General features: G+C 44.9%; 1 protein-coding gene across 4 annotated transcripts; it reads right to left on the bottom strand.

The window, feature by feature from the left end:
* Window positions 1-57,807: 57,807 nt before the first annotated feature.
* On the bottom strand, window positions 57,808-123,768 carry LOC141271289 (intelectin-1-like). Of its 4 annotated transcripts, XM_073681407.1 has the most exons (10): window positions 123,623-123,679; window positions 93,996-94,112; window positions 93,821-93,912; window positions 70,112-70,184; window positions 64,739-64,897; window positions 62,365-62,612; window positions 61,153-61,311; window positions 60,418-60,538; window positions 60,229-60,332; window positions 57,808-58,315 (listed from the first exon to the last, which is right to left on the bottom strand). In XM_073681407.1, exons 4-10 carry the CDS (start codon window positions 70,173-70,175, stop codon window positions 58,163-58,165), a joined length of 1,008 nt encoding a protein of 335 aa, XP_073537508.1. In that variant the 5' UTR covers window positions 70,176-70,184; window positions 93,821-93,912; window positions 93,996-94,112; window positions 123,623-123,679; the 3' UTR covers window positions 57,808-58,162. The 4 variants fall into 4 exon arrangements, with proteins under 4 accessions (XP_073537508.1, XP_073537510.1, XP_073537509.1 ...); XM_073681409.1 differs by lacking the exons at window positions 93,821-93,912; window positions 93,996-94,112 and adding an exon at window positions 94,616-94,677 and having other exon boundaries at window positions 123,623-123,670; XM_073681408.1 differs by lacking the exon at window positions 93,996-94,112 and having other exon boundaries at window positions 123,623-123,660.
* Window positions 123,769-144,179: the final 20,411 nt, after the last annotated feature.

The raw sequence follows: 144,179 nt of genomic DNA, 5'->3' as shown, positions 1-144,179 counted from the left end.
GTACTTGATATTGTTTTACCATTTTCCACGTCATTGAATGGTAAAATGAATGGAGTTATTCAAAACTACAACTCCTCTTGCAAAAAAAATAAGCCCTCATATGACTATGTAGAAAATAAAATAAAAAAGTCATGGCTCTTGGAAGAAAGGGAGAAAAAAATGAAACAGCAAAAATGGAAAATCGCATTGGGAAGGTGATAAGAGGAAATCACATGAAAGTACAGATCTAAATTTTGCGAATGAACCTCAAGCTGGTTTTGTCTTGTGATAATTTACATAAAAGAATCTCAGGGGGTTTTGGAGCATTTCTGAGTAGGATTGGTGCTTACTTTAATAGTTCTGAAATTTGCAGCTCAAATGTTTGAAGGTAAGTGATTAAAGGGGTGTTCCAAACCCAAGGTGAATTTCATACTAAATGTCTATTTAATTTAATAATCCAATCACTTTCTACTATACTTCAGTTAAGAATGTCTCTATTGTATGCTCTCTACTTTAACTTCCTCGCAATTATTTTTACTTCTGATGACGTTTTGTTACAGTATCCCAGGATGCACTGGGTATTCTCAAATGGGTTGTCATATGGGGGTTGGTGCTGAAGTCATTACCCCAGTTGCTGTCACCACCCTGAAATGAAACATCAGTTATGTCCGTTTCAGGGGCTGGGCTAGTCACTGCGTTACTGAGCAGTTGTCAATTCCAACACATACTTAGTATGCATTCCTTGCTCACTGCACTATTTTACATTGAATGCGCCCTGACACTGCACTCCTAAGCAGGATCTCGAGCAAAGGGTTAAGCCAGCAAGAGTGCACACTGTCACTGCACATTGAAAAAGAGAAAACATGGCAAAAATGTGAGAACAGAGACCAGCCGCTGAAACAGACATATCTGATGACATCTCATTTCAGGGTAGTGACATCCATTTCGGGGGCTGGTCTGGTCTCTGTTCGCCCTGCTTGCCCCATTTCCTCCTTTTCAATATACGCGAACAGTGTGCTCTCTTGGCTGTTCTTCACTTCTCTTTAAACCCAAAAAGGGAATGCAATGTCAATGAGCATTCAAAGGAATTTAGCACAGTGAGCACATATTGATCATCCGTCGGGATTGACTACCGGTGCAGGCTCAGTAGCGCAGTGACAAGCCAAGCTCCTGAAACTGAGGTCACTGATGATGCTTTGTTTCAGTTTGTTTCAGGGTGGTGACAGCGGCTGGGGCAGCATGAGCCCTGATAATGTCCTGTTTGAGAATCTCCATCGAATGCTGAGATTCTCCAACAAAATGTCATATAAAATTTTAAAAAATCAGACAGGAAGTTAGGGTAGAGAGGGAATGGTAGGGAATTTTCAATTGAAGTAAATTAAAAAGTGATTCAATTATTAAATTAGATAGACATTTAGTATGAATTTTATCTTTGGTTTCGAACAACCCCTTTAATGCCTGCTTCCCTGATAGTGTAGGGTAATGGAGAGGTTTACTGTATTAACTTATTTACACCACATTGGGAACAATAAAAAGCCTCCCTTTCTTTTGTATATAATAGATAGGAGGTCCCTTGATCGCTGCAGGAAAATTGAGGACAGACCAGTTGCTCCCAAGATGACATTGAATATTGCACACCGAAAGCATGTGTGAAACTACAATGCAGTCAAAATAGAGCTGGTGATTCCAAAGACGAAGGGGTGATTCCAGCACAACCATCCAGGTAGTATAAAAGGCTTTCTTTATTCAAATATGGTTAAAAGTTAATAAAAACAGAGGAAACACCTGACGCGTATCTAGCGTACTTGGACGGCTTTATTATTATATATAACACTGAGGAACCAATCATCACAAAGGGAGAAATCTGATTCGAAAACATCAGCTGTGTTTGTGCAATGGAGCTCTACAGATATATGTTACATAATATAACATCATCATTTATAAATGCAAAGTTTGTACATCAACAATTAATATAAACCATGTAATCTGACAAAATTAGGACAGCATGTATAAAAAAGGTCATTCCTGTAATTCTTGCCATGTGGATACTTCGTATCCAAAGTCAGGAGTCCCGGAGTGCTGTTTTGTTCCAATTGCCACCCATCACTGAACAAGTAACCCTGTCAACGCCAAAGAAAATTAGAAAGATCTCCTTTATGTATAGAAACAAAGTGTTTGGAAGAACCAGAGTAACTTTGATTATTGTTACTAATGTTTGCTATGTGCGCAGACATTTTTTTAATCTTTCTTGTGGTGTAATCAATATATTTGATGTTGCAAATTTTGCACTATGCAATATATAGCGTGATCAGAGTCACAATTAAATTTTATTTAGTATGTGATGTTGTGACTAGAGATGAGCGAACATGTTCGGAAAGCGTTCGTTTTTTTCAAATTTGGCAAGAACATTGCACATTTGGATTCGTGAATGCACACCCGAGCATTTTTCATGAGAATCAGCCAAATTCAGCAAAAGTGCGGGAAATGATTGCATTTCCACTACTGTATTTATTAGGACTTTGGCAGGCATTGCAGGACCTTAGGTATCCATGATTACGTTGCTAGTGGTTGTAACCATGGATACCTAAGGTCCAAGATGGGATAGGATCTTGGAGATGGGAATACCCCTTCAACTTAATGTGTACAGATTTCGGCAAGCCAATCAGGGCGCAGGAACTATCCACAACATCCAGACACAAGGGTTTCTGTCTTTGGCTAGTGAATTGACATGTCCCTCTCCCTACAAAGAGCAGACATGTTGTTTTAGCACCATTTTGTCAGTGTAACAGCGCAGACAGGATGTTCCTGATGCTGCTCCTGGATACTGAGAGATTTAAGATAATTAACATAGTAACATAGTTTTTAAGGTTGAAGGAAGACTAAGTTCATCTAGTTTAACCCATAGCCTAACTTGTTGATCCAGAGGAAGGCAAAAAAAAAACATGTGGAAAACACTAAGCTCCACATTGGGGAAAAAAAATTCCTTCCCGACTCCATACGACAATTAGATCAACGCCCTATCAAGGAATCTACTATTTATAACCTGTAATATTATACTTTTCAAGAAAGGCATCCATGCCCTTCTTAAATTTTAACAGTGAATCACTCATTACAACATCATGCGGCAGAGAGCTCCATAGTCTCACTGCTCTTACAGTAAAGAATCCCCGTCTGTGATTATGTTTAAACCTTCTTTCCTCCAGACGTAGAAGATGCCCCCTTGTCCCCGTCTCAGGCCTCAGAGTAAAAAGATCAGTAGAAAGGTCTTTGTACTGTCCCCTCATATACTTGTACATAGTAATAAGATCACCCCTAAGCCTTCTTTTTTCCACAGTAAATAACCCCAAGTGTAATAACCTGTCTTGGTATTGCAGACCCCCCAGTCCTCTAATAACCTTGGTCGTTCTTCTCTGCACCCTCTCTAGTTCAGCTATGTCTTTCTTATACACCGGAGACCAGAACTGTACACAGTATTCTAAGTGTGGTCGCACTAATGACTTGTATAGAGGTAAAATTATGTTCTCCTCATGAGCATCTATGCCTCTTTTAATGCATCCCATTATTTTATTTGCCTTTGCAGCAGCAGCCTGACACTGGCCACTAAACGTGAGCTTGTCGTCCACTAATACACCCAGGTCTTTTTCAGTTACAGTTTTGCCCAGTGTTTTACAATTAAGCATATAATTATACATTTTATTTCCTCTGCCCAAGTGCATTACCTTACATTTATCCCCATTAAAGCTCATTTGCCATTTATCAGCCCAAGCTTCTAGTTTACATAGATCCTCCTGTAATATAAAATTGTCCTCCTCTGTATTGACTACCCTGCAGAGTTTAGTGTCATCTGCAAATATTGAAATATTACTCTGTATGCCCCCTACAAGGTCATTAATAAATATGTTAAAAAGAAGGGGGCCCAATACTGACCCCTGTGGTACCCCACTGTTAACTGAGACCCAGTCTGAGTGTTTCCCATTAATAACCACCCTTTGTTTCCTATCACTGAGCCAATAGGTGGTTGCTTCTAAGTCAGGTAGTTTAGATAGATAGGGTCCTGTGTGGCTGTGAAATCGACCTTCCAGCAGATCAAAAGTTTTTGCTATTAGTGTGGTCCAAATAGAGACAGCAAGCAACATTTCAGCATAGAAGTCTGTTGTGCACTGTTTATATTGTGCTCCATGCACGAGTACACCTTTGAAACTCAATTTTTTTCTGTTACTAACATGATACATACTGCAGGGCACATCTCAGCTTGTAATTTTTTTGCACATATATTCTATATTCTGCTGTATACAAGCCTCATCCACAGTAAAAAATCAAATTTCTTCTGTTACTAACGTGATACATATAGCAAGCCACATCTCAGCTTGTAATTTTTTTGTGGTGAAATTCAGCTGTATCCAGAGTTCGTCCACAGTAAAAAAAATCTAATTTCTTCTGCTACTAACGTGAAACATAAAGCAGGCCAAATTTCAGCTTGTAATTTTTTGGTGCATATATTCTACTGTATCCAGGTCTCAGCCACAGTAAAAAAAATCTAATTTCTTCCGCTATTAACGTGATACATTCAGCTTGCCACATCTCAGCTTGTAATTTTTTTGCTGTGAAATTCAGCTGTATCCAGAGATTATCCACAGTAAAAAAAAATCGAATTTCTTCTGTTACTACCATGATATAAACAGCAGGCCACATCTCAGCTTGTAATTTTTTGGTGCATATATTCTGCTGTATACAGGCCTCGTCCACAGTAAAATATCTCATTTCTTCTGTCACTAATGTGATATTTACAGCAGACCACATCTCAGCTTGTAATTTTTGACACATATATTCTGCTGCATACAGGCCTCATCCACAGTAAAAAATCTAATTTCTTCTGTTACTAGCGTGGTACATAGAACAGGCCACATCTCTGCTTGTAATTTTTTGGTACTGATATTGTTCTTCATCCAGCGTTCAAAATCTAACTTTGTTGTCTAACTACCATGCTACAGAAACCATGCCATATTTGAGCTTTTAATACTTTGGTGCTGATATTCTGCTCCATCCAGGGGTTTACATTATAAAACCTTAATCTGTTCTGTTACTACTGTGCTACAGAAATCATGCTATATTTGAGCTTTTAATTCTTTGGTAATGATATTCTTCTCTATCCAGGGGTTCACATTATAAAACCTTAATTTGTTCTGTTACTACTGTGCTACAGAAACCATGCCATATTTGAGCTTTTAATTCTTTGATGCTGATATTCTGTAACATACAGGGGTTCACATGATAAAATCTAACTTTGTTGTCTTACTACTGTGCTACAAAAAACATTCCACATTTGATCTTTTAAATTCTTTGGTGTTCACAATAGAAAATCTAAATTTTTGCTGCTGCTACTGTGCTACCGAAACTACACCATAATTGAGCTTTAAATTCTTTGGTGCTGATATTCTGTAACATACAGGGGTTCACATGATAAAATTCAACTTTGTTGTCTTACTACTGTCCTACAGAAACCATTCCACATTTGATTTTTTAAATTCTTTGGTGTTCACAATAGAAAATCTCAATTCATTTTTGCTGTTACTACTGTGCTACAGAAACTACGCCATATTTGAGAATTAAATTCTTTGGTACAGATATTCTGCTCCATCCATGAGTTCACAATATAAAATCTACATTTTTGCTGCTACTACTGTACTATAGAAACTAAACCATATTTGAGCTTTTAATTCTTTGGTGCTGATATTCTGCTCCACTTAGGGGTTCATATTCTAAAACTTTCATTTGTTCTATTACTACTGTGCTGCATAAAGCAGGCCACATTTTAACTTTAAATTCTTTGGTGTTGATATTCTTCTCCATATAGGTGTTCACATGATAAAATCTAAATTTGTTTTGTTACTACTGTGCTACAGAAAGTAGGCCACATCTGAGGTTGTAATTCTTCTGCGCTGAGATACAGAACTCGTCCACAGTAAAAAAAAGGTCATTTCTTCTGTTACTACGGTGGTACATAGAGTAGACCACATCTCCGCTCATAATTTTTTGGTGCTGATATTGATCTCCATCCAGGGGTTCACATGATAAAATCTAACTTGGTTGTCTTACTACCATGCTATATAAAGCAGGCCACATTTTAGCTTTAAATTATTTGGTGCTGATATTCTGCTCCATCCAGGGGTTTACATGATAACATCTAATGAAGTTGTCTTACTATCATGCTACCTAAAGCAGGCCACATTTTAGCTTTAAATTCTTTGGTGTTGATATTGTTCTCCATACAGGGTTTCACATGATAAAATCTAAATTTGTTGTCTTACTACTGTGCTACATAAAGCAAGCCACACCACATTTCAGCGTTTAATTCTTTGGTGCTGATATTGTTCTCCATACAGGGGTTCACATGAAAAAAATCTAAATTTGTTGTCTTACTACTGTGCTACAGAAACCATGCCACATTTGATTTTTTAATTTTTTGTGCTGATATTCAGTTCCTTACAGGGTTCACATAATTAAATCTAATATGTTGTCTCACTACTGCGCTACATGCAGCAGGTCACATTTCAGCTTTTAATTCTTTGGTGCTGATATTCTGCTCCATACAGGGATTGACATTATAAAATCTTAATTTTCTCTGTTGCTACTGTGCTACAGAAACTAGCCGACATTTCAGCTTTTAATTCTTTGGTGCTGATATTCTGCTCCATCCAGGGGTTGACATTACAAAATCTAATTTTTGCTGCTACTACCGTGCTACATAAACCAGGTCACATCTGAGCTTGTAATTGTTTTACGCTGAGATTCTGCTCCATCCAGGAGTTCCCATGATAAAATCTAAATTTGTTGTCTTACTACTTTGCTATATAAAGCAGGCCACATTTCAGCATTTAATTCTTTGGTGCGGATATTGTTCTCCATACAGGGGTTCATATGAAAAAAATTAAGTTTGTTGTCTTACTACTGTGCTACAGAAACCATGCCACATTTGATCTTTTAATTCTTTGAGGCTGATATTCAGCTCCATACAGGGGTTCACATGATAAAATCTAAATTTGTTGTCTTACTAGTGTGCTACATAAAGCAGGCCACATTTCAGCATTTAATTCTTTGATGCTGATATTGTTCTCCATACAGAGGTTCACAAGATAAAATCTAACTTTGTTGTCTTACTATCGTGCTACATAAAGCAGGCCACATTTCAGCTTTTAATTCTTTGGTGCTGATATTCTTCTCCATACAGATGTTGACTTTATATAATCTAAATTTGCTCTGTTACTACCGTGCTACAGAAACTAGTTGACATTCGAGTTTTTAATTCTTTGGTTCTGATATTCGGCTCCATCCAGGGGTTGACATTATAAAATCTAAAGTTTTGCTGCTACTACCGCGCTACATAAACCAGGCCACATCTGAGCTTATAATTGTTTTATGCTGAGATTCTGCTGTATCCAGGGCTCCACATTAGAAAATCAAATTTCTTCTGGAACTACCGTGTTACAGAAACTATGCCACATTTCAGCTTTTAAATATTTTGTGCTAGTATTGTGCTAGTATTATGCTTCAGCCAGGAGTTCACATTTCAAATTCTAAATTCTTTGTGCTAATTCAGTGGTCCAGAAACCAGGCCACATTTCAGCATATAAATATTTTGAGCTAATATTGTGCTCCATCCAGGAGTCCAAATTACAGAATCAAAATTGGTTGTGCTAGTAGCATTTTTCTGAAGCCAGGCCACATTTCACCATTGTACAGGGCTTGGAGGAGCATTTCTAGAATAAAATTTGATCAGTAACAGGTGCATGAGTGAAAGGTGTAGGCCTGGTGCTCTGAGAGCTCTGCAAAATTCAGGCAACACACATGAAGGAGACAACTTGGAGACCAAACATTTCTAAGAATTATGGGCAGATACCACTAAAGTTAAATTTTTATTTATTTTGCTCACTTATATAGCGCCATTAATTCCACAGCACTTTACAGACATTATCAATTTCCCCAGAGTAGAAATAGTATAATGGGGCTCTGACACCCCTTATACTACAGGCAACCCACCAGATGGAGACCCAACTTGAAGTCTCCAAATGTCGAAACGCTTTTAGTAACATCAGCAACACTAGCAACAACAGGCACAGAAGCCACAACAAAGGTGTCACAGACTGCAATAATGCGAGATCCATGCAGCACACTAAACATTACACCATCGCCTAGTCTGCCCAGTCTGCGACTGGTGTGCAAAAGTCATTGAAGATCCATGACTTGTTCATCTTGTTCATCTTTCTTGATGAAAGTTAGCCAGTCTACACTACACTGCTGGTGCATGTTCTGGTCTAAAAAATGTGTAACACGACTCACAGAAATTGCTTCTGCCATTTGCACTGGTGCTGCTAATGTTTTTGTGTTGACGACCCAACGTTCCTGGGGTTGGAAGTCTATAACTGTGATGCACACTGTGTGCCTCACTGCTGTCTTGGGGAAAACCACGCTCAAGATTGTCTTCAAGCATGGCTTTATACTCAGGCATGGGCGCATCCCTTTCCGGGGGATGAAGTATCTGGCAAAATTTACTCTTGTACCGTGAATCGAACAGAGTGGCAACCCAGTAGTCAGTACTATTTCTAATCCTAACAATATGGGAAACAATTATGTTACAAATAGTGCACCAAGAAGGCACTAATCGGTCGGTCTCTTCCATGGGGTCCAAGTGCATAGTGTGTGGGTGGCGGGATAACACTCAAGCTTGCTTCCTCCTTCCCCTCCCATCAACCACAGACAACAAAGAGGGGATCATTATCTCCTAACTGTTCCTGCACCTTCACTAACAGTTTGTCTGGTACCATGAGCCCCCTTTGATCACTGCAATCCACCCTCCCGATGCAACCGCCTGTGCAGTCCGGAACTTAGAGATATTGTTATCCTTCCACATACTCCTCTGTTTCCTCCTCTTCCCCTGGGACCACCCCCTTCTCCAGAAGACTATTCAAAGTGTGCTCCAGCATGTAGATGACCGGAATAGTGATGCTGATGACAGCATCGTCATCACTAACCATCTTAGTTGCCATTTCGAAAATGTGCAGAAGGGTGCAGAGGTCCTTCATCTGTGTCGACTCTGCAAGTGTGATTTGCACCACATCCGTATTGCATTGGCCCAGGCTATGCAAAATGACATACTGCACTAGGGCTCATCGCTGCAACATGTGCAGAGTTGAATTACACCATGTTGACACATCGCATATTAACCGGTTAGCGAGTAGGCCGAAAGATCTCTACAGCAATGCAAGTCTATGATCCGCGAGTTGCGAATGGCAGAAATGAGCACACAGAGGCCGTGGTTTCTTCAGCAGCGCATCCAGGCTGGGATAGTGGCGGAGAAATTGCTGTACCACCAGGTTGAGGATGTGAGCCATGCAAGGCTGAGGTTGCCCCGGCATTGGTCCGCCACCAGGTTTGCACTGTTATTGCACACGCTCTTCCCTTACTCCAGGTTCATTGCAGACAGCCATTGCTCAAACTTGGCCTGTAGAGCTGTCCACAACTCTTCAGCTGTATGACTGCGATCTCCAAGATATATTAATTTAAACACTGCCTGATTGTGGTGAGCTTTGGTAATTTAGTTCTTCAACCCCTGTTGTCTATTAGTTTAGTTCTCCATCTTCTGGTGTATACTGTTTTAATTCTTCAACCCTAGCTGTTCAGTAGTTTAGTTCTCCAACTCCTGTTTTCTAGTTGTTTAGTTCTCCATCTTCTGGTGGGTAGTGCTTTAGTTCTCCATCCCCAAGCGCCGTGAAAGCCTTGGGGATTCCAAGACTTGTGGAGCAGCCCAATCCCCACCTGCACCCACAGCCACTAGAGTCGCCCAGTGCCCAGTCAGTGAGATGTAAAGCCCCTGGCCATGCTTGCTTGTCCAGGTGTCAGTAGTGAAAAGCAGCCTCTCAGACATAGAATTTTTCAATGAACGGGTGATGTTGTCTCCAACATACTGTTGTAGCGCAGGCACATCTTTCTTAGAGAAGTAATGGCGACTGGGCAACTGGTACTTGGGGACTGTGACGGCCATCAGCTTTCAGAAAGCGCCTGTATCCACCAGGCAGAAAGACAGCATTTCCATGGCCAATAGATTGGAGATGGTGAAGTTCAAGCTCTTTGATTTGGCATGTGTAGGAGTCTTTTACGTGACCACAATTGCATGACCAAGGGCTGGCTACTGTGCTGAAAGAGGGGGGAAAAAGGTAAACACGACAAACTGCTGGACTGTGAGAGAGGTGCAGGCTGAGATGTTATTGTGGATTGGGAAAGATGTGGTGTGACCGGTGTCCGTGATCGGTCAAAACAGCAGGCATGTTCATTTCTGTAACAGCCGACTTGCTCTCACTCACCCCGACTGTAGCGGATAAACAAGTGGAGGTTCTGCTGCCGGAGATCTGTGTGACAGCACTTGCCACGGTAACGGATGAGGAAGAAGCAGCATTTGCAGTTGATGAGGCGGCCGGTGGTTGGCGAGGCCCACTAGTCTGCATTTTAGCGCAGTGAGATTTACAGTCTAACGCATGTTGATCGCATATGTGGCAGTTCATGCTTGAAGTAGTCAAATTATTCCAATATTTGCCTCTACTCAATCGTTTTTAACAAAGTTGGCAGATAAAGTGAGTTGTGTCATTCTTTGCGGTTTCCAAAAAGACCTAGCCCAGGCAACCCTTGCCGCCCCTGTGAACTGCAGACCCACGACTGCTGCTGGCCACCACCATAGTTGTGTCTGTGGATGCAGTGCTTGTCGTGGTCGCATCACTCAGTGTCTGTGCGGGAAGCCGCAATGTAACCTCCTTGTCTTCCTCCTCCTCATCCACTTCCTTTGCTGAGCTACTCAGCTACATGCCTCTGGGTTCACACCAAGTGAGATCTACAACTTCATCATCATCCTATCTGTTCTCCCATTCCTCGCCCTGAGAGTCACCCTCCTCCTCTTCATGCCCTGACAGCACAATACAGTCTGCGTGCACCTCAGGTATCTGAGTCTCATCAGTATCATTGAATTCATCATTTTTCCACCATCTCATTCAACTCATTCAACCCCCCCACAACTGACCTATCCTCCAAAGTCAATGGCTGCCCACTCTCTGATCTCTCCTTCAAATCTGAGATTCTAGCCCTTTTTGCTTCATGCTGACTCCAACTCCAAAGTATCTCCTGGGTCTGCACATTCCTCAACCATGAATCGGCAAAAACACTAGTGCACGCCCTCATCATCTCCCGCCTCGACTACTGCAACCTCCTGCTCTGTGGCCTCCCTTCTAACACTCTAGCATCCTTCCAATCTATCCTAAACTCTGCTGGCCGACTAATCCACCTGTCACCCCGCTATTCCCTGGCTTCTCCTCTCTGTCAATCCCTGCACTGGCTCCCTGTTGACTAGAGACTCCAGTTCAAAACCTTAACTTTGGCATACAAAGCCATCCAAAACCTGTCTCCTCTATATATTTGTGACCTAGTCTCCTTGTACTTACCTGCACTCAACCTCCGATCTTAACAAGATCTCCTTCTCCGCTTCCCCTTTTCTCCTCTTCCCACAATCGCATACAAGATTTGTCCTGTGCATCTCCCACACTCTGGAACTCTCTATCCCAACACATCAGACTCTCGCCTACCATGGAAACCTTCAAAAGCAACCTGAAGAACCACTTCTTCCAGCAAGCATACAATTTGCAGTAACCCTTGCTCCACCATACCGCTGCATGACCAGCTCTACCCTCACCTATTGTATCCTCAGCCATCCCTTGTACAGTTGTGCTCAAAAGTTTACATTCCCCGGCAGAATTTTTGCTTTCTTGGCCTTGTTTCAGAGAATATGAATGATAACAAAAAACCTTTTTCTCCACTCATGATTATTGGTTGGGTGAAGCCATTTATTGTCAAACTACTGTGTTTTCTCTTTTTAAATGTTAATGACAACCAAAAAAATCCAAATGACCCTGATCAAAAGTTCACATACCCTGGTGATTTTGGCCTGATAACATGCACAGAATTTGACACAAATGGGTTTGAATGGCTACTAAAGGTAACATACTCACCTGTAACCTGTTTGCTTGTAATCAGTTTTGTGCATAAAAGCTGAGTGAGTTTTTGGGATCCAGACAGACTCTTGCATCTTTCATCCAGCCACTGATGTTTCTGGATCGTGAGTCATGGGGAAAGCAAAAGAATTGTCAAGGGATCTATGGGAAAAGGTAGTTGAACTGTATAACACAGGAAAGGAATACAAAAAGATATCCAAGGAATTGATAATGCCAGTCAGCAGCATTCAAACTGTGATTAACAAATGGAAAATCAGGGGCTCTGTGAAAACCAAACCACGGTCAGGTAGACCAACAAGAATTTTTGCCACAGCTGCCGGGATGCAAAGAAAAACCCACAAAAACCATCAGCTGAAATTCAGGACACTCTGAAAACTAGCGGTGTGGCTGTTTCAAGATGCACAATAAGGAGGCACTTGAAGAAAAATGGGCTGCATCGTCGAGGCGCTAGAAGAAAGCCATTACTGTGCAAATGCCACAAAGTATCTCACCTACAATACGCCAAACAGCACAGAAACAAGCCTCAAAACTTCTGGAACAAGGTAATTTGGAGTGATGAGACCAAAATTGAACTTTTTGGCCACAACCATAAACGTTACATTTGGAGAGAGGTCAACAAGGCCTATGATGAAAGGAACACCATTCCTACTGTAAAGCATGGAGGTGGATTGCTGATGTTTTGAGGATGTGTGAGCTACAAAGGCACAGGAAACGTGGTGAAAGTTGAAGGAAAGATGAATGCAGCATGTTATCAGCAAATACTGGAGGCAAATTTGCACTCATCAGCCTGGAAGCAGTGCATGCGACGTACTTGGACGTTCCAACATGACAACGATCCAAAACTCAAGGCTAAGTTGACCTGTCATTGGCTACAGCAGAACAAAGTGAAGGTTCTGCAGTGGCCATCTCAGTCTCCTGACCTCAATGTCATTGAGCCACTCTGGGGAGATCTCAAGCGTGCAGTTCATGCTATACAGCCCAGGAATTTACAGGAACTGGAGGCTTTTTACCAAGAAGAATGGGCAGCTTTACCATCTGAGAAAATAAAGAACCTCATCCACAACTACCATAAAAAAAATCAAGCTGTCAATGATGTTAAAGGAGGCAATACATGATATGAAGAACTTTGGTATGTGGACTTTTCATCAGGGTGATTTGGATGTTTTTGGTTGTCATTAAGATTTAAAAAGAGAAAACACAGTAGTTTGACAATAAATGGCTTCACCAAACCAATAACCATGAGTTATGATAACAAAAAAGTGTTTTTGTTACCATTCATATTCTCTGAAACAAGGCCTAGAAAGCAAAAATTCTGCCGGGGTATGTAAACTTTTGAGCACAACTGTAGATTATTTATGAGCCTTCGTGGGAGGGTCTTCTCTCCTCCTGTACCAGTCGGTGACCCCTTTTCACATGTAAAGCGCCATGGAATAAATGGCACTATAATAATAAATAATAATTATACTATTTGTACTCTAGGTCAATTGATGCCACTTTTCCTGGTGTCTGCCCTCAATTTGATGTTTTGGCAGCTTTTGGGCCCCTTTGAAGGTGTTGTGTATGCGTTTGGTTTTGCCTCCCATTGAATGCAATGGGATTCGGATATGTTCGACGAACTGTTCGGCAAATTGTTCGGAGAACATAGGCAGAGATGAGCGAATATGTACAAAAAACTATTTCAAATTTGGCACGAATATGGCACATTCGGATTCGTGATCGAACACACACATTTGTTTTTTAAATAGGCAAAATTTGGTAAAAAGTCGGTAAAAGCGCGGGAAATTATTGCGTTGCTACTTAAGTATTTTTAGCACTTTTGCTACTATAGTTGTGGTGTATGATGAGCTGGGGGATGTATTTGATGAGGGAAGTGGGTGGGGAGAGCTCAGAGGAGTGGCGTGCTTGTAATCTTTTTTTTTCCTAACTATTTGTGTGCAAATTGCAGCTAGCCAAACAGGGCACAGTGTCCAGACAATTTTAATGTTGTTGTACTGAGAGCTGTAAGATGAACAATTTGAAAAAGTGACTTGTACCTGAGAAGGATTTTGGATATTTTATTCTCTTCTTGTAGTAGCATATTGCAAGATGTGTTTAAGCTATCCCTGCAGTCATATTTAATTTTATTGTTTTTATATCCTATATCCAATAGTGTGTTTCTAATGATGCAACTTTCATAAAGGAAACTTTCCTCACTTGAGCATACCCTACTTACACTCTTGAATTCACCTCTGGGGATGGCATGGATGGTGTGCCTGGGATGTGAGCTGAATGACAATAGTATTGTGTTACCTGAATTGTTTTTCTTGTATAAGGAGTAGTGTTGAGCATTCCGATACTGAAATATCGGGTATCGGCCGATATTCGCGGTATCGGAATTCCGATACTTAATTCCGATACTTTTACAATATTGAATACCGGAATCGGAAGTTCCCATAATGCCTGCGCTCTGCAGTGTCTCTGAAGGATGACAAGCTGGATGGCAGCGCTCAGCTGCGATCCAGCCTGTCATCAGAATGCCATCCCAGCGTGGGAGAATTCTCCTGATTGTTTAAAAGCCGGCGGGCGGTAAAAAGCCGCCGGCTTTTAAACAATCACACAGCCCCATACTGCTCCCCCGCAGCCTCCCACCCCGATCCTCCGCTCCCCTCGCCACCTCCCATCCCGATCGTAAGTTAGGACCGGGCGGGGAGCACAGCACCAAGGAGCAGGGAGCGAAGGACCCGGGCGGGGAAGCCGGCAGTGAAAAGACTTCACCGCCGGCTTTCCCGTTCTGTGCTGCGCTTTCCCGCCGGTTATTTCAAATGAACAGCTGAGGTATAAGGTGATGCCGATCAGCTGTTCATTTGAAGTAGCCGCGGTGCCCTCGGAGGGTTCATGTGAGTTCATGCTTGACTGCATTGCATGAACTCACATGAACTTTCCCACGGCCGCACAGGTCAGCCTCACCTCCCAGACGATCAGACCCATCATGATTGGTGTGTGTGGGTGTCTGTGCGATTTGTGCAGGTGTGTACGGTGTCTGTGCGATGTCTTGGGGTGTGTGCGGTGTCTGTGCGATGTCTGCGGGTGTGCGCGGTGTCTGTGCAATGTCTGCGGGTGTGTGCGCGCAGGCAAACATAGGCCGATGTGACAGTACTACTCCCATCGGCCTATGTCTGTCCCCCGTCCACTCGTGCCAGCAGGATCAGCTCGATGGGAGCAGTAGTTCCCATCAGCCTGATCCTGCTATTTAAATTGCCCTACTGAGTCCCCAATAAATTTTAAATACATGTCATTGGTGGCCAGTGGTTACCTAAAATAAATTAGTTTATACATTACCTGTCCCCGCTGATCGCCACCTAAAATAAAGTAAAAAATAAAAAACTACACCTATACTCACCTAGACACCTAATTCCCCGAAGCCATCGATCTCCTGTAATAAAATATAAAATAATAAACCACAACCTTATCCTTACCCCTCCGTAGTAGTCCACGAGTGTCCCACGAAGATCTCCAGTTTAGAGCAGCCACATTGAATGTGACCCCTCTGAACCGCTGCCGCCGCTAGAATGATGGGGGCGTAAAGCAGCCCCTTCATTGCATAAGCGGGTTCGCCGGAGTTCAGGCAGCGCTGCTCCGGTTAGCTGCTTTACGGCCCTGCTGTACCGTGAGAAATTCCCACGGTACAGCAGTGCCGTAAAGGAGGTCTCCGGAGCAGCGCTGACTGAATGCACTCCGGTGACCTCAGTCAGGGGCTCCCGCTGCCGGGAGCGGACGTGTTCCCGGCAGCGTGAGCTTACAGCAACAATGACAGCTATCACATCTCCAGATGTGACAGCTGTGCATGGGAGATCAGCGCAGGAACGTGGACAGGTAACTATTTTTTTTTTAGTAAACTAAGAATTAAATAAAATGGTGTGTTTTATTTCAAATAAATTATTTTTTTCTGGGTGTAGTGTGTTTTTTATTTTTAACACTTTGTAGGTTAGTAATGGGGGTGTCTTATAGACGCCCATCATTACTAACCTGGGCTTCATGGCAGCTGGCGCTGACATGAACCCCACCACTATTACCCCCTGCCACCGCACCAGGGCAGCGTGGAAGAGTGAGGCTAAGTGCCAGAATTGGCGCATCCTATGGATGCGCCATTTCTGGGGCGGCTGACGGCTGGTGTTTCTAGCCTGGGAGGGGGCCAATATTCATGGCACCCTTCCTGGGCTATTAATATCAGCCCCCAGCTGTCTGCCTAGCCTTTGCTAGCTATTAAAATAGGGGGGACCCCACGTCATTTTTTTGGGGGGTCTCCCATTTTAATAGCTAGTAAAGGCTAGGTATTCAGCTGGGGGCTGATATTAGTAGCCTGGGAAGCTCCGTGGGTATTACCCCCTTCCCAGGCTTCAAACATCTGCCCCAGCCGTCTGCTTAACCTCCGCTAGAGACTAAAATTATGGGGGATCCCACGCCAATTTTATTTTTAATAAATCCTTTATTTTAACACTAATTGACACTTGAGGGGTTAATAAAGATGCAGTCCCTAAATTATTATTTATTTTTTAATTAATTTTTCCCAAAAAATTTTGACGTGGGCTTTGCCATATTTTTGTATGCCAGCCAGGTACAGCATCCAGGAACGGGCTGCCCCCAACCCCCAGCTGCCTATTTGTACCTGGCCGGACACAACAATATAGGGAAGCCCTTTTTTTTTTAATTATTTCATGAAATAATTAAAAAAAAATTGAAGTGGGGCTTCGCACTATATTTGTGTCCAGCCAGGTACAGCAGGCAGGAACGGGCTGCCCCCAACCACTAGCTGCCTATTTGTACCTGGCTGGACACATCAATATAGGGAAGCCCTTTTTTTTTTAATTATTTCATGAAATAATTAAAAAAAACGTGGGGCTTCGCCCTGTTTTTGTGTCCAGCCAGGTACAACTAGGCAGCTGGGGGCTAGAATCCGCAGCGCTGGGAGGCCCAAGCTTTCTGGGCCACCCCCGCTGCAAATTGCAGTCCGCAGCCACCCCGGAAAATGACGCGTTCATAGAAGCGCCATCTTCTGGCGCTGTACCCAACTCATCCAGGGCCCTGGTGCGGTGGCTCACTGGGTAATAAAGGGGTTAGGGCCAGCTTGGCATTATCAGCTGGCCCTAAGCCCGAAATTCATGGGGTCACGCCAATATTAGACATGACCACCATGAATTTCTAGTAAAGTATTTAAAAAAAACACAACACCAAGAAAAAAGTCCTTTAATTGAAATAAACACACAATTCTTTATTGTTCTAAATTAAACCATACTTACCATCACGCCCATTCCAGCTGAAGCCAATGATCTCCTGCAATAAAAGAAAAATAATAAAGCAACATCATCCTTACCTTTCCATGGTTCCCACGACAGCTTCAGCTCTGCTACATCGAGATGACAGGCTGGACCCTGGCAGAAAGCTGCCATCCAGCCTGTCATCCTGCAGACACTGAGAAGCGCAGGTATGCTTGCGCTCCTCAGTGTCTGGCTGTGATGGCATAAAGATGAGCCAAGGTCATGCCCAATGAACTCAGCTCACCTCATGCACGTCACTGACAGCGTGGGAAAATTCTCCTGCACTCAGCGCTTCAGCATGTGAATTCTCCCACGCTGTCAGTGATGTGCATGAGGTCAGCTGAGTTCATTGGACATGCTTTATTATTTTTCTTTTATTGCAGGAGATCGTTGGCTTCAGCTGGAATGGGTGTGATGGTAAGTATGGTTTAATTTAGAACAATAAAGAATTGTGTGCTTATTTCAATTAAAGGACTTTATTCTGGGTGTTTGTGTTTTTTTTTAACTTTGACTATGGGGTTAGTAATGGGGGTGTCTTATAGACACCTCTCCATTACTAACCTGGGCTTGATGTCAGCTGGCATTATAAGCTGACATCAACCCCAGCCCTACTACCCCACTGCCACCGCTACAGGGCAGTGGGAAGAGCGAGGCTAAGTGCCAGAATTGGCGCATCCTATGGATGCGCCATTTCTGGGGCGGCTGACGGCTGGTGTTTCTAGCCTGGGAGGGGGCCAATATTCATGGCACCCTTCCTGGGCTATTAATGTCAGCCCCCAGCTGTCTGCCTAGCCTTTGCTAGCTATTAAATTAGGTGGGGACCCCACGTCATTTTTTTGTGGGGTCCCCCATTTTAATAGCTAGTAAAGGCTAGGTATTCAGCTGGGGGCTGATATTAGTAGCCTGGGAAGCTCCGTGGGTATTACCCCCTTCCCAGGCTTCAAACATCTGCCCCAGCCGTCTGCTTAACCTCCGCTAGAGCCTAAAATTACGGGGAACCCCACGCCAATTTTTTTTAAAATAAATCCTTTATTTTAACACTAAATGACAAGTACAGTAATCAACACTGTCACTGTACTTCATATATATGTGACTGACATGTTTCTGTCTATCTAATCTATGTGTGAATCTCTATTCCTTCTATTCTAAATTGTCGGGTACAGATGCTGAACTGCCGGCCGGCTTTTTTAAAGAGACGGTGCATGAAAACACTATTATTTTTTTTAATAAATCCTTTACACTAAATGACAAGTACAGTAAGCAACACTGTCACTGTACTTCATATATATGTGACTGACATGTTTCTATCTATCTAATCTATGTGTGAAGCTCTTTTCTTTCTGTTCTAAATTGTCGGGTACCGATGTATGCCGCTGATGAATTGCCGGCTTTTCGTGTAATACATTCTACATTATTCTTAGTTGTTTTACTTCATGTAGAATTAACCTACAAGGAAAGAAAGGGTTTATTTTCATTCCGATATTTGTGTCCCATTGACTTGCATTGGTTTCCTGTATCGGAATCGGCGATATCCGATACTTTTTGGGTATCGGTCCGATCCAATCCGATACGATATTTCCTGATATCGGAAGGTATCGCTCAACACTCATAAGGAGGTATCCACTTTATGTGTTACATTATTGCCGCTTAATAGCACATCCAAAAATGGAGCCTGCGCAGCTGGAATGCCGCATCTGAAACGCAGATTACAATTGTTATTAACGAAGAGTGCAAAATCAGAGAAATAGGTCACATCCCCTTCCCAGATTAAGGGTATGTCGTGCACATACAGTATCTCCCATTCCAAACTAGGTATGGAGTGAACGGATTCTTGTCTGAAAAAACATAAATCTCCTCCCACCATGACATAAGAAGGATGGCTAAGGATGGGGAGAATTTTGAGCCCATCGGAGCACCCAGAGTCTGCAGAAAAAATTCATTTTGAAACATAAAAAATTATGATTGAGTAAGTTATACAGTGATGACAGAATAAATTTTTTAATGGTGCAAAATAGCCACTGTTACTATCAAGGTGATATTTGATAGCTGTCATGCCTAGAGTATGAGGGATGCATGAATATAGATTTATGACATCGCACGTCACAAGAGCAACATTTTCTTGTCAACAAAATTTATCAAAGACTTTCAATACTGTACTCATATCCTTCAAATATCCTGGAGTCCTGGGAATTAAGGGCTGTAAATACTCATCAACTAGATGGCTGAGGTTCTCATTGAGGGAATTAATTCTCGAGACTATTGGCCGTAGGGAAGGTGGGAAAGTATCTTTGTGAATATTGGGGAGATCATGGAAAGTGGGGGTGACTGGAAAGTAAGGTAGTAACCATTTGTAGATCTTATTGCTGAAAACTCCTAATTTCAAACCCTCTTTTTAAACCATGGTCATGTCATGTCTGAAAGATTGAGTAGGATCAGATCTTAAAGGAATGTAGGTATTAGTGTCCCATATAATAGACCATATTAATTTACAATATAAGGTAGTGTCGACAATAACAATGCAGTCTCCTTTGTCAGACTGACATATTGTAAGGTCATAATTTGACCATATGTCTCTGATAGCCTGTAATTGATGGCAATCTAAATTGTGGTGGTGGATTGTGGATTGTGTTTCCTCTTGCAATTTCTTCAAATCCTGCTCCACTAAAGTTTGAAAGAGATCTAGGCATGTAAACCTTGATTGAGAGGGTAGTATATGGGGGTTAGATGGAAACACAAGTATGTCCTTGTCTCCAAATTTATCACTGCTGTCATGGCTATTTTAGAGAGTGTTTAAAGTAAGTAATGTGTGGCGCCCTGCTGCGCATTGGTGCCACAGAACCCAGAAGGGTGCATGGATGGACTTCTCCACAAGAGGCCCTCACACATTCACCCACCTCCACCCTACCACCTCAGACCAGCAGAGGGAGCCCGTTAGGGATATATATAGGGAGGGTGGAGCCAGGCAGCTCAGTTAGAGTTTAGTGTCAGTCAGAGAGAGAGCGTGCTGACGCTCAGAGAGCAGCGAAGAGGCATCACGCTGGCTGCTGTGTGAGGCAAGTTGAGGCCTACAGCACGCACTGAAGCCTAGTGAGGGCCCCTAGAGTGACCGAAGGCGAGAGGAGAAGGAAGAAGTAGCGAGGGGGCAGAGGAGCATACCAGGCTCACGCCGAGATATATACCGGACACCGGGTCCGCGCCTACAGGGACCCTTTATACCCAGTAGGGACCACCGGAACCCCTGGAGGACTACAGGTCCTAGGTTCACCAAACACTAATTACAGTACCAGGGCTAGGAGTCACGGAGGCCCCAGAAACCAGGGAGAGTGATCTCCAAGAAAAGGCCCTACCACCAGGTCAGCAGGTGCAAAGAGAGACAGTAATCAAGCTAGGCCTAGCTCCAGGCAGGTCAGAAGCTTAACGAGTAAAGCCATGGATCAGGAGGCCCTATACCGGCTCACTGGGGAGAGTCCAGAAGTGTGCCCTTCGTCCGGAGTACCCTGGACCGTGCCTGCAACATCACCAGTAAAGGTATTGAAGCTTAACCCCGTGTGAGTGTCCGTCTTTCCTCCGGGACCATCCTGACATCTCTCCCCTGCATCCACCATCTACCCCTACACTGCCCTGGAGCTAGCTCTACCTGTGGAGAGCCACACTATCCCTGCTGCCGTAACACCAGCTCCAGAGGACTGCTCCGCCGCGGCGGCACCCTATTGCTGCATTCCACAGGTGGCGTCACGAACTTTCCAAATCCCCTATAAATATCTCCCCTTTTTAATGACAGCCCTGGGTCACGGACGGGGCCAGCCAGAGGCCCGGCTGCTGAGTATTCCACGGCCCAGGGGGCGCATCAGCCTTGGCGCCTTAAAGGACTGTAATACTCACTGTGGTGAAGGTTTCCCACCATTCCCGAGATTTCCCGCCATTGTCCGCCATCTTCCTGTCACCATGCGGGAAGAAGAGGGGCATAACCCGGGAATCGGAGAGGCGTAACCGCTGGAAGCACGCGAAGCTGACGACACGTCAGGTCCTGGAAGGAGTCCAGAGGACGCTCTGACGTCAGACGCGAGCGGGGCAAGGTCCTGGAAGAAGACCATTGCCCGCAGAGCTGCGGCCTCCCCGAAAAAGGAAGTGAAGAAGGTAGGCTCCGGTTCACTAGGGGGCGCAACAATGGCCGACGACCAGCAAGCCGCTGGAGCACCGGTTAACGCTCCTGCGCCCAGCGCTGCACAGGCCGGAGCGACTGCTCCACCAGCAGGGGTTGTGACTCTGTTGATACCCATGGCCCTGCCGTATATCCCTGGAGCGAAATGGCTGCCCCAGTATAATGGCAAACAAGACACCCTGTCCGGATTCAAGAGAAAAATATGCGGTGTGCTAGACATGTATTCTATGACCGGTAAACAGAAAGCCGCTGTTGAGCTGGGACAATTGACTGGTGCCGCAGAGCGGGAAGTTGAAACCTGGCCAGCGGCTGACCAGGAATCAGTATCCATCATCTTTAAGAGACTGCAAACTGTGTTTGAAAACCGCACTGAGACAGAGCTCCGGATTAGGTTCTACCACTGTGTCCAGAAACCTGAGGACAGTGTCCGGGACTACTCCTGGCGCTTAAAGGAAGCCCTGCGGGTCCTGAAATAGGTTAGTCCAGCCAGTAGTGATGAGCGAGTACTAAAATGCTCGGGTACTCGAAGCTCGGGCCGAGCTCACCGTGATACTCGGGTGCTCGACCCGAGCAACGAGCTCAATGTTAGTCTATGGGAGACCCGAGCATTTTTGCGATGGCACCCCCGGCAGTCTTTTAAAAGCCTAACAAGTGCCAAAAACGATAGTGACAGTGCTCAAATGACATGGGGACAGCATGGGGATTGCCCCAGGAAGCATTTCTGACCCCCAGGTCACTGCTGTCAACAACGTGGTCAGAGGAATTTTTTAAGGGCTCACAATAAAACATTCAAAAATGAAACTGACACGGTATTCCTGTGAAATATGTTAAGGAAGTTCCTTTCCAGGGTAAATACTTGTGTATAAGGTAAAATAAATAACCCCCCCAAAAAAATACTCCTCCACACCTTGGGCTATGTTCACAAGTAGCATTTTTTATGCGTTTTTGCTCTTTTGTATTGCTTTCAACCGTGACAAATGCATTCACAGGGAAATGTCATTTTAGCATTTTACAATCTTATCTGGCCATGTGCTGTGTGACACATGCATACAGTGCTGAAAAGACATGGGAACAGCATAGGGAAGACCCCTGGAAGCATCTCTGACACCCAGGTCACTGCCTAAAAGTGTGCCCATCAGACGTGATCCTTGCCGCATTAGAAGATGCAGACTTGCAACTATCCCCGTGCAAGTCCTTGTCCAGTGTTGCCATTCCTTGCAATGCAAGCGCAAATATGTAGCCAACCAACCACCCACCCACCCGCAGGCTGCAATACCATACTGCTAGCTTTCACTTGAAATGGGGCCTTTTAGTTTGGAGGAGGCCGAAGCTGGCCACTACCTCATGGCTGCTTCGGCAGCGAGGTATCCATACTCAGTCCCCAGCCGCCCGGCGGCCGGGTGTCCACGCTCGGTCCCCAGCCACCAGGGGGAGGCCGGGTGTCCATAATCGGTCCCCAGCCACCCCTGTTTCTCCTGTTACCTTCCCACACACTTTTCTTAGCCCAGCCTGCTTTAGGGCAGCATTGGACGAGCCCACCAGAGAACCAGACTCCTCCGGTGGGCCCTGGCTTCTCCATCAGGGGAGTTGAGAGTGCCAAGGTGAGGAGCATGATGATGATAGAAGTTAGCATCTGCTTGTTTTCTTGGAATGCAAGCGCATGTATGTATTAGCAGCTAGGCCTGAGGTGGTCAGCATTTTGGCACATATCCTACCTCCTCCGAGGATTGCTGGATGTTTTCCTGCTACTATCCCAGTTCTATGACTCCCGTTAAGACAAAGCTTCAGGTGATAAATGATGGATGAGGTGGTGGCAAAGGAGAAAGAGCAGGAGGAACAGGGACCATTCACATCAATATCAGGCCAGTCAACCACACATGTCTTGTAGGATATGTTTCTGTACCAAATGTAGCGGTTCAGCTACAAAGTTTTAGGGCATACAGTGAGTGCAATGCCTACCAAAAATTTAGAGGGACTGCAATGCCCCTTGGAAGGAACATGGAGGTCAGAGGGCCTTAACTAAACCATTTTTTCCATTTATAGCAACTGGGTCTCCTGTGCACTGTTGGCCTAAGCAGTGAATGGAAAGATTTCCAAAAATTATGCAATGCCCCTTGAAACAGAAGTGGATTACAGCGTACTAAAAACCTTCTACCCATTATTGGGGAGTGGGTCTCCCTTAGTGTTCGCCTATGCATTGAAAAGCAAAAGATGACTAATATTAGGAGGAAATGAAATGCCCGTTGGAAGAGTCATGGAGGTCACAGTAGCTTAACAAGACGGTTTTAATGCCCCTTGGAAAAGTGGTGGAGGTCGCAGTAGCTTAACAAGACGGTTTTAATGCCCTTTACAAGAGCCATACAGTACAGTATCTTAAAAACATTATTCCCATTATTGGGGAGTGGGTCTCCCATAGTCTTTGCCTATGCCTTCCAAGCAAAAGCTGCCAAAAATTAGAAGGAAATGCAATGCCCGTTCGAAGAGTCGTGGAGGTTAGAGTTAATTAAAAACAACATTTCAATGCCCCTTGGAAAAGCTGTGGAGTTCTGAGTGGTTCAACAAGACGCTTTTAATGCCCCTCGGACGAGACGTGGAGGTCCCTGTAGCTTAACAAGACGGTTTTAATGTCCCTCGGAAGAGACATGGAGGATGCAGTAGCTTAACAAGACTGTTTTAATGCCCCTTGGAAAAGCGGTGGAGGTCACAGTAGCTTAACAATACTTTTTTAATGCCCCTTGGAAAAGTGGTGGAGGTCACAGTAGCTTAACAAGACGGTTTTAATGCCTCTTGGAAAAGTGGTGGAGGTCGCAGTAGCTTAACAAGATGGTTTTAATGCCCCTTGGAAGAGACATGGAGATCCCAGTAGCTTAACAAGACAGTTTTAATGCCCCTCGGAAGAGACGTGGAGGTCGCAGTAGCTTAACAAGACAGTTTTAATGCCCCTTGGAAAAGTGGTGGAGGTCCCAGAAGCTTATCAAGGTGGTTTTAATGCCCCTCGGAAGAGACGTGGAGGTCCCAGTAGCTTAACAAGATGGTTTTAATGCCCCTCAGAAGAGACGTGACTGTCGCAGTAGCTTAATAAGACGGTTTAAATGCCCCTTGGAAAAGTGGTGGAGCTTACAGTAGCTTAACAAGACGGTTTTAATGCCCCTTGGAAAAGTGGTGGAGGTCGCAGTAGCTTAATAAGACGGTTTTAATGCCCATTACAAGAGCCATACAGTACAGCATCTTAAAAATATTATTCCCATTATTGGGGAGTGGGTCTCCCTCAATCTTTGCTTATGCCTTCCAAGCTAAAGCTGACAAAAATAAGGACGGAGGAACTTTCAATAATGGCAACACGGACCACGTTGACCCTGGTGGTATACTGGTGGTGGAGGCTGAGGATAAGGAGAAGAACATAAAACAGCTGAAATGAGGAAGCGTATACCCATGTGTGGGTGTGAAGCGGTGCATGTGAATACACCTCCCGAAATAACACAGTGAATTTGACTTTATGTTACTCTGCTTTCATTTGGTGGTGATGAGAAGTCTGGCCCAATCCAGCCCTTGTTCATTTTGATAAGGGTCAGCTTGTCAGCATTGTTAGTTGACAGGCAAGTGCGCTAATCAGTTATAATTCCCCCAGCGGCACTAAAAACACGCTCTGATAAAACGCTAGCGGCAGGGCAGGCCAGGACCTCCATGGGGTACAGAGCGAGTTCAATCCAAGTGTCCAGCTTGGATACCCAATAATTAAAAGGCACAGAGGAATCACGGAGGACACTGGTACGGTTGGAAAGGTAATCCCTCACCATCTTTTGAAACTTTCCACTCCTTGTGAGAGTACCCCGCGCCTCAGGGTCTGTCCGAAGGGAGGGTCTGAGAAAACTGTCCCAGAACGTTGACAGTGTTCCCCTGCCTCTGTTGGATTGGAGTTGCGTCTCTCTCACAAGTACGCCTTGGTTGGGCAACGAACTGTGACCTCTGCCGCTAGCGTGTTCAGATGGGAGTTTTTTTAGCAGTTCTGCAGCAAGGGTCTTCTGGTACTGCCACATTTTTGTAGACCTCTCCACCTCAGGAATAAGAGAGTGAAAGTTCTCCTTGTAGCAGGGGTCTAAACGTGTCACCAACCAGTAATGACTGTCACCCAACATTTTGAGAACGCGAGGGTCACGGTTAAGGCAGCGTAACATAAAGTCAGCCATGCGTGCCAGACTGGTAATGGGCAAGACTTCCGTGTCCTCACCAAGATGACGACTGACCATGCTCTCCTCCTCCTCCTCCCCCCTGTCCTCAGGCCACCCACGCTGAACCGACGGTATGATAGTTGTACAGGTACTACCGTATACAGCGCATGATACAAGCTCCTGTTCTTCCTCCTCCTCCTCCTCCTCTCCCTCATTGTCCCCCAATGCACGTTGGGATGAGATGAGGATGGACTGTGTGTAATCGACCGCTACCGCTTTTTGATCCATCTCATCATACTCTGGCTGCAATGCCTCCGCTTTAATTCTCTGCAGAGAGCGTTGCAAAAGACAGACAAGTGGAATGCTGATGCTAATGATGGCGTCATCGCCACTCGCCATCTTGGTGGACTCCTCAAAGTTTGTCAAGATGGTACATATGTCAGACATCCAGGTCCACTCCTGAGGTCTTATGTTTGGAGTCTGACCTGAATATCGACGGCCTTGTTGCATCTGGTACTCCACAACTGCTCTCTTCTGCTCACAAATCCTTTGCAACATGTGGAGGGTAGAGTTCCAACGTGTGGGGACATCACATACCAGTCGGTGTGACGGAAGCTGCAAACACTCCTGCTGCAACACAGCAAGGGAGGCGGAAGCTGTAGCCGACTTGCGAAAATGAGCTGACTGGCGGCGTACTTTGACGAGCAGATCTGGCAACTCGGGGTACGATTTAAGAAACCTCTGAACCACAAGGTTAAGCACATGAGCCAGGCATGGTACGTGTGTTATCTCACCTTGCCTCAGAGCCGCCACCAGGTTACGGCCATTGTCACACACGACCATACCTGGATGTAGGTTCAGCGGTGTCAGCCACAGATCTGCCTGCTCTTTCACAGCTGTCCACAACTCACAAGCAGTGTGAGGTTTCTCACCTAAGCTTATGAGTTTCAACACAGCCTGTTGCCGCTTGGTGGAGGCAGTACTGCAGTGCTTCCAGCTTGTAACTGATGTGGTGATATCTGAGATGGATGCTGAACTTGAGGAGGAGGAGGATGATGCGCAGCAGCTGTACACTGTGGGGGCAACTCTGACTGACATAGGGCCTGCAATCCTTGGTGTGGGGAGGATGTGTTCCGTCCCAAGGTCCGACTAGGTCCCGGCTTCCACTATGTTTACCCAGTGTGCCGTCAGGGAGATGTATCATCCCTGGCCACAAGCACTTGTCCACGTGTCCGTTGTCAGGTGGACTCTCCCAGTAACTGCATTGTTGAGGGCACGGCAGATGTTTTGGGACACGTGCTTGTGTAGTGCGGGGATGGCACACCGGGCAAAATAGTGTCGGCTGGGGACCGAGTACTGAGGGATGGCCACTGCCATAAGGTTGCGGAAGGATTCCGTCTCCACTAGCCTAAAAGGCAGCATTTCCAACGCAACCAGTAGTGAAATGTGCGAATTTAAGACTGTGGCCTGTGGGGCATTAGCTGCGAATTTCCGCTTTTGTTCAAAGTTCTGGGATATGGACAATTGAACGCTGCGGTGGGACGTGGATGTGGACGTTGATGCTGTTTCTTGAGAAACTGCCATAACAAGTGAAGACTGAGAGGAGGGGGCATCTTTGCATGTAGTATGGACAGGGGATTGCCTTGCACACACAACAGGGGCTTCTATTACACGCACAACAGCGGAAGAAGCAGTGGTGACACCCGCTGACACTGGTCGTGGGCCCTGGGGTTCGCCCCACAAAGTCGGGTGCTTTGCTGCTATGTGCCTGATCATGCTATTGGTGGTCAGGCTGGTAGTTTTGTCACCCCTGCTGATTCTGGCATGGCAGGTGGTAGAAATGGCCTTTTTGGGGTCATCAGCAGAGTCTTTAAAAAAATTCCAGACTCTGGAAGACCTACAGGTTGTACTGGCAACGTCCCTCGTGTTGGTGTTACGGGGAACTGTTGCCTGCCTTCTGTGCGGGGCCACCACACTGCTACTTCCTGCCTGTTGGGGTACTCTGCCTCCCTCACCCTGTGTGCTGCTGATCTCGCTCTGCATGTCCTCCTGCCACGTTGGGTCAGTTACTAGATCATCCACCACCTCCTCCTCTTCCACTTGCGCATCACGATCCTCCTCCTCACTTCCTGGCAATTGTATCTCGTCATCGTCCACCTCTTGTGACAAATTGCCAGAGTCGACTTATTGTGGCCGTGGCTGTTCAAATATTTGGGCATTTCTACATGGGATCTCCTCTTCCACCTCTTCAAGCGGAGCAGGCGATGGGCATAAATCTGGAAATGGACCAGTGAACAGCTCTTCAGAGTGTCCAAATGTGGGATCAGTTGCTTTCTGACGACACTCGGCATGGTGGGAGGAAGGAGCATCAGGGTGAGGAGTAGTATGCGGTCAAGACTCACAGCTACTAAGATTTGACCGTGTGGAAGACAGACTGTAGGTGGTGGTGCCCAGGTAACTGGAAGTATTATCTGCTATCCAATTAATAACTTGTTCACACTGATCAGTTCGCAATACTGGTGTTGCTCTGTGCTTCCCTAGTAATTCAGTCAAGAAGTGGGAGCGAGAAGATGTGGCTGTTGGTTGTGGCACATTTTCACTTTGTCCACGGCCCCGTCCTCTGCACGCACCATCACCAGAACGTCCAGTTCCACGTTCCTTGCCATGCGCCTTGCCCATTGTAAAGGAAGTAAAATAGCTTACACTCACACTATCAATGGAAAAAGGGTAATGAAAAGTAGACTAGAACCGTGGAAGAGGAAAACCACAGTTCTATTTCTCTGGCCTACACCCGACTCTTTTAAACAATCTGAACAATCAGGGAGAAACTATTACTGTTTTTCTTTACGGAAAAAATACCAAAAGCTGAATAATAGAGATTTTTTACCGTGGAATGGCAAAACCACAGTTATTGTTTACTGGGGTATACCAGACAATTTTAAATAGATATATTTGCGGCTGAACAGTGAGCGACACACAAACTGTTTTTTTTTTAGGTAAAATTGGCCCAAAAGTGGATAATACAGAGGTTTGAACCGTGGAACTGCAAAACCACACTTCTAATTCTTTGGCCTTCACCAGACTATTTTCAACAGATATAATTGTGTCTGAACAATCAGGAGACACTATTACTGTTTTTCTTTACGGCAAAAAGTGACAAAAGCAGGATAATACAGAGATTTGACCCGTGGAACTGCAAAACCACAGTTCTTTTCTCGGGCCTACACCAGACTATTTTCAACAGATATATTTGTGTCTGAACAATCAGGAGACACTATTACTGTTTTTCTTTACGGATAAAATACCAAAAGCTGGATAATAGAGATTTTTTACTGTGGGACGGCAAAACCACAGTTATAATTTACTGGTGCATACCAGACTCTTTTAAACAGACATATTGGTGTCTGAACAATCAGGAGACACTATTACTGTTTTTCTTTACAGCTAAAAATGCCAAAAGCAGGATAATACAGAGATTTTTACCGTGGAACAGCAAAACCACAGTTATAATTTACTGGTGTATACCAGAATTTTTTCAATATATATATATATAGTGCAGACCAAAAGTTTGGACACACCTTCTCATATAAAGATTTTTCTGTATTTTCATGACTATGAAAATTGTACATTCACACTGAAGGCATCAAAACTATGAATTAACACATGTGGAATTATATACTTAACAAAAAAGTGTGAAACAACTGAAAATATGTCTTATATTCTAGGTTCTTCAAAGTAGCCACCTTTTGCTTTGATGACTGCTTTGCACACTCTTGGCATTCTCTTGATGATCTTCAAGAGGTAGTCACCGGAAATGGTTTTCACTTCATAGGTGTGCTCTGTCAGGTTTAATAAGTGGGATTTCTTGCCTTATAAATTGGGTTGGGACCATCACTTGTGTTGTGCAGAAGTCAGGTGGATACACAGCTGATAGTCCTACTGAATAGACTGTTAGAATTTGTATTATGGCAAGAAAAAAGCAGCTAAGTAAAGAAAAACGAGTGGCCATCATTAATTTAAGAAATGAATGTCAGTCAGTCCGAAAAATTTGGAAAACTCTGAAAGTGTCCCCAAGTGCGGTTGCAAAAACCATCAAGCCCTACAAAGAAACTGGCTCACATGAGGACCGCCCCAGGAAAGGAAGACCAAGAGTCACCTCTGGTTCTGAGGATTGTTTATCCGAGTCACCAGCCTCAGAAATCGCAGGTTAACAGCAGCTCAGATTAGAGACCAGGTCAATGCCACACAGAGTTCTAGCAGCAGACACATCTCTTTAACAACTGTTAAGAGGAGACTTTGTGCAGCAGGCCTTCATGGTAAAATAGCTGCTAGGAAACCACTGCTAAGGACAGGCAACAAGCAGAAGAGACTTGTTTGGGCTAAAGAACACAAAGAATGGACATTAGACCAGTGGAAATCTGTGCTTTGGTCTGATGAGTCCAAATTTGAGATCTTTGGTTCCAACCACCGTGTCTTTGTGCGACGCAGAAAAAGTGAACAGATGGACTCTACATGCCTGGTTCCCACCGTGAAGCATGGAGGAGTAGGTGTGATGGTGTGGGGGTGCTTTGCTGGTGACATTGTTGGGGATTTATTCAAAATTGAAGGCATACTGAACCAGCATGGCTACCACAGCATCTTGCAGCAGCATGCTATTCCATCCGGTTTGCGTTTAGTTGGACCATCATTTATTTTTCAACAGGACAATGACCCCAAACACACCTCCAGGCTGCGTAAGGGCTATTTGACCAAGAAGGAGAGTGATGGGGTGCTACGCCAGATGACCTGGCCTCCACAGTCACCAGACCTGAACCCAATCGAGATGGTTTGGGGTGAACTGGACCGCAGAGTGAAGGCAAAAGGGCCAACAAGTGCTAAGCATCTCTGGGAACTCCTTCAAAATTGTTGGAAGACCATTTCCGGTGACTACCTCTTGAAGCTCATCAAGAGAATGCCAAGAGTGTGCAAAGCAGTCATCAACGCAAAAGGTGGCTACTTTGAGGAACCTAGAATATAAGACATATTTTCAGTTGTTTCACACTTTTTTGTTAAGTATATAATTCCACATGTGTTAATTCATAGTTTTGATGCCTTCAGTGTGAATGTACAATTTTCATAGTCATGAGAATACTGAAAAATCTTTAAATGAGAAGGTGTGTCCAAACTTTTGGTCCGTACTGTATTTGCGGCTGAACAGTGAGCGACAAAACTCAAACTGTTTTTTTTTAGGTACAAATGGCCCAAAAGTGGATAATACAGAGGTTTGAACTGTGGAACTGCAAAACCACACTTCTGTTTCTCTGTCCTACACCAGACTATTTTAAATAGATATATTTGTGTCTGAACAATCAGGGAGACACTAATACAGTTTTTTTTTTACGTCAAAAAATGCCAAAAGCAGGATAATAGAGATTTTTTACCGTGGAACAGCAAGACCACAGTTATAATTTACTGGTGTATACCAGACTTTTTTCAATATATATATTTTCGGCTGAACAGTGAGCGACACACTCAAACTGTTTTTTTTTAGGTAAAAATGGCCCAAAAGTGGATAATACAGAGGTTTGAACCGTGGAACTGCAAAACCACACTTCTGTTTCTCTGTCCTACACCAGACTATTTTAAACAGATATATTTGTGTCTGAACTGTCACAGACACACTTTTTTTTTTGGGGGGGGAGGGGGACACCAAAAGGTTAATAAGACGGGTATTTGTACAGTGTGAAGGAGGAAAAAAAAAGAGGATTTAGATGAAAGAAAAAGGATTTTTCCTGGCCCCCCAGGACCTGGAGCTAAGTCCAGAAATTTCAGCAACAGGAGCACACAGGACTGTAATGCAGCGTTTGCTGGTATAACCACTGCTTCTCCTATACAGCCTGCCTGATATTTGGGATAGATATTAGTCCTGAGAATGACTGTTTGTTTGATTTGGCAGCCTTTACAGACCCTACACTAACTATTTCGCAGTATAAATCTCTCCCTAGCTCAGCAGCGCTTTCCCTACACTAGCTGAGCGACTGTGTCCAAGATGGCGGCACCCTGTTTTAAATACTCGAGGTGACTCTGTGCGGTCAGCCAATCAATGTAATGCCCACAAACAACATGGCTGCGGCATTACAGTGACTTGCTGGAATCTCTGCATGTTCATTGGCTCTGTAAAGAGCGCCAAACATGCAGGGCGGAGACCCGAGCTCCCGCCCGAGTAACCCGGAAATGCTCGGTGCTCGCCGAACATCCTGAGTAGCATGATGCTCGGGCGCGTACCGAGCAGTGTCGAGCATGTTCGCTCAACACTACCAGCCAGCATACAAAATGAAAATAAAATGCTGACGGAACAGTTCATCCGGGGGTTGAGGTCCCAGGAAGAGAGCAGAACTGTACAGTGGTGGGCCTTAGATCATCCAGATGCCACCTTTAACACCCTTAAGGACATGGGTATAAAGGGTCTGCAGCCCCTGGAAGCATCAGATACTACTATCCAGCGTTACCAGGGTGTGGCCACCCCAGTGTCCTCAGCACCCACTGCTCCTTCATTAACGGCTGAAACAAAGATGCAAACAGTGCCTCCTAGCGAGCTGGACAGCCTACACTCTGAAGTGCGCCAGTTAAGCAAAACCCTGGCCACTGTCCTGAGCACCCTGCAGCTACGGAAGGAGCCCGAGCCAGAAGGAAGGATCCTACTTGCTGACAGCCCTGAGGATGTCCCCTGGATGAGGAGAAGAAAGAGGACAATGCCACCCCGGAGGAGGACAACGCCACCCCGTGGGAGGACCAACGACCAACGTCACCCTCAAGGAGAATTCATCTGCTACCGCTGCCAGAAGGCAGGCCATACAGCGCGGAATTGTCCTTTAAACGAGCAAACCCTGGGGCCGAGGGCCGACACCCAGGAGTAAATCAAGCAGGCCCATCAAGCTGGTACCATCGGTTCGTGGGAGGAAGACCTTTCCTGTCCATTGTGCTGGATGGCATCGTGACACCTGCCCTGCTGGACACTGGATCTCAGGTAACCATCATACCTGATGTCCTCTACAAAAGGTACTGGTCCATAGATGAACTCCAGCCGCCAGCCCTGCACCTCTCAGTGTATGCCTCTAACGGCCTTCCTCTTAACCTAGTAGGGGTTAAGGATGTGACAGTGAAGGTGGGGACAGCGAAACTAAAGGACCAAGGACTGACTGTAGTGGAGTCTAACCCTGGGGATACAGACTTGTATATTATACTTGGTACAAATATTGTCGGTAACTGTTTGGGAGAAGTGTTGTTTTTGCTCCAACAGATTGCTGACACCGTCAAACCAGGGCAGAGGAAGGTGCTCCAGAGAGAGATACAAGCCCTCCTGTACCAGCAACAGGTAAAGCTAACAGGTGGTGAAATTGGTAATGTGCGGGTGACAGACCCGATACCCATTGTGATTCCCCCGATGAGTGAAATGCTGATTTGGTGTAGGGCAGCAATAGGTCTCAAAGGACAGAGCTACCAGGCGGTAGTGGAGCCCATTAGCTCAGAGCACAGACCTACACTCTTAACTGCCTGGGGGGTGGTTGATGTACGCTATGTGAGGGTACCCGTACGTCTCCTAAATTGTGGGGAGGATGAATTTAAATTACCAAGATACGCCACTGTTGCAGGTTGTATACCGTGAATGATGATGCCATACACGTGGTGGAATCCTTGACCCCACCAGATATAGTGGAAGACAATGACTCCGAAGCTCAGCTGGAGGATTGGTGTCAACAGCTCCATGTTGGGACTGACGCCACTCCTGTCCATCAAAAACAAGGTGTACCCAGGGTGGTTCAGGAATACGAACAGGTATTCAGCAAACACCCACTTAATTTTGGGAGGATTAAAGGGGTACAACACCATATACCCACAGGTGACCATCCACCCATCAAATAACGTTACAGGCCCATACCACCAGCACACTACCAGAAAGCAAAGGAAATGTTGCATGACATGAAGAAAGCAGGGGTAATAAGAGATAGCTGTAGCCCCTGAGCAGCTCTCCTGGTCCTGGTCAGGAAAAAGGATGGAAGCATGAAGATGTGTGTAGATTACAGACAGGTAAATCCCATAACACATAAAGATGCATACCCTTGACCTCACTAGTGGGTACTGGCAAGTAGCAGTTGCTGAGGAGGACCGGGAGAAGACCGCTTTCACTACTCCGATGGGACTCTGCGAGTTCAACAGTATGCCGTTCGGACTCTGCAATGCCCCTGGAATGTTCCAGAGATTGATGGAGTGCTGTTTGGGACACCGTAACTTCGAGACCGTGCTGCTTTACCTGGATGACGTGATAGTGTACTCCAAGACGTATGAGGACCATTTGAAGCACCTGGCGGAGGCATTTGAAGCATTGTCCCGGTATGGGATGAAATTGAAGCCTTCCAAGTGCCACCTGCTCAAACAGAAGGTTCAGTACCTGGGGCACATCGTCAGTCCAGAAGGAGCAGCACCTGACCCAGAGAAGGTCACTGCCATCCAGGAATGACCGAAACCGAAGAACCTCAAGGAGGTACGTCAGTTCCTGGGACTGGTCGGGTATTACTGGAGATTTGTAAATGACTACACCTAGAAGGCAGAGCGCTTTGCAAGATCTCCTAGTAGGACAGTCACACAGAGGCAAGAACCCCCCCTTCCAGTGGGGTAAAGAACAGGCTGAGTCCTTTGCAGTGATGAAAGAGATACTGATCGGCGAAGAAATCCTGGCCTACCCTGACTACAGCCAACCATTCCTGCTGTACTCTGATGCCAGCAACGAGGGACTAGGAGCTGTGTTAAGCCAGAAGCAGTACGGCAAAGAAAAGGTGATTGGCTATGCCAGCAGGAAGCTCCGTCCGACCGAGAGGAAGCCAGAAAACTATAGCTCCTTCAAGTTGGAGCTCCTGGCCTTGGTCTGGGCCATCACTAAACGATTCAAGCACTACCTGGCCTCCACTAAGTTCACGGCCTATACACAACCCCTTGACACATCTAGAGACAGCCAAGTTGGGAGCCATGGAACAGCGTTGGATGGCTCGACTGTCAAACTATCAGTTCACCATCAAATATCGGGCAGGCCACAAGAATGCCAAAGCCGATGCCCTATCCTGAATGCCTCACCAGTCAGACACTTAAGAAGAAGTGGATGACCTTGAGGAGATTGAGCTACCTCCCTTTCATATAAATGAGATGGTCCACGAGCAGCGCACCTCCAGGAGGTATCGTGGTAAGACACTAAATCCTTTACCTCACCACAGTTGGAAGGAGACCCAGGACAGCGACCCGGTTGTCAGCCATATCAAAGAACTGATAACCCAGGAAGGTTCCTCCCTGGAGAAGGACGCTTCTCCACAAGCCAGGCAACTGTGGAATGAGAGAAGCCGGCTGTTCATCTATAGAGAGAAGCTGTGCCGAAGGTATGTCAACCCCAGGACCCATGAGATGGTATGGCAGATCGTAGTGCCCAGGACAGACATCCTGATTGTGTTGGAGGCCTACCACGATCAAGCAGGGCACTTTGGCTGGAAAAAGCTGGAAACTCTCCTGAAGAATCGGTTTTATTGGGTTGGAATTCGGAGTTCCATAGAGAGGTGGTGCCGGGATTGTGGACCCTGTAGCCTCAGAAGAAAAGACTACAGCAGCCAGAAGGCACCCCTGCAGTCCATCAAGACAACCCAGCCCCTTGAGATCGTCGCCCTGGACCACGTCAAGCTGTCACCCAGCGGGTCAGGCTACTCTTATGCACTGACCATGGTGGATCACTACTCCCGGTTCCTGGTGGTAGCCCCCGTCAAGGATCTGACGGCAGAAACTGCAGCAAGGACGTTTCAAGCATACTTCTGAAGGCCCCATGGATACCCGGATAAGGTGCTGATGGATCAAGGCCCAGCCTTTGAAGCCGAGCTGTTCAAAGAGTTTTGCCATCTGTACGGGCGTAAGAAGATCCGGACTACACCGTACCACCCCCAAACCAATGGGTTATGTGAAAAGATGAATAATACTTATCGACCTGTTGAAGACCTTACCTCTAGAATAAAGAAACCAGTGGCCAGACAAACTACCTGACCTGGTAGTTCTGTACAATCACATACCTGTGAGTTCCACCAATTGTACTCCAGCATACCTCATGAGAGCAAGACCCGGAAAGTTGCCCATGGACCTGGAGCTTGGAGTGGTCGAGCCAGAAGCAGATATATCCACTGAAGACTGGGATACGACTCGACAGGAGCAGTACAAGAGAGTACAGGCCTGTGTCGAAGACAGCCTAAGTAGGGTGAGAGATAAGCAGGAAGCACAGTACAACAAAAGTGCACCAGCCGAACCCTTGACACCAGGAGAAGTTGTGCTGAAACGAAAGAGAAGAAGCCACAAGCTTGACGACGAGTGGGAAAGGGAACCTTACACTGTGTTGAATTCCAGATTCGACAATAGGAAAACGTGTCTAATTAGCAAAGACGGAGGAAGAAAAACTGCAACGGTATCAAGCGACCATCTGAAGTTTTGCCCAAATCCGCTGAAGCCCCAGGAGGAAGTGCCTCTCACCGTACTGGAGGAGCCTAAAGAAGAAGTACTCCATACTGTCTTAGGAGATTTCCCGGCAGATTGGCCTCAAATGGATGGAGCGGTAATAATACCTGTGCTACACTTCCACCAACAGCCAGAAGACTCTCCACTGCAAGTAAGACCTGTAAGTGCCCCGTAAGAGCCTGCTCAGGAAGAATCCCCGGAAGAAGGATCACCGGTAGAAGCAGAGCCAGTAGGCCCAATAACCAGAGCCACGGTGGACCCTGACGGCCAGCCCCCCTCTCCCAATACTGGTGCCTGTCCGCTGCTGGGTCGAGCCCCCCGTGGTGGGGGGGAGTAACATCTGCAGAAGAAAGACCATCTTACAGCCAAACTAAGATGTCTACTTCTTTTCGTGGACAATGTGATACGATCCCTTTCTTAAGGACATGCCCATCGCTACAAATTCCAGATGAGGCACAAAAACAGCAGGTGCTTCAATGGATATCAACATCACAAATACTCCAGTCCTCAGAGGTGTCACCCCAATTGCACTTGCTTCCTCACAGCTCCCAAGTCTCCAGCTGCCCCTCTGAGTATGGGGAAACACAGATGGTTGAGTCTGCACAGCTGTTTACTCATACTATAGCCTGGGAAACGGAGGTCTGCTCCAGAGCTTCTGTTAATCCAGACGAGGAAATGATCTGCACTGATGCCCAGAATCTTTATGAGTCGTATCCAGGACGAGATGAAGAAGGTTCTGAGCATAATGTAGACCCTCGTTCCCAAACTGTAACTCCTGTTGGTGGAGACAATGATGAAGACGATGATGAGACTCAAATACCTGATTGGAGCGACAACTTGACTTTTCGGTCAGGGCAGGAAGAGGTTGGCTCTGAGGACGACAGGTGTGAGAACACACAGGGTGAAGATGACGAGGTTGGAGATCCCACTTACTGTCAACCCACAGTCCGCCAGTCAATGAGGTCAGCAGAGGAGGTGCAGGAGTATGTGACTAGCCCAGGGGATGGGGATGACTCGGTACCCGGGCCTTTGCCTGGCCTTGGGGATGTCGCGGTGGTTGGCTCCCGGGCCCGTACCCTCGGGTCACTCTTTAAAAGGGTGGATAATTGTTAATTTTATAAGAGTTCGTGACGCCACCTGTGGTTTCTGGTGAGAAGCACCAGCGCTCCAGCAGTCCACTGAGGCCAGTGATAAGGCAGCTCGATGGTACACCTCCCCACAGGTGGAGCTAGGCCTCAGAAAAGCGTATGCAGGGGGAATGCAGGACAGGCGAGACCCAGCTGGGTCAGAGCCAGAACGGGAACGGACACTGTAGTCACTTCAGTACCTTTTACTGGTGGAAATTCAGGCACATCCCGGAGCACTGTAGGGTGACGGGTGCATATCAGGATCCTCCCCAATGAGCGGGTGTAGGGCCTCCTGTTTCTTGCCTCTGCGTAGTAAGTTTCTGACCTGCCTGGAGCTAGGCCTAACTTTGTCTCTGTCCTGCGCTGGCTGACCTTGTGGTAGGGCCTTGTCTTGGAGTTCACGCTCCCAGTATGCGGGGCCTAAGCGTCTACTAGCTCTGTTACGTATCTGCACCTTAGCGATCCTGGGACTTGTAGTTCTCCAGGGATTCCGGTTATGCCTTACTGGGTCATAGAGATCCCGGTAAGCTCGGATCCGGTGTCCGGTAAATGCTTCGGGGTGAGCTGGTTAAGCTCCTCTGCCCCCTATGTACTAACTCTCCACTCGCCTTCGGCCTACTCGGGCCCTCACTAGGCTATACACACTAACGGCAGCTTGCCGTGCTTCACCGATCTTATGGCGCCGGCACACCTTAAGCTCTAACTGGGCTCCCTGAATCTAGCTAACAGGAGCCTCGTGCTTCACTGCTGAACTATTAACTGAGTTCTCTAGACTAGACTGAGCTCCACTGCAGACTGACCTCTCTTAGGCTTCTCTACTGCAGGAACTCTTCAGAGGAACTGAACTGCCTAGCTCCACCTTCACTATTTATATCTCTAACGGACTCTCTCTGCTGGTCTGAGGTGGAAGGTGGAGATGTGTGAATGTTTATGGGGGCCTCTTGTGGAGGATTCCATCAATGCACTCTTCTAGGATCTGTGATACCAAGTGCAGCTGGGCGTCACAGATGTTATTGACGACGAGGTTAGGTTGCGCCTTCCTGGACAAAGACGGAGTACTGGAAGCACGTCAACAACTGCATCCTCAACCACAACTCTGCCTCTGACCACAAGTCATAGTGGCTCTTCAGGTCGCATGGGCTCTAAGCCTTGCATAGCCTGGGCATTTTTTCAGATCGATAAGGATGACCCAAGTCGTGTTATCTGTAATATTTGTCACCAAAAGCTAAGTAGAGGCCAAAAAATCCATAGTTTGAGTACTTCATGCATGAACCGTCACATGGACATGAAGCATAAGTTGCAGTGGGAAGCTCACTGTGCTACAATGTGGCCTAGCGGGCCGGGCCAACCACCGTCTGCCCCATCTTGTGCATCCGCGGCCTCTTCATCCTCTGTGACTGAGGGGACAGCAGTCACACATGTTTTTGGACGCAGACCTGCCACCTCTTTACCCGCAACAGCCAGTGTGATTGGCAGGTCATCATTTCATTTGGAAGTGGAAACATCAGCTGGTGTTGAGCGCTCTCCAACATCGAGAGCACCACCTTTGGATCAAGGCAACCTAACTTTTCCACCTGCATCTTCCTCACAGACCAGCAGTTTGCCGGGGACACCCTACTCAATCCTGTCTAAGCACAACAGCCAGCCCTCGGTCCCTCAGATATGGACAAGTAAAAGATCATTTCCTCCTAGCCATGACAAAGCTAAGAGGTTGAATTTCACCATCTGCAAGCTGTTGGCTACAGAAATGCTGCCTTTCTGCCTGTTGGACACAGAGGATTTTCGAGACCTTATGTCCGTCGCAGTGCCCCAGTACCAGATGCCCAGTCGGCACTACTTCTCAAAGAATGGTGTGCTTGGGCTCCACCAGCATGTCGCACACAACATCACCGCTACTTTGAGAAACTCTGCGTGTGACAGGGTGCATTTCACCACAGACACTTGGACGAGTAGGCATGGACAGGGGCGTTACATGTCGCTGACTGGGCACTGGGTAACTATGGTGACAGCAGGACAAGGGGCTGCTGTCCAAGTCTTGCCATCCCCACGAGTTGTGCGTCAATCCTCTTTATCTAGAAGTTCCTCCACTGCTTCTGCCTCCTCAACCTCCTCTTGGTCCTCCACCTGCACCCAAAGCCTGTCTGGTAATACCACAAGCTTTCTAACTGCGCAGAAGGAATCCTGCACACCTCCTTACTAGGCTGGCAGCAGGGCTCAACGGCATCAGGCGGTGTTTACTTTGAAATGTCTGGGAAATGTGAGTCACACAGCTGAGGAGTTGTGGTCAGCTCTGGAGACCCAGTTTCATGAATGGTTGTCTCCACTGGACCTGCAACCAGGGAAGGCCTTGTGCGACAATGCTGCAAGCCTGGGTGCGGCCCTTTGCCGGGGCAATGTCACACACGTGCCTTGTATGGCTCACATGTTGAACCTGGTTGCCCAGCAATTTTTAGCCCACTATCCCGGGCTAGATGGCCTTCTGCAGAGGGCACGGTCGCTATGTGCTCACTACCACCGTTCGCATCCCGCAGCTGAACGACTTTCATCTCTACAGAAGTCGTTGGGCCTGCCTGTTCACCGGCTGAAATGCGATGTGACGACACGGTGGAATTCAACTCTGCACAAGTTGCAGCGACTGTGGCAGCACCGAGAAACCCTGGTGCAATACGTTCTGACGTATAGCCTGGGCCAACGAGATCCAGAGGTGGGGCAAATAACGCTGCAGGAGTAGTCTCAGATCAGGGACCTATGAAGTTGACGCGCCCCCTGGGCCCTGGGGTACCCGGAGCTGGGCCGGTAGATGCTGGGGGTTGTAGTCACTGTGGAGGTGACCCAGTCCGTGACCCAGGGCGGTCAATCCAAGGGTAATTTGTATATATTGGTTTTATAATGTCCGACTACGCCACCTGTGGAGTGCGGCAAAAGGGGCCGCCGCTGCGGAACAGTCCTTTGAAGCTGGTGGTTTTGCAGCAATGGTATTATTACTCCCCACAGGAAGAGCGTAGCTTCAGGGCAGTGTGGGTGGATGATGGTGGTTGTAGTGCAGGGAGTCAGTAATGAACGCAGAGTCCGTGTGATGCAGTCCCAAGATCTTTACTCACAGTTGTTGCAGTCCAGATTACAGGTACCAGAGCAATCTCCCCCGTCGTGCTGTGTGTACTCAGTGAGGGGCTCAGTCCACCCCCCAGATAGCTCCGGAGTACTTAGCAGGACCCCCTTCTGTGTGTCCTTTCTCTGGCCTTCTCCCTGCACCTCACACCCAGTGACACTTCTATCCGGTATCTTCGGGCCTTGGCGGGCGACGTGTGTTCCATCCCCTGGGTCCTATGTGGCTACCATCTTAGTGAGACTGGTGTAGACTTTGGCCTGCAGTACATGAAATGCTGCAGCCTCCGGTTTCTAGTTGAGCCTTGCTGTTTCTCGCTAGTTGAGGGACCGGTTCCCCTTATCTGGCCTGACCCCTCTACCTCCTGGTAGCAGCGGGCATACGGGTGGCCTTCTGCACGGCCCGTACCCGTAGGGTCCCTTCGGTTCCTAGAGCCTTCCTGCTCCCACTCCTCTCTTCTCTCCTTCAGTCCTGGGCCTCCCAGGCTAGGCCCGCCTCCGGAGCATAGCTCATGCAGAGCCTCTGCTCCTGTCACTTCTCCTCCTCTGACTGGCTTGCTCTTTCTAAGATGGCTTCCTATTTATACTCTCCCTATCATGTGCTCCCCTAAGCTGCTTTCTCCACCCACACCCACTACAAGGGACCCTCCCGCCAGCTAGGGACCTGGGACTGTGCTCTCCCTTAGAAGCAATCTCGCCCTACCCCCACTGCGGGTATGTGTTGGATGCAGGTGTTAGGGTCCCGAGCCATACTCCTTCCTTACTTGAGGGTGAGATACCACACCTCTGGGTGAGATGCAGTACCTCTGTGGCGACTGAAACCTCAGGGGCGCCACACACCCTTCTGCACAGTTTTGAAATGGTGACGAAGATGTTTAGTGCTGACGATGCCATTATCAGCATGACTATTCCGGTGACTTACATGCTGGAGCACACGTTAAACAGAATTCAGAGTCAGGTTGTGGGACAAGAGGAGGTGGAGGAAGTAGAGGAGGAGTCGTATTCGGAAGGGATCACATCTCCAAGGTCCAGACGGTCGGCTGCACCAAAGCGGCAGGCATGGGAGGGTGGTGGAGAGGGATTAACCAGGGTGCATGGTAGCAGCCAAACTGTTGAGGAAGGTGCAGGAGCCGAGGAAGAAGTGGAGGATGAACTGGCGATGGGCATGTAAGACTCATCAGATGAGGGAGACCTTGATCACATTTCTGTTGTGTGAGGTTGGGGGGAGAGGGCAGAGGAAGGAAGCATGATTCTTACCTCGCTACCAACACAACAAGGACTTGGTCCTCCTGGATGCGCAAGACACATGAGTGCCTTCTTGCTGCACTACCTGCAACATGACCCTTGGATTGTCAGAATTCGAAGTAATCCTGACTACTGGGTTGCCACACTCTTAGATCCCCGGTACAAAAGTAAATTTGCCGAAATAATTCCTGCCATAGAAAGGTATTCACGCATGCAGGAGTATCAGCAGAGGCTGTTGCAGAATCTTACATGTGCTTTTCCATAAAACACCAGTGGTGCAGGTAGTGAATCTCACAGTTCTAATTTGCAAACCGTGGGACTGTCGAGTCTTCATCACTCAAACCGTAACTGTTATGTTCTGCTACCAAAGCTAAGGAAAGAGAGGAGATCTGTCCCTACTATAGGACTCAGCTGAATCCCTACGATGTAACAGGGAACCTGATCCTGCGATCAGACCTGCTAAAGTCCTAATCTAGTCTGTACGGAGACCTATAGATGTGGGGAGGGAATCCCTACAAGTACTAAGGACTGGGAGGAATATGGGACACCTCCTAACAGAAATAGTAGCAGACAGACGAACAAACAAAATAGATAGAACATAGAGGTCCGTAGACCAAGCAAACTAACAGAGTTAGATACAGAGCACAGGCTAGCTAGAAAGTAGATATACAATGAAGTCCAGCAAAGCCAGAAGGGCGGAGCAGGATTAAATAGGCCAACAAGGACATGTGACTAGCAAAGGAAAAAAAACCTAACAGCAAGGTTCTAACAGTACCCCCCCTTCTAAGAGGATCCTCCGGATCCCCTAGGACCAGGCTTATCAGGAAATCTCCTGTGAAACGCTCTGATAAGTCTGGACGCGGAAACATCATCTGACCTCACCCAAGAGTTATCCTCGGGTCCGAAACCTTTCCAGGCCACAAGATACTGCAAACTACCTCTATACCGTCTAGAGTCAAGGATGCGAGAAATTTCATATTCCCCGTCCTCCACCACCGGAGGAACAGAGGCAGAGGCGTCACCATCCGACACAACAGCTTTTTTTAACAGAGAGACATGAAAGACCGGATTAATTCTCCAGGAGGTAGGAACCTCCAACCTAACAGCAGATTGGTTGACAACCTGAAGCACCTTAAAGGGCCCTACAAACTTGGGACCCAATTTCTTAGAAGGAATCCTCAACTGCAGATTCCTAGAGGACAACCAAACCATGTCACCAACAGCGAACAAAACCTCCTGTCGTTTCCTATCAAAGTAGTCTTTAGATTTTCTGTTGGCCTCCTGAAGATTACCACGCACATCCATCCAAACTCTTTCCAAATCACCGGAAAAATTCTCCTCCTCAGGCACGGCAGATCCCAACTTGGAGAACGACCCAAACGACGGATGTTTCCCAGAACAACAAAAAAAAGGCGAACAACCAGCAGAAGAAGATGTATGATTGTTCAGAGCAAATTTGGCAAGTGGCAGAAACTCAGACCACCCCTCTTGATTGTCTGCCACAAAACAACGCAAGAACTGCTCAACATCCTGGTTTTAAACGTCTCAACTCAGTCTCAGCTGATGCGACACGGTCAGGATCATCATATAATAGTCCCAAAGCAGAAAAAAAACTATCCACTGATCTGAAGCATGAATCACTAGGTTGCAAAGAAAAGGCCCACTCCTGAGGCTCTTTGCGCAAAAGTGACATTATGAACCCTACGCGCTGGGATTCATCCCCAGAGGACTTAGGTCTCAAACGAAAATACAATAAGCAAGCATTTTTAAATGAAAAAAATTCTCGGTGTTCACCAAAAAATAAATCCGGCAAACATACCTTAGGCTCCAAGAAATGTGCTCCAGGACAGTTACTCACGTGCTGACGGAGCTCGGCCACCTCCAGAGAGAGTCCCTGCAGGCGATGAACCAAATCCTGAACCGACACCATGATGGAACAGAAAAATCTTTCCTTAGAGAATTTGCTGGCTGGACTTACTGTTATGTTCTGCTACCAAAGCTAAGGAAAGAGAGGAGATCTGTCCCTACTGTAGGACTCAGCTGAATCCCTACGATGTAACAGGGAACCTGATCCTGCGATCAGACCTGCTAAAGTCCTAATCTAGTCTGTACGGAGACCTATAGATGTGGGGAGGGAATCCCTACAAGTACTAAGGACTGGGAGGAATATGGGACACCTCCTAACAGAAATAGTAGCAGACAGACGAACAAACAAAATAGATAGAACATAGAGGTCCGTAGACCAAGCAAACTAACAGAGTTAGATACAGAGCACAGGCTAGCTAGAAAGTAGATATACAATGAAGTCCAGCAAAGCCAGAAGGGCGGAGCAGGATTAAATAGGCCAACAAGGACATGTGACCAGCAAAGGAAAAAAAACCTAACAGCAAGGTTCTAACAGTAACAGTAACACAGTATGTGCTGGTAACAGCAATTTTGTGGAATAGTTTCACCACTTTTTTAGACCATTCTTTGCAAGGCCGCAGGAGACAAGAAGTCTGACACATAGTCAACGCCTATAGTGGATGGTACAGGAGTATCTCCAAGTGAACATCGAAGCCATGACTGTGTCACTGGACCGTTGCTCATTTTGGGATTCCAATCTGGAAAAATGTCCGGAGCTCGCCACTCACGCCTTGGAGATCTTGTCATGCCCTGCAGCCAGCGTTCTCTCTGAATTTGTGTTCAGCGCTGCTGGTGGTGTGCTGACAGATAAGCGCACGCAGCTGTCCACTGAGAATGTAGACAGACTCACGTTCATAAAGATGAACAAATCATGGATCCGCAAGGACTTTTCTACCCCTGTGTCATCCTGGGGAGACTAAAAGCTTGAGGATTTGGTAAAATCACCTCACCAACTGTTTTAAGCAACTCTGGGGCAATTGATGCCACTTAAGTGGTGTCTGTGCCACAATTTTTGGAAAAAATGGAGACTCTTTTTGGAGTCCCCTTGCAGTGTTTTACGTGACGTTGGCATCGTCAATTCCAGGTGGGTTGGGTCGCCCCCCCCTTTTAACTGTAAGAAACTACATACACTATGGCTTGGGGTAACACAGATGGTTGAGTCTGAAGAGCTGTTTGCTCAGAGGTCTGCTCCAAAGCTTCAGTGTCTGCTAGTTAGCATAGAATTTTTAACTGTATCTAGCCTAGGCAATACTTTGGGCGTAGTAGCCCAGCTGCGAAGCAAACTGCCCGCCTGTGTATCTAATAAGAATTTTTAAATGCATCTAGCCTAGGCAGACAGTGGGGACCCCCAACCAAACCCAGACGCTCAGCCCCCCTACTGCCCCCCTTTACTTGACAATACAATAATGTAACTCTTACAACTGGATGGGTGAGGATCGGTCACAGCTTTATTAACTCTTTATACTCATTCCATTAGATAGGCATTTTATTTCTAAAATAATTCAGCTTGTTGCAGCATGCCCTGGGAGTCCACACCGGCAAGTTGGCCAACAAGAGTAACTCTCCAACATGTCCTTTCTTTTCCAGGCCACGGAGGATCCTGCGTACTCGTATGCAGGGCTCTGACCCCCATCCATCACTCTTAACGCTTGTTCCACTCCGTCCTGGAGTCCTGACAGGAATATGTCCAGTCCAATATCCATTAAGTGAACACCGTCGGGCCGTATGAGGCCTGCTTTATCTCCTTCCTGTTGTCGGTGTTGTATCACTACACCGCCTCTGTCTCTTCTAAATTTTGACATCCGAATATTTATTACCTACCTTGTCCGTTCGATGGCCGTGATGTCTCGCGCACCTTGCCATACCGCTATCGGCACAATCTCTGACCATACTATAGTTAGTTTTGTGAAAAATTCTCTGAAGCGCTCAGTGTCTAGTTTCATTATTGCCATTAGTTATGCGCTCTTGTGATGACCTAGGTCGTTTCCCCTGGCCCGCATAACTAAGATGACCGGACCTCTTGCCTCTCTTCCTACCTTGATTACCTCCATTAGTATCTGTGGCCATAGCAGGCCTCTTATACCTCTCCAGTTGAAATATGTGTTATGAAACTCTAATTTCCTCCCGCCTGGGTGGACTTTCGCTCTTTTTTCTGCCCAATATATATATGAGTGGCCTATCACCCACACCATTGGCTTAGCGTAACCTGTAAAAGAAACAAACCACGTTAGGATAACAAGTCCGGTCTTATGTATCTCGCCAAACACTTGGATCGCCATCTCCCTATCCTCTGAACTTCCGTTTCTGACAGTCCTGCTCTTGCTGCTTCCGTGGCCATGCCTATGCGGAATGAATGTGTCCCATAATCTTTGGGGTGGTTCCCTGCCGATGTTATGCATTTATTAAATATAGTTGGAACTGGTATCTTGATAATGGCATTCCATCAATGTGTGATAGGAAGAAATTACTTTGTGATCTGATGGTAACATATGTTTTTACTATTGTTACCCGACTCAGTGTACCGTTTGTGGCTTGTAGAAATACCCAAGTACCCCTGCCCGCTGGAACCGTTTTCGATTGGCGTATGCGTAGACGTATTGCATTATTGGCTATGACTACTTTCTGGTGTAATAAGCCTCCACTGGTGGTAATTTTGGATTGAGGGACTAATTCGCTTATGCATAGCGCCCCGAAGAAGGCGATCGCAAATGCCGTAGACAGTAGTGTTGCTTCAAATTGTGAGTGTCATGTTAATGGTGTTAGGGATATGATGTGAGAAATCAGTTTTAGTGACACGGGACGGGACGTCTACACTCCTGACTTGGCTGACCCCTTTTCCACCCTTTTATGGATTGTCTGATGATGAATCTCTTTGTCACATCTCCTCAATTCAGTGGTTGGAAGTGAAATGCTATTCCGGTCAGACACCGCTTCGCTGACGCCCCTGATATGCCCCTCATCATTAGCTGGTGGAGAAATTCTATTGTGACTTGTAATCTGGCTTGTACACATTGGTCAACCCGTCTGCCTGCTACTAGTCATGTCCACTCTTCCCATGCCTTACCGTATGCTTGCCACATCGACGGGGCAACTGACGCTCTGATTAATGGCATCAACTATTCGCCACTAGATCCCTTAGGGAGGGTGGGCAAATGTTGCCCGATGGGTGGGCATTGGGGAGGAGATCCGTGAAAATCTGCCAATTGAATTGTGATAAAGCGTTAGCAGCAGCGGACCCATACATTGTGTTTTAGGCACAGGAATGCTAACCGGCGTAGTAGGCCTAGCACTGGGAGAGACTATTATGCCATCTTATTAATGCAGTGCGCTAGGCTGGTGTTTTTTGTTATGAAGCGTATATTTTTGTTAGCCAGGCGCGCACCCCATATTTCTATTGGTACCACTATTGGGAAGAAAAATTATTTTCCGGGCTAGATGCAGCTAAAAATTATTATTCATTTCAAAGCTGATGAAGCTTGGTATAGATGGCCTAATACAATGAGTACCACACACTGCTACTATGCCCAAAATTATTTTCCAGGCAAGATGCAGCTAAAAATTATTAGTAATTTGAAAGCTGGCGGAGCTTAGTATAGATGGCCTAATAGAATGAGTACCACACACTGCTACTATGCCCAAAATTATTTTCCAGGCAAGATGCAGCTAAAAATTATTAGTAATTTGAAAGCTGGTGGAGCTTAGTATAGATGGCCTAATAGAATGAGCACCACACACTGCTACTATGCCCAAAATTATTTTCCAGGCAAGATGCAGCTAAAAATTATTATTAATTTCAAAGCTGATGGAGCTTGGTATAGATGGCCTAATACAATGAGTACCACACACTGCTACTATGCCCAAAATTATTTTCCAGGCAAGATGCAGCTAAAAATTATTAGTAATTTGAAAGCTGGTGGAGCTTAGTATAGATGGCCTAATATGATGAGTACCACACTGCTACTATGCCCAAAATTATTTTCCAGGCAAGATGCAGCTAAAAATTATTAGTAATTTGCAAGCTGGTGGAGCTTGGTATAGATGGCCAAATACAATGAGTACCACACACTGCTACTATGCCCAAAATTATTTTCCAGGCAAGATGCAGCTAAAAATTATTAGTAATTTGAAAGCTGGTGGAGCTTAGTATAGATGGCCTAATAGAATGAGTGCCACACACTGCCAGTATGCCCAAAATTATTTTCCAGGCAAGATGCAGCTAAAAATTATTGTTCATTTCAAAGCTGGTGGAGCTTGGTATAGATGGCCTAATACAATGAGTACCACACACTACTACTATGCCCAAAATTATTTTCCAGGTAAGATGCAGCTAAAAATTATTATTAATTTCAAAGCTGGTGGAGCTTAGTATAGATGGCCTAATAGAATGAGTACCACACACTGCTACTATGCCCAAAATTATTTTCCAGGCAAGATGCAGCTAAAAATTATTAGTAATTTGAAAGCTGGTGGAGCTTAGCATAGATGGCCTAATAGAATAAGTCCCACACACTGCTACAAGCCCAAATTATTTTCCGACCTAGATACAGATAAAAATTATTTGTAATTGGCAAGCTGGTGGAGCTTAGTATAGATGGACTAAGAATAAGTCCCACACACTGCTACAAGCCCAAAATTATTTTCCGAGCTAGATGCAGATAAAAATTATTTGTAATTTGCAAGCTGGTGGAGCTTAGTATAGATGGACTAATAATAAGTCCCACACACTGCTACAAGCCCAAAATTATTTTCCGAACTAGATGCAGCTAAAAATTATTTGTAATTTGCAAGCTGGTGGAGCTTAGTATAGATGGACTAAGAATAAGTCCCACACACTGCTACAAGCCCAAAATTATTTTCCGAGCTAGATGCAGATAAAAATTATTTGTAATTTGCAAGCTGGTGGAGCTTAGTATAGATGGACTAAGAATAAGTCCCACACACTGCTACAAGCCCAAAATTATTTTCCGAGCTAGATGCAAATAAAAATTATTTGTAATTTGCAAGCTGGTGGAGCTTAGTATAGATGGACTAAGAATAAGTCCCACACACTGCTACAAGCCCAAAATTATTTTCCGAGCTAGATGCAGCTAAAAATTATTTGTAATTTGCAAGCTGGTGGAGATTAGTATAGATGGACTAAGAATAAGTCCCACACACTGCTACAAGCCCAAAATTATTTTCCGAGCTTGATGCAGATAAAAATTATTTGTAATTTGCAAGCTGGTGGAGCTTAGTATAGATGGACTAAGAATAAGTCCCACACACTGCTACAGCCCAAAATTATTTTCCGAGCTAGATGCAGCTAAAAATTATTTGCAATTTGCAAGCTGGTGGAGCTTAGTATAGATGGACTAAGAATAAGTCCCACACACTGCTACAAGCCCAAAATTATTTTCCGAGCTAGATGCAGATAAAAATTATTAGTAATTTTCAAGCTGGTGGAGCTTAGCATAGTTGGCCTAATAGAATGATGCTATGCCCGAAAGATTTTACTTGGCTAGGTGCAGGAAAAAAATGTTTTCTATACACAGGTGGTGTAGCTTGCAACACAGATACGTTACTGCACTGACTAACACACACTGCAAGAGGCCAAAAAGGATTTGCTTAGCTAGATTTAGCCAAATGCTGTGAAAAACACTTGCACAGCACTGGCACAGACCTGCCTGGCAAAAAGTCCTAGGAAATGCTGTAACCTAGTCCTCAAAAGGACTGCAATTACAATTAGTCCCTACTCCCAACCTATCTAATTAAGAGCACAGACCTGCCTGCTAAAAGTCGTAGGAAATGCTGTAACCTAGTCCTCAAAAGGACTGCAATCACAACTATTCCCTACTCCCAATCTATCTGTATATTTCTGAGAAAATTGTCTTGAAATTAACATTGAAAGTATAGCGCACAAAGCAACAGCGGTGCCGTCTAACACGCAACTGCAGCAGTGAGAAAATGGTGGCAACGGGGAAAATGGCTGGGTCTTATAGGGTAAGGACATGTGACATACACAGCCAATGACACATGCCCTTGCTTGTGTGAAAAAAAGCAGTTCGCTCCATGTGTGCGCTGCTGATAGGCTGACAGATTGCACCTCCCCACTGTAAATGCGGGAAAGGGAAAAAAAAATGGAGATCTTCATTATTTATGCAGAGATCCATCCCCTGCCCCTCCCCCCGCCCCGCTGTACACTCAAACTGCGTATTAACATTGATTATCAGCATTACTGTGAAAAAATCCAGTTATGATTTTGGTGCACGAACAGTTATCGAACATAACCTCGAACAGCCGGATTTTTTTCAAATCATTCATGTTCGCCGAACGGCTCGAACACCGCTCAAAACAGCTCGAATTTGAGAATGACGAACAGTTCGAGTCGAACACCGCTCATCTCTACCAGTAACCAGTGTACTTGTACTTGCCAGTCCCGTAGAAAGGTTAAGGCAGTCTTGCAGTCCACCAACACATAGAGCTGATAGAGCAGAAAATAGCGCAAGCATCCACACTACACGCATCCCAGTACTACGTAGGTCATCGCGTAGCACAAAAGGCCAGACCCCTGTCAGGTATAAGGAGTAAACAGAGAAACACTGACAGTATAAATAGTTACCCCGTAGGGTATGTTCTTGTAATAATTTCATGTATTTATTTATTGATTTATTTTGCCTTGTTAATGGACAATTTATGTGACACGGACACTTCTCATTGCATTTAGTTACCCATAAGGGTACAAAGATTTGTAGGCTGAGGACTCTGAGCAGCCCAAAAACTGTCATGTACATAGTTGCACTCCCTGGAGTGCCCCTTTAGTGACCACGGAACAAAAACCCGTTTGGCGTGGCCGAAGATGTGGTCCAGCACCTGTAGCCACGCCCAGGGCCTACATTGAGGGTTTTCAGGCGGTTCCCTCATGTTCCTTCATCGGTGAAATGGAAATCAGGTTACGGGACTTACTGTGACTTAATTAATGTTATTTATAATTGTTATTATTGTATTATAATGTTACCTGTAACGTTCTAGAAAAGTGCCTCCCATAAAGGGAAGAAATGTCGTTGTTTAACCTGTTTTGAGAAAAATGCTTCAGTCCAGGAGTACTGAGTTTTACTAGGGGGGGATGTGGCGCCCTGCTGCGCATTGGTGCCACAGAACCCAGAAGGGTGCATGGATGGACTTCTCCACAAGAGGCCCTCACACATTCACACACCTCCATCCTACCACCTCAGACCAGCAGAGGGAGCCCGTTAGGGATATATATAGGAAGGGTGGAGCCAGGCAGCTCAGTTAGAGTTTAGTGTCAGTCAGAGAGAGAGCGTGCTGATGCTCAGAGAGCAGCGAAGAGGCAGCACGCTGGCTGCTGTGTGAGGCAAGTTGAGGCCTACAGCACGCACTGAAGCCTAGTGAGGGCCCCTAGAGTGGCCGAAGGCGAGAAGAGAAGGAAGAAGTAGCGAGGGGGCAGAGGAGCATACCAGGCTCACCCTGAGATATATACCGGACACTGGGTCCGCACCTACAGGGACCCTTTATACCCAGTAGGGACCACCGGAACCCCTGGAGGACTACAGATCCCAGGTTCCCCAAACGCTGATTACAGTACCAGGGCTAGGAGTCACGGAGGCCCCAGCAACCAGGGAGAGTGATCTCCAAGAAAAGGCCCTACCACCAGGTCAGCAGGTGCAAAGAGAGACAGTAACCAAGCTAGGCCTAGCTCCAGGCAGGTCAGAAGCTTAACGAGTAAAGCCACGGATCAGGAGGCCCTATACCGGCTCACTGGGGAGAGTCCAGAAGTGCGCCCTTCGTCCGGAGTACCCTGGACCGTGCCTGCAACATCACCAGTAAAGGTACTGAAGATTACCCCCGTGTGAGTGTCCGTCTTTCCTCCTGGACCGTCCTGCCATCTCTCCCCTGCATCCACCATCTACCCCTACACTGCCCTGGAGCTAGCTCTACCTGTGGAGAGCCACACTATCCCTGCTGCAGTAACGCCAGCTCCAGAGGACTGCTCCGCAGCGGCGGCACCCTTTTGCCACATTCCACAGGTGGCGTCACAAACTTTCCAAATCCCCTATAAATATCCCCCCTTTTTACTGACCGCCCTGGGTCACGGACGGGGCCAGCCACCATGATATCTCCCAGCAACCAGAGGCCCGGCTGCCGAGTACCCCACAGCCCAGGGGGCGCGTCAAATGCACTGAGTTCACTGCTGTAGAATCAGTGGTATTGCAGTTATCTAGCAAAAAAATGTCTCTTGTCTGTTTTAGTCTTTAATGGTGTTAAATAAATGAAAATTACTGGTGGGAACTTAGTTCAATCCTTTGGCTAGCGTCTTGAGTATGTGTCAAAATGACAGGAGTTAGAATAATGACACACTGAAGGCTGTGATGTAAAGGTAATGTCTGCGTCTCTTTTCTCTCACGGGATACTTTCTCCGTTCTTCTTCTTCTAGCCCTTCTGCTCCCCCTCTTCTTACTGCGTTTTTGACATGCTGATGGTACGAATATGTCTGTTGTCAGACCCAGAAAGGGAAGTGTAAGTGTCATAATCTGATGGATTACATTCCGTTGAAAAAAAAGACACAGATTTATTGTATGCATGATCACGATGATGCCAATGAGACCCATTTTTCAATATAGGTTTTAGTGTTTCATTCATTCTCTTGTTGTTCCAAGAGTAGACCTTGTCATTTTTGTAGTTAAAAGAATCTCTGTTGAATTTAGATGGTTTGTTTCTAGAATAATGTTCTCCATCACGTTTAACTGATCAGTCATTCTTTTGGAGAACTTATTATAATCCGGTGAGTCAACATATCTGGCAAGATAATTGTTGATTTTATCAATGTCTGCTTTGCGTTGGTTCAGCCTAGTTTCTTCATGTGAAATGATTAGATTCATGAGGTTTATTGAATATTGTGAAAGGATCTTATTCAATTCTGATGAAAACGTGTCAGAAAAAATATATGTAGGAGATTTTTTCATACGTAAACCCCTCGGAATCATTTCTTTTCCACATATTTTTTAAGGGTATTGTGGTTCCACCAGATGCAAATTTCTTGGTTGGATAATTTCTACAATTTTACAAAAAGATTTTTCAGATCATTAGATGCTACGACTGTATGTATGGCATGATCAAAAACCTGGGGCAATTTGGCCATACTCGAGTCCATGATTGTGAAGAGATCAGGGTTATGATTGCACAATATATGAGAAATGTATTGGTATGCATATACACTGCTCAAAAAAATAAAGGGAACACTTAAACAACAGAATATAACTCCAAGTCAATAACACTTCTGTGAAATCTACCTGTCCAGTTATGAAGCAACACTGATTGTGAATCAATTTCTCCTCCTGTTGTGCAAATGGAACAGACAACTGGTAGAAATGATAGGCAATTAGCAAGATACCCCCTATAAAGGAGTGGTTCTGTAGGTGGTGACCACAGACCATTTCTCTGTTCTCATCCTTTTTGGCTGTTGTTTTTGTCACTTTTTCATTTTGCCATTGCTCTCACCCCTAGACGTACAGTATCATGAGGCAGTGTCTACAGTACAACCCACAGAAGTTGCTCAGGTAGTTCAGTTCATCCAGGATGGCACATCAGTGCGAGCTGTGGCAAGAAGGGTAGCTGTGCCTGTCAGCACAGTATCCAGAGCATGGAGCAGATACCAAGAGATGTGGAGGGAGCCATAGGAGGGCAACAACCCAGCAGCAGGACCGTTACCTCTTCCTTTCTGCAAGGAGGAACAGGAGGAGCACTGCCAGAGCCCTGCAAAATGATCTCCAGCAGGCCACAAATGTGCATGTTTCTGCACAAACTGTTAGAAACCGACTCCATGAGGGTGGTATGAGGGCCCAACGTCCACAGATGGGCGTTGTGCTTATAGCCCAACACCATGCAGGACGCTTGGCATTTGCGACAGAACACCAGGATTGGCGAAGTCGCCACTGGCACCCTGTGTTTTTCACAGATGAAAGCAGGTTCACACTGAGCACATGTGACAGACCTGACAGAGTCTGGAGATGCCGTGGATGGTGATCTGCTGTCTGCAACATCCTTCAGCATGACCGATTTGGCAGTGGGTTAGTAATGGTGTGGGGTATGTGACAGTGTCCCAGTTTTTATGTGTGAGGGGAGGTATGTGTCACTCAGGATGCTCTCCTGTGTGAACTAAGACCTACTTTATTTTTCTGCCGTGTTATATGCTGGTAGGTTTACTCTGCTAAAGGGTGTGCGGTTTTATGGGAATGGCAAAGAGGGTGGGACGCCATTCCCCTACCTCCCCTCAGGGTGTGGCTGAGCAATGTGTAAAAGCTCAGTCCTTTTTTTTTCCTCGGGAGTGTGGTCTGGAGAGGGAAGTCTCCAGACAGTATTGTGGAAGCTGCAGAGCTTGTTACCTGGACATTACCTGTGCAGTTTATGCTACCGAGAGTGGGCGGAACCGCTCACCTATGGACTGAGCTATACTTTGTTTTGTTTTCCCATTTAACCCAGGGGGGTCTTGTTTATTTTTCCTGCGGAACCCTGCATGAGTTTATGCCAGATAATAAACCAGCAGAAAGGTAACCTGAGAACCTGTGTCCTGAGTCTGCCTCAGGGAGAGCCGAGCGAGTCGTCTTGCCACAGGTGGCATTTCTTTGGAGGGCCGCACAGCCCGCCATGTGCTCGCCAGAGGTAGCCTGACTGCCATTTTGTACCGAGATGAGATTCTCAGACCCCTTGTGAGACCATATGCTGGTGCGGTTGGCCCTGGGTTCCTCCTAATGCAGGACAATGCCAGACCTTATGTGGCTGGAGTGTGTCAGCAGTTCCTGCAAGATGAAGGCATTGAAGCAATGGACTGGCCGACCCGTTCCCCAGACCTGAATCCGATTGAGCTCATCTGGGACATCATGTCTCGCTCCATCCACCAACCACAGATTGTCCAGGAGTTGGCGGATGCTTTAGTTCAGGTCTGGGAGGAGATCCCACAGGAGACCATCCGCAACCTCATCAGGATCATGCCCAGGCGTTGTACGGAGGTCATACAGGCACGTGGAGGCCACACACAATACCGAGCCTCATTTTGACTTGTTTTAAGGACATTACATCAAAGTTGGATTAGCCTGTAGTGTGTTTTTCCACTTTAATTTTGGGGGTGACTCCAAATCCAGGCCTCCATTGGTTAATAAAATTGATTTCCATTGATGATTTTTGTGTGATTTTGTTGTCAGCACATTCAACTTTGTACAGAACAAAGTATTCAATGAGAATATTTCATTCATTCAGATCTAGGATGTGTTATTTGAGTGTTACCTTTATTTTTTTGAGCAGTGTACATATACACATTGAATTGCACTTGCACAAATCCTGCTGTGTTCTCCAATTTGCAACTGGAAAATTAACAAAATATGCAGTCATAATACAGCTGGTGGGTGCTGTACCTGCCGGTGATTACAGCCAATGTAGAGATGATGAAGGGGTGATTCCAGCACAACCATCCAGGTGGTATATAATGCTTTCTTTATTCGAACATGGTTAAAACTTCATAAAAACAGAGTAAACATCTAATGCTTTTCTGGCGTAATTGGATGCCCTTATTCATAGGATGTCATGCAGAGCTTCAAAGAAGGAAAAGTGGGAAAGATCTTTATATTTGATGTTGCACATTTTGCACACTATATGCAATATACTGTACAGCATGATCAGAGTCACAATTAATAAAACAGTTTATTTGGTTTGTGATGTTGTGACTAGAGATGAGCAAACATATTCTGAAAACGTTATTTTTTTTTTTTTTAGATATTTCTCACTTTTCCTTCTTTGGAGTTGAAAAGAAAAATTGTTCAGTGAGGGGTGGCAATTGGAAAAAACAGTTAGCACTCCTGGAGTCATTCTGAATGCTGACTAGAGATGAGCGAATATTTCAATATTCAGTTCGGATTATGATCGTCAAATTTGCAACATTCACTGATTTATTCGTTGAATATTCGCCAGACATAGCTGAACGCCTTTGGGTTCAATGGGGGCAAAACCAAACAGTAAAAACAGTTAGCACTCCGGGAGGCGTTCTGGATCCTGACTTTGGACATGAAGTATCCACATGGCATGAATTTCAGGAATGACCTTTTTTATATATACTAGTTTTGTCAGATTTTATGGTTTATATTAATTGCTGATGTACAAACTTTGCATTTATAAATTATGATGTTATTATGTAACATATATCTGTAGAGCTCCATTGCACAAACACAGCTGATGTTTTCTAATGTGGTTTCTCCTTTCGTGATGATTGGTTCCTCAGTGTTATACAGTACAGACCAAAAGTTTGGACATACCTTCTCATTTAAAGATTTTTCTGTATTTTCATGACTATGAAAATTGTACATTCACACTGAAGGCATCAAAACTATGAATTAACACATGCGGAATTATATACTTAACAAAAAAGTGTGAAACAACTGAAAATATGTCTTATATTCTAGGTTCTTCAAAGTAGCCACCTTTTGCTTTGATGACTGCTTTGCACACTCTTGGCATTCTCTTGATGAGCTTCAAGAGGTAGTCACCGGAAATGGTCTTCCAACAATCTTGAAGGAGTTCCCAGAGATGCTTAGCACTTGTTGGCCCTTTTGGCTTCACTCTGCGGTCTAGCTCACCCCAAACCATCTCGATTGGGTTCAGGTCTGGTGACTGTGGAGGCCAGGTCATCTGGCGTAGCACCCCATCACTCTCCTACTTGGTCAAATAGCCCTTACACAGCCTGGAGGTGTGTTTAGGGTCATTGTCCTGTTGAAAAATAAATGATGGTCCAACTAAACGCAAACCGGATGGAATAGCATGCCGCTGCAAGATGCTGTGGTGGCCATGCTGGTTCAGTATGCCTCCAATTTTGAATAAATCCCCAACAGTGTCACCAGCAAAGCACCCCCACACCATCACACCTCCTCCTCCATGCTTCACGGTGGGAACCAGGCATGTAGAGTCCATCCGTTCACCTTTTCTTCGTCGCACAAAGACACGGTGGATGGAACCAAAGATCTCAAATTTGGACTCATCAGAACAAAGCACAGATTTCCACTGGTCTAATGTCCATTCCTTGTGTTCTTTAGCCTAAACAAGTCTCTTCTGCTTGTTGTCTGTCCTTAGCAGTGGTTTCCTAGCAGCTATTTTACCATGAAGGCCTGCTGCACAAAGTCTCCGCTTAACAGTTGTTGTAGAGATGTGTCTGCTGCTAGAACTCTGTGTGGCATTGACCTGGTCTCTAATCTGAGCTGCTGTTAACCTGCGATTTCTGAGGCTGGAGACTCGGATAAACTTATCCTCAGAAGCAGATGTGACTCTTGTTCTTCCTTTGCTGGGGCGGTCCTCATGTGAGCCAGTTTCTTTGTAGCGCTTGATGGTTTTTGCAACTGCACTTGGGGACACTTTCAAAGTTTGCCCAATTTTTCGGACTGACTGACATTCATTTCTTAAATTAATGATGGCCACTCGTTTTTCTTTACTTAGCTGCTTTTTTCTTGCCATAATACAAATTCTAACAGTCTATTCAGTAGGACTATCAGCTGTGTATCCACATGACTTCTGCACATCACAACTGATGGACCCAACCCCATTTATAAGGCAAGAAATACCACTTATTAAACCTGACAGGGCACACCTGTGAAGTGAAAACCATTTCCGGTGACTACCTATTGAAGCTTATCAAGAGAATGCCAAGAGTGTGCAAAGCAGTCATCAAAGCAAAAGGTGGCTACTTTGAAGAACCTAGAATATAAGACATATTTTCAGTTGTTTCACACTTTTTTAAGTATATAATTCCACATGTGTTAATTCATAGTTTTGATGCCTTCAGTGTGAATGTAAAATTTTCATAGTCATGAAAATACAGAAAAATCTTTAAATGAGGTGTGTCCAAACTTTTGGTTTGTACTGTATATACCTACCTATTTGTTCTGCATGACATCCTATGAATAAGGGCATCCAAGTATGCAGAAACGTGTCAGGAGTTTTCTCTGTTTTATGAACTTTTAACCATGTTCGAATAAAGAAAGCCTTTTGTCCTACCTGGATGGTTGTGCTGGAATCACCCCTTCATCTTCTCTACATTGATCATTGATAGACTCAGGACAATCACTTAGCATCAAAAATACGTATAGTCATATAGCTGTGATGTATACGTGTATAAATAAATTCTACCTAGTTGTGTTACCCATTGACATTCAAAAGTCTTATTCTGCAGAACACCCACATTTTACTTGTTAATATTTGCAAATATAGGAATACCACATGAGATTGCAGGAAGATTCATTTAATCTTGAAGAAGACAAATGTGCACAAATATCAAAGTATGTTGAATTAAAATGTCTTTCTATTAGTAATAGTTGTATTATATGTCAGAAAGGTAAAATCTAGGTAAAGCTAGATCTCTATATTCCTTTTAAGTTGCCAAGAATTATCATTATATTTATTCAATAGGTATTATTTAAGCCCTAAATAAAGTGCAATTTCATATGCTCTCGCATGTAAAATTGAAATTTTCTTATGGTGTAATTTCTAACACTTTGCAGAACCTGTTATTATAACAAACCTTACTTCACTTTACTATTATAATATATCATGTTGTATCATTATATATTACATTATCATATTAGCGATAGAAGAGGAGAACGGCTGACTCAATTATTTCTTTGCTGCTACTCCATCCGATATGTGTTCCATACCCATCCCAGTCCATGGCAGCAAAATCTCCGCACTGTCTGGGATTTCCTTCTGGGATAAAACCTCCTCCACCAATGCAGTGCTACAAATATAAGAAGCAGAAATGAAAACCAAAATATATCTACTGGGTTATATGTGAAGTAAAATTATATGGTTGTTCCAGACCAAGTCACTTCAGCTTTGGGATTTGATGCCCTACCAACAGGTTCTGCAAGAACACATGAACTGCCGGCAGTGTATGGCTTAATGAATGGGACGATGAACAATACCTGCCTGTTGTGCACATGTTTTAGTAGATACCTGTCAGGAGTATGTTATCAATGCCTCTTCAACTACAGGGTGGGACATTTATATGTATACACCTAAGTTAAATGGGAATGGTTGGTGATATCAACTTCCTGTTTGTGGCACATTAGTATATGGGAGGGGGAATACTTTTCCAGATGGGTGGTGACCATGGCGGCCATTTTGAAGTTGGCCATTTTGGATCCAACTTTATTTTTTTCAATTGGAAGAGGGTCATGTGACACATCAAACATATTGAGAATTTCATAAGAAAAACAATGGTTTGCTTGGTTTTAACATAACTTAATTCTTTCATGAGTTTTTTACAAGTTTATGATAACTTATAAAATGTGTTCAAAATGCTGCCTATTGTGTTGGATTGTCAATGCAACCCTCTTCTCCCACTCTTGACACACTGATAGCAACACCGCAGAAGAAATGCTAGCACAGGCTTCCAGTATCTGTTGTTTCAAATGCTGCACATCTCGTATTTTGATGGTATGGTGTGATAAATGGGGTACAAAGATAGTGGGGCCATTCTTCATCAACGGAAACCTCAATGCCACTGGATATCTGAAATTGCTACATGATGATGTGTTGCCCTCTTTATGCACTGAAGATGACACGTTCCCTGAGTTTTTCCAACAAGATGGTGCACCACCACATTATGGGTGTCAGGTACGAGCATTCCTACATGAACAGTTTCCCGGAAAGTGGATTGGCGAGTTGAATGGCCACCAAGGTCTCCCAATCTGACCCTCTTAGACTTTTATCTTGGGTGTCATCTGAAGGCAATTGTCTATACTGTGAAGATACAAGATGTGCAGCATCTGAAACAACGGATACTGGAAGCCTGTGTTAGCATTTCTTCTGCGGTGTTGCTATCAGTGTGTCAAGAGTGGGAGAAGAGGATTGCATTGACAATCCAACACAATGGACAGCACTTTGAACACATTTTATAAGTGGTCATAAATTTGTAAAAAACTCATGAAAGAATTGTTACGTTAAAACCAAGCACACCATTGTTTTTCTTATGAAATTCTCAATATGTTTGATGTGTCACATGACCCTCTTCCAATTGAAAAAAATAATGTTGGATCCAAAATGGCCAACTTCAAAATGGCCGCCATGGTCACCACCCATCAGGAAAAGTTTTCCCCCTCCCATATACTAATGTGCCACAAACAGGAAGTTGATATTACCAACTATTCCCATTTAATTTAGGTGTATCCATATAAATGGCCCACCCTGTGTATAATAAAGTAGAGCACTTTTTCAAAATAAAATAAAAATCAAGCTCACAGTCATATTTCACTGCAGTTTGGAGCATGGACAGCATCTGTGCCTGGATGCAATGTAGCCAAAACAAGGGTGAGATAATCCAGCTCCACGAAAGTGCAAAACTTTTTTATTGGTAGGTAAGTACAAATTGGTGCCACACACCTGAAATGCGTAGATGTCTCTAGCTATGTTATCAACATGAAATGTTAACATTTATCATCCAATTTCTACTTACCTATGAATAAATAAGTTTTGCGTCTTCGTGCAGATGGATTATCTTTTCCTTGTTTAGAGTATTTTTCTACCTTAAATTCTAACCTAATGGCCAGCAAAGTGGAAGGGTGAGGTGTTGATAGTTGCTTGCCTTAAATATTACCCATATTAGAAAGGTTAATATTGTATGTATTATATTTGGATTATTATACTCACAACTTCTGAATTGCACCCTGTCACCTTCACTCCTGGACATAAAGCCAGGGCAGCTTTTTCATAATTAAAAGCTCGGAACTGGACAAAGCCAGGAACAAGCTCTTCTGCAATCAGAAAAATAATTACTAGTTTTGTTCTTGAATTCATGTAGACTACAATCATCTTACTATACATTAAAAATGACCTTACTTTGTCCATTTGGTGAATAATAGGCTTTGGTCTTTTCTGCACTTCCAAAATCATATACAACGGGAATGGCAGGTCCATTATTTGCTGGGCAGGTTCCACCATTGTACACCACTGGATATATCTACGAGAGAATTATATAAACATTTGAGAGGTTAAAACATAGTATAAAAGGGGTTGTCCAGTATGTTAATATTGATGGCCTATCCTTACAATAGGTCATCAATACCAGATCACATAGGGAGTAATACCCTGCACCCCCATGATCATCTGTTCAGGCCTCCTCTTAATCGCCTTCTCTCTGTTGTCACATTGCACAATTCATCTGACCTTGCAGAATGAGGCTAGAGAGGAGGTGATGGAACTACACATACCTGCCATGGAATTGGAAGTGTCTACAAGAGCTTGCCAAGAAGAGAAGTTACAGCACCTCGCAGTGGAGGGAAAAGAGAGATGACAAAAGTGGCATTGGCCCATCTGGAATTTGCAACAATTGCCATATAGAGAGTACAGCCCTGGTTATAGATCTATTGATAAACTGTTTTCCCATGGCTGAAAGTCATTACTTTTTATTGATAGTGGTCTGTATTTGCTAAAATGTTATATTCTGTACTTATAGTGATATGGTTTCCACATATTCTAAAAACAAAAGTCCAGAATTATCCAACAGTGAAAATGCCATAGAAATGTTAAATGATAAACCCAATATAGGTCATAGCGACCAGGCTGATTACTTACATTATACAGATGGAAGAGGTTTCCACCCTCTTGGGTAAAGAAACCATTGTCTGTGCGATATCTTAGGATAGCGGCTTTTCTCCACTTAGACAAGGGTGTCTTGTTGGGTACATGCCATAAACTCAAGTCCTTAGAGACAATATCATAATATCCTGGATTCTAGAAACAAATTGGGATATAACATACATACATATTGATTCTTCCTTGAGAACATGTTTTAACAGGATTTGCATACAAAGTTATTATTTTTTACAACGTATTCAACATATGATGGTAACAAAAATATCTAGTTCCTGATAAAATACTGGGATGTATTTCTACTGCGCCCCTTATTCATTGGGTAAAGTACAAAGTCTTTACGTGTCAATAATATTACATGCATAGGCTTTCAAAAGCCCTTTAAAAATGAAGAAAATAAAAATCTTTTTTATTAATCCTTTTTTCAGTATCATAGATAATTTAGGGCTTACACTTGCAGAATAAGTTATAGTTTTCAAAATCACCCTTAACATTGGGATTTGTTATGCTGAAACATGGAAAATAAAATCTTTTTAGTTTGGAATTAACTTTTTTTATTCTTCTGTTTAATAGGTTATGTTGGGGCTTGCTTTTGCAGGGCAAATTGTATCTTTTGATTAGATCTATTTTGGGGTAACACATCTTTTTGATCACTTTTTATTCCATTTTTGGGGGGCAGCTGAATGCCATCCAGAATAGATTAGTCTTTTATGGACACCACAAGACTAAATATATTTATTTTTTAGATTTTTTGTTATTTCAATAATAGGAATTATAGAGTGTGTTATAGTTTTTTCCATGTAATTATTTTTGTTATATTAAATCTTTTGTCTTCCAGGAAACTGGAAACTTCAATCGCTTGATCACAGGTACGATACACATAAATACCTCTACTTTGCTGTGTATTGTAAATTTAGCAATGTCTTATGTTCCAGCCCATTTGTGTCTGATGACTTAGATACCACGTGACTTCTGACTGCAGCATCAAAGAAGTTATCTCGCCAAGTATGGAGCAGGCTCAGCTCCTGATCCAACTCCTTGCTTTCTTAATGGCCATATGATATATATGGACTTCTTTGGTCAGTAAGAAATGAATGGCTATATAGTCAGAGAGAATCACTCTGAAACTTTACATGGTCTTACAAAATGTAAATTTAATACAATTATTGTTGTCTAAGTATTTAAAATAAGAACCTTATAATCATCACTTGTAGCTCCTTCAGGTTGTCCAAATGTGGCGTAGTTAGCCCAGTTGTCATCTCCTTTTGGTTTGTTGGCATTGTTTCCTGATTGGCTGGTCCAACGATCCCCCTCTGTACATTTACCCTTGATATCATTTTCATGGACACTGGCCACCAATGTCCAACCTCCACCATTTGTAGTCATGTCACAGTAGGTCTGATACGATGTCCCAGCTTCAGTGGTTAGTGTGTATATTCCATCTAAATAATAGTTTAACTGGGTCATATACTTGAATGGCTTACAGAAACAGCAAATACATTTACACCAATCTGTTCTGATGTTAAAAACACCAACACCTGTGTGATGCTTGAACAGCTCTGACTCTTTGAAGGATGCAAGATATCTGATGCTAAGACATTAGCAACAGATCTTTCCTGTAAGGCGGCTCCATGGATCAGTCTTATTTGGCCTAAAAATCTCACAATGCTCAATTAGATTTAAATCAGGGGTAATTTGGAGGCAAGAATTCACCTTTCTTTGTCAAGTCCCTTAAACTATTCTTGAACTTTTTTCAGTGTGAATCATTGTGCAATATCTTGTTAAAAAGGTATTATAATTAGGGAGTACAGTTACTGTGGTCTAGTTCTGATGCCCAAATGACCAATGTAGAAACTTCCAGGGGTGGAAAGTGGTGAACATGGCACTATGACATAACTCTAGGTAAGCAGCCTCATTGGCAGCAAGCTGTGATGTCCTGTGTGTTTTGAAACATTTTTATTAAGCCAGCGTTAACATTTTCAGTCATTTCTATTTCAATACATTTTCTGATAGGTCAGACAAGATCTCACATTCATCAATGCTCTATGTGCATCCAAACCTAATTTTGCCAGGTACAATCCACTACATACCAGTAACACCCCACAAGAACTGCCATACAGAAGTTAGAAACAGTTGTTCAGTCATCATAATTTGGTCTATGTCAAAGTCATTCAGATCCTTACACTTGCCCATTGTTTCTGCTTCCAACCCATCACCATTAAGGACTGACTCTTCACTTGCTGCCCAATATAGATAATTCTTTGACCGGTGTCAGAGCATTGTCACAAGTAATTTATGGTACTCACTTCACCTGTCAGTGGTTTTTATTCTATGATCGCTTATAAAAGGCTCAGTATCAGAAGTGGACAATGGAAGAGTGGAAGAAGGTGGTCTGGTCTGACAACCTGCTTGGAAGCCTACTATACAGCTAAACATTATTATTGGAGACCTACAGTTCAAGGCAACTTTATGCTCTAATGGCAATGGACCCTGAGTTATCATGTGCTTTGCTACATTACAAAATTTTGTTCAGGTTTGATTTCTGTATTTGTGAGATGTGCTGAAAAAAAATAAGACCATGGACGCCTCACCTTACAACTTACAAATACCACAGAACACCTTCAAAGTTCATTATTGGATTGGTTAAAGGTATACTTGTGGCACAAGAGGGGAACCCAACAGATGACAGGTGTTTTTAGTATATGGCTGAATGAGTGCATAAGTAAGCAAACAGATTCATGAATAATGTTCTATTATAAGGTAGTGTGATGGATAGATCGAAGTTTGGTAGATATTAGAAAATACTCTCTACATTAGTGTCCACTGTAACATTTGGTGGATAATGGCCTATGATTTTGGATTTTCAGAATTTGGATCCTTATTTTTAGTGAAGTATAATGTTATTGCTGCAACATACAAAAGGAGGAATGTATTTTACCTCCTTTGTAGCAAATAGCTTAATGGATGCTTTTTCCTATTCCAGTATGACTGAGCAAGGTTCTTAAAGGAAATCTGTCAGGAAATCTCAACCCTCCTAAACTGTTAAGGAAGCTGAATAAAATGATACCTTGATATCTGCAATCTGATGTCTTATTCCAGAGAAATAAATCCACATTTTTCTTATATGTAAATGAGTTTTTTGGGACTATGGGCCGAACCCTGATCTGCATGAGAATCTGCTCCAGAAATAATTTTATATAAAAGGTGGAGTTACTAGTGTGAGACAAGTAACTAACACAGTACAGGAGAAATGAACTTTGTCTATTTACAAACACTTTTACTGCAACTCTCACAGCTCTGCTGTATTGCAACACTGGCCTTATTCATAATGAACAAGGCATGACCTGCCATAACCAGCCTTATTTTAACCATGACAGAATAAACGTTAAGTTTTAAAGGATTATCTCTGCATTGTTAGAAAGAGTCTAAGTTTGGTATAAACATCAATGTCCATCCATGTTTTTATGGTTAAATGGTCACAAGTTACCAGAAATGCACTTCAAAATCTTGTGAATTGCCTTCCCCGAATAGTACCATATATCATATATATATATATATAAAATATCACCTTCAGCATATGTATATAAACTCTTAATCTCCTTGCAGCTCCTGTGTCCATAAACTGATCCTCCAGTGGGATTTGATGGGTAGCTATAATCAGGGTCTTTGCCCCAGCATGTCAACATATTCTGTATGTTTTGTTTCATCTCAGCTATAGAAGACTTCTCTAAGAAAACAGGAATATGTTACATTATGTACATTTTTTATTGTTTTATCATATACATATATATATACTGTATATACACACACACAGCAGGTGAAATAAGTATTGAACAGGTCACCAATTTTCTCATTTTAAATTCTTAATTTATGAACATCTATGGTGATTTCTTTGCCTGAGTGGATTGGATGGGCTGTTACCGACATCTGGTGAGAATTTCACGTCAATATTACCTGGAAATATACAGTATACAGTGCTGGCCAAAAGTATTGGCACCCCTGCAATTCTGTCAGATAATATTCAGTTTCTTCCTGAAAATGATTGCAGTCACAAATTCTTTGGTATTATTCTCTTCATTTAATTTGTCTTCAATGAAAAAAACACAAAAAGAATTGTCCTAAAGCCAAATTGGATATAATTCCACACCAAACCTAAAAAAGGGGGTGGACAAAAGTATTGGCACCCTTTGAAAAATCATGTGATGCTTCTCTAATTTGTGTAATTAACAGCACCTGTAACTTACCTGTGGCACCTAACAGGTGTTGGCAATAACTAAACCACACTTGCAGCCAGTTAACATGGATTAAAGTTGACTCAACCTCTGTCCTGTGTCCTTGTGTGTACCACATTGAGCATGGAGAAAAGAAAGAAGACCAAAGAACTGTCTGAGGACTTGAGAAACCAAATTGTGAGGAAGCATGAGCAATCTCAAGGCTACAAGTCCATCTCCAAAGACCTGAATGTTCCTGTGTCTTCCGTGCGCAGTGTCATCAAGAAGTTTAAAGCCCATGGCACTGTGGCTAACCTCCCTAGATGTGGACGGAAAAGAAAAATTGACAAGAGATTTCAACGCAAGATTGTGCGGATGGTGGATAAAGAACCTCGACTAACATCCAAACAAGTTCAAGCTGCCCTGCAGTCCGAGGGTACAACAGTGTCAACCCGTACTATCCGTCGACGTCTGAATGAAAAGGGACTGTATGGTAGGATACCCAGGAAGACCCCAATTCTTACCCCGAGACATAAAAAAGCCAGGCTGGAGTTTGCCAAAACTTACCTGAGAAACCCTAAAACGTTTTGGAAGAATGTTCTCTGGTCAGATGAGACAAAAGTAAAGCTTTTTGGGAAAAAGCATCAACATAGAGTGTACAGGAAAAAAAAAGAGGCATTCAAAGAAAAGAACACGGTCCCTACAGTCAAACATGGCAGAGGTTCCCTGATGTTTTGAGGTTGCTTTGCTGCCTCTGGCACTGGACTGCTTGACAGTGTGCATGGCATTATGAAGTCTGAAGACTACCAACAAATTTTGCAGCATAATGTAGGGCCCAGTGTGAGAAAGCAGGGTCTCCCTCAGAGGTCATGGGTCTTCCAGCAGGACAATGACCCAAAACACACTTCCAAAAGCACTATAAAATGGTTTGAGAGAAAGCACTGGAGACTTCTAAGGTGGTCAGCAATGAGTCCAGACCTAAATCCCATAGAACACCTGTGGAGAGATCTCAAAATGGCAGTTTGGAGAAGACACCCTTCAAATATCAGGGACCTGGAGCAGTTTGCCAAAGAAGAATAGTCTACAATTCCAGCAGAGCATTGGAAGAAACTCATTGATGGTTACCGGAAGCGGTTGTTCGCCAGAAAGCACTGTTACTGAGATGTGGTCTGTGGTCCCCGCCTGCAGAACCTCTCCTTTAATGAGTGTGTCTTGATAATTGCCAATAATTTCCATCTATTGTCTATTCCATTTGCACAACAGCATGTAAAAATGTATAAACCAGAGAGACCATAGGTATTTTCCAAACCCCAAAATAACATAATGAAAACACCATATGTTGACTAAAAGAGATAAATGCTTTATTTATGTATTTTTTAAGAAATAACACATAGGTATAAGTAACATGTGTGAAAAGACATAACATGGGCATGTGATGCAGCAGGGGGTAGATAGAGACACAGCTGGTATCAAATTCACATTGGACCTATAATAGGTCACATAGTCCAACCCATACAATCCATTAGTCACAGACAATGTGTGCTGAAAAAGTTAAATAACATAGATCAAGTGACTTATAACAAGTCACAGTATAAACAACCATCAGAGGTTTTTTCAGCAACACATAAAAAGTACAAGCATCACATGGAAAGGGTTAAGTAAGACATACTTAAGACATACTTAGTGAGAGTGTTTACTCTCACTAAGTAGGTCCAATGTGAATTTGGTACCAGCTGTGTCTCTATCTACCCCCTGCGGCATCACATGCTCATGTTATGTCTTTTCACACATAACTTTTCATAACTATGTGTTATTTCTTAAAAAATACATAAATAAAGCATTTATCTCTTTTAGTTAACATATGGTGTTTTAATTATGTTATTTTGGGGTTTTGAAAATACCTATGGTCTCTCTGGTTTATATAATGTTTAGTGGTATGTCCCCTATTACATCCAAGGTCCTATCTGTCATTGTTATTTTGTTGTATTAGCATGTAAAATTGATTGTCAATCAGTGTTGCTTCCTAAGTGGACAGTTTGATTTCACAGAATTTTGATTTTTTGGAGTTACTGTATATTCTGTTGTTTAAGTGTTCCCTTTATTTTTGGAGCAGTGTATATAGCAGCCATTACCATGTACTGCAGATCAGCTACTATTCAGATGAAAAGGAGTTGATCTGCAGTTCTTGGGAGCAGCTGCTACGCATTGAATGGAGCTGTGCTATTCAGCTCTGTTTAATGTTTACATCTGGCCAACTCCGGAATTAATAGCAGCTGATGGGTGGGGTGGGGGTCTGATATTGATGACCCATGCAGGCTATAGGTCATCAATATTTTATGCCTGGACAATCCTTTTAAAGGGAACCTGTCATGTCATTTCAAGCATCTACACTGTCCCCATTGCATTGTTAGTGATGCAATGTGTGTGGTGCCCCTGAGGGTTCAGTCGCCACAGAGATACTGCACCTCACCCCGAGGTGTGGTGTCTCCCTTTTCTCAGGTAAGATGGGAGTGCTGCATGGAAACCCAACCACCTACATCCAACACTACACCGCTCCAGGCCAGCAGGAGGGGCAAGACGCAATGTAGTTTTCTGCTGAGGCCTGGCCCTGGCTGGAGTAGGGGGGAAGCCGAAGGTAGGGGGAACCAATAGTGGGTGTGGGTGGAGGAAGTTAATACACGAAACACATATACAGTAAGTATATAATATGAAGCCATATTAGGTCTAGGGTTCAGTTGAGTTCAGTTCAGTCAGTACAGAGAGTACAGTGAGGAGGGGAGCAGGGAGCAGGCTCCATAGTTAGGGCCCAGGATAGAGGCCCCGGAGGGGAGCAGGCTCCATTCTACTTAAAGGATCCCAGGGGGTACGGCGCGTGCAGGACGGCACCCGTATGCCCCGCTCCTGCCAGCAGACAGGAGGGATCGTGCTTGCCACATTCGAAACCCCAGGGGGTCAGGCTGGTCCCGGATCCAACGTACAGGAAGGACAGCAGCATACCCGAGCGGGACTGAGAGTGGGCAACGTAGGGCAACGGTGAGAAGGACCAAGTGTGGAAAAAGGTCAAGTTAGGCACATCTGAAAGTGGGGTTCTGCCAAGCACCCCTAAGCTGCTTGAAGGAGGACTGAACCCCTGCCCGGTGAACGCAGCGTGACTGGGGAGGCTATCACCAGTAAGAGCACATGTGGATTGTCTTAAAGAACTGTAAGTAAAGCCCTGGACGACTGCACGAAGTGCCTCTGTCTGTTTCTTTACTGGCGCCAACTTTCCTCACCACACCACAATGCCCAGCGCACCCACCTCCATTCATACTACGCTGCCCTGAGGCCTGCTCCACCTGTGGGGAGCCGTTCCATCAAAGCTGCCCCTAACATCAGCCTCAGTGGACTGTCGCAGCGCTGGTAACCTCTTACCAGAATCCACAGGTGGCGTCACAAACTTTTATTTTCATTTTTACTAAACCCCCTTTTTGGCGCACTGTCCGCCCTGGGCCAGCCACCGTGATATACATATAAACTGCCCCAGTCAGTAAGGCCCCACCGGGGGGCGACATGTGCATCACTAACAAGTTTTTTTTCCAGAAAATCGGTGGTCTAGTCGCAAAAGCACTTTATATACTTATATCGTACCCTTGACTGAACAAAAATTAAGCACACCCCTATGACTAAACAAGCAGGTACAATATAAGTACATAGAGTGCTTTTGGGTTATGATTAGACCACTGATTTTGATGTAAATAACGTGTTAGCGATGCACATTGCATCACTAACAATGCACTGGGGACAGATTAGATTCTTGAAATGACATGACAGGTTCCCTTTAAATGTTCAGATCTATGGGCGAATTAATAACTCATACTTGCTCAAAAAAATTGTGACTTAAGGCATTTTTAGGACTTTCCTGAAAAGTTCGGACAACTTTTTAGAAAGTGGGCAGAACTTAGCCTAGTGGAGGCATGACCAAGCATGAATGGAACATTCATCATAATTTACACCACAAATTTACATGACTAGAGTACACTTCTTGGGGTGGTTCACAGCACCACAGGCTAGGGTCATACACAGAGTTTGGCGCATATGTAGCACATTAAGAGGCACACAACTGTAATGAATCAGGAGCATCTGTGCAATTCTCTACAAATCTGACAAGCTGTGGCCATCATCTTACCTTTGTTCCCCACATTTGGGAGAAGCTTGGTGAAACTGTCATGAAAACGCCAAAGGTTGTTGAAATGTTGCACATCTCTGCTTAGCGTAACCATTTTTCAACTGTTCAAAGCGATATACACCAAAATTCTGGCATAATCACTTTGATGAATTGGGCCTAAGTGATTTCCTTATTTTGTCAAAAGTTTTTATGACTAAACATTTTGACACTGTCCAATCGGTGCTGACTATGGTGGGACACACCTTGGTGACAAGGGACACAGTAACACCCATCTGGCAATTTATTATTGCTTTCATAAAAATAACAGAGTAATCACCCAACTTAGTGTTTTAAGAAAAGATGTTCAAGAGTGCTGGCAGATCATCTAAAATTAACCATAAATGAGGATTTACAATGTAAATTTTTCACCTAAATTATTATTGAACTGTTAATGCCTTTGTACTGTGGGATATTCAGACAGTATCTTCATGTCCAATTACTAAATTTTTTTGTCTTTTTTATATTTTCCCCACACCGACAATACATCTTACAAATATTTGATTACATTTGTGTGAATAATACTCACTACATATGTCACAGTTTCCTCCAGCTAGTGCCAAAGAGATAATCATGACGCTGTGCAGTAACATTTTTTCAAACTAGAATAAAAATATAAGCACAGAAAACAATGAATATTATATAACACATTTATCACAACACATACCTACAATAACCATGTACACTTTTCATTGAGTATTATCAATATTGGTATAATGAACACAATTTGATTCTACTATATGGCAGCCATACAGAAATCACAAAAAAAATAGAGGTCCTTTCTTGTTCTTGCACAGGACCAGGGTCGGCGTTGAGGAGAAGCTACTTGGGAAATTGTCAACGACTCGCACTCCTCCAGGGGTCCCCAATGTCTATAGAAAAATGAGATTGATAATAGCTCTGCATTATCAATCTAATTTCTGATGTTGAGACTGCTTAAGGACCTTCGGGGACATTACAGTCATGTGACCATGATGTCACCTCAGGCACTGTACTGGACGGGAGTTTAGAAGAGCTGAAAAAGACTTGAGTATTGTTGGTTGCGCTCGTTTAACAGCCTGAACTCAGCTCATGTAAATGCAACCAAAATGCTTCTTTGTGATCATGCAATATGTTAGCATTTGGGGCCCCACTTTAAACTTTTGCCAAGGGCCCCATATTGTCTTAATCCAGCCCTACATAGGGGCCTCTTTTTTTAGTGTTGGCCCCTGATCGCTACTATTCTAGAACCTCTAGACAAATTTTGTTCATGAAAAAAACAATTTAAAGGGGTTGTCCACTAGATGTTTTTTTATCTAGAGCTGTGTTTCCCCAACCCCGTCCTCACGGACCCCAACGCATTGTGTTTTCAGGATCTCCTTAGTATTGCACAGGTGAGAGAACCTGTGGCCGTTTCTGATGCCTTAATAATAATTCTATCACCAGGGCAATACTAAGGAAATCCTGAAAACCTGAAGTGTGGGGGGCCTTGAGGACTGGAGTTTGGGAAAAACTGATCTAGGGAAACAATGGTAAGCTCCAATTTGCTTAAAGTGGTTGTCCACAACTAGGACAACCCCTTCTTGAACTAAATGCCTGGCCTTAATAAAATTAAAAAACCTATACACACCTCCCCTGCCTGCACCATTACCGCAGTGTCAGCACTCATGGTCCCATGGCTGTGATGCGATGTTATGACATGTGATGCTCAGTTCCCAATCAGCGCTGGCGTCACTGTCTCTGCCTTCATACGAATTGATCACGAAGAGGAAATCAGAGATCAGCTGCCACCCGGACTTTGTCTTCATGCGATTGGGTGCCGGGCACCATATGTCATTCCACCACATGGGAGCCCTGGGACTGCGAGTGCCAACACTGTGGGAACGGCGCCGGCACAAGAGGTGAATATAGGCTTTTTTATTTCAGGGCAAAACATTTAGTTCAAGAAGGTGTTGTCTTAGTAGAGGACAACCCCTTTAAGCAAACTGGAACTTACCATTGTAGTCCTAGATAAAAAAAAAACAAAACCAAACAAAAGAGCCAGCACACTTGTTGGTATAAGTGTAATGTGTAGCTGAACATTCACGCTGTGGCCTATACGGGCTGCATTTCTGCCAGTATTATGGGTGAGCACCTCTCAATTAGTGACTTTGTGATTTGAAACAAATTCATCAAATGATTTGCACCTTTTTCAAGTTGTCTTATAGTTTAGTTAATTTTTGATTTCTTAGTAATTATTGCTTTTTCAGATGTTTTAGTCAGATTCATGAACTGAACTTCTTTAAAAAGTTGCAAAATTTGGCGCAGCTCTATTCTAGTTCCATCTAGGAATGTTTTTATTTACGTTAGATGAAAAGTCGCATTTTTTGAGACATTTTACAAAATTTGTGACTTTTCACACTATAAAGTTGCAAAACTGGTTGACTGAAGCTGCGCATGGGTCGTACTTGAACGTTCCAACATGACAACGATCGAAAACACAAGGCCAAGTCGACCTGTCATTGGCTACAGCAGAACAAAGTGAAAGTTCTGGAGTGGCCATCTCAGTCTCCTGACCTCAAAATCATTGAGCCACTCTGAGGAGATCTTAAGCGCGCAGTTCATGCTAGAAAGCCCAGGAATTTACGGGAACTGGAGGCTTTTTGCCAAGAAGAATGGGCAACTTTACCATCTGAGAAAATAAAGAACCTCATCCACAACTCCTCAAAAGACTTCAAGCTGTCATTGATGTTAGAGGGGGCAATACACGGTATTAAGAACTGGGGTATGTGAACTTTTGATCAGGGTCATTTGGATGTTTTTGGCTGTCATTAAGATTTAAAAAGAGAAAACACAGCAGTTTGACAATAAATGGCTTCACCCAACCAATAACCATGAATGGAGAAAAAGTTTTTTTGTTATCATTCGTATTCTCTAACACAAGGCCAAGACAGTAAAATTCTGCCAAGGGTATGTAAACTTTTGAGCACAACTGTATTTTGTACAACACCCGGGTATAGCACATGGCCTTGTCAATCTTTGAAGCTAAAGTTTTGGTATTTTAATAACATGATAATATTGACTGTCTGGTGTGGCCCCACATTTCACTGCCTATTGAAAATTAGGTGAATTAGGTGAGAGCTTGTTGGAAATTTCCCTTGGGATTTATTTGGAATATTGTGGGGGATGTTGTTGGATAAAAAAGATGTTTTATCTTGATCATCTTTTTTATTTCTTCTGTCAACAGCCATAAGAGTGCTTTTTTTTGCAGCACAAGTTGTAATTTCGATTGACACTATTCACTTCATAATATAATCTACTTAAACATTGAAAAAATTTCAAATGAGGTGAAATAGTATAAAAAAATGCAATTACCACCATTGTTCTTGAGTTTCATTGTAATAGGATTCATTAGAGCGGGAAAAATAACCTATGAAAATGATTCTCAAGGTCAGTACAATTATGATTATACCAAACCTGTATAGCCTCTTTTATTTATTGTAGTGGCATAAAAAATTCTGACTTTTACTTTGTTAAAATAAAAATGTGCGTTATGTCACCATTTTCCAAAATCTATAACTTTGTTTATTTTTCCATTTATGAAGCTTGTTTTTTTACATGCGGAGCCATGTTTGGGTATATACAATTACTTGGTCTTTTTTGTTGCATTTTTTGGTGCTTTTTACCATTTGGGTTATATTTTTGATAACTCAGAATTTGATAGACAGACTTTGGTTGTTTGTTTTTCAGTTCTTTATTTTTGGATATGGAAAAGGAGGTTATTCGAATTTTAACATTAAAATCCGTTTTAAAAAAAAGGAACATATGCAAGTCATTTTGACATTGTTATACATATGTTCATCATTTTTAATGTTTATTGAGCAAAAAGACGCCGTGTGCACATACTCTAAAGCACACATGGAATATTCCTAAAAACTAAAGAACCAATTTAAAAAATATTGGAGCATATTTATCAATACTGTCTAATAGTGATGAACGAGCACTAAAATGCTCGGATACTCGTTGCTCGGGTCGAGCAAATTGGAATACTCGGGTGCTCTACCCGAGCAACGAGCCCAATGTAAGTCTATGGGAAACTCAAGTATTTTTCAGGCGGTCTGCAGAGGGCCTAAAATTGCCGAAATCGATGGGAACAGTGCTCAAATGACATGGGAACAGCGTGGGGAAGACCCCTGGAAGCATTTCTGACTGCCAGGTCACTGCTGTCAACAACGTTGTTAGAGCTTTACGCCACTTTTATGGACTCACAATAAAACATACAAAAACTAAACCAAAATGGATTTTCCTGGGAAATATGTTAAGGAATATCCTTTCCAGGGTAATGACTTGTATATAAGGCAAAATAAATAACCAAAACCAAAAATACTCCTCCACACCTTGGGCTATGTTCAAACGTAGCGTTTTTGATGCGTTTATGCACTTTTGTATTGCTTTCAACCAAGACAAATGTATTCACTGGGAAATGACCTTTTAACATTTCACAACCTTATCTGGCCATGTGGTGTGTGAGATATCATCAGACACATGCATACAGTGCTGAAAAGACATGGGAACAGCATAGGAAGACCTCTGGAAGTATTTCTGACTCCCAGGTCACTGCCTAAAAGTGTGCCCATTCTAAATGATCCTTGGCACATGCGAAGATGCCTCCCACCATGCACCTGTTATTGAAGACTTGCAACAATCACTGTCCACGTCCTTGTCCCAGTGCAGCGTTCAGCTGTCCCTACCCCATTCCTTGGAATGCAAGCGCAAGTATGCAGCCAGTGACCCACCGACCCACAGGCTGCAATACTATACTGCCAAATTTTTGACAGCTGCTTGCACTTGAAATGTGGCCTTTTAGGCTCGTGAAGATGGAAGCTGTCCACAATCTTATTGCGGCGACCGGGTATCCATACTCGTTCCCCAGCCGCCACTATTTCTCCCGGTATCGTCTCTGCCTTCCGCAAGCACGGGTCCCACAGCATTACCCGTGCCTTCCCCAGTGCACTTACTGGGAAGGACCGCCTACCCACAAACACATGGACAGGTGAATGTGGCCAGGGACTGTACGGAGCCAGTCCTCAGCTTTTTTTGCTGAGAGTTGTATTTAGCTCGGTGAAAGGACTGGCATAAAGGGAAACCGTATCTACTCTGTGTGTCATTTCTCCCAGGAAGTCCTCTAAAGCTGCTTTCATTTGTAATGTGCCCTTTTAGGCTCGTGGAGGCGGAAGCTTTTCATAACGTCATGCCGGCGGCGGCCGGGTGTCCATACTCGGTTCCCAGCTGCCACTATTTCTCCCGGTATCGTCTCTGCCTTCTACAAGCACAGGTCCCACAACATTACCCATGCCCTCCCCAGTGCACTTACTGGGAAGGGCTGCCTAACCACAAACACGTGGACAGTTGGATGTGTCCAGGGACGGTACGGAGCCAGTCCACAGCTTTTTTTGCTGAGAGTTGTATTTTATCACAGCCATATTCAATATTAGCTCGGTGAAAGGACTGGTATAGAGGAAAACCATATCTACTCTGGGTGTCATTTCTCCCAGGAAGTCGTCTAATGCAGCTTGTTGCAGAAGCAATGGCAGCCCATCCAACATCAACTTGAACTTGTCGGTGGTGCTTTGACACACAAACATCTTTCTTTGCGCATTTAATTTCATGACTACAGAGTTGGGCAATGGCCTGATCTGCAATGCGGTTTGAGAAATAACATGCATAAGCACGTCCGATCCACAATTAAAAAGCAGCCATAGAGTGTCCAGGAACATTCCCCCACACTTTTCTTAGCCAGGGATGGACGGACCTACCAGAAAACCGGAGGCTCCTCTTGTGGGCACTGGCTTCTCATCCAGGAGAGTTCATAGTGCCGAGGTGAGGCCATGATGATGATAGAGGCCACCATCTGCTTAGTTTTCTATTACTTAGAATGCAAGCACAAGTATGCAGCCAGCCACCCACCCACAGGCCGCAATATTAAACAGCCAGATTTCTGGGCAGCTGCTTGCACTTGAAATGTGGTCTTTTAGGCTCGTGGAGGCGGAAGCTTTTAACAACCACGTGTCCATGCTCGGTCCCCAGCCGAAACTATTTCTCCCGGTGTTGTCTCCGCCTTCTACAAGCATGGGTCCCTGAACATTACTGCTGGTACTTTTCTGTGGGAATTTGCTTTCCTCCTACCAGCCTGGAATTTTCCAGTAAACTATGGTACAACGCCATGGTATTAGCACTGCCCCCAGTACCAGTAGCGAAGCCATCCCCAATTTCCTTCTCAGGAATTTTATTTGGTAGACTGAGTGGCTGCCCAAATACATCAGTTTCTCACAAAAGAGCTGAAGATAGAGTGGCAGTAGGTGCAAGTTTCTCCAGCCTGTTAGATATCAGAGGGTGAACGGCAGCACATTGGATCAGTGGTTAGCACTGAAGCATTGCAGCGCTGGGATCCTTGGTTCAAAACCCAGCAAGGGCAACATCTGCAAGGACTTTGTATGTACTCCCCGTGTTTGCGTGTGTTTCTTCCTCAGTAAAAAAGCAGCCATAGAGTGTCCGGGAATCTTCCCACACACTTTTCTTAGCCAGGACTGCTTCTCGGCAGGGTTAGACGGTCCCACCAGAGAATCCTCTGGTGTGCCCTGGCTTCTACCTCAGGAGAATTCATCGATAGCGCTAACTTTGCAGCTGCTATGGGGCTCTTGAGTGGCGAGGGGGGGGAATGAGCCCTCAGAATCAAGTCCTCTGGTTGGCACAATGTTTTTCAATCTGAAACAGCTTCTCAGTGGGAGTTGTATTTCACCACAGCCATATTCTTTAGCTCGGTGAAAGGACTGGCATAGAGGGAAACTGTATCTTCTCCGGCTGTCATTTCTCCATCACCAGGTTCTGCCCATTGTCACACACGACCATGCCTGGCTGTATGTTCAGCGGTGAGAGCCACAGACCAGGCTGCTGTGTTACAGCTTTCAACAACTCTGCAGCACTGGGCGGTTTGTCACCTAAGCATTAAGCATGTTATCTTCAGCACAGCCTGTTGCCGCTTGGCCAAGGCAGTGCTGCAGTGCTGTCAGCTTGTGACTGATGTAGTCATTTTGGAGATGGAGGAGGAGGTGCAGGAGCTGAACAATGTGATTATATTGAGGTTAAATTGGCGACGCTGTTTTTGTACTAAAGAAAGATGCTAAAGTTTTGTTTTTTGTTATGTTATTTTTTAAGACAAATGTATTCACCGGGAAATGTAATTTTAACATTTTACAACCTTATCTGGCAATGTGGTATGTGACACATCATCAGACACATCCTGTTTCATTTATGATGGAGGTACTCTGAAAGTCTATTTTTATAGGGCCATCAGATGGCCCTTACTATTCTTCAAAGGCCAGCAGTCGGCCCTCGCTATTGTTAGAGAGCCTTCAGCCGGCTATGCTTTGCTGTTCCTATTATTAACAAGTGGGTCTCCTATACTGTTATTGCGTGTGCACTGACTGCAAGGGCTGCCAAAAATTTGGATGCAACCCAATACTCCTTTGAAAAGACATAGAGGAGGGTCTCAGTAAAAAAAATGTTCCCATTATAAAGGAGCGGGTCTCCTATAGTGGTAATACCCATGGTGTGACTGCAAGGGCTGCCAAAATTTGGGCAAAACCCCACTAAGAATTTAAAGACACATAGAGCAGGGCCACAGTAATGACAAATTGCCATTCGAAAGGAGAGAGTCTGCTATACAGTTATAGGGTATGTAGTGAGTCTAACGGCTGACCACATTTAGGAAAAACCCCCACTAAGAATTTCAAGACACATAGAGCAGGGCCACAGTAACAAGTACGACATGTTCCCATTAGAAAGGAGAGGGTCTGCTATACAGTTAAAGGGTATGCAGTGAGTCCGAAGGCTGACCAATTTTAGGAAAAACCCCACTAAGAATTTAAAGACACACAGAGCATGGCCACAGTAACAAGTACGACATGTTCCCATTAGAAAGGAGAGGGTCTGCTATACAGTTATAGGGTATGCAGTGAGTCCAACGGCTGACCAATTTTAGGAAAAACCCCACTAAGAATTTAAAGACACACAGAGCAGGGCCACAGTAACAAGTTCGACATGTTCCCATTAGAAAGGAGAGAGTCTGCTATACAGTTATAGGGTATGCAGTGAGTCCAACGGCTGACCAATTTTAGGAAAAATCCCACTAAGAATTTAAAGACACATGGAGCAGGGCCACAGTAACAAGGTATGACATGTTCCAATTAGAAAGGAGAGAGTCTGCTATACAGTTATAGGGTATGCAGTGAGTCCAATGGCTGACCAATTTTAGGAAAAACCCCACTAAGAATTTAAAGACACACGGAGCAGGGCCACAGTAACAAGGTACGACATGTTCCCATTAGAAAGGAGAGGGTCTGCTATACAGTTATAGGGTATGCAGTGAGTTCAACGGCTCACCAATTTTTGGAAAAACCCCACTAAGAATTTAAAGACACATAGAGCAGGGCCACAGTAACAAGTACGTGTTGTGTTCTGCAACTAAGAACTAAGGAATAGGAGGGAAAAGCTGTCCCTGCACTGAGACTCTGCTTAAACCCTATGCTGGGGTGGGTGTCCTATTCCTTGTGAATAGCTCCACCGACGATCCTGCACTGAACTCAAATGAAGACCTGAAGGAAGGGGAAAGGGTGTCCCTAAAAAAATCTAAAGACTGGGAGCAAAAACAGGTGACCTCCTAACAGAAAAGTTAGTTGCAGAAACGAAGATTAAAGGAAACAAAACTGGTGGAACAAGAAGTACCAGGATATCAATTGTCCTAAGCACAAAAAACTAACAAGGCAAAAACCCCACTAAGAATTTAAAGACATATAGAGCAGGGCCACAGTAACGACAAATTCGCATTAGAAAGGAGAGAGTCTATACAGTTATAGGGTATTTCGTGACATATTGTACTTCATGATAGTGGTAAAATTTCTTCGATATCACTTGCGTTTATTTGTGAAAAAATTGGAAATTTGGCAAAAATTTAGAAAATTTCACAATTTTCAAAATTTGAATTTTTATTCCGTTAAATTAGAGAGATATGTTACACAAAATAGTTAATAAATAACATTTCCCACATGTCTACTTTACATCAGCACAATTTTGGAATCAAAAATGTTTTTTATTAGTGCGCTATAAGGGTTAAAAGTTGATCAGTGATTTCTCATTTTTCCAACAAAATTTACAAAACCATTTTTTTAGGGACCACATCACATTTGAAGTGACTTTGAGGGGCTTTTTTGACAGAAAATACCAAAAAATGACACCATTCTAAAAACTGCACCCCTCAAGGTGCTCAAAACCACATTCAAGAAGTTTATTAACCCTTCACGTGCTTCACAGGAATTTTTGGAATGGGGAAGAAAAAAATGAACATTCAACTTTTTTCACAAAAATGTTACTTTAGACCCCAATTTTTTTATTTTTGCAGGGGTAACAGGAAAAAATGGACCCCAACATTTGTTCTGCATTTTCCCCTGAGTTCGCAGATACCCCATACGTGGGGAAAAAACACTGTTTGGGTGCACAGCAGGGCTCAGAAGGGAAGGAGCGCCATTTGACTTTTTGAATGTAAAATTTGCTTGAATAATTAGCGGACGCCATGTTGCGTTTGGAGAGCCCCTGATGTGCCTAAACAGTGGAGATCACCAACAAGTGACACCATTTTGGAAACTAGACCCCTCAGGGAACTTATCTAGATGTGTGGTGAGCATCTTGAACCACCAGGTGCTTCACAGAAGTTTATAACATGGAGCCGTGAAAATAAAATTTTCACATTTTTCCCACAAAAATGTTTTTCAGTCCCCAGTTTTGCATTTTCAGAAGGGTAACAGGAGAAATTGCACCATGCAACTTGTTATGCAATCTCTCCTGAGTAAGACTATACCCAATATGTGGGGGAAAACCACTGTTTGGGCGCACGGCAGGGTTTGGAAGGGAAGGAGCGCCATTTGACCTTTTGAATGTAAAATTTGCATGAATAATTAGCGGACGCCATGTTGCGTTTGGAGTGCCCCTGATGTGCCTAAACAGTGGAAAACCCCCACAATTGACACCATTTTGGAAACTAGACCCCTGAGGGAACTTAGCTAGATGTGTGGTAAGCACCCTTAACCACCAGGTGCTTCACAGAAGTTTAGAACATGAAGCCATGAAAATAAAAAAATCTAACTTTTTCCACAAAAATTATCTTTTTGCCCCAATTTTTTTAGTTTCACAAGGGTAAGAGGAGAAAATGGAACCTAAAAACTGTTGTGCAATTTCTCCTGAGTGCGCATCGATACCCCATATGTGGGGAAAATACACTGTTTAGGCGCACGTCAGGGTTCAGAAGGGAAGGAGCACTGTGTGACTTTTTGAATGCAAAATTGCCTGGAATCAAGAGCGGACGCCATCTAGCATTTCGGGATCCCCTGATGTGCCAAAATAGTGGAAACCCCCCACAAGTGACCCCATTTTGGAAACTAGACCCCTCAAGAATTTTATCAAGGGGTATAGTGTATAGTTTGAACCCAAATGTACGACAGAATTTGATAACATTAGGTCAACATATTGAATAAGTTGTCATTAGTCTTGAGCGCAAGTGCTCGCTACTTGAGTTTGCATCGGGTACTCGGGTATGCACCAAGTATCGTAGGTGCTCGAATGACATGCTCGAGTCCCCGCCCCGCATGTTTCACGGTTGTTAGACACCCAAAATAAAACAAGCGGGGATCGCTCCTGCATGGCAGGCGATCCCAGCAATGTTTTTATTGGCCGCGAAGCATATGGGGCAGAGACTCGAGCATGTCACTCGAGCACCCGCGATACTCAGTGCATACCCGAGTACCCGATGCAAACTCAAGTAGTGAGCACTTGCGCTCAACACTGGTCGCCATATTTTCATCATTTTTTTTTTCTTTACTTTTGAAAAAACCTCAACCCTAGCCCAACCCTAATACAACCCCAACCCTAACCCTAGCCCAACCCTAACCCTAGCACAACCGTAACCCTAGAGTTTATTTTTTTACACAATTCCTTGCGTGGTATAAGTGATTATACTTTATTCTTCGGATCGGTGTGAATACAGCAATACCAGATTCATATCGTGTTTTTATGACTGACAGCTGTCACACACTAAAAGACGCTTTTTTTGCAAAGACTAGTGTTTGCATCACCATATTTTGAGAGCTATAATTTTTCCATATTTTGGCCGACAGTCATGTGATGGCTTGTTTTTTGTGGGACAAGTTGACGTTTTTATTGGTACCATTTTCGGGCACGTGACATTTTTTGATCGCTTTCTATTCCGATTTTTGGGAGGCAAAATAAACAAAAACCAACAATTCAGGAATTGTATTTTTGCGTTTTTTTTTATGCCGTTCCGTGTGTGGTAAAATTGATAATGCAGCGTTATTCTTCGTGTCAGTGCATTTACAGCGGTACCGCATTTATATATTTTTTTTTATGCTTTGCCGCTTTTACACAATAAAAACGATTTTCTAGAAAAAATAATTTTTTGTATCGCTTTATTCTGAGAGCTATAACTTTTTTTTCGGACAATAGAGCTGTGTGGTGGCTTGTTTTTTGCGGGACAAGATGATGTTTTTAGCGGTACCATTTTTATTTACATTCGTATTTTTGATCGCTTGTTATTCCATTTTTCGTTTGGCGGTAAGATGATTTTTGCATTGTTTTTTGCTTTGTTTTTTTTTTTTTTTTTTTTTACCGTGTTCACTAAAGGGGTTAACTAGTGGGAAATTTTTATAGGTCAGGTCGTTCCGGACGCGGCGATACCAAACATGTGTTCTTTTATTGGTTTATTTTATTTTTTTCATAATAAATAAATATTATGGGTTCAATATATTTTTATTTTTTGGGGATTCTTTTTTTCTTTTTTTTTTTATATATTTTTACAATTTTTTTACATTTTTTTCACTTTAATACTTTTTTTTTAAACTTTTTCACATTGTCCCACTATGGGACTTTCATTTTTTGCAGCCTGATCGGCAGCATGGCATAGAGAGCAGCAGCTCTCTTTGTCATGCAGCCTGTCAGCGCTGCACACAGGGGAGACATTACTTTGGTCGCGCACTGCGCATGACCAAAGGAACATCCTGCCTCCTGGTGACCCGGATGTTGTCATTACAACATCAGGTCATCATGGCAACATCCGTAAACCGCCGCAGACATCGCTGGACGCCGGCAGGAGAGGTGAGTATACCGATCACCTCCCCCCTTGCCACCGCAATGCTGAGATCCACTTCGATCACAGCATTGCGGGGGTTAATGTGCCGGGAGCGGTGCGGGACCGCTCCCAGCACATAGCACCGGGTGTCAGCTGTGACAATCAGCTGACACCCGGCGGCGATTGCCCCGCACCGCTTGTGTGCGGGCGCGATCGCATGGCGCGTAATAATACGTAGCTGGTCCATAAGTCCCAGGGCACAGCTACGTACTATTACTGACAAGGTCAGAAAGGGGTTAAAGGAAACAAAACTGGTGGAACAAGAAGTCCCAGGATATCAATTGTCCTAAGCACAAAGAACTATCAAGGCAACTTAGCCAGATCACAAGCGAAAGAACACTGATGTCCAGCGAGGAATGGGAGACAGGTGCTGAGTAATAAAAAGTGAGGAGATCATGTGACAAAGACACTCAGCACCAGAGGAAAATACTAGAAGCCTGCAAACCACAAAAAGATGGCCAAAAAGTAAAACAACATAGATTCTAACAGTACCTCCCCTTTTACGAGGATACTCCGGATCCTCTAGGCCGAGCCTTACCAGGAAATCTCCCGTAAAAAGCCTTAATTAGCCTTGAGGCCGAGACGTCCTCGGCCTTCACCCAGGAATTATCCTCGAGGCCGAAACCTCTCCAGGACACAAGATACTGTAATCTCCCTCTATGTCACCTGGAATCCAAAATGCTAGAAATCTCAAATTCACCGTCCTCATCAACAGGAGGAACAGTAGGCTTTGCATGCTTATCAGGCGTGTCCACCTTCTTAAGTAAAGACACATGAAACACAGAATTAATCCTCCAGGACGAGGGAATGCCCAACCTCACCGCTGCCGAGTTGACAATCTGAACCACTTTGAAAAGACCCACAAATTTAGGCCTCAGTTTTTTGGAAGGAATTTTCAAACGAAGATTTCTAGAGGACAACCAAACCATGTCCCCAACAGCAAACAAGTACTCCTTTCTTTTTTTGGCAAAATACCTTTTTGATCTCCTGTAAGCCTCTTTAAGATTCAGGGGTACACTGGTCCAAACCCTCTCCAAATCACCAGAAAAATTGTCCTCCTTCGGTACAGCAGCTCCAACTTTGGAAAATGGACCAAAAGATGGATAGCTGCCAGTACAACAAAAAAAAGGAGAACACTAAGCCGAGGAAGAAGTATGATTTTTAAGGGCAAACTCCGCAAGTGGTAGAAATTCCGACCACATTTCCTGATTGTCTGCCACAAAACATTTCAAAAACTGCTCGACATCTTGGTTCTTCCTTTCAGTCTGACCATTGGACTCTGGGTGATACCCCGACGAGAATGAGAAATGAATTTTCAATCTGTCACAAAAAGCACGCCAAAAGCGAGCCACAAACTGTGGTCCTCTATCGGAAACAATGTCCATGGAAACACTATGGAGCCTGAGAATCTCCTTCACAAAAGCCTTAGCAAGAGTTTTGAGTCTTAGCAAGGTAACTTGTTGAACGGAACCAGATGACACATTTTAATAAACCAGTCCACAACAACACAGATGACAGAAAAACCCTCCGATACAGGAAGACCGGTGATAAAATCCATGGCAAGGTGCGTCCATGGCGAACTAGGGACTTCCAAGGGGCACAGCAACCCCGCAGCTGAAGCGTGAGAGGCCTTCGACCTAGCGCACACAGAACACTGACGCACCCACTTGACAACTTCTCTTTGCCACCCTGGTCTCCAGAAACTCCGACCGATAGACTTCCTAGTTTTCGAAATCCCTGGGTGACCCGCCAACTGAGACTCATTACATTTAACAAACAACACTCTCCTCAAGGCTCTAGGCACAAACAATTTACCACACGGAGTGTTAGTTGGTGCCGCACTCTGAGCTCGTAGGATGCTATTCTCCAACTCTGAATCTAATGCGGCCACCACCACCCCTCTCTGCAAAATACACTCCTCCCTCTCAGCATTCACCGCTGGAGAGAAACTACAAGACAAAGCGTCAGCCTTAACATTCTTTGTTCCCGGGACAAAGGTTACGGAAAAATTGAACCGTGCAAAAAACAGTGCCCACCTAGCCTGACGGGCATTCGAACGTTTAGCTGCGTCCAAATAAATCAAATTCTTTTTGTCAGTGAAAACCTGTATAGGATGTTGAGCTCCCTCCAAAAAATGTCACCAATGCTCGAACGCGAGTTTAATCGCCAAAAACTCACGATTCCCAACATCATAGTTGAGCTCTGTCTCAGAAATTTTTTTTGAAAAGAAAGCACAGGGATGCACTCCATCCTCACCCTCCTGGGACAGAACTGCCCCTATGCCTATAGATGAGGCATCTACCTCAACCAAAAATGGCTTGGTCTCAACCGTCTGGATAAGAACAGGAGCAGAGCTGAACCTCTCCTTGAGATACTCAAAAGCTTCAATAGCCTCAGTGGACCATTGGACTGTATTAGCACTAGAGATGAGCGGTGTTCGACTCGAACTGTTCGCCAATCTCAAATTCGAGCTGTTTTGGGCGGTGTTCGAGCCGTTCGACGAACCCGAACGATTTCGATAACTGTTCGTGCACCAAAATCATAACTGGATTTTTTCTCAGTAATGCTGAAAATTAATGTTAATACGCAGTTTGAGTGTACAGCGGGGCGGGGGAGGGGCAGGGGATGGATCTCTGCATAAATAATGAAGATCTCCATTTTTTTTTCTCTTTCCCGCATTTACAGTGGGGAGGTGCAATCTGTCAGCCTATCAGCAGTGCACACACGGAGCGAACTGTTTTTTTTCACACAAGCAAGGGCATGTGTCATTGGCAGTGTATGTCACATGTCCTTGCCCTATAAGACCCAGCCATTTTCCACGTAGCCACCATTTTATCACTGCTGCAGCTGCGTGTTAGATGGCACCGCTGTTGCTGTGTGCGCTATACTTTGAGTGTTAATTTCAAGCCAATTTTGCACAAATCTACAGATAGCTTGGGAGTACTGAATAGTTGTGATTGCAGTCCTTTTGAGGACTAGGTTACATCATTTCCAACGACTTTTATCGGGCAGGTCTGTGCTCTTAAATAGATTGGTTGGGAGTAGGGACTAATTGTAATTGCAGTCCTTTTGAGGGCTAGGTTACATCAGTTCCTATCACTTTTTGCCAGGCAGGTCTGTGCCAGTGCTGTGCAAGTTTTTTTCACAGCATTTGGCTAAATATAGCTAAGCAAATCCTTTTTGGCCTCTTGCAGTGTGTGTTAGTCAGTGGAGTAGCCTATCTGTGTTGCAAGCTACACCACCTGTGTATAGAATACAATTTTTTTTACTGCACCTAGCCAAATAAAACCTTTTGGGCATAGCATCATTCTATTAGTCCATCTATACTAACCTCCACCAGGTTGCAAATTCAAAATAATTTTTATCTGCATCTAGCTCTGAAAAAATATTTGGGCTTGTAGCAGTGTGTGGGACTTGTTCTATTAGTCCATATATACTAACCTCCACCAGGTTGCAAATTCAAAATAATTTTTATCTGCATCTAGCTCTGAAAAAATATTTGGGCTTGTAGCAGTGTGTGGAACTTGTTCTATTAGTCCATCTATACTAACCTCCACCAGGTTGCAAATTCAAAATAATTTTTATCTGCATCTACCTCTGAAAAAATATTTGGTCTTGTAGCAGTGTGTGGGACTTGTTCTATTAGTCCATCTATACTAACCTCCACCAGGTTGCAAATTCAAAATAATTTTTATCTGCATCTAGCTCTGAAAAAATATTTGGGCTTGTAGCAGTGTGTGGGACTTGTTCTATTAGTCCATCTATACTAACCTCCACCACCTGTGTATGGAATAAAATTGTTTTAATGCATCTAACCCAGCCAATACTTATGGGCTAATACCACAGTTTGGCCACTCAGCTCTGCTTGGTTCCCATCCATTGTTTTTTGTGCAAACAACTCCAGAGTTGTCAATTAGTTAACCACCAAAATGATTGGAAAAAGGTCTGCTGCTGGCGGAAAGGTGAATAGGCGTGTTGGGAAGGGAAAAAAAGGTTGTGTCCGTGGGGTAGGTGTTAAAGCAACAGTAACATCTGCAGAAGAAAGACTATCTTCCAGCCAAACTAAGATGTCTACTTCTTTTAGCGGACAATGTGATAAGATCCCTTTCTTACGGCCACGCCAATCGCTACAAATTCCAGATGAGGCACAAAAACAGAAGGTGCTTCAACGGATATCAAGTGCTCCTTTAAGTGGGCTCTCCTCCACCTCAACTTCAACATCACAAATACTCCAGTCCTCAGAGGTGTCACCCCAATCGCACTTGCTTCCTCACAGCTCCCAAGTCTCCAGCTGCCCATCTGAGTATGGGGTAGAACAGATGGTTGAGTCTGCAGAGCTGTTTACTCATACTATAGCCTGGGAATCAGAGGTCGGCTCCAGAGCTTCTGTGAATCCAGATGAGGAAATGATCTGCACTGATGCCCAGAATCTTTATGAGTCGGATCCAGGACCAGACGCAGAAGGTTCTGACCATAATGTAGACCCTCATTCCCAAACTGTAACTCCTGTTGGTGGAGACAATGAGGAAGACGATGATGAGACTCAAATACCTGATTGGAGCGACAACTTGAGTTTTTTGTCAGGGCAGGAAGAGGTTGGCTCTGAGGACGACGGGTGTGATAACACACAGGGTGATGATGACGAGGTTGGAGATCCTACTTACTGTCAACCCACAGTCAGCCAGTCGATGAGGTCAGCAGAGGAGGTGGAGGAGGATGCTAGTGACGATGAGGTCAGGTTGTGCCTTCCTGTACAGATACGTAGTACTGGAAGCACGTCAACAACTGCATCCTCAAACACAACTCTGCCTCTGACCACAAGTCGTGGTGGCTCTTCAGGTCGCATAGGTGCTAAGCCTTGCATAGCCTGGGCATTTTTTCAGATCGATAAGGATGACCCAACTCGTGTTATCTGTAACATTTGTCAGCAAAAGCTAAGTAGAGGCCAAAAAATACATAGTTTGAGTACTTCATGCATGAACCGGCACATGGATGTGACGCATAAGTTGCAGTGGGAAGCTCACTGTGCTACAATGCGGCCTAGCCGGCCGGGCCAACCACCGTCTGCCACATCTTGTGCATCCGCGGCCTCTTCATCCTCTGTGACTGGGGGAACAGCAGTCACACCTGTTTTAGGACGCAGACCTGCCACCTCTTTACCCGCAACAGCCAGCGTGATTGGCAGGTCATCATTTTCTTTGGAGGTGGAAACACCAGCTGGTGTTCAACGCTGTCCGACATCGATAGCACCACCTTTGGATCAAGGCAACCTAACATGTCCGCCTGCATCTTCCTCACAGACCGGCAGTTTGCCGGGGACACCCTTCTCAACCCCGTCTCAGCACAACAGCCAGCCCTCGGTCCCTCAGATGTGGACAAGTAAAAGACCATTTCCTCCTAGCCATGAGAAAGCTAAGAGGTTGAATTTCACCATCTGCAAGCTCTTGGCTACAGAAATGCTGCCTTTCCGCCTGGTGGACACAGAGGATTTTCGAGACCTTATGTCCGTCGCAGTGCCCCAGTACCAGATGCCCAGTCGGCACTACTTCTCAAAGAAAGGTGTGCCTGCGCTCCACCAGCATGTCGCACACAACATCACCGCTTCTTTAAGAAACTCTGTGTGTGACAGGGTGCATTTCACCAGAGACACTTGGACGAGTAGGCATGGACAGGGGCGTTACATGTCGCTGACTGGGCACTGGGTAACTATGGTGACTACAGGTCAAGGGGCTGCTGTCCAAGTCTTGCCGTCCCCACGAGTTCTGCATCAATCCTCTTTATCTCGAACTTGCTACACTGCTTCTGCCTCCTCAACCTCCTATCGGTCCTCCACCTGCACCCAAAGCCTGTCTGGTCATGCCACAAGCTTTCTAACTGCGCAGAAGGGATCCTGCACACCTGCTTACTATGCTGGCAGCAGGGCTCAACGTCATCAGACGGTTTTTACTTTGAAATGTCTGGGAAATGTGAGTTACACAGCTGAGGAGTTGTGGTCAGCTCTGGAGAACCAGTTTCATGAATGGTTGTCTCCACTGGACCTGAAACCAGGGAAGGCCGTGTGCGACAATGCTGCAAACCTTGGTGCGGCCCTTCGCCGGGGCAATGTCACATACGTGCCTTGTATGGCTCACGTGTTGAACCTGGTTGTCCAGCAATTTTTAGCCCACTATCCTGGACTAGATGGCCTTCTGCAGAGGGCACGGTCATTGTGTGCTCACTTCCGCCGTTCACATCCCGCAGCTCAGCGACTTACATCTCTACAGAAGTCGTTGGGCCTGCCAGTTCACCGGCTAAAATGCGATGTGCCTACCCGGTGGAATTCAACTCTGCACATGTTGCAGCGACTGTGGCAGCACCGATAAGCCCTGGTGCAATATGTTCTGATGTATAGCCTGGGCCAACGAGATCCAGAGGTGGGGCAAATCACGCTGGAGGAGTGGTCTCAGATCAGGGACCTATGCACCCTTCTGCACAGTTTTTAAATGGCGACGAAGATGTTTAGTGCTGACGATGCCATTATCAGCATGACTATTCCGGTGATTTACATGCTGGAGCACATGTTAAACAGAATTCGGAGTCAGGTGGTGGCACAAGAGGAGGTAGAGGAAGTAGAGGAGGAGGAGTTGTATTCGGAAGGGCTAACATCTGCAAGGTCCAGACGGTCGGCAGCACCAAGGTGGCAGGCATGTGAGGGTGGGGGAGATGGTTTTACCAGGGCGCATGGTAGCAGCCAAACTAGTGAGGTGAGGAAGGTGCAGGAGCCCAGGAAGAAGTGGAGGACGAACTGATGGAAGACTCATCAGATGAGGGAGACCTTGATCACATTTCTGTTGTGCGAGGTTGGGGGGAGAGGGCAGAGGAAGGAAGCATGATTGTTACCTCGCCACCAACACAACAGGGACTTGGTGCTCCTGGATGCGCAAGACACATGAGTGCCTTCTTGCTGCACTACCTGCAACATGACCCTCGAATTGTGAGAATTAGAAATAATCCTGACTACTGGGTTGCCACACTGTTAGATCCCAGGTACAAAAGTAAATTTGCAGAAATTATTCCTGCCATAGAAAGGGATGCACGCATGCAGGAGTATCAGCAGAGACGGTTGCAGAATCTTACATGTGCTTTTCCACAAAACACCAGTGGTGCACGTAGTGAATCTCACAGTTCCAACTTGCCAACCGTGGGACCGTCGAGTGTTCAGCACTCAAAACGTAACAGAAACACAGTATCTGCTGGTAACATCAATTTTGCGGAATCATTTCACCACTTTTTTAGGCCATCCTTTGCAGGGCCATAGGAGACAAGAAGTCTGACACATAGTCAACGCCTAGAGATGATGGTACAGGAGTATCTCCAAGTAAACATTGAAGCCATGACTGTGTCACTGGACCCTTGCTCTTTTTGGGCTTCAAATCTGGATAAATGGCCGGAGCTCGCCACTTACGCCTTGGAGATCTTGTCATGCCCCGCAGCCAGCGTTCTGTCTGAACGTGTGTTCAGCGCTGCTGGTGGTGTGCTGACAGATAAGCGCACGCGGCTCTCCACTGATAATGTAGACAGACTCATGTTCATAAAGATGAACAAATCATGGATCCGTAAGGACTTTTCTACCCCTGTGACATCCTGGGGAGAGTAAAAGCTTGATGATTTGTTAAAATCACCTCACCAACCGTTTTAAGCTTTCAAATTACTAATCATGTTTATCTGTATCTTGGTTGGAAAATAATTTGGGCCTTGTAGCAGTGTGCAGTACTGATTCTATTAGGCCATCTATACTAAACTCCACCAGATTTAAAATCACTAATCATGTTTATCTGTATCTTGGCTGGAAAATAATTTGGGCCTTGTAGCAGTTTGCTGTACTGATTCTATTAGGCCATCTATACTAAACTCCACGAGATTTAAAATTACTAATCATGTTTATCTGTATCTTGGCTGGAAAATAATTTGGGCCTTGTAGCAGTTTGCAGTACTGATTCTATTAGGCCATCTATACTAAACTCCACCAGATTTAAAATTACTAATCATGTTTATCTGTATCTTGGCTGGAAAATAATTTGGGCTTTGCAGCATTGTGCAGTACTGATTCTATTAGGCCATCTATACTAAGCTCCACCAGCTTTCAAATTAATAATAATTTTTAGCTGCATCTAGCCCGGAAAATAATTTTGGGGCTCCTAGATGCGCAAGACACATGAGTTCCTTCTTGCTGCACTACCTGCAACATGACCCTCAGATTGTCAGAATTCGAAATAATCCTGACTACTTGGTTGCCACACTCTTAGATACCCCACACTCTTCGATCAACCTTTTCATTTTAATAAAGAACAAAAAAATTGTCATTTTTGAAATTATAAGCATTATCAGGTTATTAGAAACTGAAATCAAACAGTTTTCAACTCAAAACTTTATTCTAGGTGATGTTACATTTGCACATAGAACCCCTTGTTCGAAAGGAGCTTCTGAACTCTCTCATCCATTGAATTTGTCAGGTTTTGGATGGTTTCTGCTTCAATTGTTTGCAGGAGGACAGAATACCCTCCCAAAGCTGTTGCTTAGATGTGAACTGCCTCCCGCCATCATAGACACTCCTTTTGATGATGCTCCAGAGGTTCTCAATGGGGTTGAGGTCAGGGGAGCATGGGGGTCACACCATAAGTTTGTCCCCTTTTATGCCCATATCAGCCGGAGATGCAGATGTGTTATGTGCAGCATGAGACGGTGCATTATCATGCATGAAAATGATCTTGCTGTGGAATACATGGTTCTTCTTCTTGAACCATGGCAGGAAGTGCTGTTTGAGAAACTCCACATACATTATGGAGTTCATCTTTAGACCTTCAGGGATCCTAAAGGGGCCGACAATCTCTCTCCCCATGATTCCAGCCCAAAACATTACTCCACCTCCTCCTTGTTGGCGCCGTAGCCGTGTTTGCATGGGGTGTCCATCAACCAGCCATCCTCCACTCCATCCATCTGGACCATCGAGCGTTGCACGGCACTCATCGGTGAACAAAACAGTTTTGAAGTCAGTCTTCATGTATTGTTTGGCCCACTGGAGCCGTTTTTGCTTGTGTACAGTGGATAGAGGAGGTCGACAGCGTGGCTTACGCACAGCTGCAAACCTCTGAAGGACCCTGCATCTTGTTGTTCGGGGGACGTTGGAGGCACCAGCAGCTTCAAAAACTTGTCTGCTGCTATGACAAGGGTTTTTTGCCGCTGCTCTTTTAACCTGACGTAATTGCCTGTAAGAAAGAGTCCTCAATTTTCCCTTATCAGTACGCACACGTGTGTACTGTGAATCAGCTACATACTTCTTGATTATGCGATGATCAGGATGAAGTGTCTTGGCAATGTTGATTGTAGTCATGCCTTGACCTAAACACTCCACAATTTGTTGCTTCTCAGCAGCTGACACATCCTTTTTCTTTCCCATTTTGGCAGAAAATGTAGGCTGCTTAATAATGTGGGACAGCCTACTTAAGTAGTCTTGCCTTTCATTGGACACACCTGCCAAACTAATTAGCACAGGTGTCTGCAATTGCTTACAGTGATATAAAGAGCCCTGACACACATCACCATCAATGAGTTTAACTGACAAACAAAAAAATTCTTCCCTTATCACTCCTAAACACTTTTTGCATAATAATTTGGAACACAGTGTACATGTGCTTTTCCACAAAACACCAGTGGTTCACGTAGTGAATCTTACAGTTCTAACTTGCCAACCGTGATTTGTATGGAGTTGTTCAATAAAGGGCCCAAAATTAAGATAACATAGACGGGAGAGGTCTCTATGAATATGAATTCCTAAGTATTTGATACCCTGTGAGGGCCAGGCAAAGGGAAAGTTGGACTGGATGGAATTCTGTATGGATTTGGGGAGGGAGACATCGAGGACCTCAGACTTCGCTGCATTGATTTTAAAATTTGACCATGTAACAAAGTGATCTATTTCAGCCATAACAGCAGGGATGGATATATGTGATTGAGTGATATATACTAGGACATCGTCAGCAAATGCAGAGCACTTGTACTCGGTGCCTCCCACCTCAATCCACCTAAAATTGGGGTTATGGCGAATTGATGAGAGCAGGTGCAGCGTCACTAGGATGTATAAGAGAGGGGACAGAGGACATCCCTGCCTTGTCCCATTGGTGATTATGAAAGGTGATGAAAATGTTCCATTTATCTTCAGCCTAGGTGACGTATTGCGATACAGGGCCGTGATTTTGCCTATAAAAGGGTCCCCTGGACCCCTACCCCAAGCTTTTTAAGAGAATATTATATGGCGTGCCAGGAGACTCTATGGAATGCTTTCTCAGCATCCAACGAGAGTATCTAATTACAAATTTTTAACTGCATCTAGCCCAGGAAATACTTTGTGCCTAGTAGCAGTGTCTGCTAGTCAGCGGATTATCCCAGTAGTTAAGCAAGCTACACCACCTGTAGTTTGGACACTTAATTTTTTCAAAGGAAATGGTTTGGGCCCCCGGGACACTCAGTGAAGAGCATCACAAGAGACAAAGTAACCGAAAAAACTAATTTTCTGGACAGCAAACTGACACTTCTCCAATTTAGCAAAGAGTGTGTTATCTCTCAGTATCTGTAGAACCTCGCGGACTCAGTGCCAATGAGACTCAAGATCCAATGAATAAATCAAAATATCATCCAGATAAACAATAACACTCCTACTGACCAAGGGTCTCAGAATGTCATTGATGAAATTTTGAAAAAATGCCGGAGCGTTAGTAAGCCCAAAAGGCATCACCAAACACTCAAAATGACCTTCCGGAGTGTTAAAATCTGTCTTCCATTCATCTCCGTCCTTCACCTGCAGCAAATTATATACCCCACGAAGGTCAATTTTAGAAAACCATTTAGCTCCGGTCAATTGGTTAAACAAATCTGGAATAAGTGGTAACAGGTAAGGATTGCGCACAGTGATCTTATTAATCTCCCGAAACTCCAGACATGGCCTAAGACCCCCATCCTTCTTTTTGACAAAAAAGAACCCAGCTGCCACAGGAGACTTAGAGGCTCTTATGTGACCTGCAGCTAAACTAGTCTGAAGGTATTCTTTCAAAGCCTCCCTCTCGGGAATTGTCAGATTGAACAACCGACTCTTTGGGAATTTAGCATCAGGGACGAACTCAATAGCGAAATCGTAATTTCTATGAGGTGGTAAAGCTTTCGACTCCACCTCCAAAAAAAACCTCCAAAAATCCTGAATGGGTTCAGGTAACTCCTCCTTCACAACAGCCGCAATGTGAACATTACAACACTTACCATAACACCCCTGACCGCAGAATATTATGGAACCAGACGACCAGTCCAGCAAAGGATTATGCACTGTTAACCAGGGCAACCCAGGACGACCGGGGAAGGCAATTTAGCAACTACAAATAAGTCAATCTACTCCTGATGTTCTATATTCATAGTAAGAGGAAACCCAGTGACCTTTCAAAAAATGCTCCCATGCTACAGGGGAGAATTATCAATCGCCACTAGTGTTGAGCGAGTATGTTCGGTTAACCCTTTCGCCGAGTATACTCGGCCGAGCACCGAGTATTTATAGAATGCCCGGGCTTTAAGTTTTCGTCGCTCCGTGAACATGATTTGCAACTGTTTGACAGATTTAAATATAAAATAAGGGGCGCTGGTAGGTAAGCTCAGTATATCTGCTGCAGATGGTATGTGTCACCATAGACCACTATAGAAAATAAAGCCAGAAATATATAAAACCACTGCGCTGATGTACTGAGAGGAGTAGGTAAGGATTACTGGGGGTAGTAATGGAAGAATATACGAATGTTGATGAATATTAATATTTTTATTTTGTGAACCAATAGTAAAAAATGTTATGGATACATATTAGCATTAAAACAAAGGTTAAAAATAGAGCATTGGGTAGTTCCTCCAGGGATCCAGAGCTGTTTGGGACCTGTAGTGGGACAAATAAGGACTGTGATTACTGACCTGTATAGATTGGTTGATTTTCTGTAGAACCACTGTGCATGTATTTACCTGGGATGGCAGGAGGATCTTATTGGAGGATGAGGAGGAGAATAGGAGCGGAATTAGAGATCTTCTTATTAGATGAAATATTGAAGTGATTACTGTAATAAAAAGAATTTTAAAAGGAATTTTACATTTAATCACGTTATATCTTACTATAGATACCACTATATTGATGGCTTACATGAAAGAGCGAAATCCTAGATATTAATTAGATACGCGGGGATGTGTCTTCGGTTGATGAGTATATGCTTCTGTGAGGTTATTGAAGCTTAATTTGGGTTAAAAAAGCTGGTAGAGCCTGTGGTTTGGATCGATAAATAGAAATTAGGATTATAATTCAAATTATGAAATATATATTACTGACCAATTTATACAGGTCAGTAATCACAGTCCTTATTTGTCCCACTACAGGTCCCAAACAGCTCTGGATCCCTGGAGGAACTACCCAATGCTCTATTTTTAACCTTTGTTTTAATGCTAATATGTATCCATAACATTTTTTACTATTGGTTCACAAAATAAAAATAAAAATATTAATATTCATCAACATTCGTATATTCTTCCATTACTACCCCCAGTAATCCTTACCTACTCCTCTCAGTACATCAGCGCAGTGGTTTTATATATTTCTGTTTGACAGATTTAATACATGTGAGGAATGCTGGGAAAACAGGCATTCCTCACATGTATTAAATCTGCCACCACAGGAAAAGGAGACGACAAAGGTTCAGAACTGAACTTATACATTTCAAGAAATTGTTGATCAATCAAATTAAGTGCAGAACCGCAATCCACCATTACCTGAAACTCAATCGAATGACCCTGACAGGTGGTATTACCAGGAAAAAACACCCCAGCAGAACCTAAAAACGCAATGCGAATGGGAGTGTTATTTCTACTGACCATTTTTTTTCTTTCCTTAAGCGAGCCTCGCATTGCTTTAAAAAATTATCAGCCTTACCGCAATACAAGCAAAGTCCCTCAGAGAACCTCCTGTCCCTCTCCTTGGAACGGGATGACATTGCCCCACCTGCATAGGTTCTCCAGTGTCGGCAGGATTATCGTAAGAAACAGAATCCAGCAATATAGGAAACTTCTCCTCATTCTGGCTGGCCCTCAACCTTCTATCCACACAGATAGCTAACTGCATGGCAACTTGCAAAGTATCAGGTGCAGGGAATACAATGAGCAAACCTTTAACCCTTTCACTCAAGCCTGCCAGAAACTGAAACTTGAGTGCAGAGTCATTCCACCTGACCTCTGCAGACCATCGTCTGAACAGGGTGCAATAACTCTCAGCATCAAGAGAACCCTGTTTGAGACGATTGAGCTCTGCCTCAGCTGATGTAACCCGATCAGGATCATCATACAGCAAACCCATGGCATCAAAAAATGCCTCCAGAGACCTCAAACAATGATCATCAGGAGACAAGGAAAACGCCCAGATTTGAGGTTGTTTATGCAATAAAGACATAATAATCCCTACACGCTGTAGTTCACTCCCAGAAGATCTCAGTCTGAGCTGAAAATACAACAAACAAGCATTTTTAAATGAAAAAAAATCCTGTTGTTTCCCTGAGAAACACTCAGGTAATCCTACCTTAGGTTCTTCATAGCGTTCTGCAGGGTATTTACTTACGTACTGCTGAAGACCGGCAACCTCCAGAGTCAACCCTTGCAAGCGTTGAGCAAGCTCCTGGATGTTACTCATACTGAAGAAAACCCAGGAAGAGGAGAGGAGAAAAAAACCCCTTTTTTTTCTTTATAAACGGGTCTGGACATACTGTTGCGCTCTGCAACTAAGAACTAAGGAATAGGAGGGAAAAGCTGTTCCTGCACTGAGACTCTGCTTAAACCCTATGCTGGGGTGGGTGCCCTATTCCTTGTGAAAAGCCCCACCGACAATCCTGCACTGAACTCAAACAAAGACCTGAAGGAAGGGGAAAGGGTGTCCCTAAAAAAATCTAAAGACTGGGAGCAAAAACAGGTGACCTCCTAACAGAAAAGTTAGTTGCAGAACCGAAGATTAAAGGAAACAAAACTGGTGGAAAAAGAAGTACCAGGATATCAATTGTCCTAAGCACAAAGAACTAACAAGGCAAAAACCCCACTAAGAATTTAAAGACATATAGAGCAGGGCCACAGTAACGACAAATTCCCATTAGAAAGGAGAGAGTCTATACAGTTATAGGGTATGCAGTGAGTCCAGCGGCTGATCAAATTTAGGAAAAACCCCACTAAGAATTTAAAGACACATAGAGCAGGGCCACAGTAACAAGCACGACATGTTACCATGAGCAGGAGAGGGTCTGCTATACAGTTAAAGAGTATGCAGGGAGTCCAACAGCTGACCAATTTTAGGAAAAAACCCCTAAGAATTTAAAGACACATAGAGCAGGGGCACAGTAACGACAAATTCCCATTAGGCTGTGTGCCCACGATGCGTTTTTAATGCGTTTCCGCAGCGTTTTTGCAGCTGCGGAAACGCATTAAAAACGCATAGTAGAAGGGCAGCAATGTTACCCAATGATAATCCGCATGTGCTGTGCACATGCTGCGGAAGTTTCCGCTGCGGATTATCATTGCGGAAAAAAACGCAGCACTACCAATTATTTTGCGGAAGTGCTGCGTCTTCGCCGCCATTGACTTGCATTAGACCGCATGGATTACGCATCACTGTATATGTAGATACGTAATCCAAGCGTTCTAATGTGCGGATGGTACCCGGGTGTGGAGGAGAGGAGAGTCTCCTCCACACCCAGGTACCATTAAAAAATCTGTAAAAAAAGAATAAAATAAAAAATAAATGTATACTTACCTTCTGTCGGCCCGCGCACCGCTCCTACTTGCTTCCCGGCACTTTGCAGTGAATTGAAGGACCTGCGCTGATGTCAGAGTCATGTGACGGGTCACGCGACGCTGACGTTGGCAGGTCTTTTCAATTCACTGTTGCCGGCAAGGGAGAACGGAGTGAGCGGGACACCGGGGGCCATCGGAGGGTAAGTATACATTTATTTTTTTATTTTTACCACTCTCTCGGGTCACACTATATAAATCCATGCTGTTTGCATGGATTTATATAGTGTGACCTAGTTGTCACAAGCACTTTCCAAGTGATGCTAATCGCTTGGAAAGCGCTTGTCAATCCACATGCGGAAATGTCAGTGGGTAACCGCTCCATTTCCGCATGTCCCTGGCAGGAAAACGCATGTACAATCCGCATGCGTTTTTTTCTACCAGGGAGATGCAGAAACGCTCAGGAAAAAATCCTGAGCATTTCTGCAACGTGGGCATATAGCCTTAGAAAGGAAAGAGTCTGCTATACAATTATAGGCTATGCAGTGAGTCCAACAGCTTACCAATTTTAGGAAAAACCCCACTAAGAATTTAAAGACACATAGAGCAGGGCCATAGTAATGACAAATTCCTATTAGAAAGCAAAGGTTCTCCCATAGTGTTGGCCTATGCAGTGAATCCAAGGGCTGACAAAAATTGGGAGGCACTCTAATACCCCTTGGAAGAGACTTAGAGGGCCTCATAAAAAAATGTTCCCATTAGAAAGGAGCGGGACTCCTTTACTTGTAATGCTCATGCACTAAATGTATTGGCTGACAAACATTTACCCCTGGGGGGTATACATGAACTTACTGTATAAAAACATTTTTTCACGGGCATCATAAACACCCTTTAAAAAAATTATGTGGGTGTTGCATCACGGACCACGGTCACCCTTGTGATATGGTGGTGGAGGATGAGGAGAAGGAGGAGGACAAGAGCAAATAGCCAAAATCAGGAAGTGTATACCCATGTGTGGGTGTGAAGGGGTGCATGGAAATACGCCTCCCAAAAAAAGACACTGGATTTGAGTTTATGTTACGCTGCTATCATTCGGTGGTGTTGAAAAGTCTGGCCCAATCCAGCCCTTGTTCATTTTTATAAGAGTCAGCCTGTCAGCATTTTCAGTTGACAGGCGGATGCACTTATCAGTTATAATTCCACCAGCGGCACTAAAAACCCGCGCTGATAAAATGCTAGTGACATGGCAGCCCAGGACCTCCAAGGCTTAGAGAGCCAGTTCACTCCACCTATCCAGCTTGGATACCCAATAATTAAAAGGCACAGAGGAATCACGGAGGACGTTAGTACGGTCGGCAAGGTACTCTTTCAGCATCTTCCCAAACTTTGCACTCCTTGTGAGAGTGCCCCGCACCACAGGGCCTGTGCGATGGGAGGGTCTGAGAAAACTGTCCCAGAACTTTGACAGTGTTCCCCTGCCTCTGCTGGATTGCATTTGTGTCTCTCTCGCCTGTACTCCTTGGTTGTCCAACGAACTGTGACCTCTGCCGCCAGCGTTTTCAGATGGGAATTTTTTTAATAGTTCCTCAACAAGGGCCTTCTGGTACTGCCCCATTTTTGTAGACCTGTCTGCCTCAGGAATAAGCGAGATAAAGTTCTCCTTGTAGCGAGGTCTAGAAGTGTCACCAACCAGTAATGACTGTCATCCAAAATTTTGAGAACGCGAGGGTCATGGGAAAGGCAGCGTAACATAAACTCAGCCATGCGTGCCAGACTGCTAACAGGCAAGACTTCTATGTCCTCACCAAGAAGATGACTGACCATGCTCTCCTCCTCCTCCTCTCTGTCCTGTGGCCATCCACGCTGAACAGATGGTATGACAATTGTGCAGGTAGTACCGTCTACAGCGCATGAAACTAGATCCTGCTCTTCCTCCTCTTCCTCTTCCTCATTGTCACCCAATCCACATTGGGATGAGATGAGACTGGGCTGTGTGTAATCACCCTGTATGGTTCCTTGCTCCATCTCATCGTGCTCTGCCTGCAATGCATCCTCTTTGATTGTGAGCAGAGAGGGTTTCAGAAGACAGAGAAGCGGGATGGTGATGCTAATTATGGCATCATCGCAGCTCACCATCTTGGTGCAATCCTCAAAGTTTTGGAGGATGGTACATATGTCTGACATCCATGTCCACTCCTGAGGTCTTATTTGTGGAGTCTGAACTGAATACCGACAACCTTGTTGATGCTGGTACTCATCAACTGCCCTCTTCTGCTCATAAATCCTTCCCAACATCTGCAGTATAGAGTTCCAATGCATGGGGACATCACATACCAGTCTGTGAGCCGGAAGCTGCAAACGCTGTTGAAACACGGCAAGGACGGCAGAAGCTGTAGGTGACTTTCTAAAATGGCCACACAGGCGGCGTACTTTAACAAGCAGATCCGGCAGCTCTGAGTAGGATTTGAGAAACCGCTGAACCATGAGGTTAAGCACATGGGCCAGGCATGGCACATGTGTGAGTTCACCTTGCCTCAGAGCCACCACCAGGTTTCGGCCATTGTCACACATGACCATGCCTGGATGTAGGATCAGCGGTGTGAGACACAGATCTGCCTGCTCTTTCAGAGCTGTCCCCAACTCTTCAGCATTGTACGGTTTGCCACCTAAGCATATTAGCTTCAGCACAGCATGTTGCGGCTTGGCCGAGGCAGTGCTGCAGTGCTTCCAGCTTGTGACTGATGTGGTCATTTCAGAGATGGAGGCTGAAGAGGAGGAGGAGGCTGAGGAGGATGAGGTGCAGGAGCTGTAGACTGTGGGCGCAACCCTGATTGACCTAGGGCCCGCAATCCTTGGTGGCGGGAGGACGGGTTCTGTCCCAAGGTCTGACTTAGTCCCGGCTTCCACTATGTTAACCCAGTGTGCCGTCAGCGAGATGTACCGTCCCTGCCCACAAGCACTTGTCCACGTGTCCGTGGTTAGGTGGACTTTCCCGGTAACTGCGTTGTTGAGGGCACGGCTAATGTTTTGGGACACGTGCTTGTGTAATGCGGGGACGGCACAACGGGAGAAATAGTGCCAGCTGGAGACTGAGTACTGAGGGACGGCCGCTGCCATCAGTTTGCGGAATGCTTCCGTCTCTATGAGCCTAAAAGGCAACATTTCGAGCGCAAGCAGTCATGAAATGTGGGAATTAGTACTGTGGCCTGTATGTCGTTGGATGCGTACTTGTGCTTGCGTTCCAAGGACTGGGGTATGGACAACTGAACGCTGTGCTGGGACAAGGACATGGACGTGCTTCCTGATGCTGCTACTTGAGAGTGTGCAATGACAGGTGCAGGGTAGGAGGCATCTACGCATGCACCATGGACAGGGGATTGGCTTACATGCACAACAGCAGAAGAAGCAATGGTGCCACCCGCAGACTCTCTTACTGGACCCTGGGGTTCAGCCCACAAAGTCGAGTGCTTTGCTGCCATGTGCCTGATCATGCTGGTGGTGGTCAAGCTGGTCGTTTTACCACCCCTGCTGATGCTGGCTTGGCAGGTGGTGCAAATGGCCTCTTTGGGGTTATCGGCAGTGTCTTTAAAAAACAACCAGACTCGGGAAGACCTAACAGTTGTACTGGCAACTTCCTTCGTGTTGGTGTTACGGGGAAAGGTTGCCTACCTTCTTCCTGCAGCCACCACGCTGCTTCTTCCTGCCAGTTGGGGTGCTCTGACTCCCTCCCCCTGTGTGCTGCTCTCCTCGCTCTGCATGTCCTCCTGCCAGGTTGGGTCAGTAGCTATATCATCCACTACCTCATCTTCCATTTCTGCACTCTGTCCTCCTCCTGACTTTCTGGCAATTATGTCTCATCATCGTCCACCTCTTGTGACACTTTCCCACCATAGCCTTTTTGTGACTGTGGCTGCTCAAATATTTGGGCAATGTTACATGCGATCTACTCTTGCCCCGCTTCAAGTGGACCGGGCAAGAGGCCAGAATATATAAATGGGAAAGTGAACAGCTCTTCGGAGTGTCCAAGTGTGGGATCAGTTGTCTCTGGGCACTCGGCATAGTGGGAGGAAGGAGGTTCAGGGTGAGGAATATGCGGTCCAGACTCACAGCTAATGAGACTTGACCGTGTGGAAGACAAGGTGGTGGTGGTGGTGGTGGCTAAGTGACTGGAAGCATTATCTGCTATCCAACCAATAACCTTTTCATACTGCTCTGTGTTCAATAGTGGTGTTCTGTGGTCCCCTATTAATTGGGACAGGAAGGTCCAGCGAGAAGATATGGGTGTTTGTTGTGGCACAATTTCAGCTTGCCCACGGCCTTGGCCTCTGCATGCACCATCATCACCATCACGTCCAGTTCCCCATCCCTTGCCACGTGCCTTGCCCATTTTAAATGGAGAACAATATCTTCCACGCTCACAACAAATGACTGAATTTGGAGCGAACTTATATGTGATCCGTGTGACGAACAAACTACAGTTTTAAATACCTGGCCTGTAGGTAACTATTTTGAACAGCAATCTGGTGTCAATTGCTTCACTGACATACTGAAACAAATTTTTAAATGAGGCCAGGAATGGCAGTATTTTCTGAAAATGTGTATGTGATCCGTGTGACGGAGAAAACACAGTTTTAAATACCAGGCCTGTAGGTAACTATTTTGAACAGCAAACTGGTGTCAATTGCTTCAATGGTAGAGATGAGCGGTGTTCGACTCGAACTGTTTGCCAATCTCAAATTTGAGCTGTTTTGGGTGGTGTTCGAGTCCTTCCACGAACTCGAACGATTTGCAAAAAATTCAGCTGTTTGAGGTTATGTTCGATAACTGTTCGTGCACCAAAAGCAGTGGTGGTGGTTGTGGCATTACAGTGGTTGTCCAAATCGATGGGAACAGTGCTCACAGTGAAACATGAAAAGCCGGCAATTCAGCAGCGGCATACACCGGTACCCGACAATTTAGAACAGAAATAATAGAGCATCACACATAGATTAGATAGAAACATGTCAGTCGCATATATAATAAGTATAGTAACAGTGCTGGTTACTGTACTTGTCATTTAGTGTTAAAGGATTTATTAAAATAAAATAATAGTGTTTTCATGCACCCGTCTCTTTAAAAAAGCCGGCCGGCAATTCAGCATCGGTACCCGACAATTTAGAACAGAAAGAATAGAGCATCACACATAGATTAGATAGATAGAAACATGTCAGTCACATATATAATAAGTACAGTGATAGTGTTGATTACTGTACTTGTCATTTAGTGTTAAAATAAAGGATTTATTAAAAAAAAAATTGGCGTGGGGTTTCCCGTAATTTTAGTCTCTAGCGGAGGTTAAGCAGATGGCTGGGGCAGATGTTTGAAGCCTGGGAAGGGGGTAATACCCACGGAGCTTCCCAGGCTACTAATATCAGCCCCCAGCTGAATACCTAGCCTTTACTAGATATTAAAATGGGGGACCCCAAAAAAAATGACGTGGGGTCCCCCCTATTTTAATAGCTAGCAAAGGCTAGGTAGACAGCTGGGGGCTGATATTAATAACCCAGGAAGGGTGCCATGAATATTGGCCCCCTCCCAGGCTAGAAACACCAGCCATCAGCCACCCCAGAAATGGCGCATCCTATGGATGCGCCAATTCTGACACTTGGCCTCGCTCTTCCCACTGCCCTGTAGTGGTGGAAGTGGGGTAATGGGGTTGGGGATGATGTCAGTTTATAATGCCAGCTGACATCAAGCCCAGGTTAGTAATGGAGAGGCGTCTATAAGACGCCCCCATTACTAACCCCATAGTCAAAGTTAAAAAAAAAACACAAACATCCAGAATAAAGTCCTTTAATTGAAATAAAGACACATTCCTTTAATGTTCTAAATTAAACTCTACTTATCGTCACGCCCATTCCAGCTGAAGCCAATGTCTTCTGCAATAAAAGTAAAATAATAAACCAACCTCATCCTTACCTTTCCATGGTTCCCAGGATGGCTTCAGCTCTGCTACATTGACATGACAGGCTGGATCGTAGTAGAACGCTGCCATCCAGCTTGCCATGCCGCAGACACTGAGAAGCTTCTCAGTGAAGCTCCTCAGTGTCCCGCTGTGACGGCATCCAGATGAGCCGGGTTCATGTCCAATGAACTCAGCTCACCTCATGCACGTCACTGACAGCGTTGGAGAATTCTCCTGCGCATGCGGTGCCGGCAAATGGCATCACCGCTTGAGCAGGAGAATTCTCCCATACTGGGATGGCATACTGCTTGTGCTCTGCAGTGTCTCTGAAGGATGACAAGCTGGATGGTAGCGCTCTGCTGTGATCCAGCGCTTCAGAAACACAGCAGGTAGCACTTCAGAGACACTGCAGAGCGCAAGCATGCCTGCGCTCTGCAGTGTCTCTGAAGGATGACAAGCTGGATGGCAGTGCTCTGCTGCGATCCAGCCTGTCATGTCAATGCCATCCCAGCGTGGGAGAATTCTCCTGCGCATGCAGTGACGTCATTTGCCGGCACTGCATGCGTAGGAGAATTCTCCCACGCTGTCAGCGACATGCATGAGGTGAGCTGAGTTCATTGGATATGAACTCGGCTCATCTGGATGCCGTCACAGCGAGACACTGAGGAGCTTTACTAAGAAGCTTTTCAGTGTCTGCGACATGGCAAGCTGGATGGCAGCGTTCTTCTACGATCCAGCCTGTCATGTCAAGGTAGCAGAGCTGAAGCTGTCATGGGAACCATGGAAAGGTAAGGATGAGGTTGGTTTATTATTTTACTTTTCTTGCAGAAGACATTGGCTTCAGCTGGAATGGGCGATACGGTAAGTAGGGTTTAATTTAGAACATTAAAGGAATGTGTTTTTATTTCAATTAAAGGACTTTATTCTGGGTGTTTGTGCTTTTTTTAACTTTGACTATGGGGTTAGTAATGGGGGTGTCTCTTATAGACGCCTCTCCATTACTAACCTGGGCTTGATGTCAGCTGGCATTATAAGCTGACATCAACCCCAACCCCATTACCCCTCTCTCTTCCCCCCACTACAGGGCAGTGGGAAGAGCGAGGGTAAGTGCCAGAATTGGCGCATCCTATAGGTGCGCCATTTCTGGGGCGGCTGACGGCTGGTGTTTCTAGCCTGGGATGGGGCCAATATTCATGGCACCCTTCCTGGGCTATTAATATCAGCCCCCAGCTGTCTGCCTAGCCTTTGCTAGCTATTAAAATAGGGGGGACCCCACGTCATTTTTTTTGGGTCCCCCATTTTAATAGCTAGTAAAGGCTAGGTATTCAACTGGGGGCTAATATTAGTAGCCTGGGAAGCTCCGTGGGTATTACCCCCTTCCCAGGCTTCAAACATCTGCCCCAGCCATCTGCTTAACCTCCGCTAGAGACTAAAATTACGGGAACCCCACGCCAATTTTTTTTTTTAATAAATCCTTTATTTTAACACTAAATGACAAGTACAGTAATCAACACTATCACTGTACTTATTATATATGTGACTGACATGTTTCTATCTATCTAATCTATGTGTGATGCTCTATTCTTTCTGTTCTAAATTGTCGGGTACCGGTGTATGCCGCTGCTGAATTGCCGGTTTTTCATGTTTCACTGTGAGCACTGTTCCCATCGATTTGGGCAACCACTGTAATGCCACAACCACCATGGCTGTGGCATTACAGTGAGTGGCAGACAATCCCTGCCATTGTTTTTAACGGTGTTCGACGGTGTTCGACGAACCGTTCGACGAACATGCCGGTGTTCGGCGAACTGAACCGAACCCGAACACTACGGGGGTGGCTCAACACTATTCACTGGCACACTGAAACAAATTTTTAATGGAGGCCAGAAATGGCAGTATTTTCTGAAAATGTATATGTGATCCGTGTTATGGAGAAAACACAGTTTTAAATACCTGGCCTGTAGGTAACTATTTTGAACAGCAATCTGGTGTCAATTGTTTAACTGGAACACTGAAACAAATTTTTAATGAAGGTCAGAAATGGTAGTATTTTCAGTGCAATTATATGAGATCCTTGTGACAGACAAACCACTGTTTTAAATATCTGGATTTTTAGCACTTTAATATGGAAAGGACCTGGCTGTATTCTGCAGTGACAACAAGCAAATGGCACAGAAAAACTGTGTTCTCTAGATTGCATTTTAAGCAAATAATGAGGATTAAGATCCAAAAGAAAATTATTCCTGGCCTCTGAGACCAGGGCCTATTTCTAGAAATATCTAACAGCAGCAGCAGCAGACAAAACTGGAATGGAGCCTCTTGTGCTATGTGCACTGCAGTCTGCTATATACCCTGTCTGCTTGCCAATATACACTGCCTGCCTGATATCTCTGAAGATGGATTAGTCCTCAGAAGGACTGTTTGTTGAGATGGATATGTGTTTCTAATATAGTTTGGTACACCAACACTAACTAGAAACAAGCAAATCTCTCCCTAGCTCAGCAGCACCTATCCCTACACTGTCTGATTCCGGAGTGACTGTGATGAGCATGGCGGCACCAGGTCTGATATAGACCTGATGACGCTGTGTGACCAGCCAATCACTGAAATGCCACAATCAACATGGCTGCGGCATTACAGTGAGTGGCAGGTAATCCCTGCATGTTCATTGGCTCTGTAAAGAGCGCCAAGCATGCAGGGAGGAGACCCGAGCTCTCGCCGAGCAACCCCGGAAATACTCGGCGAGCGCCGAGCATGTCGAGAAGTGAGATGCTCGGGCGAGCACGGAGCAGTAGCGTACATCCTCACTCATCACTACTGTCTAATTCTTAGACAGTGCAACCTTAGACTAGAAAGTTTTAAAATGATTCATTCTGTTTGATAAATCTGTTAACTTACATCACCTATTAATTTGCTTACTTTGATCCAGAAACTTGGGCTAAAATTTTGGAGCATTTTCTGGTGCACAGTATTGCACATTAGGCTATTCCCCTTTTCTGGTAAATTATGCCCCTTTTCAATGAGTAACTCCTCCTTTCAGTCATGGCACAGAAAGTGTCTATAACACATTATAAATATTGTGCAGGTGTAAGGAGATGGACATACTGACTACATTCCCCCTTGAAGACACATGTATTGTTATAATGTATTTTAATGTGTAGTGTGTTTAGTAAAGTGTGTTATTAATGATAGGTTGTGTTCTGCCTAGCAGCAGGAAATTTATAGGGACAGTTAGGGTTAATAGTTGGGACTAGCCCAGAGTGGGAGGGACTAAAGTTAAGGGACACAGGCAATTTCCTGTCAGGAATTGAGATAGGGCCCAGCGCAAACTAGAAGGAGATCTATGGTCTCAACAGAGAACAGAGTCACATAAGGTAGGTGTCCCTGACATGAGAGGAAACCAAGGCAATGGATAGTGAGATCCAGAGTAGAGACGAGGAAAACTGACAGACGAAGTGAGTGATATACCAGAGATGAGGTCTGGGGCACGAGACCTAGCGGGACATTAGCCAAAGAGGTAACAAGACGCACACAAGATGAACACAAGGTGAAGAGGGTGCCCCAGGTGGTAGTTCCAAAGCGATAGCAAGCAGAGAAGTTAAGTAAAGGCCATAGTGGCATAAGTACTTCCCCTAAGGGGAGAAAGACGTGGAGCCGTGGGTTGCAGTACAGGATTCTAGCACACTGGACTATAGTGTCATAACTTGGGGACAAGGAGGATCCCTAAACACTGTGCTGGGTTGTGGTGAAGGCAGAGGAACTAATTGAGACAGAACCATGTGAGTTTAGACAGGAAAAAAAGAATGTGTATAAATATGTTCCGTGTGTTAAGAGAAACGTTTGTACCCGCAATCCACTTTACATATTCCTCCCACGTTATGGTTCAGTAAAAGACAGTTTATTTTCAAGTCGTGGTCTCCCTTACTAAACTTTATAACATCCGGTCCTGGCCAGATGAAGTCACCGGCACAATGGGACCTGCAATGATGAAGCGACCCCGCTGTTAAAGTCCACACACACAGCCAGGACCCCCATCTTCATGTAGTATTCCGGAGTGTGAAAGACCAGTGGCTCGCCCACTGCTACCGCCCAGCGCCATGTTACACAGGTCATGAAAGACTGTTTCTTAGCTTAAATATCAACTTAATTTTGGAACATTTAACTTTACAAATGTGCCCCGTTTGGTTTTGTTTCCCTGATGTATTTCAGAAAATATTCATTACAAACCTGCAAAGACAAAAATATATTTTTTAAATTTCATCTCCATTTTGTTTTAACTTTAATTCCTGTGAAATGCCAAGAAGGATAAGAAACTTTCTAAATGCTGTTTTTATGGTTTCATAGTTTTTTAGGTTGAAGGTAAAGATGATGATAATAATAATAATTTTATAGCACCAAAATATTCCGCAGCGCTTTACAATCAAGCAGAGACATGTACAGACAATAAAAGCATTACAGAGTCACACATAATCCAACAGTTACAGGAGGAGTGACAGTTTACAATCTATAATGAAATAGGGGGGACACAATATATGAAAAGTCCTTGTCATGTGTGGCCCAACCATAATTATAATATATTGGGGTTTTAAAATAAAGCTGCATAAATCAGTCATCAGCCAGTATCTGTGTAAGCATAGTTACAAAGTCCTATTAGTTACATGGAGGATGTGGAGACAGATGGATAGCAGATTCTGAGGCAAATTTGGAAAGGGGATTCAGGGAACAGTTAGATTAGTGAAGGGAGGTGATGGGCCTGTCTAAAGATATGCGTTTTTAAATCACGCTTAAAAATGTGGGGGTTGGCAAAAAATCTGATTTTCTGGAATAGTGCATTCCAGAAAACTCGTGCAGCATGAGAGAAGTCTAGCAGATGGAAGTGGAAGGTTAGATTATGGAGAATGTTAGTCTTAGATCAGTTGCAAAACTGACAACACGGATAGGGTGATATACAGATATGAGTGAGGAAATGTATGGTGGTGCAAACTGTAGAGACCTTTGTGGGTGAGAGTAATAAGTTTATATTGTACTCTAAATAGCCAAAGTGTATCACGGGCACTCATTAATAAACAATGAACCCAATAGCAAAAAAGCCCAAGTAAAATATTACAAACTTTATTGGTACTTAAACATGACATCTGAGCGTTTTTTGGGAGAGAGAGATAAGTTTATAATGTACTTTAAATGCCTACACTTTGGCCATTTATAGGTATTTATAGCATAATATAAACTTCTCTCTCTCACCCACAAAGCTCTCAGATCTCATGTTTGATTAAGTACCAATAAAGTTTGTATTTTTTACTTTTTTCTTTCTGTTTCCATTTCTGCTAATGAATTCATTGTTTATTGGGGAGTGCCCGTGATATGCTTTGGCTATTTATATCAAGGGTATTCCCTAATAAACAATGAACCCAACAGCAGACAGGGAATCAGAATAGCCCAAATGAAAATTTACAAACTTTATTGGTGCTTAATCAAACATGACCAAGCACATAAAAAAATAGTTTAAAAAGAGTGTAAGGCACGAAAGTTCCAAGCCATCCAGGAAGCCAATTGTTAAGCAGATAATATAGGTCATAAATAAAGCATGAATAAACAGCGAGTGAATAGGAGGCATACTAGTCCCTAGACTGTGCCATATATACTGCATATACCCCTTTTTTTCGTATTATAAGACACACTTTTTTCCCCAAAATTTGGGAGGAAAATGGAGGTGCGTCTTATATTTCGAATGTAGCTTACCGACTGCGGTGGAGCAAGGTCACAAGAGGCAGGGTTGCTGCTGCAGGAGGCCAGCGGAGGCGGCAGGAGTGGGGCAATGTTGCGGGCCCCGGACTGGGAGGTAGGGGTGTACCAGCAGTGCGAGACTGTGAGCATTGGACTTTCATAAAATGCCGGCAGTGAGCAGAGTCCCCTTCCCATTTACCAAAGCCCCCAGCAGGCAAATCAAAGGGAAAGGGATTCCATTCACTCCTGACATTTTATGAAAGCCCAGTGCCCTAAGCCTAGCACCGCTGGCAAAAATCCTCCTCCCAGCATGGGGCTTGCATCATTGCCCCACTTCTGCTGCCACCGGCCTCCTGCAGCAACAACCCTGCCTCCTGTGACCCCGCTCCACCGCAGCTGTTCCATCCCCTCGTTTCCCCAGTAACCTACGGTAAAATAGGACTAAAAGACGCACCACCATTTTATTTAAAAACATTTTTTCCTATTTATCTTTTGGGGTGCGTCTTATGGTCCGGTGCATCTTAGGCTGCATGCCCACAATGCGTTTTTAAAGCCTTTTTGCCGCAGAATTTCCTCAGCGAAAACGCTTAAAAAGCGCTTGGTAATACGTGCCCCATGGTCCCCAATGATAATCTGCATGTGCTGTGCACATGCTGCAGAAATTTCCGCTGCGGATTATCATTGTGGAAAAATCCGCAGCATGTCCATTAATTTTGCGGACACGCAGCGTAACTGCAGCCATTGACTTGCATTGAATCACTTAATATCCGCATGACTACATGTGCACATGCGGATATTAAGCAATTCAATGTGCGGATGGTACCTGGGTCTGGAGAAGAGGAGACTCTCCTCCAGACCCGGGTACCATAGTACCTATAGTACCTGTTAAAAAAAAGAATTTAAAATAAAAAATATAAATAATACTCACCTTCCGATGTCCCCCGGTCTCCTCTATGGTGCGTCCTGGCTCCACGGTGGCTCGCGATGGTGTAAAAGGACCTTGCATGACGTCATTTAGTCATGTGACAGGTCACACGACCGATGACGTCGGCGGTTGCGTGACCTATCACATGACTAAATGACGTCATGGAAGGTCCTTTTACACCACCGCGAGCCATACAAGAGACCTGACTCACCGGACAGAAGACCGCGGGCCATCAGAAGGTGTGTATAATGTTTTGTTGTGGGTTTTTTTACCATTTTTATTCTTTTTTTAACTATTAACGTGGTCACACTATATAAATCCATGCGGGTTGCATGGATTTATATAGTGTGACTAAGTTGTCAAGCACTTTTCCAAGTGATGCTAAAATCGCTTGGAAAAGCGCTTGACAGCCCGCATGCAGAAATGCATGCAAAAATGCTTAAGAAACGCCTCTACCTGGCAGGAAAAACGCATATAAAATCCGCATGCGTTTTTCCTGCCAGGGAGATGCAGAAAAAATCTGCAGCATTTCTGCATCGTGGGCACTTAGCCTTATAGTTTGCAAAATACGGTACATCAATTGTCATTCAATGATATCACAGTGAAATCACATCACATTAATCACCAAGCATGGCAGAGGGCAAATCAGGCAAAATAATGAATCATACTAGTAATATATCCAAAAAAAGGAGATCTGGACCAAAACCTCTGATTACTATGATTCATTATATTGCCTCATTTGCACTCTGCCATGGTTGGTGTTTACTGTGATGAGGTTTCACTGTGATTTTATTGAGACTCTGTGCCATGATTTGTTTTTTCCTCTTTTTATTTTTTTCTCTATAATTACCGTATTTTATGCTCCGTCACTACCCTCTTGCTTTAATTCTCTAAACACTTTCATTTTGTCATTTATTTTGCCCCTAACAACTCTGTTTAGCCATAGGGGTTTCCTTCTATATCTAGCCTATTTATTTCCATAGGGTACATATTGTGCACAGGTCCTATTCTGGATGCTTATAAAAGTGTCCCACTTCTTGATGTACATTTATTTTCAAGGACGTTGTCCCAGTTTATGGCACTGAGCTTATGCCATAGCCATTGGAAATTAACTTTCATGAAATTTAGGCCTCTCTACCACTTGCTTTTAAATCGGTCTAATGAAATGCGAGAAAAAAATCGCACTACACTTGCACCAATGTTATAAAATGAGGCCGTGCTCATCTGCGAGTTTTTTCTCAACCTTAATCGTACTGAGGAAAAAATGACAGCATACTGCGATTGACTGCGTATATCAGATGGCACTCGCCAATGCAAGTCTATGGGCGTGAGAAAAAAATCTCAAAAAAGACCCAACATTTCATCAGCCTAGTACAGTAAATTCACAGTCAGAACCATCAGAATAGATAGATAGCTAGATGGCACTAAAGGATGTTTAGCCATATTAACAGAGCAGCGTTCAGTTGTCCATACCTAAGTCCTTGGAACGCAAGCGCAAATACACAGCCAATGCCCCACAGGCCACACTACTAAATTCCCACATTTCGCAACTGCTTTCGTTCAAAATGTTGCCTTTTAGGCTTGTGGAGACGGAAGCTTTCCACAACCTGATGGCGGTGGCCTTCCCTCGGTACTCGGTCACCAGCCGCCAATATTTCTCCCAGTGTGCCGTCCCCGCATTACATAAGCACATGTCAATATTAGCCGTGCCCTCAACAATGCAGTTACAGGGAAAGTCCACCTAAACATGGACATGTTGACAAGTGCTTGTAGGAAGGGACGGTATATCTCGTTGATGGCACACTGGGTTAACATAGTGGAAGCCGTGACCCAGTCGGACCTTGGGATGAAACACATCCTCCTAACGCCGAGGATTGCGGGGCTCTAGGTCATCAGGGTTGCCCCCACAGTCTACAGCTCCTGCACCTCATCCTCCTCAGCCTCTTCCTCCTCTTCAGCCTCCATCTCTGAAATTACCACATCAATCATCAGCTGGAAGCACTGCAGCACTGCCTCGGCCAAGCGGCAACATGCTGTGCTGAAGCTAATAAGCTTAGGTGACAAACTGCACAATGCTGAAGAGTTGTGGACAGCTCTGAAAGAGCAGACAGATCTGTGTCTGACGCTGCTGAACCTACAGCCAGGCATGGTCGTGTGTGACAATGGCCGGAACCTGGTGGCGGCTCTGAGGCGAAGTGAGCTCACACATTTACCATGCCTGGCCCATGTGCTTAACCTCGTGGTTCAGCGGTTTCTCAAAAATCTGCTTGTCAAAGTACGTCGCCTGTGTGCCCATTTTAGAAAGCCAGCTACAGCTTCCGCCACCCTTGCCGTACTTCAGCAGCGTTTGCAGCTTCCGGCTCACCAACTGGTGTGTGATGTCCCCACACGTTGGGACTCTACACTGCAGATGTTGGGAAGGATTTGTGAGCATAATAGGGCAGTTGTTGACTACCAGCATCAACGAGGTCATCGGTATTCAGTTTAGACTCCATACACAAGACCTCAGGAGTGGACATGGATGTCAGACCATCCTCCAAAACTTTGAGGACTCCACCAAAATGGTGAGAGGCGATGACGCCATAATTAACGTCACCATCTCGCTTCTCTGTCTTCTGAAACGCTCTCTGCTCACAATCAAAGAGGATACATTGCAGGCGGAGCATGATGAGATGGAGCAAAGAACCATACAGGGTGATTATACATAGCCCAGCCTCATCTCATCCCAACATGGATTGGGTGACAATGAGGAAGAGGAGGGGGAGGAAGAACAGAAGCTAGTTTCATGCTCTATAGACGGTACTACCTGCACAACTGTCCAAGGGGCATTGGAGTGCCTCCCAATTTTTGGCAGCCCTTGCATTCACTGCATAGGCCAACACTATGGGAGACCCACTTCCTAATAATGGGAACATTTTTTCATGAGGCCCTCTACGTCTCTACCAAGGGGCATTGGAGTGCCTCACAATTTTTGGCAGTCCTTGCATTCACTGCATAGCGGGTATGTTCTATTAACCCTTTCGCCGAGTATGCTCGGGCCGAGCTCCGAGTATTTACAGCTGCTCGGTGATGTGTTTGAATCGCTCCCGTGTCCATGATTTGCGACTGTTTGACAGTTTTATTACATGTGAGGAATGTCTATTTCTTACACATTCCTCACATGTAATAAAGCTGTCAAACAGTTGCAAATCATGCACAAGGGAGCGATTCAACCATATCACCGAGCAGCTATAAATACTCGGAGCTCGGGCCGAGCATACTCGGACAGAACATACTCGCTCAACCCTAGTGGGCTGCACTGCTGGAATAAATTGATTCTTCAACAATGATGATGATAATAAGGTTTTTTATCATAACGCGTTTCAATGCCGTACCGATGTCTTTATCAAGTGAAAAAAACAAATGTTACATTTGTTTATTTTCACTTGAAGAGGAGAAATGACAAAGGGGTTGGTAGGTAGTCAATAGACCTGCAGCAAATTGGGACAAATACCACTATTTGTCTAAGGATATCCCCCATAAAGGTATCGGTAAAGCATAAATATAAAAGTAATTTGCGCTGGACTAAAGGAAAAATGAGTCTTGAATTAAAAGTAATAAACAACAATTTATTTAAAAGATTTGTTTAAAATTCCAATATAAGTTAAAATTGTGAGGCTAAAATAGGTAATAGATTGAGGTAGATGAAATCCTGATTTGGGTGAATGGGGTGCTGTTAATTTACGTGCTGGCCGTAGGTAGCGGAGTATCCCAGTAAAACTTGGCCTGAGGATCTTCCCTTAGGGAAAAATGAAAAATGAGATAGTGAGGTTTCTTAAATAGGGATATAGGTTTGTGAACAAAATAAAATAAAACAAAAATAAATAAATAATAATAATTTAATGCTAAGTTTAAATGAATGGTAGTAGGGGTCAATTCAATATACCAGGGTAGGCCTACGGTCTAGAGTATAAGTAGAGGTGTAATCCAGTTATCCAGTTCTGGAGAAGTATATAGTTAAGATGGCTGTTGAGAAAATGAGTAATAAATATACTTAATAAGATGAAATGACATAAAGGTAGGGGCAGACAGTAATCGGAGTATAAAGTCAATGACTGGGGCTGATTACCTGAACTGGGGTATCTGGAGTGTATTGATACTCATAGTTGGAGGAGGATATAGGGGTCCAGTAGTGTGACCCAGCGGGTATCTCTTGGTTGGACTATTTAGTTGGACCTCAGACTGTAAGGTTACTTCTGGAGGCAGAAATAGGTACGTGAGGTATATAGCTCAAATACACAATTGGTCAAAATTGTTGGTACCCCTCGTTTAATGAAAGAAAAACCCACAATGGTCACAGAAATAACTTGAATCTGACGAAAGTAATAATAAATTAAAAATCTATGAAAATGAACAAATGAAAGTCAGACATTGCTTTTTAACCCTCCTTCCACAGAATTTTTAAAAAAATTTAACTCATGAAATAGGCCCGGACAGAAATGATGGTACCCCTGAAAATAATGTGACAAAAGGGACATGTTAAATCAAGTTATGTCCACTAATTAGCATCACAGGTGTCTACAACCTTGTAATCAGTCAGTGGGCCTGTATATAGGACTACAGATACAGGTTATTTGGGAGAGAGACAAGGCAGCTACGAGATGTAAATTCACAATGGCTCTCACTGTTCTCAGCTTACAGGTATTTGACTTATTCTACGGCTGTCACTCATATGTGATTACAGGTATTTCAAATATGCAGCGCCAGCAGAAAATCATGTAAGTTGCCACTTTGTGTTTTAACCTTTAACCTAATGGTTATTTTACCCTAAATAGTGGAGTTCATTTTTGATGATATAGTCAGAACTCAGGACAGATAAAATAGTTAATAATAATGCAAACCATAATAATGCTCAGGGCGCCGAAAAGACACATAAAATAATTGCTTGCTTAACCACTTAGCGACAGCCAGCATACATGTATGGCGGCCGTGCACTCTCACTATATGTGGTGTTGATGTCACATTGACAGCACTGCTGTCAATCATTGAGCTCACTGACTTATGCCATCTACATCGTTTGAGACACTTAGCTCAGTGATAGGATGTAACTCTGTCTTCATGACATCACCGCTGCAGCCAATCAAAATGGACTGGTGGACTAATGTAGCGGTAAAGAAGCAGCACAAAAGTCAGGGAGATTAAGTAAAGATCAGCTTGTCATTTTACACATTGCTGAGCCTGTGGGCTAAAGATAGTTAGAAAAGGACAACGGCTTTACTAGGTTAATAAGGATTAGTGTTGAGCCACCCCCGTAGTGTTCGAGTTCGGTTCGGTTCGTCGAACACCCGTGTGTTCGCCGAACTGTTCGTCGAACTGTTCGTCGAACACCTTCGAACACCGTTAAAACCAATGGCAGGCAAACAAAAACACATAGAAACACATAGAAAACACCTTCAAAGGTGTCCAAAAGCTGACAAACTGCTCAGAAGACACAACTAATACATGGAAAAGTGACAAGTACATATAGTCATGCGAAAAGAAAAGAGGTGGAGGAGTAAAAGGAGGGGGAGACACAGATATAGGCATGTCATGCCCTTCTAAAATCCAAAAAGTGAGAAGCCGACACGTTCAGTCCGCTCCTGCCTGTGCCACCTCCGTGTCGCCGGGTTTGTGCCAGAGCCGCGGTGAACCCTGACGGCCAGCCCCCCTCTCCCAATACTGGTGCCTGTCCGCTGGTGGGTCGAGCGAGCCCCCCTGTGGTGGAGGCAGCTCTAAGCTTTTTAATTTAAATTGTCTCTCTAATTTGAATAAATACACTTTAAATCCATTTACAAGGATCTATTGGAGGGCAAGTCTCATGCCAGCAGCCGCGTAATTCCAGCTCCAGTAGCGTCCACTAAAGCTGCTGCAGTTAAAAAGCTTTTATAAGGATCGAGCTCGGCTGTCCACCGCAAGGCATCCTACTGCCAGTCCGAGCCCCTATGCCTTGGGGTGCCTCCTGATGCTCTTCACTGAGTATCCCGTGGTCCCGAAGCATTTCCTTTGAAAAAATTAAGTGTCCAAACTACAGGTGGTGTAGCTTGCTTAACAGCCGGGATAATCCGCTGACTAGCAGACACTGCTACTAGGCACAAAGTATTTCCTGGGCTAGATGCAGTTAAAAATTTGTAATTAGATACTCTCGTTGGATGCTGAGAAAGCATTCCATAGAGTCTCCTGGCACGCCATATATGATTCTCTTAAAAAACTTGGGGTAGGGGTCTAGGGGACCCTTTTATAGCCAAAATCACGGCCCTGTATCGCAATACGTCACCTAGGCTGAAGATAAATGGAACTGTAGCATCCTGAGGGCTCGGTTGCTACAGAGGTATTGCACCTCACCCAGAGGTGTGATATCTCACTCTCAGGTAAGGATGTAGTGTGGATCAGGACCCGACACCTGCATGCATTACACCACATTGCCGTGGGGCAGGGCGACCAATATGCCCCTGAGATGGGCATGACAGTCCCTGTCCCTGGCTGGAGTGGGGGGAGGGAACACTGAGGAAGGGGAACCCTGTAGTGCAGGAGCAGGGAGGAAGCAGTTCCTGGGTGCATTGAGAAGGGAGTATAAAAGGTGGGCACCATCTTAGTTCAGTGCAGAGAAGTCTGAGCAGAAGTGGCAGGGAGCAGGGGCTCTGCATGAGCTCTGCTCCGGAGGCGGGCCTAGTAACAGAGGCCCAGGCCTGGAAGAGGGAGAAGGAAGGAAGAGGAGCGGAGAAGGCTCCAGGAACGAGGAACGAAGGGATCTCAGGGGTGCGGATGGGCGAGTCGCCACCGCACGCCCGAATCCACCTGCGTGGAGGGGTCAGGCCAAAGGGGGAGACCGGTCCCCGAAACTAGTGGAGGCAGGAAACGACCCTCAGCTAGAAACAGGAGGCTGTGACATTTTATGTGGCGCAGCCCCTCGCTACACCCGCTAGGAAGGCACCACATAGGGTCAGGGAAACTGGCGCCAAGTTTACCAAGAGGAGGCCCGAGGCAGCCAGACAGAAGGGTTGGTAAGAAAGGCCAGACAAAGGACACACAAAGGGGGTCCTGTGAAGCACTCCAAAGTTATCTGGGAGTTGTCTGAGCCCCTCACCTGGTGAGCACAGTACGACGTGGGCAGCCGTTACCTGCAGACGTGGTCTGGATAATAAAAACTGTGAGTAAAGGCCCTGGACTGCATCACTGACTCCGTGTCATTACTGCTGCTGCCCTGCACCATCACCCCCATCCTCCGCATACACTGCCCTGAGGCTATACTCCTCCCGTGGGGAGTTATGCTACGCTCTGCTGCACCCACAACACCAGCCTCAGCGGTCTGCCCTGGAGCGGCGGTTCACTCTGACCGCAATCCACGGGTGGCGTAGTCGGACATTTAAACATCAAAACCACATAAATAGTTCCGCCACTGGTTTGACCGCCCTGAGCCACGGAACCGGGTTGCCGCCACGGAGACTACAACCACCAGCATCCAGCAAAATGGGTCCGGCTCCGGGTGTCGCAAGGCCCAGGGGGCGCGTCAGAACATTTTCATCACCTTTCACAATCACCAATGGGACAAGGCAGGGATGTTCTCTGTCCCCTCTCTTATACATCCTAGTGACGGAGCACCTGCTCTCATCAATTCGCCATAACCCCAATATTAGGTGGATTGAGGTGGGAGGCACCGAGTACAAGTGCTCTCTATTTGCTGATGATGTCCTAGTATATATCACTCAATCACATATATCCATCCATGCTGTTATGGCTGAAATAGATCACTTTGTTACATGGTCAAATTTTAAAATCAATGCAGCGAAGTCTGAGGCCCTCGATGTCTCCCTCCCCAAATCCATATAGGATTCCATCCAGTCCAACTTTCCCTTTGCCTGGCCCTCACAGGGTATCAAATACTTAGGAATTCCTATTCATAGAGACCTCTCCCATCTATGTTATCTTAATTTTGGGCCCTTTATTGAACAACTCCATACAGACCACGGTTGGCAAGTTAGAACTGTAAGATTCACTACGTGAACCACTGGTGTTTTGTGGAAAAGCACATGTAAGATTCTGCAACAGTCTCTGCTGATACTCCTGCATGCGTGCATCCCTTTCTATGGCAGGAATAATTTCTGCAAATTTACTTTTGTACCGGGGATCTAACAGTGTGGCAACCCAGTAGTCAGGATTATTTCTAATTCTCACAATTCGAGGGTCATGTTGCAGGTAGTGCAGCAAGAAGGCACTCATGTGTGTTGCGCATCCAGGAGCACCAAGTCCCTGCTGTGTTGGTGGCGAGGTAACAATCATGCTTCCTTCCTCTGTCCTCTACCCCCAACCTCGCACAACAGAAATGTGATCAAGGTCTCCCTCATCTGATGAGTCTTCCATCAGTTCGTCCTCCACTTCTTCCTGGGCTCCTGCACCTTCCTCACTAGTTTGGCTGCTACCATGCGCCCTGGTAAAACCATCTCCCCCACCCTCACATGCCTGCCGCCTTGGTGCTGCCGACCGTCTGGACCTTGCAGATGTTAGCCCTTCCGCATACAACTCCTCGTCCTCTACTTCCTCCACCTCCTCTTGTGCCACCACCTGACTCCGAATTCTGTTTAACATGTGCTCCAGCATGTAAATCACCGGAATAGTCATGCTGATAATGGCATCGTCAGCATTAAACATCTTCGTCGCCATTTCAAAACTGTGCAGAAGGGTGCATAGGTCCCTGATCTGAGACCACTCCTCCAGCGTGATTTGCCCCACCTCTGGATCTCGTTGGCCCAGGCTATACGTCAGAACGTATTGCACCAGGGCTTGTCGGTGCTGCCACAGTCGCTGCAACATGTGCAGAGTTGAATTCCACCGGGTAGGCACATTGCATTTTGGCCCAACGACTTCTGTAGAGCTGTAAGTCGCTGAGCTGTGGGATGCGAATGGCGAAAGTGAGCACACAGCGACCGTGCCCTCTGCAGAAGGCCATCTAGTCTGGGATAGTGGGCTAAAAATTGCTGGACAACCAGGTTCAACACGTGAGCCATACAAGGCACGTGTGTGACATTGCCCCGGCGAAGGGCCGCACCCAGGTTTGCAGCATTGTCGCACACGGCCTTCCCTGGTTTCAGGTCCAGTGGAGACAACCATTCATGAAATTGGTTCTCCAGAGCTGACCACAACTCCTCAGCTGTGTGACTCACATTTCCCAGACATTTCAATGTAAAAACCGCCTGATGACGTTGAGCCCTACTGCCAGCATAGTAAGGAGGTGTGCAGGATCCCTTCTGCGCAGTTAGAAAGCTTGTGGCATGACCAGACAGGCTTTGGGTGCAGGTGGAAGACCGAGAGGAGGTTGAGGAGGCAGAAGCAGTGAAGGAACTTTGACATAAAGAGGATTGACGCACAACTCGTGGGGACGGCAAGACTTGGACAGCAGCCCCTTGTCCTGCTGTCACCATAGTTACCCAGTGCCCAGTCAGCGACATGTAACGCCCCTGTCCATGCCTACTCATCCAAGTGTCTGTGGTGAAATGCACCCTGTCACACACAGAGTTTCTCAAAGAAGCGGTGATGTTGTGTGCGACATGCTGGTGGAGCGCAGGCACACCTTTCTTTGAGAAGTAGTGCCGACTGGGCATCTGGTACTGGGGCACTGCGACGGACATAAGGTCTCGAAAATCCTCTGTGTCCACCAGGCGGAAAGGCAGCATTTCTGTAGCCAAGAACTTGCAGATGGTGAAATTCAACCTCTTAGCTTTCTCATGGCTAGGAGGAAATGGTCTTTTACTTGTCCACATCTGAGGGACCGAGGGCTGGCTATTGTGCTTAGACGGGGTTGATAAGGGTGTCCCCGGCAAACTGCCGGTCTGTGAGGAAGATGCAGGCGGACATGTTAGGTTGCCTTGATCCAAAGGTGGTGCTATCGATGTCGGACAGCGCTCAACACCAGCTGGTGTTACCACCTCCAAAGAAAATGATGACCTGCCAATCACGCTGGCTGTTGCGGGTAAAGAGGTGGCAGGTCTGCGCCCCAAAACAGGTGTGACTGCTGTCCCCCCAGTCACAGAGGATGAAGAGGCCGCGGATGCACAAGATATGGCAGACGGTGGTTGGCCCGGCCGGCTAGGCTTCATTGTAGCACACTGAGCTTCCCACTGCAACTTATGCTTCATGTCCATGTGCCGGTTCATGCATGAAGTACTCAAACTATGTATTTTTTGGCCTCTACTTAGCTTTTGCTGACAAATGTTACAGATAACACGAGTTGGGTCATCTTTATCGATCTGAAAAAATGCCCAGGCTATGCAAGGCTTAGCACCCATGCGACCTGAAGAGCCACCACGACTTGTGGTGAGAGGCAGAGTTGTGTTTGAGGATGCAGTTGTTGACGTGCTTCCAGTACTACGTCTCTGTCCAGGAAGGCGCAACCTGACCTCGTCGTCACTAGCATCTTCCTCCACCTCCTCTGTTGACCTCATCTCTTGGCTGACTGTGGGTTGACAGTAAGTGGGATCTCCAACCTCATCATCATCACCCTGTGCGTTATCACACCCGTCGTCTTCAGAGCCAACCTGTTCCTGCCCTGACAAAAAACTAAAGTTGTCGCTCCAATCAGGTATTTGAGTCTTATCAACGTCTTCCTCATTGTCTCCACCAACAGGAGTTACAGTTTGGGAATGAGGGTCTACATTATGGTCAGAACCTTCTGCGTCTGGTCCTGGATCCGACTCATAAAGATTCTGGGCATCAGTGCAGATCATTTCCTCGTCTGGATTCACAGAAGCGCTGGAGTCGACCTCTGATTCCCAGGCTATAGTATGAGTAAACAGCTCTGCAGACTCAACCATCTGTTCTACCTCATACTCAGACGGGCAGCTGGAGATTTGGGAGCTGTGAGGAAGCAAGTGCGATTGGGGTGACACCTTTGAGGACTGGAGTATTTGTGATGTTGAAGTTGATGTGGAGGAGAGCCCACTTAAAGGAGCACTTGATATCCGTTGAAGCACCTGCTGTTTTTGTGCCTCATCTGGAATTTGTAGCGATTGGCGTGGCCGTAAGAAAGGGATCTTATCACATTGTCCGCTAAAAGAAGTAGACATTTTAGTTTGGCTGGAAGATGGTCTTTCTTCTGCAGATGTTACTGTTGCTTTAACACCTACCCCACGGACACAACCTTTTTTCCCCTTCCCAACACGCCTATTCCCCTTTCCACCAGCAGCAGGCCTTTTTCCACTCATTTTGGTGGTTAACTAATTAACAACTCTGGAGTTGTTTGCACAAAAAAACAATGGATGGGAACCGAGCAGAGCTGAGTGGCCAAACTGTGGTATTAGGTCAAAACTATTGGCTGGGTTAGATGCAGAAAAAAATTATATTCAATTTGCAACCTGATGGAGGTCAGTATAGATGGACTAATAGAGAAAGTCCCACACACTGCTAGAAGGCCAAATATTTTTTCAGAGCTAGATGCAGAAAAAAATATATTCAGTTTGCAACCTGATGGAGGTCTGTATAGATGGATTAATAGAACAAGTCCCACACACAGCTAGAAGCCCAATATTTTTTCAGAGGTAGATGCAGAAAAAAATATATTCAGTTTGCAACCTGATGGAGGTCAGTATAGATGGACTAATACAACAAGTCCCACACACAGCTAGAAGCCCAATATTTTTTCAGAGGTAGATGCAGAAAAAAATATATTCAGTTTGCAACCTGATGGAGGTCTGTATAGATGGATTAATAGAACATGTCCCACACACAGCTAGAAGCCCAATATTTTTTCAGAGGTAGATGCAGAAAAAAATATATTCAGTTTGCAACCTGATGGAGGTCAGTATAGATGGACTAATACAACAAGTCACACACACAGCTAGAAGCCCAATATTTTTTCAGAGGTAGATGCAGAAAAAAATATATTCAGTTTGCAACCTGATGGAGGTCTGTATAGATGGATTAATAGAACAAGTCCCACACACAGCTAGAAGCCCAATATTTTTTCAGAGGTAGATGCAGAAAAAAATATATTCATTTTGCAACCTGATGGAGGTCAGTATAGATGGACTAATACAACAAGTCCCACACACAGCTAGAAGCCCAATATTTTTTCAGAGGTAGATGCAGAAAAAAATATATTCAGTTTGCAACCTGATGGAGGTCTGTATAGATGGATTAATAGAACAAGTCCCACACACAGCTAGAAGCCCAATATTTTTTCAGAGGTAGATGCAGAAAAAAATATATTCATTTTGCAACCTGATGGAGGTCAGTATAGATGGACTAATACAACAAGTCCCACACACAGCTAGAAGCCCAATATTTTTTCAGAGGTAGATGCAGAAAAACATATATTCAGTTTGCAACCTGATGGAGGTCTGTATAGATGGACTAATACAACAAGTCCCACACACAGCTAGAAGCCCAATATTTTTTCAGAGGTAGATGCAGAAAAAAATATATTCAGTTTGCAACCTGATGGAGGTCAGTATAGATGGACTAATACAACAAGTCCCACACACAGCTAGAAGCCCAATATTTTTTCAGAGCTAGATGCAGAAAAAAATTATATTCAATTTGCAACCTGATGGAGGTCAGTATAGATGGACTAATAGAATGATGCTATGCCCAAAAGATTTTACTTCACTAGGTGCAGTAAAAAAATTGGTATTCTATACACAGGTGGTATATCTTGCAACACAGATAGGCTACTCCACTGACTAACACACTCTGCAATAGGCCAAAAAGGATTAGCTTTGCTAGATTCAGCCAAATGCTGTGAAAAAAACTTGCACAGCACTGGCACAGACCTGCCTTGCAAAAACTGATAGGAACTGATGTAACTTAGTCCTGAAAAGGACTCCAATTACAATTAGTCTTTACTCCCACAATCTATCTATTTAAGAGCACAGACCTGCCTGATAAAAGTCGTAGGAAATGCTGTAACCTAGTCCTTAAAAGGACTGCAATCACAACTATTCCCTACTCCCAAGCTATCTGTAGATTTGTGCGAAAATTGGCTTGAAATTAACAAGGTATAGCGCACACAGCAACAGCGGTGCCGTCTAACACGCAGCTGCAGCAGTGAGAAAATGGTGGCGACGGGGAAAATGGCTTGGTCTTATAGGGCAAGGACATGTGACATACACTGCCAATGACACATGTCCTTGCTTGTGTGAAAAAAAGCACTTCGCTCCGTGTGTGCGCTGCTGATAGGCTGACAGATTGCACCTCCCCACTGTAAATGCGGGAAAGAGAAAAAAAAAATGGAGATCTTCATTGTTCCTGCAGAGATCCATCCCCTGCCCCTCCCCCCACCCCGCTGTACACTCAAACAGCGTATTAACATTAATTTTCATCATTACTGAGAAAAAATCCAGTTATGATTTTGGTGCACGAACAGTTATCGAACATAACCTCGAACAGTCGAATTTTTCTCAAATTGTTCGTGTTCGCCGAACGGCTCGAACACCGCCCAAAACAGCTCGAATTTGAGATTGGCGAACAGTTCGAGTAGAACAACGCTCATCTCTAATAAGGATAACTATATATTGATGTAAATGATGATATACTGAACATATACTCCTGCCTCCTGAGCAAGAAAGGTCATATTTTTTCTGATTCTCAATTCTCTGAAAGATATGCGTCACAGTGCAGGCTGAAATGAGGGGTAAAAAATATTTTTTTATGGTTTTGTTTCTTTTTCATTTTTAGGGTACATGAAGACAACTTTGGACTGCTGAACACACATCACATTCAGTTTCCTCTCCTGCCTTGCACTGATAAGAGAAATACGGTAAATGTCAAGAAGTGAAAGAGAAGTTATAAACTGCTTCAAATTTCTCTCCATGACAGCCAGCTGAACATGCTGTGATCAAACACGATGGGCACAAAGCTTTATGAATGCTGAGACTGATTATTAATATAGCAGTCATGTTGGTCTGACACTGCCTTGCCCTCTAAGTTTGGACTATAAGTTGTCGTTTAGCAAGATTTTTATTACAGGCCAAAAAATACTGTAAGTTGCAAAGTGAAGAAACATTATAGAATAGAGCAGAAAACACATAATTAATATGGCCTTTTTTTTCTACAGTCTGGGTGTCATGAATTCAGGGCTGAGTGTCTAAATCCATTCTACAGTGTCTGTCCCAAAACAGATACCGGCTACCAGGAATTCAAGAATCATAGTACTACAAACTAATGCTTATACAACTCTGTACATGACAAAAAAACAATATTTCTAAATTTGAACAAAATAGTTGAAAGCAGCACATGAGAATATAATGGCGAGTTCACATGTCGCAGATTTGTTGAAGAAGTTAAACTGAAAAACCTATTATATTTTGAATTGGGTTGCCTATGTGAATAGAGTGTGAATGGGATGGAATAGTCGCAGAAATTATGCAACAAATCTACCACTTGTGACCTCACCCTAAGAAGTCCATCTTACCAGCTCAGAGGTTCTTGCAGCACAGAATGTCTCTTCTCCAAGTGTCAAATGAACCAAAATTTATAGTGCCTTTAAATTCCAGTGAAGTGATCTCTAATCTAAACTCTCCAATCAGATGCCTGTATAATCATAAAGTATGTGGGTTACAAGGAATACTAAAAGCTAATATTTATCTTGCTGCCAAGTTGATGTATTGTAATCTGAGATTAATTTACTGGGAAAAAGCCAAGTGCAGCCCCTTAGGGAATGAATGGATCAGTGGTTGAGTCATACTTGCCGCTCCTTACTAATGGGGATAAAGCTCCACATTCTGCAGATCGGTGCAGGTCCCAGCAGTCGTCCCCCACCAATCAATAATTTATCACTTATCCTTTAGTCACGTTCACACATTCAGTATTTGGTCAATATTTTACATCAGTACGTGTAAGCCAAAACCAGGAGTGGAACAATTAGAGGAAAAGTATAATAGAAACACATCATCACTTCTGCATTTATCACCCACTCCTGGTTTTGGCTTACAAATACTGATGTGAAATACTGACCAGATACTGAATGTGTGAACATTGCCTTAGGATAGGATACTTGTTTTCACCGTAGAATACCTATAAGTGCATACTTGCTACTGTGTAATAGTCACAGGATAGGGCGGGGTTAAACATCCAAGTATTTATTCTCTATTGGAAATCAATAATCTTCCCCTTATTGATATCAAAGAGAACAAATGGCCGCCATAAACAACACAATCCACTATACCAAGACCAATACCACATTCAATGGAGAAATATCGCCACACCGTTACTGGACTACATCTTACCACCACATAGTGACCGAATAATACCACATACAAGGAACAAATACTGCCACACCATGACCAGATCACATATTACCACCATATAGTGCTCTCTCATTATTCTGGCATTTGGCAAATATTAAAAATGATGGTAATCATAATTGACCTTGTCAGAGAAATATTGAGGAATATTGAAAGTCTGACATAGATATTGAGCATTTCTCCCAAGCCTCTCTTCACCCCCTCCCGTATCCATCTTTTGAGAGCTGACAGTCCAGAGATGACAATCTACAGTGTCTCCCTGCAAATTATCACCCACAGCCAAAATAGCTTACACAAACAAATGCCAGCTGAGAAGTGTTATAACTTAGTTGAAATCTGTCCCTGGCAGACACAGGGGGTAATAAGTGGCAGAATTGCAGTAATTTGCGTGTAACTGTGGGAGCTTGCTTCCAGAGCTTCAAAAAGAAAATCTCCAGACACTTCGACTCCAATATGAAATATGGAATAACTGATGTTCCATAATTCTGATGATAACTGGACCCATATTTTTAGGGCTAGGACCAGCTAGGGAATGATAAAGATATTTTTCTGTTGCTGAAAAATGCTACATAGAGTTGTAGCACAAAAACACCAGAATAGCAGACTGCAACTATGCGATGTGTGGTCTCTAAATGAAGGTAAAATCATAATAGAAAATATATCACTTTTGGGCTTCTGTGATCAACGCGCGATGAGTTATCTCAAAAACCAGATTTTTAATACAAATCTGAAGGGTGGAGCCCAGCCCCTGTGATGTCATCACAGGGGGGTGTCTCCCTTCAGCATAAAATAGTGTGTTGAGACTGGAGCCGTGTTCTCTGTCCGGGAGTATACGTCTATCATAGCGGAGGACCCTGTTTGATAACAGTAAGCGCAGCGTCTCCCCTCCACCTATAATGACTCGTCGCAACAAACTTTATAGTGTAAGTTTCTCCTTTTAATCCTGCTTATTTTATGTAACTGCTTATGTATTTTAATGTCTCCTTTGTAACATCCTTGTATATATTTTTCCTAAACACTGCCTCCCTTTTGGATTAAATATGAAATGTAATAGTTCTGTTTCTTTTGTCCTTTAATTGTTCCCTTCCCCGATGCCATATACGCTACCAGAACGCAGGCGTCCACCCAGGCCTGTACTATATTTCAATTCTGGACGGTGGTGGCAGAGAATAATATTAATAATCGGGCTATCGTGAAGCTGACAGTGACAGTACAGGGTCGTAAACACATATTCCATGCAGTGGAATCCCGAGGTGTGACGCCATACTCTCACTGGTCACTTGCCGATACCTTAGGATTATGTGCTTGCGATTCCAGACAAAATACTGACAGTGTGACGGCAATGGCGAGCTATTGTGTGATCTCCCCGGTGTCGTCTCTGTGGAGTTCCTGACCGACCTAAAACGGGAAAGGTTTATTCTGATTTCATGTCATATATTGAGAAAAACATGCATGTGTGTCTTTTTATATAGTGTATGTAAACTTCTGGTTTCAACTATATGCTCCATGCAGTATATAATGGCCCCATATATTTCTCCATATGGTATAATGGGCCCCATATAATGCTCCATTCAGTATAATGGGCCCCGCACAGTGCACCATACAGTGTAATGGGCCCCACACGGTGCACAATACAGTGTAATGGGCTCCACACGGTGCACCATACAGTGTAATGGGCCCCACACAGTGCACCATACAGTGTAATACGCCCCACACGGTGCACCATACAGTGTAATGGGCCCCACACGGTGCACCATTCAGTGTAATGAGCCCCAGACAGTGCACCAAACAGTGTAATGGGCCCCACATAGTGCTCTATACAGTGTATTGGGCCCCACATAGTGCTCCATACAGTGTATTGGGCCCCATATATTGCTCCATACATTATAATGGCCCCATACAGTGCTACATACAGTATGACACCCATATAATGCACCATACAAAATAATGCACACCATATATGGCACCATACAGTATATAATGGGCCCCATGTAATGCTGCATACAGTATATAATGGGGCCTATATGATGCTCCATTCAGTATATAATGGGCCCCATATAATGATCCATATAGTATATAATTGGCCCATATAATGCTGCATACAGAATATAATGATCTCAATATAATGCTCCATACAGTATATAATGGGCCCCTTATAATGCTGCATACAGTATAATGGACCCATGTATACTGCTCCATACAGAATATAATGGGCCCCATATAATGCTGCATATAGTATATAATGGGGCCCATGTAATGTTCCATACAGTATATAATGTGCCCCATATAATGCTGCATACAGTATATTGGGCCCCATATAATGCTGCATACAGAATATAATGGGCCCCATATAATACTCCATACAGTATATAATGGGCCCCATATAATGCTGCAAACAGTATAATGGACCCATATATTGCTCCATAAAGAATATAATGGGCCCCATATAATGCTCCATACTATATATAATGGGCCCTATATAATGCTGCATACAGTATAATGGACCCATATATTGCTGCATATAGAAAATATTGGTCCCCATATAATGCTGCATAAAAAAAAATCAAATACTCACCTCTCTTGTTCCCCACAGGTCCAGTATACTCAACGCGCCTTCCGACTCTGCAGTGCTCATGACAGTGGGCGCCCGGTAGTGACGCCATCGCGCACTGTGCCCTGAGACGTCAAAATCAGAAGACGCTGATGACACTGGAGCTGTGGGGAACTAGGAAAGGTGAGTATTGGAGGAAGGGGGGCTCTGCACATCCCCCCACCCCGACTCAAGGTGTCCTCCTCCCACTGGCGCCCAAGAACTTGCCTTGGTGCGCAGGGTGGTGACGCCGGCCATCGTCGTCGCGGGTCAGGTCTGCGTACCGTGCTCTGGGTGCAACCCCACCTCCTGCGCTTTTAAAGGGCCCGTGCCCCTAAAAAAAATTTTTTCCTCTTCTTCTCCTTTTTTTTTCCGCTCTGTGACCGCTCTATTTAGTAGCCGGCACTACACTGATGCTCAGTGCCGGTAATGTGGCCGTTTTATTCATGGGATCGTCGTGGGACCCTCAATATTTAGACTATGACGGACAGGTGAGGATGAGGTTGCTTTATTATTTTAACTTTATTATAGGTGATCATGGGCTTCGGGATTAGGTGTAAGGTGAGTATTTGGTGTTTTTTTATTTTTTGAAGGGGCGGAGAACATCAGGGACAAGGTGTAAGTGAGAATAATGTGTTTTATTTTTATTTGAATATTTTGATGGTGGTAGTAGTACCATCAGCCTGCGCCTATGACCCGCGGTAAACTATTTACCACAGGTCACTGTCACAGCTGTGGGATCATGCCCGCACCTGTCAGCAATGATCTCACAGCGCTCTGACTGCGGTAATGCTACTACCGCCAATCAAAGCCTGTGTTTCCTGCGCTGTCACGCAAGTAGGTGTTCGATACGGACCTCAAACTTTACTGTTCGGGTTCGCCCATCACTAGATGTCAGCAGTGTTGCAAAGTTGACTCAGAAATAGCACAGCTGAGTTTGTTACAGGGTCCAATGCAGAGCTAGCAGCGAGCAGTACAGCAAAGTTGACTCACCAATAGCATAGCCAAGCTTGTTATAAGAACAATACAGTACTATGGGAAACATTCTGCAGTACTAGCAAACCCTTACTAATTGAATTTTCAGATGGCATCTCAGGTACATATTGAGCTGATGTAGCTGTCCAGCATATAGTGGTGCAGAGTAATGATGAGCGAGCACTAAAATGCTAGGGTGCTTGTTGCTCGGATTGAGCAAATCATAATACTAAGGTGCTCAAGCCTAATGTAAGGAAATGAGAATCTCGACCATTTTTCTGGTGGTCCCCCCCCAGAGGTTTGCAGGGGGTCTTAAAGTTGCCCAAATCGATGGGAACAGTGCTGAAATGACACGGAAACAGCATGGGGAAGACCCCTGGAAGCATCTCTGACTCCCAGGTCACTGCTGTCAAAAATGCTGTCAGAGTATTGCGCCACTATTATGGACTCACAATAAAATATCCAAAAACGAAGCCAAAATGGATTTTCCTGGAAAAAACGGTAAGGGACATTCTTTCCAGGGTAATGACTTGTACATAAGGCAAACAAAAATACACACAAAAAAATGCTCCTCCACACCTTGGGCTATGTTCACACGTAGCATTTTTGATGAATTTTTGCTCTTTTGCATTGCTTTCAACAGTAAAAAATACATTCACCTGTAAATGTCATTTTAACATTTTACTACCTTATCTGGCCATGTGGTTTGTGAAACATAATCAGACACATCCTGTTTCATTTATGAAGGAGGGACTCTGAAAGTCACAAAGCCTATTTTTACAGGGCTATCAGGCATCCCTTACTATTGTTAATGGGCCAGCAGTCGGCTCTCACTATTATTAGAGTGCCATCAGCCAGCTATGCTTTGCTGTTCCCATTATTAAGGAGCGGGTCTCCTATACGGTTATTGCGTATGCAATAATTGCAAGGGCTGACAAAAATTTGGACGCACCCCAATACCTCTTTGAAGAGAAATAGAGGAGGGCCTCAGTAAAAATAATGTTCCCATTACTAAAGAGTGGATCTCCTATAGTGGTGATACCCATGCAGTGACTGCAAAGGCTGCCCAAAAATTGGACACACTCCAATACCCCTTTTGAAGAGAAGTAGAGGAGGTCATAAATACCCTTAAAACAATTATGTGGGTGTTGCATCACGGTCACCCTGTTGATATGGTGGTGGAGGATGAGGAGAAGGAGGAGGACAACAGCAAATAGACAAAATCAGGAAGCGTATAAACATGTCTGGGTGTGAAGAGGTGCATGGGAATAGACCCACCCAGAAAAAACAACTGGATTAGACTTTATGTTTCGCTGCTATCATCCGGTGGTGTTGTGAAGTCTGGCCCTATCCGGCCCTAGTTCATTTTGATAAGAGTCAGCCTGTTAGCATTTTCAGTTGACAGGCGGATACCCAATAGTTATAAGGCTCAGAGGAATCATGGAGGACGTTGGTATGGTCGGCAAGGTAATCCTTCAGCATCTTCCAAAACCTTTCCCTCCTTGTCAGAGCACCCCACACATCAGGGCCTGAGCGCTGGGAGGGTCTGACAAAGCTAACTCACACCTTTGACAGTATTCCCCTGCCTCTGCTGCATCGTATTTGTGTCTCTCTTGCCTGTACTCCTTGGTTGTCCAAGGAACTGTGACCTCTGCCGCCAGCGTTTTCAGATCAACAACAACAAGGGTCTTCTGGAACTGCAACATTTTACTAGACCTCTTCGCCACAAGAAGGAGAGATAGAAAGTTCTCCTTGTGGCGTGGGTCTAGAAGTGTGACCAACCAGCAATTACTGTTGGCCAAAATGTGTACAACACGAGGGTCACAGGAAAGGCAGTGTAACATAAAGCCAGCCATGTGTGCCAGACTAGCAACAGCCAAGTCTTCCCTGTCCTGACCAAAAAGACGACTGTCCATGCTTTCCTCCTCATTCTCCCGCTCCTCAGGCCATCCACGCTGAACAGATGGTATGACAGTTGTATGGGTAGCACCATCTGTAGTGCAGGAAACCAGCTCCTGTTCCTCCTCTTCCTCTTCCTCCTCCTCATTATCATCCAGTCCGCATTGGGATGAGAAGAGGCTGGGCTGTGTGACATCACTTTGTATGGTTCCTTGCTCCATCTCAGCATAGGCCTGCAATGCCTCCTCTTTAATTGTGAACAGTGAGCATTTCAGTAGACAGAGAAGCAGGATGGTGATGATAATTATGGCGTAATCGCCGTTTATTATCTTGGTGGAGTCCTCAAAGTTTTAGAGTACGTCACAGATGTCTGACATGCATGCCCACTCATCAGCTCTTTTGTGCGAAGGCTGACCTGAAAAAAGATGAGCACATTGAAGGTGGTACTCAACAACTGCCCTCCGCTGCTCACAAATCCTTCCCAACATATGCAAGGTTGAGTTCCAATGCGTCGTGACGTCGCACACCAGTCGGTGAGCTGGAAGCTGCATACGCTGCTGAAGCACAGCAAGGGCGGGAGAAGGTGTAGGTGACTTTTGAAAATGTGCACACACGTGGCGTACTTTGATAAGCAGCTCAGGCAAAATCGGGTAGGTTTTGAGAAACCGCTCAACCACTAGGTTGAGTACATGGGCCAGGCATGGTACGTGTGCGACTTCGTCTAGCTTCAGAGCCGCCACCAGGTTCCAGCCATTGTCACATAAGACCATGCCTAGCTTTAGGTTCAGCGGTGACAGACACAAAACTGCCTGCTCTTTTAAAGCTATCAACAACTCTGCAGTGGTGTGTGGTTTGTCACGTAAACATATTAGCTTCAGCACTGCCTGTTGGCGCTTGGCCAAGGCAGTGCCACAGTACTTCCAGCTTCCGACTGATGTGGTCATTTCGATGATGGAGGCTTGAGGAGGAGCAAGAGGTGCAGTAGCTGTAGAATGTGGGGGAAACCCTGATTGACCAAGGGCCTGCAATCCTTGGCGTCGGGAGGATGTGTTCCATCTTAGGGCCCGACTGGGTCCCGGCATCCATAATATTGACCCAATGTGCCATCAGTGAGATGTATCTTCCCTGGCCACAAGCACTTGTCCAAGTGTCAGCGGTTAGGTGGACCTTCCCAGTAACTGCGTTGCTGAGAGCACGGCTAATGTTCTGGAGCACGGGCTTGTGTAATGCGGGGTCGGCACACCGGGAGAAATAGTGGTGGCTGGGGACTGAGTACCGAGGGACGGACGTAGCCATCAGGTTGCGGAAAGATTCCATTTCCATGAGTCTAATAGGCAAAATTTCAAGTGCAAGCATTCGAGAAATGTGGCAGTTTAGTACTGTGGCTTGTGGGGCGTTGTCTAGGTATTTGCCCTTGTGTTCAAAGGACTGGGATAGGGACAATTAAACATTGTGATGGGACTAGGACAAGGACGCTGACAGTGATGGTTGCAAGTATGAAATGACACATGAAGGGCGGGAGGCATCTTCGCCTGCGTGCATGCACAACAGCAGAACAGGCTGTGGCGTCCCCACAGACACTGTTTCTGGACCCTGGCATTCAGACCAACTAATCGGGTGCTTTGCTGTCATGTGGGATCAGTTGTCTCCGGGCACTCGGCATGGTGGGAGGAAGTAGGATCAGGGTGAGGAATAAGTGGCCCAGACTCACGTCTTCTGAGATTTGACCGTGTGGAAGACGGTGGTGGTGGCAAATTGATTGGAAGCATTATCTGCTATCCAACCAACAAACTTTTCACACTGCTCTAGCTTCAAGAGTGGTGTTCCACAGTCCCCTACTAATTGAGTCAGGAAGGCAGTTCAACATGATGTGGGTGTTTGTTGTGCTCCCTCAGCAAGCACAGTTTCATCTTGCCCATGGCCTTGGCCTCTGAGTGCATCATCACTATCACGTGCACTTCCCCATCCCTTGCCACGCGCTTTGTTCATTTTAAATGGAGTGTAATATTTGGCCCACTCCAAAATATATCACGATTATTACCGCGGTAATATGGGATCACGTCTGAAGACCACGGTTTTAGGAAATGGCCTTATCTATGGGGTATTGGTCATCGAACATGTGTGAATAGGAAGAACAACACCCAAGTGGCAGACTTTAAATGGAGGGTAATATTTGGCACGCTCCAAAAAATGGCACAATTATTACCACAGTAATATCGGATCACATCTGATTAACACGGTTTTAGGAAGTGGCCTTACAGATGTTGTATTGGTCAGCGACCAAGTGTGAAAAGGATGAACAACACCCAAGCGGTAGACTTTAAATGGAGGGTAATATTTGGCTCGCTCCAAAAACTGTCACGATTATTACGGCATTAATATCATATCACGTCTGATGACCACGGTGTTAGGAAGTGGCCTTATAGCATAGGCGGATTATAATGAGGGCAATCTGGGCTACTGCCCGGGGCCTGAAGCTCCGGGGGGGGCCTGAAGCTCCGGGGGGGCCCACGACCAGATTGCCCTCATTATAATGGGTGCGGCGCCAATGCGGCGCACATATCCCAGCAGGCAGAGGCAGGGGCCCCCGTACCGCTCCCCCAGCAGCTGCACAGGGCCGCCGCTTCTCCTTCGGCCAGACCAGCACTGCACCTGTAAACTTTCTTGTGTGCTGGCCCGGCCATGTCACAGCTAGGAGACACGGCCCTGTGCGCAGCAGTGTCTGCTAGCATGACGTCATGCAGTGTGCCCTGCAGTGCTACTTACCACTGGAGAGGAGCTGGATGACGGGAGCCGAACAGAGGGGTGGTGATTGATGTGTGTGTGTCACAGTGTGACTGTGTGTGCAGATATTATTGTGTGATGTCTGTTTATATATATTTTTGTGTTTCAAATGTGTTTATGCGTGTATGTATATGTCTTTGTATACAGTTAGGTCCATATATATTTGGACAGAGACAACATTTTTCTAATTTTGGTTCTCGACATTGCCACAATGACTTTTAAACAAAACACTTCAAATACAGCTGAAGTTCAGACTTTCAGCTTTCAAACGAGGGTATCCACATTAAAATTGGATGAAGGGTTTAGGAGTTTCAGCTCCTTAACATGTGCCAACCTTTTTTTAAAGGGACCAAAAATAATTGGACAATTGACTCCAAGGCTATTTCATGGACAGGTGTGGGCAATCCCTTCGTTATGTCGTTCTCAATTAAGCAGATAAAAGGCCTGAAGTTGATTTGAGGTGTGGTGCTTGCATTTGGAAGGTTTTGCTGTGAAGTAAACATGCGGTCAAAGGAGCTCTCCAGGTGAAACAAGCCATCCTTAAGCTGCAAAAACAGAAAAAAACCATCCCAGAAATTGCTACAATATTAGGAGAGGCAAAATCTACAGTTTGGTACATCCTGAGAAAGAACGATAGCACTGGTGAACTCATCAATGCAAAAAGACCTGGGCTCCCACGGAAGACAACAGTGGTGGATGATCGCAGAATAATCTCCATGGTGAAGAGAAACCCCTTCACAACAGTCAACCAAGTGAACAACACTCTCCAGGAGGTAGGCGTATGAATATCCAAATCTACGATAAAGAGAAGACTGCATGAAAGTAAATACAGAGGGTTCACTGCACGGTGCAAGCCACTCATAAGCATCAAGAATAAAAAGGCTAGACTGATCTTTGCTAAAAAAACATCTAAAAAAGCCAGCACAGTTCTGGAAGAACATTCTTTGGACAGATGAAACCAAGATCAACCTCTATCAGAATGATGGAAAGAGAAAAGTATGGCGAAGGTGTGGCACAGCTCATGATGCAAGACTTACCACATCATCTGTAAAACACGGCGGAGGCAGTGTGATGGCTTGGGCATGCATGGCTGCCAGTGGCACTGGGTCACTAGTGTTTATTGATGACTAGATGGTGGCCCGATTCAAACGCATCGGGTATTCTAGAATATGTATGCGGTACACCGGGCGCAATCAGCAGAGCGGTGTTTAAATTTGGCGCCAATATCGCTGATTGGTCGTGGCCGCACATGTGTTAATTCATAGTTTTGATGCCTTCAGTGTGAATGTACAATTTTCAAAGTCATGAAAATACAGAAGAATCTTTAAATGAGAAGGTGTGTCCAAACTTTTGGTCTGTACTGTATATTAGATATGACACAGTACAGAAGCAGCCGAATGAATTCTGATGTCTTCAGAGCCATACTGTGTGCTCAGATCCAGCCAAATGCAGCCAAACTGATTGGTCACCGTTTCATACTACAGATGGACAATGGCCCAAAACATAAAGCCAAAGCAACCCAGGAGTTTATTAAAGCAAAGAAGTGGAATATTCTTGAATGGCCAAGTCAGTCACCTGATCTCAACCCAATTGAGCATGCATTTCACTTGTTAAAGACTAAACTTCAGACAGAAAGGCCCACAAACAAACAGCAACTGAAAACCACTGGCAGAGCATCAAAAAGGAGGAAACACAGCGTCTGGTGATGTCTATGAGTTCAAGACTTCAGGCAGTCATTGCCAACAAAGGGTTTTCAACCAAGTACTAGAAATGAACATTTTATTTACAATTATTTAATCTGTCCAATTACTTTTGGTCCCTTTAAAAACATGGTAGCACATGTTAATGAGCTTAAACTCCTAAACCCTTCATCCAATTTTAATGTGGATACCCTCAAATGAAAGCTGAAAGTCTGAACTTCAACTGCATCTGAATTGTTTTGTTTAAAATTCATTGTGGTAATGTCTAGAACCAAAATTAGAAAAATGTTGTCTCTGTCCAAATATATATGGACCTTACTGTATGTCTGTATATGTTTGCGTGTGTGTGCGTGACTGCGTGCGGCCTCCCGCTATATCTAGGGGGCGCCGTGCTGCCTCCTGCTGTATCTGGGGGGCGCCGTGCGGCCTCCTGCTGGATCTTGGGGATGCCGTGCGGCCTCCCGCTGGATCTGGGGGGCGCCGTGCGGCCTCCCGATGGATCTGGGGGGCACCATGCGGCCTCCCGCTGTGAATAGATGGCGCCTTGTGGCCTCCTGCTGTATCTGGGGGGCACTATGTGGTCTCCTGCTGTTTATAGATAGCGCCGTGCGGCCTCCTGCTGTATGTGGGGGGTGCCGTGCGGCCTCCTGCTGTGTATAGATAGCGCCGTGCGGCCTCCTGCTGTATCGGGGGCCGCTGTGTGGCCTCCTGCTGTGTATAGATGGCTACGTACGGCCTACTGCTGTGTATAGATGGTGCAAGGTGGCTGCTGGACAGGTCGTGGACGGGAGGTATGTGTCCCCGAAGTGCCAAGCTTCGGTGATGTAGGACCCGGAGAAGCAGGCTCCAGCACACATAGAGCTGAGAGGAATTTAATGGGCCCAGATTACAGGGCCGGGTTTTACGAGCAGCTGAAAGAGCTGGGGGGGAACAGCTGCTCACTTTCCTCCAGTCTAGGTCTTGGAAGGCTAATTTAAGACAGCTGCGCCTGTCTCTGTCTGTGTTTGTTGAGCAAGGTGAGCAGACCTTGCAGGTGTTTCTTAGACTCTGCAGGAGGCAGAGAAAAGCACCTTGTTTAAACGGCTGAAGCCGTGCTGCATGGACTTGTTTTGAGCTTTGTTCTGTTATGCCTTTTTGTGCCAGGAAAAGGCTGTTACTTTTGTTTCTTAACTGGTGTATGGACACTAAATAAACCACCAGTTTATTTGAACCCGTGGACTGCATCACTGTGTGAACACGTGCCTACCTCCAACACGGCTCAGTGAGTACAAGTCCCTATAATGGGTACGTGCAGCCTCCTGCTGTGTATAGATGGCGCCGTGCGGCCTCCTGCTGTGTATAGATGGTGCCGTGCAGCCTCCTGCTGTGTATAGATGGCTACGTGCGGCCCCTTGCTGTGTACAGATGGCTGCGTGCGGCCTCCTGCTGTGTATAGATGGCTACGTGCGGCCTCCTGCTGTGTACAGATGGCTACGTTCGGCCTCCTGCTGTGTATAGATGGCTACATGTGGCCTCCTGCTGTGTATAGATGGCTACGTGCGGTCTCCTGCTGTGTATAGATGGCTACGTGCGGCCTCCTGATGTGTATAGATGGCGCCGTGCGGCCTCCTGCTGTGTATAGATGGCGCCGTGCGGCCTCCTGCTGTGTATAGATGGCGCCGTGCGGCCTCCTGCTGGGTATAGATGGCGCCGTGCGGCCTCCTGCTGTGTATAGACGGCTACGTGCGGCCTCCTGCTGTGTATAGATGGCGTCGTGCGGCCTCCTGCTGTGTATAGACGGCTACGTGCTGCCTCCTGCTGTGTGTAGACGGCTACGGGCGGTCTCCTGCTGTGTATAGGAGGATTATATGGCAGCTCATACTGTATGTAGGGTCTCATACTGTATCTAGGGGGAATGTCAGCATACTTAATTGTGCTCAATATTAAGTCATACAATTAATGTAAAAAAATAAAAATAATTAATATATTAATATTGTGCAGAATTAATTTCACATGAACTATCAAAGGGGGATCATGTGACATGTCATGTGATACATCAGGTGTGTGTGTGGGGGGCCCACACCTTCTAAACTGCCCGGGGCCCTTGCTACTCTTAATTCACCCCTGCCTTATCGATATGGTATTGGTCAGCGACCAAGTGTGAATAGGATGAAAAACACCCAAGTGGCAGACTTTAAATGGAGTGTAATTTTTGGCCTGCTCTAAAAAATGGCACAATTATTACCACAGTAATATGGGATCACGTCTGATGATGGAAAAATTTCTCTGCTTCCACAACAGCAATGCAAATAAAATAAAAAAGTCTGGCTGTATTCTGCTATCAAAGCAAATGGAGCAGTTAAATGGTGTACTGTATTGCTTTTTAAGCAAATAATCAGGATTAAGAGCAAAAAAAAATTAGCCCTCATATCTAGGGCTATGGATATCTGTAACAGCACCAGCAGACAGAACGTGCAATGGACACTATTCTGCTTTATTCGGTGCCCACAAACTCTGCCTGCCTAACTCCTGCTATCACCAGTAATTTATGCAGCTGGATTAGTCCTTAGAAGGACTGTTAGTTCAGATGGATATATATCTTGCTGTGGAATGCCAATGTAGCACCCCGAGGACTCGGCTGCTACAGGGGTATTGCACCTCGAACCAGAGGTGTGGTATTCCACTCCCGGGTAAGGATGGAGTGTGGAACTGGGCTCAGATAGCTGCATGCACCACACTCACCCCATTTCCGGGGGACAGATCAACGGTACTCCCACCAGATAGATGTGCAGGTACGACAGCTTCTGTCCCTGGCTGGAGTGGGGAGGGGGGAGGAATATCCCAGTGGTGTAGGAGCAGACAGGGGAGGGACTCTGGGCATAGGTAGGAGCCCATTAGGTGCTAGTCACCTGGGCTCGGGTGTCAGAGGGAGTATATAAGGTGGGCACCATCTTAGGACAGGGTCTGTTCTGTGCAGAGAGGAGCTCAGCCAGAGAGGGCTGACAGGGAGCTGTGGCTCCGTCTGGGCCCAGCTCCAGAGCCAGGCCTGAAGCAGAGAGAGAGAGAAGGAAAAAGGAGAAAGAAGAGAGACGCAAGGAAAGGCCCAGAGACGAAAGCATAGAGGGAACCCTGAGATCCCACGAGAGAACGGAAACGGGTGAAGGGTTGGCAGAGCAGGGTACCGGATCCCAAACTGGTGGAGGCCAATTATCCTCAGCCAGGAACCGGAGGTCGTGGACAAGTTTTGGCGCAACCCCTCGCCATATCCACCAGGAAGGCATACCACGTATAGGGTCAGGGAAGCCGGGAAAGGTTTCACCACCAGAAGGCCCGAGGGAGCTGGACAAAGGTGGATCCCTGGTGGGGACGGCCAGTAGGAAGGAAGAGAGGGGAGCTCAGGACCACACTCTGGAACTGCCTGGGAGTTGGCCGAGTCCCTGACCTGGTGGACGCAGCATGACTCGGGTGGTCCTACTGTGCACGGGCGACCTGGTAAAGAACTGTGAGTAAAGCATTGAAAACTGCAATTGCAAGTCTCAGTGATTCCTTGTCGCACCGGTACCATCAGTGCTGGGACATACACACCATCTCCCCCTACATCATTTCCATCCTCTGCCCTGAGGCCATACCCCTCCCGTTGGGGGTTATACCATTCACGCTGCACATCCGTACCACCGGCCTCAGCGGACTGCCCTGCAGTGGCGGCTTCATAGCCGCATTCAACGGGTGGCGTAGTCGGACACTAATACCATCATATCAATAACGCCACTTAGTTTGACACCCTGGGCACGGACCGGGTCACCGCCACGAGGACTACTACCCCCATCGGATCCGGCTCCGGGTATTCCCCGCGTGCGCAACGCTACGCAACATGGCCCAGGGGGGCGCGTCACCTATACCTAACTAATAAACCGCCAATTCTGTCCCTCACTCAACAGCACCTCTCCCTACTCTGCCTATTTCCGGGGTAGACTGTGATGAGCATAGGGTCACCAGGTTTTATGCAGACCCGATGACACTATGCGGCTAGCCAATCACTGTATTGCCGCAACCAACATGGCTACGGCATTACAGTAAGTGGCCGGCAATCCCTGCATGTTAATTGACTGTCTAAAGAGCACCAAACATGCGGGGTGGGGACCCCAGCTCCCGCCCGAGCAACCCAGAAGTACTCGCCGTGCAGCTCCAATGTGGTGTGGCTTATGCAATCTTCTGCAATATGTAAAATGACAGCGAGCATTTTTGTTGGCAATTCATGCAAATCGAATTGCAAATTGTTCAAATTCTCCAAGATCTGCAATTTTAATCAGATTCAGCATGAATTCAATTTGCATTGTATCAATTTGATCATCTCTATCCAGTAGTTCTTTGTGAAGTTATTGGAAAGAATAAATCATATACTAGTGCTTTGTACTGACCACACATTAAAGGGCCAGCAGTAGAGGGGAAAATGGACAATTGCCCAGGGCCCCACTCCCTCGCTACAGTTGAAAGCAATGATGGAGGAGGGAAGCTGTTCACTCCCCCATCATTCTTCCTTGACATCTGACATCTCAGTCAGCGGGCGCGAAGATGTCACTTCATCGTGCCCGCTGTGCCGAGCGGTGCAGAGCTGCTGAGGAGATGGGTAGAAGAGGCTGTAGCAGCCATTGAATGAGGAGAGGTGAGTATTTATTTTTATTTTTTTTAAGTGACTACATTGTTTTGGCTTTAATACTGTATGGAGGACTATGGGGTGTATTATACAATATGGAGGACTACAGATGGTGCATTACACTATATGAAGGACTATGGACTGCATTATACTATATGGAAGACTATGGGGTGCATTATACTATATGGAGGACTATGGGGTGCATTCTACTACAGTGGCATGTAAACGTTTGGGCTCCCCTGTTCAAAATTACTGTTATAGTGAACAATTAAGCAAGTTGAAGTTGAAATGATCTCTGAAAGGCCTAAAGTTAAAGATGACACATTTCCTTTGTATTTTAGGCAAAAAAATGTCATTTTTTTCTTTTTAAAAATTATAAAAAGGAAAATGGGCCAATGCAAAAGTTTGGGTACCCTGATTGGTTAGTACCTAGTAGCACCCCTTTTTGAAAGTATCGCAGCTTGTACTATATGGAGGACTATGGGGTGCGTTTTGCTATATGGAGGACTATGGGAGTGCATTATACTTTCTGGAGGACTATGGAGGTGCATTATATCATATGGAAGACAATGCGGGGTCCATTATACTATATGGAAGGCAATCCGGGGACCATTGTAATATTTTGAGGGCCATGTGGGGGCCATTATAATATTTGGAGGGCCATGTGGGGCCATAATAATATTTGGAGGGCTATGTAAGGGCCAGTATAATATTTGGAGGGCTATGTGGGGACCATTATAATATATGGAGGGCTATGTGGGAGCCTTGATACTTAATGAAGGGGGCCATTATACTGTATGGAAGCAATTACACAGTTGGAAAGTTTGTGTAGGGTCCATCATACTGTGTGGAGGGCTGTTGTGGGGCCATTATACTGTTTGGACAGCTGTATGGGGCCATTTTGGTGTTTGGAGGGCTGTGTGAGGGTATTCTACTGTTTGGAGGGCTGTGTAGAGGCCAATTATACTGTTTGAAGGGCTGTGTGGGGTCCATTATACTATGTATCTATATGCATGTGCTCTGTTCATGCAGGTGTCTGTATGTATCTGTATGTACGTACGTGCTATTATGCATGTGCTCTGTGTGTTCATGTACATGCTCTAAGTGTGTGTTCTATGTATATATACATACGTGTGTAAAATGCAGTTTGTGCAAACGTGACTGTAACATTCCATGCTTGTGTCACATACTGTGTATGTATAGCATCTACATTTTTAAATTCCAGCAGCGCAGATGAGAGTTCATAGGTGTAAACATCAGCTATCACCCAGCGAATGAGCAAAATGCTGCCTATTCATCAGGTGATTGGATTGTTTATGCCGAAACAAAAATCATTGTTCTCAGCGTCACATCGCTCGGTGTAAACTGCGGATGTTCTGCTGATAACATGATATGTATGGGGACAGATTAATCTATTAGTGATCGTTCTGTGCCCATTGTTCTTCCTCAGCCGGTGTAAAAAGTCCGGTGAACAAGTGTCGAACGACTTCAATATTATCGATCGCGCTCATTTAACGGCCTGAACTCAGCGCATGTAAATACAACCTAAATGTTTCTGTGTGATGGTGCAATATGTGAGCATTTGGGGCCCCACTGTAAACTTTTGCCCACTGCCCCACTTTATAAAACCGGCTCTGCACGTCTTGTAGTTATACAGGTAAATCAGATCTCCTCTGAGCTGTCTTTGTTTAAAGCAGAAAAAAAATGACTTTTCTAGTTTCTCATCACAACAGACTTTTCTTTGCATTTTGTAATCTATTTGCCTGCCTTTGTTAGCTCACCAGCTCTCCCACATCCTTTTCACAATGTGGAGCCTGAAAACCTAATCCCTTATTGAAGATATAGTTTTACAAGGGATTTATTGAGGGGTAATATTACACTGGGATCCCAGGTATTTACTGTATCTCTCTCTGTTTATACACCATAAAATCATATTTGCTTATGCAACTGCTGCTTGTCAGAGAAAATAATGGTGGGAAGGAAATTTTATACAGTAAAGGAAGTACTCTGTATGTGTTTAGTATTTTTTTCTTTATCTGTGTGTCTTGCTGCGCATGGGTGCCACAGAATCCAGTAGGGTGCATGGATGGACTTCTCCACAAGAGGCCCTCACACATTCACACACCTCCACCCTACCACCTCAGACCACCAGAGGGAGCCCTGATAGGGATATATACAGTCATGGCCAAAAGTATTGAGAATGAGACAAATAGTCATTTTTCCAAAGTTTACTGCTTCATTTTTTGTAATGGCAATTTGCATATACTCCTGAATGTCAAAGAGTGATCAGCTTAACAGCAATTACTGTACTTGCAAAGTCAATATTTGCCCAGAAAATGAACTTTAACCCCCAAAACACATTTCAACATCATTGCAGTCCTGCCTTAAAAGGAGCAGCTAACATCGTTTTAGTGATTGATCCATTAACACAGGTGTGGGTGTTGATGAGGACAGGGCTAGCGATCAATCAGTCATGACTAAGTAAGAATGACATCACTTGACACTTTAAAAGGAGGCTGGTTCTTGATATCATTGTTTCTCTTCAGTTAACCATGGATATCTCTAAAGAAACACGTGCAGCCATCATTGCACTGCACAAAAATGGCCTAACAGGGAAGAGTATCGCAGCTACAAAGATTGCACCTCAGTCAACAATCTATCGCATCATCAAGAACTTCAAGGAGAGAGCTTCCATTGTTGTCAAAAAGGCTCCAGGGCGCCCAAGAAAGACCAGCAAGCGCCAGGACCGTATCTTAAAACTGTTTCAGCTGCGGGATCGGACTACCAGCAGTGCCGAGCTTGCTCAGGAATGGCAGCAGGCTGGTGTGAGTGCTTCTGCACGCACTGTGAGGCGGAGACTCTTTGAGCAAGGGCTGGTTTCAAGGAGGGCAGCAAAGAAGCCACTTCTCTCCAGAAAAAACATCAGGGACCGACTGATATTCTGCAAAAGGTACAGGGAATGGACTGCTGAGGACTGGGGCAAAGTCATTTTCTCTGATGAATCCCCTTTTCGATTGTTTGGGACATCTGGAAAACAGCTTATTCGGAGAAGAAGAGGTGAGCGCTACCACCAGTCTTGTCTCATGCCAACTGTAAAGCATCCTGAAACCATTCATGTGTGGGGTTGCTTCTCAGCCAAGGGAATCGGCTCACTCACAGTCTTGCCTAAAAACACAGCCATGAATAAAGAATGGTACCAGAATGTCCTCCAAGAGCAACTTCTCACAACCGTCCAAGAGCAGTTTCACACCCAACAAAGCCTTTTCCAGCATGATGGAGCACCTTGCCATAAAGCAAAGGGGATAACTAAATGGCTCATGGATCAAAACATAGAGATTTTGGGTCAATGGCCTGGAAACTCCCCAGATCTTAATCCCATTGAGAACTTGTGGTCAATCATCAAGAGATGGATGGACAAACAAAAACCAACAAATTCTGGCAAAATGCAAGCATTGATTATGCAAGAATGGACTGCTATCTGTCAGGATTTGGTCCAAAAGTTGATTGAGAGCATGCCAGGGAGAATTACTGAGGTCTTGAAGAAGAAGGGGCAACACTGCAAATATTGACTTGCTGCATTAACTCATTCTAACTGTCAATATAACCTATTGGTACTCATAATATGATTGCAATTATATTTCTGTATGTGATATAAACATCAGACAAACACTAATAAAAACCAGAGGCCAGCAGATCATGTGAAAATATAATTTTGGTGTCATTCTCAAAACTTTTGGCCATGACTGTATATGGAGGGTGGAGCCAGGCAGCTCAGTCGGAGGTTAGTTCAGAGAGTGTACTGACGCTAGGAGATCAGTGAAGAAGCAGCACGTAGGCTGCTGTGCTTAGGTGAGCCAAGGCCTACAGCACGAGTTGAAGCCTAGTGAGGGCCCTGAGTGTGACCGAATGCAAGAGGGAAGAGGAAGCAAATAGGGGGCAGAGGAGCATACCAGGCTCACCCCGAACTGTACACTGGACACCGGGTCCGCACCTACAGGGTCCCTCTATACCCAGTAGGGACCACCGGATGCCTGGAGTACTACAAGTCCCAGGTCGACCAACGCTGACTACCGTACCAGGGCTAGGAGTCACGGAGGCCCCAGCGACTAGGGAGAGTGATCTCCAAGAGAAGGCCCTACCACCAGGTCAGCAGGTGCAAGAGAAATAGACAGTAATAAAGCCAGGCCTAGCTCCAGGCAGGTCAGAAGCTTAGCAAGTGAAAGCAACGGATCAGGAGGCCCTATACCCGCTCACTGGGGAGAGTCCAGAAGTGTACCCTTCGTACCGAGTACCCTGGACCATACCTGCATCAACACCAGTAAAGGTACAGAAGTGAACCCCCGTGTGAGTGTCTGTCATTTCTCCCTGAACCGTCCTGGCGTCTCTCACCTGTACCACCATCCATTTCCCCACGCTGCCCTGAGGCCCGCTCCACCAGTGGGGAGCAGTTACATCATAAGCTGCCCTAATATCTGCCTCAGAGGACTGTCGCAGCGCTGGTAGACCTTACCAGGCACCACAGGTGGCGTCACAAACTATTTCAAAACCCCATATAAACTTAAAACCCCCTTTCTTTTTGTTGACCGCCCGGGCCACGGACCGGGCCGGCCACCGTGATATCCCCCACCAACATCCATAGGCCCGGCTGCCGAGTACCCCATTGCCCCGGGGGCGCGTCAACATCTGGCGTCACGGACAGGATTCCGTGCCCTTTGCCACCGGATACTGTGCGCCTTAAAAGACTGAAACACTTTCTGTGGTGAAGGTTTCCCACCATTTCCGAGGTTTCCCGCCATTATCCGCCATTTTCCTGTCGCCGCATGGGAAGAAGAGGGGCGTAACCGTGGGAATCGGAGAGGCGTAACCGCTGGAAGCGCGCAAAGCCCAGGACACGCCTCACCCTTGACGTCAAACCTGGAAGCATCAGGTCCTGGAAGGAGTCCCGTGGACGCTCTGATGTCAGACGCGAGCGACGCAAGGTCCTGGAAGAAGACCGTCGCCCGCGGAGCTGCGGCCGACCTGATAAAAAAAGTGAAGAAGGTAGGCTGCGGTTTACTAGGGGGGGCGCAACCATGGCCGACGACTAGCAAGCCACCGGAGCACCGGTTAATGCTCCTGATGCCCAGCTTGCGCCCGGCGCTGCA

The sequence above is a fragment of the Phyllobates terribilis genome, unplaced genomic scaffold (genome assembly GCF_046119375.1).
Source record: "Phyllobates terribilis strain yellow unplaced genomic scaffold, ASM4611937v1 Scaffold_5__5_contigs__length_657084704, whole genome shotgun sequence".
Classification (NCBI taxonomy): domain Eukaryota; kingdom Metazoa; phylum Chordata; class Amphibia; order Anura; family Dendrobatidae; genus Phyllobates; species Phyllobates terribilis.
Note: the sequence above shows the minus strand (reverse complement) of the source record. Positions and strands in the feature narration are given on the sequence as shown.

What these genes read in the sequence shown, in the direction of transcription:
- LOC141271289 (XM_073681406.1), bottom strand. Translation starts at nt 70,175, where the DNA reads ATGTTACTGCACAGCGTCATGATTATCTCTTTGGCACTAGCTGGAGGA. An exon ending in AGGAAACTGTGACATATGTA is followed by an intron (nt 64,898 to 70,111) that starts GTGAGTATTATT and finishes CTGTTTTCTTAG; the next exon opens with AGAAGTCTTCTATAGCTGAG. An exon ending in CTACAAGTGATGATTATAAG is followed by an intron (nt 61,312 to 62,364) that starts GTTCTTATTTTA and finishes ATTTGTTTCTAG; the next exon opens with AATCCAGGATATTATGATAT.